At 34.2% G+C, this 144,179-nt stretch overlaps 3 protein-coding genes and 1 long non-coding RNA gene across 4 annotated transcripts in view; 2 read left to right on the top strand and 2 right to left on the bottom strand.

Moving 5' to 3' along the window:
• The window catches only part of LOC108461356 (E3 ubiquitin-protein ligase RFI2-like), a 3,958-nt gene extending 3,304 nt beyond the window's left edge, over positions 1-654 (bottom strand). The window contains exon 1 of the mRNA XM_017761187.2: positions 6-654. Within this exon, the coding sequence (XP_017616676.1) occupies positions 6-201 (196 nt within the window). The 5' untranslated portion in view covers positions 202-654. The remainder of the gene's footprint in view (positions 1-5) is intronic.
• A 26,303-nt stretch (positions 655-26,957) lies between these two features.
• On the bottom strand, positions 26,958-30,365 carry LOC108461477 (membrane-bound transcription factor site-2 protease homolog). Its single transcript, XM_017761331.2, has 6 exons — positions 29,755-30,365; positions 29,496-29,643; positions 28,910-28,990; positions 28,356-28,811; positions 27,918-28,241; positions 26,958-27,581 (listed from the first exon to the last, which is right to left on the bottom strand). The coding sequence occupies exons 1-6, from the start codon at positions 30,171-30,173 to the stop codon at positions 27,420-27,422; spliced, it is 1,590 nt and encodes a 529-aa protein (XP_017616820.1). The 5' UTR covers positions 30,174-30,365; the 3' UTR covers positions 26,958-27,419.
• Positions 30,366-34,781: 4,416 nt separating this feature from the next.
• Positions 34,782-87,513, top strand: LOC128286825 (zinc finger BED domain-containing protein RICESLEEPER 2-like). The gene is made up of 3 exons (XM_053024555.1): positions 34,782-35,014; positions 85,762-87,457; positions 87,508-87,513. The coding sequence occupies exons 1-3, from the start codon at positions 34,782-34,784 to the stop codon at positions 87,511-87,513; spliced, it is 1,935 nt and encodes a 644-aa protein (XP_052880515.1).
• Positions 87,514-87,586: 73 nt separating this feature from the next.
• Positions 87,587-88,210, top strand: LOC128286610 (uncharacterized). Its single transcript, XR_008277225.1, has 3 exons — positions 87,587-87,740; positions 87,841-87,870; positions 87,969-88,210. It is a non-coding gene; the product is annotated as an uncharacterized LOC128286610 (long non-coding RNA).
• The last annotated feature ends 55,969 nt before the right edge of the window (positions 88,211-144,179 follow it).

The following is a 144,179-nucleotide window of genomic DNA, read 5'->3' as shown; positions in this document are numbered from 1 at the left end:
CTCACCCAAATGAAATTGATGACCACATTGAAGATTAGCCCACGATCGATCTCCATTATCAGTAACCGTTTCGAGGCAAATCGAGCATGAAACCGAGCCGAAAGACTTCATTCCATTTCTGCAATCAACATTACCGCCACCATCACCTCCGTCACCGTCTTCCACCACTACATCATCCACACTATTGCTCCTTAATCCCATAATTAAAACAGTTATAAAGTTAAAATTAATACACCCCCGGAATCTCAAAACCTAAATTACCTAAAATTAAGAAAAAAGAAAGGTAAAATTCAGCCCCTCTTCCTCCTCCTCCACCTCCTCAATTTACTAACACAACCTCCGATTCCAACCAGATAAAATTACTAAAAAAAAAAAAAAAAAGAAGAAAAAAGACTCGTCGTCTTAAATTCCTTTATTGATTGACCATAGAAGAACAGAATTTAGATTTTCCTTTTTTGGAAGGCTTACGAGAAAAATGAGAAATTAAGTTGAACTCTTATTTTTCTTTTTAAATGTCCTTCTATTTCAATTTTTTTTCTCTTATTTTACAACGTTTTCGTTTTCCTTCTTTTATTTTTAGAAATTTTTATTTAAAACATGATAGAAAAGAAACGTTATTTCCTAAAAATAAATTTTTAAGTTTAAACTATTCAATTAGTCATCTAAATTTTAAGATAGCTTTTATTTTGGTTACTCAAAAAATCTTTACAATTTCATCACTACCGTTAGAGAAGGCTTTAATTTTAATTACTCAAATGTTAAAATTCTTATCACAATTGAGGAACATGTCAAATCATTTTCACATTAAAAGAAATTATTTTTAAAATTTCTTTAAAAGATTAAAGCAAAAAAGCGATAGAAACTAAGATGATATGTAAAAATTATCAAATTGTTATTTATCCCATTACCAAAAATTTTAATTTTTTCAATATTAAAATTTAAATTTCAAAACATTAAAATCAAATAAATAAATTGTTCAAATCTATTATCCCTTGATAGTTTGTTATTTTAATATTTAAATAATTAATTTAATCTCCTAACGTTTAGAATTTTATTAAGAAATCAACTTAAATAACTCATATTTAATAATTGTCTATGAAACTTAAATTTCTTTTGATTATATGATCTTAAATCTTCTATGCTAAGCCAAAAGTAAAGAAAATCTCTACAATTAATTAAATTAATTGATTGTTCTTTGTTTAGGTAAATAATTGATTAAAAAATATGTATTTTGTTTGGCATAGAAGATAAAATTATTTAATTGCAAAGTTTTTTTTTTTAACTTTTAGCTTATCATGAAAAATTTAAAATAATAGAATCTAAAGAAATTTAGTTTTATAGACAATTATTAAAGATGAATTATTTAAGTTAACTTCATTAAGGTTAATTTAAAAACATAAAATACAAATTTAAATTTTAGAAAGAGATTAAATTAATTATTTTAATTAATTTTAATATTATAATAATAAATCTGTTGACATTATCAAGAGATTAAAATTTTCTAACAATTTATTTAATTGATTTTGATGTTTTAAATACCAATGTTTCTTCAACCACTCAGTGTAAGCCTCGTGTCTATCATTAAACACCTCCAATAAATACTAATCGTGGCCAGCCCAAACAAGCACCACACAAAGTCACCCAAGAATGTCAACATGCACAATTCAACTCCTATCAACACTACTACCACTATAACCATTACCCTAAAGCCATACTAGTGCCCCAACTTGATTAGAACTATCAAAATCCTCAGTAAGGTCTCAACTGTCTCATTTTAAATTATGGCACATTAGATATTATATTTAATTTAGTTGTTAAAATAATAATTTTAATAACAAAAGACCTTATTGATAGAACATTTATAATTTAGAAATGTAATTATAATTTTTAAAGTTTAGGGACTAATTTAGAATGAGGTCATAGTTTGGATATATATAATGCAATTAACTCTTGTAATTATATATATGGTTTTTATTTTATTTTTTGTTCAAGAGATATGAGTAGTTTATCACAGAAGTGATAAGCCATTGGAAAGTAGATAATATTTTAAGGTGTGTAAATTTTCAAAAATAAAAATAGATAACTATCTTGATTTTATTATTATTTGTTAAACTAGCTTTATTTGATAATATGTTTTGATATAACAAATTAAAATGTTTTTGAATAAAAGTTGAAGTTGAACAAAATTAACAAAATGATAAAATCAAGTTAAAATGGTTTCAATTGAGTTAAACATTTTCAACCAAGTTAAATTTTTTTTAAAACAAGTCAGTAAGTATCAATAGTTTTAAAAAAATCGATACCAAATCGACATTTTGTTTTCAAGCAATTTAGCTAAGTATCGATCCAATATCGATATTTTTCATATGGTATAGATAAAAGCCCATTGGTATCGATATCTTTAGCTACAATGGTCACTAAACTTTGCATTAAATGTAAAAATTACCGATACCTTGTTAGCAAGTATCGATACTCATTGTTGCAGGTGAATTTAATCATCTGGTATTTTCATCCCCAATGACTCTATTAACTTCCACAACAACCCCAACATTTGGAAATGAATTAGAGGGTATAAATACCATTTTCCAAAGATCCTACAATGTAACAACTCGTTTTCAGTGGAGTCGAAAACAATGGTTTCGGGACCACAATTTTGACACTGATTTCGTATTTTATTGTTATTTATTTTATATGAGTCAAACATAGTTTATATTGAATTTTGATTTGATAAATTTTTGCTAGTTGAACAAATAGTTAAGTTCAAATAAGTTGCTTTTAAAGTCAAGTAGTTGTGAAAAATGAGGTATCGAGACCTCGTTTTTATAAACTAAGCCCATAAAATATTTACAGAGTTATTATTTTGGTATGTGAAAGTTCTGTTTGGAAATTTTAATGTTTGGTTAGTTAATTAAGGAAAAAGGATTAAATCGTAAAAGTTGTAAAACTTAATCACTATTGAAATTTATTAAATAAATGGTTTAATTAGTAAATATGGGAGGACTTATATGGTATTTAGACCATAATAAATTTATATGGACAGTTAAAGGTTAATAATTAGTTTATTGTGATGATATTATTAAGGATAGTAATTAGATTAATGAAAACATAAACAAAATAAAAATAAAACAAGTTATTCTTCCTTATATTTTTTCCCACCGAAATTATAGTGAGAGGAAACCATTAAAGAGCTTTAAGGTTCCGCCATCACAAAATTCATGCATGTAAGTGGTTTTTCTATCTGTTTCTTGTAAATTTTATGGTTTTAAGATCATTATAGCTTAATTTAGCTAACTCAATCACTATTTCGTAAAACTGTTAAAGGCTTTAAGACTTGCCATTGACGAATTCTAGGTGTTCTCGAGATTAAATGATAAATAATCTTGATTTTTAAATAAGAAGTAAAGGAATTTTTTATAGTTTTAAACCTATGGATTAATATGAAATTTTGTAAAAATCTAGCATATTAAATTGAAATTTTTGAATGTTTAAAGGCTATATAAGGTGCTGGTTTGTTCGGGTTTGAATATTAGGGGTTAAATGTGAAATTTTAAATAGTTTCGATTTTAGGGACCGAATCATATAAAATATAAAAGTTTAGGGTAAAAGTATAAAATATTGTTAAAGGGTCAAAAATGTAAATTTATATATTTTATGATATTGAATTAGTTAATTGAATAAAAATATTATATATAGATCAAGAAACGGATCGGTTGATTGATAAACGCGAGAAATGAAAAGTCATCGGGTAGTCGTCCCGTGTTAATAGCTACCGTATTTTGGTAAGTTCATAGTGTATTAATAAATATATTTTTGTACTTGTTACTTGCTGTAAATCTTAAAAATTTTGAGATTGTAAATGTTTTGCATTGAGAACTATGAATGGTATGATTTCTAAATTAATGTAAATTATTACATAATATGGAATTACTTATGTGGAAGTGCCTCTGATTTGTTAATGTGATGAATTCATTTAAATGTTTACTTGAACGTAGTGAACAATTAGGATACGATTGGCATGCCAATAGGGTTAGAACACGTGCTTGTATGGGATTGTACTTCAGTGCCTCTCTTAGCATTTCAACGCTCTTTGGTGTGTTTTGGGGAACTCGAGTATCCAAGTCATGTTACTATAGTTCATCGGGCTATGAAAATATGTAACTAATGTTAAAATGATGATGCATAATCGTTTGAATATTTGTATCAAGAATGATCATGTAAATATGTTTCATTATGGTATTAATGTGATGAAAAGTAAATATATATACACATGTATAAATTAGTTTGGATTAAATCATTATGGAACGTAAAGCATATGATGAATCATTTTCAATACTAATTCTATGTGTTCTCGTAAATTATGGTTAGGTTTAATTAATCTAAGTTATTTAGTTTTCAAATTTTTTAATTGAGGTAAGTGATTTGAATTTCATCTATGGACTTACTAAACTACTTAAGCTTACTCTGTTTATTTTTTTGTTTTTTGTAGTTAACATTTTGTAAAACTGGTTGGACGGATCAACTTCGAAGGTCACACTATCTAGATTTTGTTTCTATAGTATGTTAATTCGTTATTTCGAATTTATGGCATGTATATTGGGTTTTGAATTTGTTGAACTTAAAGTTCTTGTTGAATTTGCAACCTTGGTTAATGTAACAGGCCGATTTTGAGCCTAGTCAGAATAGTGGTTTCAGAACCACTAATTCGAGGTTGGAGAAATTATTTTTAAAATTATTTTATGTGTTATAGCATGATTATATGAGTGCATGAAAATTTTGGTGAAATAATTTTAGCGATTGCATGCTTAATTGTGAAAAAAAGGACTAAATCGCATAAAAGGAAAAAAGTTTTGTTTTTTTTAGAAAATGGTGTTAAAGAACTAGAGAATCATAATTAGAGGTCTTTAAAGGGCAAATAGGCCCATTTCAATAGGGGTGGCCGGCCATAGGGACAAAGATGAATAAAAAAATCAAGATTTGGTGGAGTTGGTAGCTTATTTTAACTAGAAATAAGATAAATAAAACAAAAAGGACTTCATCTTTTATCATTCAGCTTCTCCACCGAAATTATCAACAAGAAAGGGTTTTTTGAAGTTTGAAACTTTCAGCCATTAAGTTCTCTCATAAGTAAGTGATTTTGATGACTTTTCTTGATAATTTTTGTACTTATGGGACCCTTGTAGCTTAATTTAGCTAATGGAGGGGCTATTTTGCAAAATGGTTGAGAGTCTAGGGTTTAGACATGAGACTACTCATGTTGGATGCTGAAATTTTATAGAAGAAAATGAATCATGGTTGTTAAATAAACAACTTTTGTGAAGTGGTTTTCATGAAAACACTGAAGAGGACCATTTTGTGAAGTTTATAAAATAGGTTGCAAATGTGTGAAATAATTGAAATTGTGAGATCCTATAGGCTTAAAGTAGTTTCGGCTAGGCTTGGTTAATGTGAAAATTAGATGAAAATAGATTTACGAGCCTAGGGGTAAAATCATAATTTTGTAAAAGTTTAGGGGCAAAATAGTCATTTTACCAAAATATGAATTATGAAATGCATTGATTAATATGGTGATTTAATTGGTGAATTTTTATCATTTTAGATTAAGAAATACGAAATCCAGACCTAGACTGGGGGAAAACCAAGCTAGTAGACTAAATCCAACTAGTCGTCCACTTTTTGTATACCGAGGCAAGTTGTACGTAATTAAGACAAATTTATCGTTATTACGTCTGGAATGATTGATTTTGAAAAATAATGATGAATATGCTTATGATTAATGCATGATGAAATTTAATGTGGTAAATTCCCGGTTGAACCTAGGAATAGATTGGATATCCATGCCGTGACATTTGGCTGATATATACGCTAGTATAAGACCATGTCTGGGACATGGCATCGGCCACATTATGAGAGCCAGTGTAAGACCATCTCTGGGACATGGCATCGGCCACATTATAAGAGCCAGTGTAAGACCATGTTTGGGACATGGCATCGGCATTGATAGGTGCACTAGTGTAAGACCATGTCTGGGACATGGAATCGACGTTGATATGTGCGCTAGTGTAAGACCATGTCTAGGACATGGCATCGGCATTGATATGTACGCTAGTGTAAGACCATGTCTGGGACATGGCATCAGCATTGAGATGAGAGCTAGTGTAAGACCATGTTTGGGACATGGAATCGGCAATTTACCCTCTTGTGTGAGGCTTATCGGATATCCTTTAGTATTCCAAATTGTTTCACGAGTTATTTTAAAGCTTATAATAAAGATATGGAATGATATAATCATATTGTGAATGGTATAGGTGCTTCTTTGAAACTCAAGAGATATGAGTCTAGTTAGGATGCCTTAATGGTAAGAATGACATGAGTAAGTTCTAGCTATACAAATGATTTTGGGGCGATTTTGTAATCTTTGGCTTATACTTGTGATATTTAAGCATGTAGTGATATTTACTTTTGTTCACTCAAGAATGTTGTGTTGATTTATAATATGCTATGTGTTTAAATACGCATGGTTGATGTTGTTACTTATTTAAATGCAACTTACTAAGCTTTATGCTTACTCCCTCTCTTTTCGATTTTCATATAGTGCCTCCAAGCTAGCATTGGGAATCAAGGGACGTCGGAGGCATCGATCACACTATCACCTGAAGCTTTTGGAATAGCTAGTTTAAATGTTTTGAGTGTGACATGTATAAGGACTTGATCTTCTGTTTAGTGTCATGTTAGTTTAGCCACAAGTGTTGGCTTATATGGATGTGATATTCATTTTGTATAGGCCATTAATGTTGGCTAATATTGATTATTATTAAATGCATTTGATGAAAATTTTCATAGTTGTGGTTGTTTTGGTTATGTGTGTTTATGCTTGGATTGATTATATTTGATGTTGTGTAGGTTGGTGCAAGTAAGGGTGTGCAAAATTCGGGTAAAACCGAAAAAATTCGGTTAACCGACCGAATTCGGTTAATCGGCCGGTTAACCGAATTAATTCGGTTGGGGGTCGGTTAATAATTTTTTGAGTTTTCGGTTAATGGTTAATTCGGTTCGAAACCGATCGATTAACTGAACTTTTTCGATTTAACCGAAAAAATAATAAATAAAATTATAATATATTAATAGCCCACTATTCACTCAAACCTAATCCAACATAAACCCAAATACCCCATCTAATATATCTTAACCCAAGTACCCAACCCAATCATAAAAATTACAAATAATTTAATAAATAAAAATAAAAATCTAAAACTAAAAATAAAAATAAAAACATATAATTTTATACAAATAATTCGGTTAATTCGGGTAATTCGATTAATTTGGTTAATTCGGTTAATTTTATACTTATTTTAACCAAAAATAAAAAATATATATATAATTTTCAGTTAATTCGGTTAACCGACCGAATTAACTGAAAAATTTCAGTTCGATTAATTTTTTTGAAAAAATTTTGGTTCGATTAACAGTTAAAAATTTTGAAGGGTCGATTAATTCGGTTAATGTTATTTCGGGTTGGTTAACCGACTGAACACCCCTAGGTGCAAGTATGGGTGGAAAAAAGGTTTGGTAGATAGCCTTGTTTTTGTCCACACGGGCAGACACACGGGTGTGTGTTTAAACCGTGTGTGACACACGGCTTGCCCCATGGGCGTGTGGTAAGGCCGTGTGTCCCCTGCACCTAAAGTTGGCAAAATAGAATGCCTAGTAGCAACCACACGGGCGGAGACACGGCTGTGTGTTTCAATCGTGTGGAGCACACGGCCTAGTACACAGGTGTGTACCATGGCCATGTGCCCTTACAGGGTTGCTGACGTCAGAAACAGAATGTCAACGTTTTTGTACACAGGCTAAGGCACATGCGTGTTATGGCCGTGTGGGGGACACTCATGGACATGGACGTGTGCCAAGCCGTGTGAAAACTTTTATAGGTTTGAATCGAGAAATAAATTCGCACGAGCTAGGGACATGGGCGTGTCCCGATATGTTCAGGCCGTGTGAGCCACACAGGCCTTCAACACTGCCATGTTAAGAAGACACACGGGAGTGTTGCCCTTCCACATGGGCGTATGCCCCTGTCTGCTTGAAATTTTACAAATTTTTCTAGAGTGCATAGATTAGTCCCGAATCAATTCCAAAGTGTGTTCAGGGCCTCATAGGCCCATAGTAGGAACATTAAGGTATTGTGAAAAGTTTTAAATTGGAGCGAAATTTCAGAACTAGGAAATATAGGTTTGCATATGTTGAGATAGGTAGCACCTCATACTCTATTCTGGCGTCGGATACGAGTAAGGGTTGTTACAATTAAAGTTGTTATAAAAAGCTAAGTTTATGTTTTATATTAAACTTGTGATGAATGTGGAGTAGTTAGTTGAAATGTCATATTGACCCTATTTTGTGAGATGAAAATTTGTACCATTTGAATGCTAAGCATGAGTTTTTTTTTTTATGTACTAAAATGGTAGTTAGTTTTGGTGTTTTATTTGGTGAATAAATGTGGAAATAGTCATTTTGGTTTTGGTATCTTATGGTTTTTAGGTTGACTATGTTTGTCTTTGGAAAGTTGGTATAAATGTATTATTTTGGCATATATTATTTGAGTCATAGTTGATGATTGAATGAGATTAACATGTTAATTATATCTTTTTTTAAAATGGTTATTGTTTATGGTTAAATTGTGGTGCCAATTAATGCATATTGGTTAGGCACATGGGTTGATTGTGAATTGGTATATTTTGGCATGTTTTGGCACATTTTGAATAGGTTTGGATGTTAGTTAATGCATGACTTGTAAACTAAGAAAAGGTGTGTGAATGTCTTGTGATTTAAGGTGTTTTTAGGTATACACGGATTGAGACACGATCTGCCACACGGCCATGTGCCTCACACGGTTATACGACACAGTCGTGTGCCCTATTTAATTTTGGTTATTTTAGGTTCACACGATCTCAAAGAGTTACATGGCTTGACGACACGACTGTGTGACCCTGAGTTACATGGGCATATGTTATTACATGGTTTGGCCACACAACCATGTCTATACTCCACACGGGCTAAATCCTACCACACAGCTTGGCCACACGGTTGTGTGACCCCTGTTTTCAGTTTTTACACTATTTTCATATTTTGATTCAATTAATCCTCGGTTGTTTCTCAATTACTTTTAATGCTTTGTAGGCTCAATTTAAGTCCCGTTTTAGTTTGAATGACATGTTTGTTGAATGAAATTATTGATGATTGATTTAAAAGTAAAATTTTGAATTGAAATAATCTACGATTGTTTTGTTAATTGTTCTAATTTCCTGTAACCTTAATCCGATGACAGAGACGGGTAAAGGGTGTTACATACAACAACGAGAGAGATCATTAAGCTTAAAGATCAATCAAAACAACCTTAGTACTTAATTATTTCATACTTTTCTTGTACACACTTGTGAGCTTTCATTGATATTATTTAGCTCAAGTGTATTATTGTTCATTTGAGCTTTATTGGTAAACATTCTGATCTTGTAAAGATTATTACTTTGTTTCCTTCTTTATTTCTCTTTGAGAGGGTTGAATCTTAAGGTTTGGGTAGAAATATTAAGGGAGATTGTAAGGTTAAACCTTATCTTCAAAGGTTATCAAATTAGTGAATTTAGGAAAATCCTTAGTTGTGGAAAGCTAAGGTAGTGGAGTAAGCAATTGGGGCCGAACCACTCTAAATTCTTGTGTTCATTGTTTCATATTATTTCCTTGCTTCCACCATTTTTCTTAATGGCTAATTATCCTTCCCTCTTGATGATTTTAGATTGATTAATTGAGCTAAGAATTGGTATCGTAGCTAGTCTCTAAAGACGGTTTAACAACCAAGAAAAGATTCTCAGAGAAGCTCAAATAATCATAAACTCTTTCTACAACAATGACATCTATTTTCAAGTCAACTTTCTTTGGTTATTCTCAATCTATCTCCAAACCTCAGTATTTCAATGGTGCTAACTATTTCTATTGGAAGTCAAGGATGATGTTGTTCATCCAAGCAAATAATCTTACCATATGGGACATTATTATGGATGGCCTTCAATTCCATTCAAACAAGAAGGAGAGCTTTTAGTTCCAAAAAGCAAGCAAGAAGGAATGGAATGAGGAAGATAGAAGAAGCATTCAACTCAATTCCAAGGCAATGCACATTCTATTTTGTGCACTTAGTCTAGATTAGTATAATAGAGTTTTGTCTTGTTCAAACGCCAAGGAGATATGAGACAAGCTTGAAGTCACCCATGAAGGTACTAGCCAAGTGAAAAAGTCTAAAGTTGGAATCCTTACACTCAACTACGAAACTTTCAAGATGAAGCCTGAAGTGGTTATTAAGGAGATGTTGATCGGTTCACAATCATCATAAATTGATTGAAGTCTTATGGAAAGATTTATCTAAATGAAAAGGTTGTAAGGAAGATGCTTCGAAGCTTACCTAAATTGTAGGAAGCCAAGATGACTGCAATTGAAGAAGTAAAGAATTTAAAAATATTGACTTTGGTTTAGCTCATCAGTTATTTGCTTACACATGAGATAAGATTCAATGAAGGGGTTGAAGAAGAAAAAGTTATGAAGAAGAAGGTTGGTATTGCTCTAAAATCCGCCACAAATAAAGATAGTGAATCAAGTGAAGAGGTGGATAAAAAAAAGGAGATGGAGATATTTGCTAGGAGATTTAAGAGGTTCATGAAGTCCAATAAAGAAATAATATTCCAAAAGATGGAGGAATTGAAGCTTGAATCTACCAAGTAGAAATATCCCATTATTTGCTATGAATGTAAGAAATCGTGACACATAAAGTTTGGTTATCCTCAATGGAAGAAGAAGGGATCAAGCGAACAAAAGCTTAAAGCTTATATGGCTACTTGGAATGATGAGGATAATGATTAAGATCAAGAAGTAGCCAAAATATGCATTATGGCCATCAATGATGCTAAGGTAACTTCTAACTCATCTACTTCAAATTCTTATTCTTTTGATGAGTTGTAAGATGTCTATGATGAATTAGGCTTGGAGTTTGAATTTATGGTTTCAAAATATAGGAAAAGCTGTAAAACCCCGTACTCGGTCTGGTTGCCGAACCCGAGCTATGGAACGTTACATTAGCCATCTAAGTGACTCTCCATTAAAGCCTAACCTAACCTCCAACACACGATAAGTTAAAATACAAAATATGCTTAAGTTAATAACATGTAGTAGAATATCTTATAAGTATTCATTAACATCCTTAAACTAACTTTTATTCAGGTGATACTCTGGTTTAAGTAAACAGTGTACACATCTCAACATCAAAGTTCACTCCTATTGTAGCTCGCACATTCTAAGTTTTCATTATGTAAGGCTCATTAAGTAGGGTAAGCTTTGCGAAATACCCCTACGTGTTTAGATACTGTGAACTCGGTTCGCAGGGTTTTCTCTTATTCTGCATATCAAACTTTATTAAGGGCAATTCTAAATTCTTGTGTTCATTGTTTCATATTCTTTCATTCTTTCCACCATTTTTGTTAAAGGTCAATTCTCCTTCCCGCTTGACGATTTCAGTTTGATAAATTGATCTAACATTATTTAATCTATATACTATTAATAAAACCCCTAATAGAGTTGGTGTCACAAGTTAATCAGGTACCATACGAAATGACTAATATACCATTTTACTAAATGACTACTACTATTATTATTTTGATGACGTTTTATCTTTTCATACTTTTATATAATTCTTAAATAAAGGAACTAAAATTAACATGTATAAGGATTAAACTCGTGTTCAATAGATTTATAAACAAATTATTTACCATTACAGTAATAATTCTTAAGTAAACTTTAAAAAGTAACTTTTAACATAAAATGTTTTCTCTCATCAAATTTGTGTATATATAGATAACGCCACTGATTGCATTAGTGTCATAAGACAACTCGACATTTAATTTAAAAAAGAATTTTAATATTGAATTTTCTTTTGATAACTATTTGGCTTGCTATAGAAAAATGATAATATCATGATAAACAATTGGAGTGCATTTAAATATCTTAATACCTATTTCAATTTTCTTTTACATACAAGTTAAATTATTTTTAATTTTAATTTCGTACATAATAAAAATGTGATGGTATTATTATTAGTTTCAAACCTTATGCTTCATGTAACACTCCAAACTTGGCCTAGAAATTTAAGCTAAATCTGGAAGAGTTACATCAATGCGTTGAAAACAGGTTTAGATAAGAATTCAGAAAACACTCAAAACTTTACTTGATTTGTAACGGAAAACTTTTCAGAGTCTTAACTTTAAAAACCAAAAATCCATTTTAGTCGACTTAAATGATTTTGTAGTTTCGTGTTAGAAATTGTCAGTTATTGACGAGATTGGCATAAAGTAAGGCGAGTTCAAAAACATATTACAAACCCAAAAGATTAAATCAGTGCAAAATTAATCCAAACTCCTGTACGCTGTCTGGTCCTAAGTCAGAAATTTTACCTGAACAGATAAAAATAAAACAAGGGGTGAGCTATAAAGCACATTATATAACCAAACTCAAATACAAATAAACAGATTACAACATATAAATCGTAGTAATGTAAAGAACCTAATAGCAGTCATATAGCCTGCACGGAACAGATCCAGAGTATCAGAGAGATTTCAATAATGGTAGTACAATAGATCATAACAAAACAAATTGAACAGAGCAGAACAACAAATGTATGTCTATGTCGATGTAGTGTTTTTCAAAACCAATCAGAGTGCAAGTTTATCATAAAACATCTTACGCAACTCCGCGACACACCAAAATAGAGTTCTCCAGAACTCGTCCAACCAAATCACGCCAATAGATAGTTGTGGACAGTGTCACCTGAATTTGTAGTTAAAACTGTCAGATAAAATACAAGTGGTCAAGCCACTATATTGCAGTTAAGCTACTAGAACAAAATTGTGGATAAACCACCAGATAATGCAGATCATTAAACTGCCAAAAATTTCCTCCTTTCACATCATCCCAAATCCCATGCAATATGTCATGGCATACACATACAGAGTCAGAGTGATAAGTATGTAGGTCATGCTATCGTACAATAACAGAATTAGTAGGCTTGGGAGTCCATGCTTTGTAAAATAGATTTATCAAACCTCAACAGATCACATCAGATTGCCATGAAGTCATATTCATGGTTATAAATCATAATTAATACCAATCAATTCAACATATTCGGATATTATATATTCTTAATCAATAGAGTAAGATAGGAGCGTACCGTTGGACTTAACAGAATACAAATTGTACCTAGATAATTCACATACCTCAACGTATCCAAACAGGGGTACATTATACATTAGCAATCACTTTTACTTATCTTAAATCAAAACAGATATACGTACAGATAGTTGGTTATACACTAACAGATAAACAATTCCTAAGTTTTATAGCTTAATACAAATCATACAGACCCTACGGAAGGCCTACATTCGATCCAGACAATGTTCATAGCCCTAGGGAAAAATTTCAGAATTTTGACCCACATGGCGCACACCCGTATAGCTCTGTTAGTGACTCACATGACCTCGCACATGGCCGTGTTGTCCCAAACAATAAGTTATATGGGCTGGACACACGTTTGTGTCCCTAGCCCGAGTGACCCTAAATAGTGCCTCACACAGTCGTACGACGCACACGGCCGTGTGGCGTCGAAGGCCATGTTTTTTGATGTTTGCAAATTGCAGAAATTCAGGTTTTGGATACCCACGTGATACGGATTCAATGCAGAAGCAACACAGATGAACTCTCGTCCTTAAAACGACAATCAAACCTCAATCAAACGATCTCCATAACCATTTCAATAACTAACATATTTATAACCAAAGTTCCGTTGAAATTTTTTGACACAAACTCAAAATTTGTAAGGCCCCGAAAATAGGTTTAATAGTTTTGGGTAAGTTTATCGGGTTCCGTGTGAAAATTGAGAATTAATCGAGTTAATTAGCGATTTATATTCTCAATTAGTTAGCTTAATTTCATCTAAAAATTGGTAAATAATATTTCAAAAATAAAAATATTTTTAGAAAAATTAATTTTATGGTTTTAAATACTTTTTGGGTAAAAATAAATATTTTGGGTTAAATTGGAATTTAAAAATAATTTAAAATGGGGGTTTAATTGGGTGATTTAAAATATTAATTAAATGGGACTAATTTGAAAAATAAAGGAAATGTGTAAGAGGTTTTGCAGCAAATAAACCATATTTTTAGAATTTTGAAGGGAAATGAGCAAATTGTAAAACAAGGGAAAAGGGGGAGTGACCTGATGGCAAATTCCCTAAATTTTGAAAATTAGGTGGGGGTTTTCAGTTTTAAAAACTCTGCAATTATCTCACTTTTCACTCAAATTGAGAGCTTTTCCTCTCTCTTTCTCTCTCTCTCTCTCTCTCTCTCTCTCTCTCTCTTGCTTGTTTTCATAAATCAAATACCATAGAATAGATCTAAACCTTTTCTCTCCCAAGATTCTCTCTAAAATCTCTCAAAATAATTTTCAAAGTTGGGCAAAAAGTCATCTGAATTTCTTCAAGCATTTTGATTCAAACTTCCAAATAAATGATTCAAGTTCAATTAAAGGAAATCCTCATCTCTAAACTTGTTTTTAAGTTGATTTCAATCATTATTTGTTAATTAAAGTAATTATAATGGATTTTCAACTTTAGTTTCTTCTTTTTTGAACTTGAGGATCAACAATTTTGGATATTTAATTTTGAGTTGGTATCCCAATATTAATGGATTTTTAAGCTCAAAATAGGTCTAATAAGAGGTTTTTTTTTATCTTAAACCAAAAGATCAAACACTTTTTATTGATCAATTTTGAGAAATTCGAATTTGATTAAGAACATGGATGATTTTTCTAGAAAATTATGAAACGGATCAAATGATGAAAGCACATAGAATACATGTTATTGGACTAGGAAGGAATATTAGAAGTGGTTTGAAGTGCTGAAAGGGGAGTTTAGTTGAGGAATTTCATATTTCGGCTTAGTTGTACAACATTGGTAAGTTAGTTTAGAGCAATGATTTAGATTCATATACTTTATCAAGTTTTGTGTTTCTTATTGCTATTGTTAGTTTGTAATGCATACTTTGTCTTTGTTAAAGCTCCACGTTAAGAGGAGGAACGTGCAAACCAGAATTGAAGCTCAAACTTCCTTGTTTGAACACATCTTTGCTTAAAGAGCTAAGTGTGGAGGCGAGTGATATTAAGGGCAATTTGGTAAATTTACCTAATTATGTGTTAAATTAAAGATTTAATTGGTTCTGTTGATGACTTAATTGCATATTGGATGGTTGGATATGCAAAAATAGGCAATTGGTTTGGTAAGTTGTGTATTATGCTTTTAGCATGATTAAATTATATGAAATAAATTGATATTTGGAGCATGATTGCTGATTTATTGAACATTTGATAAAAGTGTTCTAATTGGTATATGAATATTGGAAAAATGATATTTGCTATGCTTAATTTTATTGATATTAAAATTGCTTAGCAACATGCTTTTACTTGCATTTTAACATCCTAAATTAACTAATTAAACAACAGATTTTATGCCCTGTATGTATGATTATATTGACAAAATTGCCTGGTGGATTCATTGGCTATAATTGGCATGCCATAAGATTTTTGTGTACTCACCATTATTTGTGATATTGTGAGTATATGGCTCTTGGTGGACTGATTTTTTTTGGAGTAGATAACGGAGTGTTGAGCTTGAGTCTCCACTCATCGGGTTATTTAAGGAGCTATAAGGGAGGTGTGGCTTTAGCCCGCTCAATTCGGAGGACTGTATTTGATTTATAGGAGTTCGGAGATCCATTTATCCAATGTATGATCACACGTTTACTTATTCCCATGGATGTATTATGCCAATAATTGATTGATTGTGTCAATATAATTGAATCTTTATGTGTTAAAAGATAATTTTACATGCCATGGAAAAATTGATTCTTAATTCTTAAAATAGCATATGATGTTATGGTGAAATGTTAACATGTTGTGACTGAAAATTTAATGCTTAATTGATTTGATTTATGCATGATTGGGTACAAATTACTTGATGTTTTTCTATCATTCATTGAGCTTTTTAAGCTCACACCCTCACATTTCGTGCAGAGAATTTTCGGGCGTAAGGAATCGAGAAGCGAGTGCAAGAGCGATCTAAGAATAAGGCTCGGTAGTGGCTTAAGAAAGTTAATTTAAAGACTATACAGGGGGATTGCGATGCTTTTGGGACTAGTGTTATTTTACTTGTAATGGACATTGGACATTAAATTTTGAACATTAAATTTGGTGATTTTATAATTGCTTTAATACATGATTTTATGTCTAATTGATGTTTTATTTGTGGTATGTTGATGAGTGTTCGTACGGTGGTTGATAACACAGTGTATAAAGCATGTATTTTATTCTAACAATGTTTAATTGAAACTTATCATGGAGTGGATTGCTTGCGACTAATATATGTAGCTTGTGTGAATTAATTGGTTTTAGCTAAGCGTGTAATTGGATGTTAAATTTTGATTAATTATTGTATATTTGTTGTAAATAAATTAAACTGGAGATGTGTGGATGTTTATGGTAATTAATTGTAGCTATTTCAAGTTTAATGAGTAAGTAAAATATGTAAAATCGAGTAATTAAAACGAATTTTTGACAAAATAGGAGTAGTGGTTTGCACACGGGTGTGTGTCTTTTCACACAGGCGTGTGGGTTTTTGGGGTTTTGATTTTTAGTTTTTGTAATATAGTATTCTAATTTGCTTAATTTATAATTTAGTCCTAAAACTTGATTAGATTAATCGAAGCCTTTAATGATAGGAAAACTTGGTAATATTTTAGTATTAGACTTGTAACTGTTAATATTTGGTAGAAACACCCTTAATTTTCAATATGGAAAATGTACTAAAAGTTTATAATAGTTGCGATTTAGTCCCTAATAATAAAACTTGAATTAGACATAGTAAATGAATTTGAATTAAGTTGAAATTTTTAAGGCTTGCATAATTTGACTAAAAAAGGTTGATAACTATTTATAAATAAAATCGAGATAGTTTAACCTTAGGTGGTAAAATGACCAAAATACCCTTAGGTTTAAATACTTAGAAAAAGTTTAAAAATGGTTCACAAATTACTTCCGCATTAATAAATGATAGTTAATTAGTCATAAATGAGGTGTTATAAGGTCGGGGTGTGCGTCAGGTGGTCATTAGCTGGAGAGTCATTTCGATGGCTAATGCAACGCTTCGAATTCAGGCCGATCCGTTTGGGGTGTTACAAAATCAAACTTAAACTCTTACCCCCCAACCGCTTGTATCCAGCAATATAAGTACTTAAATCGGTGGAGAAATTCGATATGCAATCCATTCACCTAAGAGAAAGAACCAACTGAAACCTCAAAAACGAAATTTAACAAAACAAACATAACCATTTCAATTTTAACAAATAGCAATTAAGAGTGAATATTAGCATAAATTCAATTAAAAATTTACATTGTTAATTTTTTTTCGAAAATGACAAGATACACAATCTCTTCAACAAAACCAGTAGCGGAGTTATTAGAAAGAAAAAGGAAAAAAAAAGGAGAATAACTGGCATTTCAAAAAAGAGAGGAGTTTTTAAAAGATGAGTTTAGTTATTTTTAAATTATAAAAATAAACTAAATGACTTCTTAAGGCAGCATAAAAGAAGGAAAAAAAAAAACATTTTTCTTATCGCTTTCATAGTGATTCAAACACCAAACTAAAGAGTACACAAAAGCTTATCCATTGAACCACTAGGCTCGTCGTTGTCATCAATTGATCAAAATTAACTTATAACCCACATGTCCAAAGATAGAGGTTTAATAAAAAATAGAAAAATTTCAAGAGATAGGATTTGAACCCAAAATCTCGCATACATAACCTGTAACAGTCCGGTTTAGACCCTAGTCGGAACAGTAGTTTGGGGACCACAAATCTGAGTCAGAAAAATATTTTTAATATTATTTTCCATGTTTACAGTACGATATTCAATATATGTGAAAGTTTCGTATAAAAATTTGATCGTTTGTGTGCTTAATTTAGAAAAAGGACCTAATCGCGTAAAATGTAAAAGTGGCTAGCTATTTGTTAAAAGTGCCTATTTGCTATGGATTTTTAATTATGAGGTCCTTATGTTGTAATTATTCCATTGATAGTAGGAATGAACATAAATGGGCATTAAAATGATGGTTTTTAAATGGTTTATTAAAGGGGTAAAATGGTAAAATATGCATTAATGTTAATTAAATTAAAAAAAAGCAAAAATTCATCCATTATCATTCTTTTTTTTTGAAAATACAAGGAAAAAGAAAAGATAAAGAGTCCTAGGGTTCAGCTAAGGAAATTGATGATTTAGGTATGTGTTTTGATCCGTTTTCGACAATTTTTATGTTTTTGTGATCGTTGCTTAGCAATCTTTCAAGCCCATGTCTCAATTTCTGAATTTGATTATGATTTTGAGCTGTGCCATTGTTGATAATGTGAGTTTTATGAATTTAGATGATAGAAAATGAAATATATGTGTTAGATTACTATGTTTTGTATTGGGATTTTTGATGAATTTGAGTATTTTGGACTAAATTGTGAAAATGAGAAATTAAGGGGCTAAAATGTGAAATAAATGAAATATATAGACTTATTTGGACTAGAGGAAAATTCGGCTAGGCATATGTGAAAGGAAATTATGCATATTTTGTGATTTTATGAAATAGGGACTAAAATGTTAAAATGTGAAAATGTGAAAATGTGAGGGCTAATTATAAAATTCCCTAAATATGTGTTTATGGATTGAATTGAATGATTTTTTGAATAAAAGAGTTAAATTTGGATTTATATAGATCAAGAACCAGAGAAAACAGAATTAGATCGGGGAAAGTCCAAAGTCATTGATTAGCCGTTCATTTCTGTTCATTTCGTACGAGGTAAGTCAATATAGAAATAAATGTGTTTGAATTGATTTTTCATCTTTATATGATATTGAATTGTGATGAATGACTATAGAATCTGAATATGTGAAATGGAAAAAGTTTCGATAATGTAACGACATTTGAAAGCCCCTTACGAACCATAGGAATAGTTAGGATACATATGTCATGACGTAGGATTCCTATATGTGATTTCGTGTAAGACCACGTTTGGGATGTTGGCATCAATTTGAGATTTACGTGTAAGACCATGTCTGGGACATCGGCATCGTATTTGATTTCGTGTAAGACCTTATCTGGGATAATGGCATCGATATTTGATTACATGTAAGACCACGTCTGGGATGTTGGCATTGTACGAGTTTTTTGAGCTATCCAAGTGTCCTTAATGATTCCAAATGGTTAAATGAGTAACTATGTGAATGTATATTTGATTCAGGTACGTTTGAAATGTATAACATGATTGAAAATGAAAGGTAAGTATTTGTACAATTGTGTACATATGATATATGTAAGAGAATTATGGTTAAATGAGCTATATGAGACTTATAGATATGTGAATATATTTTTCCATAAGTTACATGAATGAATTGGTTCTAGAAATATGTTATGTGATAAGTTATTTGTATATGGCTTACTAAGCTTTTGAAAGCTTACTTTGTGTGTTCTTCATCTGTTTTATAGATATCGAAGCTACCGAGAGCTTGGGGATCATCAAGGATCATCACCACACTATCAAACTTATCTTTGGTATCTTTTGAAAGTGTAAATGTTAAAGTATGGCATGTATAATCTAGATAAATTGAGATATGTTTTCGAGTTATGAATATTTAGTCATGTGATATGGCTTAGTTTTGGTTGTGATTATGAATGACTTTTGAGTATAAATCATGTGATGCAATATTGCTAATATAATGTGTTCATGATTGGCCAAGAGAAATGGTCAATTTGGTAAGATTTTGATATAAGATTGATTGAAGTAAATTGGAGTTATGAAACATATGTTTTGACATGACTTTGGCTTATGATTTGGTATGGAATATAAGAATGAAATAGATTGATAATAATATGACATGAATGGTTTATGTTTTGGGATTGAAATTGGGTGAGATCATGGTGCATTTGATGTTTATTTGGTGCTTGTAGGGAGGACCCAAAGTGGGTGGCATATTGGCCTTGTAAATGACCTATTTTTGCCTACATGGGCAGGGACACGGGCGTGTGTCTCTGCCGTGTTGCTTGAGGGCTATTTTGAAATGAGCCTGGGTAGACTACACGGTCGCACACACGAGCATGTGCCAAGCCGTGTGGCCAAGTTAGTTTCGAGCACGGGCTAGACACATGGGTGTATGACTGGCCGTATGACCCAAGTCAGTAGCCTCCCTAATTTTTACACGGCCTAGCACACAGGCGTGTCTTGTGGCCGTGTGGTCAAGTCAGTATGTATGCCTTGTTTCGCTACGACCTAGACACAGGGGCATGTGTAATGCCGTGTGAGGCACAGGGCCTATTCACACGGGCGTGTGACCTCTGTAACTTAGAAAAATTGTTTAGTTTCGAAAAATTTTATATGTGTTCAGTTTAGTCCCGACCTCTTCCTAATGCATGTTTAGGGTCTCATTGACCTAAGAAAAGGACTTTATGTTGATATTTGACTTTGATATGATAATGTATAACTTATGATTGTGAAATGTTCTGATATGTTAGGTAATGCCTCTTAACCCTAGTCCGACAACGGATACGGGTTAGGGGTGTTACATAACCAAAACACTTAAACACTGAACCAAATAAATTTACTTGTCAAGAATTTCCAAAATCTAGACTCAAAATCAAAAAATAACTACACTTGGTTTCAAAATTCAATTTTTCTAACTCGATTTTTTGAATGTTACAACTCTCTCCCCCTTAAAAGAATTTCGTCCCCAACATTCCCACGGTCTTATCAGTCTTTAAACCACAAAATTTGAAATGTCTCATTCATACAGACCACCACGCTATCACTACGCAACTAAGATTCCATACAAAACCAAACACTATTTCCAACGACTTTCTATTCATTAACACAAATTATCACAAAAACACATAACAAAAATCGCTAATGATTCTTAATTCGCAGATTTGAATCAATAGCACTCGTACTCCTCTCATAGTTTGGAGTTGTTCAATCACAGACCCTTGACCCACAAATTCAAATTGAGTCTCTTAGAACTCATTAAATATAACCCAAGGCACCGCAGTGCCCAACGTTTCCTGATTGCCGCCATCAGATTTGGTCATCCTAACATATTCATACTTTCTCGAATTGCGCTCATTGCCTTGAGAAGAGGACTCGACTTGAATCGCTCGACTATATCCAACTTGCCTTCGCACAATAAGGCTACGTGTACTAATTATACTAATCTGTCGTTTTACAAATTTTATGAGTTAACTTAGGTTTATTAACAATCCTAAGTATGAAGTTTTAACAGAGGTTTTCATAGAATTTTCCATAGTTTTAACTAGGACAGAGTAACCAAAACACTATGATTTGTGTTAGTTTACTTAATATAGCTAAGCTAGAGATACTTACAGGATCGATGTCGGAGTCTTAAATTTTTTATTTACACACAAAAAAATAATCAAAAATTGAACACACTTTTTAGAAATCTCAAATCTCAAAGTTAGTCAAAAGTTCCAGGTACTTAAAAATCTTTCAGGAAGAGCTCTAAAATGAAAACTACAGCCCAAGTTTTGCAAACCTGGCTCTGATACCACTAAATATAACATTCTAAATTCGACCTAGAAGTTTAAGCCAAATCTGAAAGAGTTACATCAATGCGTTGAAAACAGGTTTAGATAAGAATTCAGAAAACACTCAAACTTTACTTAATTTGTAGTGAAAAACTTTTCAGAGTCTTAACATTGAAAACCAAAAATCCATTTTAGTTAACTTAAGTGATTTTGTAGTTTCATGTTAGAAATTTCTAGTTACTGACGAGATTGCCATAAAGCAAGGCAAGTTCAAAAATATATTACAAACCCAAAAAATCAAATCATAGTTACATCAGTGTAAAAATAATCTGAACTTTCGTACGTCGTTCGGTCCTAAGTCAGAAATTTTACCTGAATAAATAAAGATAAGATAAGGAGTGAGCTACAAAGCACATTATATAACCAAACTCAAATACAAATAAACAGATCACACAACATATAAATCGTAGTAAAGTAGAGAACCTTATAGCAGTCATATAACCAGCACATAACAGATTCAGAGTATCACAGAGATTTCAACAATGGTAGTACAACATATCATAACAAAACAAAACAAAACAGAATAGAACAACAAATGTATGTCTAGGTCAATGCAGTATTTTTCAAAACCAATTAGAGTGTAGATTTATCAGAAAACATCTTACCCAACTTCGCTACACACCAAAATAGAGTTCCCCAAAATTTGTCCAACCGAATCACACCAATAGATAATTATAGACAGTGTCACCTAAATTTGCAGTTAAAATTGCCAGATCAGATACATGTGGTCAACCCATTATATTACAGCCAAACTGCCAAAACAGAATTGTGGATAAACCACCAGTTAATGCAAATCATTAAACTGCTAGAAACTTCCTCCTTTCACATCATCCCAAATCACATGCAGTATGTAATGGCATGCATATACAGAGTCAGAGTGATAAACATGTAGGTCATGCTATCATACAATAACAGAATCAGTAGGCATGGGAGTCCATGCTTTGTAAAACAGATTTATCAAACCTCAACATATCACATCAAATTACTATGAAGTCATATGTATGGTTATAAATCAAAATTAATACCAATCAATTCAACATATTCAGATATCACATATTCTTAATCAACAGAGTAACACAGGGGCGTACCATCAGATTTAATAGAATACGGATCGTACCTGGATAATTCACATACCTCAACGCATCCAAATAGGAGTACATTATACATTAGCAATCACTTTTACTTATCTTAAATCAATATAAACATAAGTATAGATAGTTGATTATACACTAATAGATTAATAATTCTTAAGTTTTATAGCTTAGTATAGATGAAACAGACCTTAAGGAAGACTTACATTCGATCTAGACGACGTTCACGACCCTAAGGAAAATTTTCAGAATCTTGATCCACACGCCCGTGTGGATGCACATGGCCTGGGTGTCTGGCCTGTGTAACCCACATGGCCTAGAACACGCCCTTATGGCTCTATTAGTGACTCACATGACCTGTCACACGGCCTCACACATGGTCGTGCGGTCCCAAACAGTGAGTTACATGACTTGGACACACGTCCATGTCCCTAACCCTTGTGACCCTAAACAGTGCCTCACACGATCTACCATACAGCCGTGTGGTGCACATGGCCTACCACACTGCCGTGTGGCGTCGAAGGCCATGTTTTTCAGTGTTCGCAAATCACAGAAATTCGGGTTTTTAATACCAACTTGATACAAATTCAATGTAGAAGCAACACAGATGAACTTCCATCCCTAAAACAACAATCAGACCTCAATCAAATGATCTCCATAACCATTTCAATAACTAACATCTTTATAGCCAAAGTTCCATCGAAAACTTTTGACACAAACTAAAATCGAACTTAGAACTCTTAACCTTCCTCCCGTGTTCGTATCCAACAATACAAGTACTTAAATCGGTGGAGAACTTTGATATGCAATCCTTTCGTCTAAGAAAGAGAACCAACTGAAGCCTTAAAAATGAAATTTAACAAAACAAACAAAACCATTTCAGTTTTAACAAATAGTGATTAAGAGCGAATATTAGCAGAAATTTGACTACAAACTTACACTGTTAATCTTTTTGTTGAAAATGACGAGATATGCAATCTCTTCAACAAAATTAGTAGCGGAGTTATCAGAAAGAAGAAAAAAAAATAGAAGAATGAGAAGAATTGATGTTCCAAAAAAGAGAGGAGTTTCTAAAAGATGAGTTTAGTTATTTTTAAATTATAAAAATAAACTAAACAACTTCTCAAGGCAGCATAAAAGAAAAGAAAAAAATATATTTTTCTTATCACTTTCGTAATGATTCAAACACCAAACTAAAGAGTACACAGAAGCTTATCTATTGAACCACTAGGCTCATTGTTGTCATCAATTGATCAAAGTTAACTTATAAGCCACATGTCCAAAGATAGGGGTTTAATAAAAAATAGCAAAATTTCAAAAGATAGGATTCGAACCTAGAGCTTCACATACATAAACAGAACACTTAACCATAGAAAGATCAATTTACTTGTCAAGAATTTCCAAAATCTAGACTCAAAATCGAAAAATAACCACACTTGGTTTCAAAGCTCAATTTCTTCTAACCCGGTTTTTGGGATGTTACATTTCATCATTTGATGTATATTATTTTTAAACACACACCCGTGTTTTAAATATGTGGTTTCCACAAGCATACGCGTATGATAGAATTTCTAGTTAAAATTTATTGATTTTATTGTATTTTTTATGATTAATTTGGTATCATTTGACTCGTGATACCAAACTTAATTACACACTTTATGATTAGTACAAATAACTATTAATTTATTAAGTAAATTTTAAATAAAAGAGAATAATACCTTAATGTATTTCTATTTATTTTCCTTCATCTTAATTAAACATAATAAAATTTAATTACTTTACAATTATATTAAGTTCCATGAAATTAAATTTTAAATTATTTTATATTAGACCTCGAGTACAATTAAGTATTTTAATTTTTATTGAATTCATTATATATTAACCTTAAAGATAAATTTTTATTTAAGATAACTTATTATTATTTTAGAAGGTTTTAGTGAAAATTTTATTAAAAATAAAATCAAATAAATAAATTAAAAAGAAATTCGACTGATATATAAAATTGAATGTAAATTTAAATTTAAAATATTTAACTTTTCTTTGTATAAAGACAAAATTAATAAGAGTACTTAAAGAATAAAAAACAAAAACCAGAGTCTCATTTTTTTATATCTATTTTTATAATTACATTTGTTACGTAATGCCTATTTTTACATGAGTTCACCATAATATAATACTAATATGATTTTTTGACTGAAATTAGTGTGAGGACCAATTTAATTAAAAAATAAAAAATTATTTTGAAGAAAATAAGAGATGAATGATGTAAATATCATTTAACATCAATTTTAAATATTATAATTAATAATGTTTAAACTTTACAATAATTTAAATTATAAAATTACCCAATTCACCTGCAACTTCCTTTTTCTTTTTAGAACAATATAGGAATATAAAATATGATGGAAGAATAAAAGAAACTTTTGATGTGTTTTCTGGTATGTCCTGCAAATGAAATTTCACTCTTATTTATAAGAGGTCTTATGTAGAGATATTACTACTCAAATGAATAGTCATATCTTTATTTATAAACATAATTATTCAATAGATATCTACTTGAATAATTATGACCATTTATTTTTAATTAACATAATTTTTAATAACTTATAACTTTTCATTTGCAACTATTGAAATATTGTATATTTTGAAAATGTTCCAAGCTCAAAAACTTTGAACCTTGCTATAAATGAGATTCATAGTAGGGTCATGGATGTTATAGACATGTAAGTATTTAAAAAGTAGTAACATTTCGAGGAACTTGTTTAAGGGTTCAGTTGTGGGTGTATTATAAAAGATGGAGAAAGAGGGAAGCGGGGGAGGGATGGGAACGGTGCGGGGATATTTTTAATATTAATACAATTATTTTTATTTAATATTGATATAAAATTATTTTTTAATGGGATGATGATATGGTAAAATTTAATTGGTTGATATGTTTGTTTTAACGACACTAAGAGCAGATACCAACTTAAGTAAAAGAATTAAAATTTAGGTACTCAAATTGATAAAAAAATAATTTAGATGTCTAAAACAAATCTAATAATTTAGGTACGTGTTGTTGAATTAAGCCTAATTATTAATATATAATTTTGATTAAATTTACGTGTATATTAAAATTTGGTGAAACAATGTTATAATAGTAGTAACACTTAGGCTTATTGAACATTATATATTCCAAAAATACTTAATTAATTTATTCAAAATTATAAAATATAATTTTAATTTAATTTACATGTGATATCTGAAGATAAAAAATAAATAAAATACCAAGTATTATTAAAAGATAAATTTGTCTTTTAATTTAAAATTTAGGTAATAAATAAACCTTAGAGAAATTTGTATATTTTTCATCAAACCTCAAGGTATTGGCGGGCAGTTCTCCATCTATATGGATAAGTGGTTTTCTTATCAAATAAGAGGAGAGCTGAATAAGAAAAAAAATCGAAAATTAATTTAATTCGAAGTGTTTAAATAATTTATGAAATAAAAATTAAAAACTTAAAAGTTATTTGAATTGAATTGGATTCTGTTTTTGTATTTGATTTATAATTATTTTATTTTTTATGATGTAAGAATAAATATCTTATATCTAAAATAGTGAAAAATAACTTTAAAATTTTTATATAAAAGTATTTTTTAAAAAACACTATATAAGAATTATTGATATATTTATTTACTTTAAAATTTTATTTTTAAAAATATTTATGAAAAATTTTAAAATTTAATCATATAATATTAAAAGATGGATCCAACTAAACCAGGCTTGAATACTTTTTTTTCCTTAAATATAATATGTTTTCAATTTTAAATATAGAGTGTAAACTAAATAAGATACTTGCAAGTTAATTCAAAATTTAGTCTAAAATAATCATGTCATCATCAAATCAAACTTCTAATTTATGTTTTCTATTTAATAAATAATTAAAAAAATTCAATGTTAAAGTAAAAAAAAAAAAAAAAGAATCTAGATTAAAAGTTTCCAGATAAGTTAAACTCATGTTTTACTGTGTAAACTATTTTAAATAGCTTCCAAAGTAATGATTTTCTGAAAAGGTTAATATCATTTGTAGAATATATCTTTGGTTGCTTAACTAATTTTATTGAAATTGATTTTTCTAAGTTGTTTTCAGATTATATTTGTTATAGTCTAACACAAGGTTTTGAAGCTTGAGCTTGTGTGTCAAATCTACTTCAAAATCTAAGCATTACTATGATACCCAAATACAAATCTAAATTAAACAAATTATTCACAATCCACTAACTTAAATAAGATATTAGGATTAATATGCCGGACCCAAACCGTAAAAACCAAAATCTTCGATACATCGCCTCTCACATCCATTTCAGACGGCAGCTTTTTGCATTCATGAAGTTGAAATATAAAACATGGAAAGGAAGAGTTCAAAAATCTTTCCCTGCCTTCTTTTAACTTTAACCTTCAAGCTTTTGAAAGAACACATAACCAGTGTGTACACTCAATTTCTTTTGGTACAAGCGATGCTGCATCCTTTCTTTTTTTTTTTCTTTTAACTTCTGACCTCCCGAAAGACAACAATACTAGAAGAAATTGATAAACGTCATCCTCAAGAAGGCCAGAACTGAAACCAAACTCCCTCCCACAACACATACTTGATGGATTTTTCTTGTTTTTCTTGAGCTCAATGATGTGAAATGGGACAATGCCACCTCCAAAATCGATTCCCCATCTAGGAAATATACCTGATCAACAAAACAAAAGGATTAGTATTGAAAATCCATGCACCTCACATACTCGGGTATGGGTATGAGAGTATGATCCTAATAACATACTTTGCAAAAGAAAAAAAAAAAATCGACTATGCCAACATCTGACACATACTCATATCTGAGATAGAATCCCTAATCTACTTATAGACAGTAAAAACAATTTGTTTCCCTAATATGACAATTTAACATTAACCTTTATTATCAATTATCTGTTTGTTAGGGCAATGAAGTGCACTGCAATGAAGGTGGAAAAGCATATGCTTGAACAGAAGGTAAAGTTTTTCCATGATGTAAAAATGCTGTACTTACGGGTAAACTATTGAGAAGAGCTAACGCTAGAGAAACGTGGAATGTGCATATTAAGCTCTTTTCCAGTTTATTTGGAAGATATTTGCTGAGAAAAACCCCCCACCGAGGTTGATATTCAGTCAACTGAACTGAATGCGCCATCGATATCATGTCACCTACAAAAATAAAAGTCCCACCACATGTTTGTTCTACAGCATCCGAAGAAGTGTTGGAATCTAAAAGGGAACTTCTAAGTTGTAAGCATTCTCTTGAATAAAGACGTGAATATGTAATCTCAATCCACATCAAATCTGGAAACTGAACCGGACTTAAGCAAGACTCATCCTGCAGGCATTAAAAAACAAGGTTGTGATCAATGATATATTATTAGCATCATCTTGAAGCAAGTTCGAGAAAAAGGATAATGGCTAATTTATGCTTCCAAAGAAAAACATCTACCTCGGAACACATACAACTGCTTCCATTTTTCTTTACTTTTCCCCGTCCATCACATTTTTCGAGATTGACAATATCCTTTGTATTCAAACAGAGTGCATTTTCCTTTCTTCCAAGATCAACATCTTCACCATCCATATCTACTGACTTACTTGGATCAAAGCAGTAAATTTTCACAAATGCCGTGAAATCTTCAGGGCAAACAGATTGGTTTTTGGCCAATTGAACATTCTTGCCATCTTCCAACAAGGCATTAGGCACGCAGTACCCCTTTCTGCTATCTACAGCACCAAAACCTTTAAAGTAATGGGAATCACTTGAATTGTGAAGTATCTTTTTATCTAGTAGAGCAGTCATCTCTATCCAATCTTGCATGCTATGGATGGCTGCATCATCCAATGACGCTATTGCATCCCCGGGAGACAAAAACTCAGATAACGGTGATGCTACTTCCAAGATCTATTCAAGACGGGAAAAAGATAAAACAAGTCAATCTCATCAACATGCTTTAACTGAATAAAACAAAATGAAATATGTAAATACTTGCAGCGCAGTACCAAAGGGCTCTCGGCATGCATGTAAAAGGGAAACAGGATCACGGGCCGCAGGAACAACAACAACCCACAAAGTGCACAGAACTACAAGAGGGACAAAAGTAAAAGTTAGAGGTGAACTAGATTAAGCTGTGTTTGACCATTACAGTAAAATTGTGGAACTCCAATTCCCATCACAATGACAATGCTATATGTAAACAGATTCAAAATTTCAGTTTTGCACCATGGTTTGACAAACCAACGTGTTTCTGTACCCAACTACAATGCTAAACTCAGCTTAAGCCAACCAAGAACTCACCCAAACATGATACATCTACATTATGCTATGCAGGTACAAAATTTCAGCTTTGCAGCCCAACTACAATGCTTACCTAAGCCTAATCCGATCAAGAACTCATGTAAACGTTAAATACCGATTACAAAATTTTGAGTTTACTACTGCATGTGGAAATACATAAACGGATTCCTAATTGCAGCACCATGGTCTGACAAACCAAAGTGTTCTGCAAATCCAGCTACAACGCTAAGGCCTAAGCCGATAAAAAAATCATCCAAACACGAAAGACTGATTATAAATGTGTGAGATTACCACTGCATTATGCCAAATACCAGCACAATATACGCGAAGAGAGGTTAATCGAGGCAATGCCTGCAGCAAATCATAATCAAAAGCAACTAGAGCACCAGGGAATAGAACCGCAATAAAAACTGCAATGTACTCCAATTGAATTCCCTCACTGCTTTTTCACCTATCGCAACAAACATGAGAAAAACCTGACCTTGAAGCTCAAAATTCAACTTAAAACATCAATGTTGTTTCCAATGCAATCAATTAAATAGAAGTTGACCTTGCAAGGGCGATAGCGTGGCCAAATTCATGGACGGAAACGGAGACCAAAGTGGAGATGAACAAATATCCGGCATCCGACATTGAGATTCTTAAAGAAGGGGAAAAGCCGAACAAAAGGGAGCTGAAAAGGTTGCTTAACCGCGTGTCGGAGCTAAGGAATAGTTGCCAGATAAGAATCCAAGTGACTCCGATGAGTGCCGTTAGGCCGAAACCAGTGCCAATGGAAAACCAGAGTTTAAGAATCATGTTGTGCTTTCGGCCGAACCGGAAGAGAGGTTCGTTGAGGGCGTAGATTTTGAGGTCGCAGTACCAGCAGGAAATGGCGTTGACGGTAGCCATCACGCGGTGGATTAGAGGAGGAGAAGCACGAAGAGGGAGGCGGGCTGCTCCATGCCTTCTTGCTCGGTTCAATCTCATAGCTCAGATTCCGACCGTACACTTCTCCGTTATTCCTCCTTTGACATATGTTTGGCGGCGGCGGCTGTTAGTAGGGTTTCTTTTTTCCCTCAAACTGATTCAGTTAATGAGACAATTAAATTGGTAATAGATAATAGAACCGGACGCGACTAGTGGTGTAAACGAGCAGTGGTTGGATTCGAGCCGAGCTTTGTTATTATATTAATGTATTTTATTTTTCTTTGGTTATTATATGAATATGAGTTTACAATTTTATCAAATTTACATATATTTGTTTATGATTAACTTAATCTATTTTAAACATATTCATATTGAATTATGTTATTTTAAAAATTTTAAAATATATTTTTATTTAATATCTAATAATTTTATTTATTAAAATTTTATATATAATCTTCTTTAACATTTTTCATAGTATAGTATATTATTATAAAATTAATTTTATGTATTATAAATTATATAATATATAAAATATTATAAATTTAAAAAATGACAGAATTAGAGTTGAGCTCAATTTTTTTTTATCTCTTAAATCTTAAATTTTGAGTACATCTTTGAAGTTGAGGACGCACATAACTTCAATTATTCAGAGCTTGGCTTTCCTTAATTCTAAGTGCATGTAATATTTATTTGGGTAACTTATTTGGTTGGTCACCTAAATTTTAAAATATTTTCATTTTAGTCACTTAAAAATATATCCTTACAATTTTGTCATCTTCATTAAAGACGCTTTTATTTTAATTGCACAGACATTAAATCTCTACTAACAGTTAATAATACATGCCACATGATGTTTACTCTTTTATTTTGGTCATTCGAAAAATATTTTTTTAAATATTGATATGGGTAAAAAATTAAGGATTAAAGTAAAAAGAGATAGAAACTAAAATAATGCATTAAAATTGTTTCTCCCTTACTAAAAGTTATAATTTTTTCAATATTGAAAATTTAAATTTTAAAACATCAAAATCAATTAAATAAATTGTTGAATTTAATTAATTTAACCTCCTTCTAAAATTTTAAATTTTATTTTTATATTTGTAAATCATCATTAACTAAAACAACTCACATAACTCATATTTAATCTACAAAATCCAAATATCTTTTGATTATATGATATTGAATCTTCCATACTAAACTAAAAGCAAATAAAAATTCCTTATAGTTCATTAATTTTATCTTCTATACCAAACAAAATCCATAATTTTGTCCATCACTTCTTTACCAAAATGAAGAATAAGCATTTAATTTAATCGATTTCAAGGATTTTCTTTCTTTGTTTTTAGTTTAATGTGGGAAATTTAGAATCATATAATTAAAAGAAAATTGTTTAAATAAATTAAACTAATTTGTATTCTCCTGCGATGCATGGGTCAACTGTGTATATTAAATTTGTAATAATTTTATAATATTAGTTTTTGTTTTACAAATTTTAATGAATTTCTTTAAAAACCATTAATGAATTGAAAATGTAATGTAATTACAAAATATTTTTAAAATATTTAACTAATTATAATCATTTATATTAATGTTATTTAATTTTATAAACATTTAATATTAAAATAATACAAAAATTCATCATGGATTGAATATTAATATATTATAATTTAAATAATTATTAATAATTTCTTACAAGTTATTTCTTTTATATATTGTTAAATAAAAATATTTAATATTTCATTTTTTGTAATTTTATATTTATCTTTACTCTACTTTAATTGATAAATATAATTAACTCTTATTATATTTGAAATAAATATATAAATTTAATTTGATAAATATTACTAATACGTGCCTTTTTAAAAATTATTTTTTCAAATGTTGGGGATAAATCCGTGTAAGCAGCGAACAAGAAAAATAACAAAAAATTTGAAAAAGATCAAACACACAAATATTACGTGGAAAAAACCTATCTAAAGAGGATAAAAAACTATAGGCAAAGATGATTTCACTAAATCAGCAAAAACAAATAGTACAAAGATGGAGGTAAAAACTAAACCCTGAAACTCAAAAATAAGAGCCCTCAAAACTTAAATACAAAATCCCTTGAAAGCTTGTAAAAGCTAATACTGAAATGTTATGGGTTAATCTTTCTAGGGTAGAAAATGATTTATTTATAGGCTAAATTCGTAGGTCAAATAATCTTAAAATAATATACACTAATTAGAGTTCGACTAAGACAAATAATCAGAATTTGACTGGAAGAAGAAAATAGAGAAAATTGCATGACACATCGCCACGTCCTCTATCGTGTCGTTGCGACGTTGTTTCTGCTTCTTCCCTGTTTCGTTGTCGTGATATCGCATGGCTCCTCGTTGTGAAGTCGCTCTCTATTTGTGTATTAATCTGATTGAAATGTGAGGCATAATCCACAAATCTCCACATTGACTCGTATCTCCATAATATCTTTTTTATCGAGCCTCTCACAAGCCTATCTTGAACTTTACAGGATATTAACTAAGTCCAACATGTGCTTGAACTTTAAAACCGAAAGACTTCTAGTCTTCGACTTGTATACTTCCAAATCAAAACTGACTCGAGTCTACTTTCCACAAATGTAATGCTCTGTCTTTCCAAATTCTACACCCAAAAGAGAACTTCTCATATTCAAAACAATAATAAATTTTTCCCTCCTATGACCAAATTGTCTCTGCTTCAAACGAGTCGACTTCGACTCTTTAATAGACAAGGGACTTGTTGTTTTACTAGTCACCGTTAAACCTTACAAAACATAAAGACTATTAGTCTTTTGATATGCCACAATTTGTTGCAACAAGTTAGACTATTTTTGGCACTTAATGAGCTTGATTTCAAGTTATTTTATGTTATTTTGTTTCGTTTTTTGTTTTAGTAGCTTAGACAAAATTATTAGCAAAATAAGCATTTTTATACATTTTCTAGTGTTTCGATGATTCATAGGCCAACTTGGGCCTCAGGAATAACTAATAGGGTATTTGACTGTGTACGGTGTCATTTTAGGCCCCAAAACACAAAGGACGACATCCATGTCGTGACACAAGCATCTCATGTCACGACACCGAAGATCGAAGCGAAAAACAAAATCCTGGAACAAGCAGCCATCGATGTTGCGACACTGAAATTGGGTGTCACGACACTAGCTCAATGTCGCAACACTGTAACCTAGTGTCGCGACATAGCCTAGACGACATCATGACGCAATGCTGACATTAGCAGCCGTATTTTGGGTAGATTTTCTTATTTTTTATTTCTTACTTACAGTCAAAGTATCAAGGGTATTTTAGGCACCTAAAAACCTAATATTTTCCTATATAAACACCCTTATAACCCCCATTAGAGGGAAGTCGACTTGGAGATACAATTTTTCTTTAGTTTTAAATTTTAGTTTATTTTTATATTCGCTTAGTCGGAACTTTTCTATTCCAATGTGAATCCAATTGCGAGCGGAGATTGTTCCAAAATTGTGCTTTAATGATTTATCAATGAGCAATTTCTCCTATCTCTTATTCTTTTATTTATATTTTCGTTAACCTGATCAACTAAAGTTTGTATGAATATTAGTATAAAATTTTCTTTATTTATATTTGGCATGTTTCGATTATGAAACTGTTTAATTGATTAAGTAGTTTAACAAGTGTATGTGTGAGTAGTTAGCAAATAAACAAGGGTTTCTCTTATGAATTAATTGGTATAAATTCATGTGTTTTTAGACCCTATGATCGATGACCCTAGGAAGTGATATAGGTAAACAGATTGAGATACGAGGTTACCGAGTACATCATGAATTTATCCCGATCAAGAAAGTGAGGCCTAAAGGTAAGCGTGTGCTAGTCGATTAGTTAGGCGGTAGAGGCTGAGAGGTAATATTATCTAGTTAATAATTAATTCATCATTAAAATTATAACAATTGAAGAAAGTTAATCTTCTACCTGTTAATCGAACATAGGCTTAAGCTCGCATCATTGACACTAGGAATAGGAAATTCCATTAGGTTAAATTAGGCTTAATTAATTTAATTAGTTTAATTAATATTTTAATTTAGATTCACACTACTAACTTGTAAATTGATTAGATTAGTAATTATTTTCTTTAATTATTTTAGTAATAAATTTCTCTAACTTGCAATCCCTTGGGTATGATCCTTGAAACACTTCCTAGTGTTTCATTGTAACACTAACCTATATTACAATTTGATCTGTTTGCTTGCAAATACCACACTTTATTATAGACATTTTATTTGCACGATTTTACTCTAAACGTTCACACATTTGGAGGCGGTCAAGGTGTTGGCGTTGTTGCCGGGGATTACGACGGTAAAAATTGTTATTAGATTGATTGATTTGTAAAATAATATTAACCGAAAGATGAACGAGTTAGATAGTGTAATAATTTTTAATTATTTTTATTTTCATTATTTTATGTTATTTTTATTTTTTATATTTTTAGATACCTTGTCGATTATTTAATTTAATCATGGATACAATTGATGATGAATTTGATGATGATAGCAGTTGAGATGAGGAATGCAATATATCTGCTTGTTAAAATGACGATGTATACAATCAAGAAGAAATTATGTAGAACCAAAGATTATTTATGATAAATCTGCTCCAATGAAAAGACGAAGCAATGACTCCAGTGGATGAGGTCGTGCATGATGTTCCCAAAACTGATAGCAAAGACCATTGTATTATTGTCAACCATCCTGAACTAGATTGTACAAGTCAGCAAGAGTTGGAGATGTATTCGCAATATGATGGGTACCTTAACGAAACATCAAATTGGATAAACAGAGCCTCGACAAACACATGGAGTTATGACAAAGAATATGGTATACCCAGACAATTAGCATTTGGTGACGGGTAATATGCTTGCTACTATGGAAAAATCAAGGCAGTATGAGAGAAAATATTAGACAAATACCAATAATGGTTAAGATAGGTGCATCTGGGGAAAACACAAGGCAGGAGCCTATGGAAAGTATGTTCGAAGGTGTGGCTACCATAACTATTTCTATGGCACTAGAAGGCTTGAACTACTCAGGTTTTTGAAGGAGACTCAGCCATGGAGGTAGGCAATGGTTTGGTTAATGTGTAAGATGATGAGATTCTTCTTGATGTTGATTTGGCCTAAGTTGTTTTTTTTTCTGGTTTTCTTAACTTATTATTATATTATTATGATTATGAATATATTTAAATGTTTTTCTGGAATTGCTAAGGGGCAATCATCCTCAATTTCATAATTTTCTTAAGGAATATAGGAGGGAGTTCCATCCTGATTTTGTTTTTTTATTCGAGACATGTATTCGCGGAAAAAGAATAAACAATGTTATTGCTAAGTTGGGGTTTGCTAATTCTTTCGAATTGAAGCTAATGGTTATGCAGGTGGTCTTTGGAAATTTTGGAATGATAATATTTCTATGGAAGTTTTGATAGTCTATCCTCCATTTGTTTACATGCGCATTCAAAGAAATTTTAGTCCTACTTCATTTCTCTTTACAACAATTTATGCAAGCCCACACTAACCAATCGAAAAATTCTTTGGGAATATTTGGATCTTCTTGCTAGTGACATTGTAGAACCATGGGTCATGGTCGAACATTTTAATTCGATTTTAAATTATGCGGAAAGGAAATGAGGCACAGTAACTAAATGATCGAGTTGTAGTCTATTTCGTTATTTTCTATTTCGACAGGGCATCCATGATATGGGGTTTCAAGGACATATGTTCACTTGGAATAGAGGTAATCTCTTTCAACACCTTGGTAGATCTATTTGTAATGATCTTTGGGAATCCTTTGTGCCCAATGCTATAGTCTACCTTCTCCACAAGCTTAAGTCCGATCACCGACCTCTTTTGGTATCCATGAACTCGACTCATTCAACTCGTGGTGAACCTTTTTTTTTTCAATTCTTTGCTAGTTGACTTATGCATCCATAGTTCAAGGAATTAGTTCAAAATACATGGAACAATTCAGTGGATGTTGTTTCAAACTTAAAAGAGGTTTTCCACTTCGATTCAAGATTGGAAAAAGCGAGTCTTTGGTAACATTTTTGCAAGAAAGTGGAAAATTACAACAAAGTTAGAATGAGTTCAAAAGGTGTTGGATTTTCACGACTCTATGCAACTTCAAGCCTGTGAATTGAATCTCAGAACTTATTTAGAGAAAATTTTATTCCAATAAGTTTTTTGGTACCAAAAGTCGAGAAGTGTAACAACCTATTTTTAGTGAAATCAGAATAGTGGTTTCGGGACCACAAATCTGAGTTAGAAAGAAAATTTATTTTAATATTATTGCATGAATTGCATTATGATAGAAATGAGGTATGAAAATTTCATTAAGAAAATTTTACCGATTTCATGATTAATTGTGGAAAGGACCAAATTGCATAAAATGCAAAAGTTGAGTTCTAGTATCTATAAGTATCAAATAGCTATGGAATTCAAAACTTGAGGTCCTTATAAGGTAATTAGACCATTAAGAAAAGTTTGTAGATATTTTTTGGTGAATCATCCATAGAAAATTAGAAAAAGAAAATGACTAAATTGGAAAGTAGAAAAATTAAAAGATGATAATTAAATTAAATAAAAAATATCATCTTATTTTCATCATCTTCCCCAAATTAAAACATGGAAACCCTAGGAAAGAGAAAAATGTTCAAGCAAACTTTCTTGGCTTGATTAGGTAAGTTTTCTTGTCTCGTTTTTAGTAATTTTTATATTTTTGAGATTGGAATAGCTTAATCTATCTATTTAGGGGACTAATTTGCAAAGATATCAAAGTACAGAAATTTTTCCATGTATGTAAATACAAAAAATTTGAAATTTATGGTAGAAAATAAAAGGTTGTTGATAGATAAATAACTTTTACAAAGAGAATTTTAATGAAATTATGATTTAGGGACTAAATTTTAAAAATTGTAAAACCCGTGGAAAAATTCTGATTTTTGTGAAATTCATGGGCTGTTATTAAGACATGTAAAAATCAATTAGGCTTGGAATAATGATTAAATTGCATGAATTTTAATTTTCGAGCCCAGGGACAAAATTATCATTTATGAAAAGTAAAGGGGCAAAATGGTAATTTTGCCTAAGAAGTGAATTGAGTTCAATTGAGTATGAGATGGATTAAATTGATGTTAAATTCATTTATTTAGATCCATAAAGACCAAATAAAGGGTTAGATCAAGGAAAAGAAAAGGTGACGGATTAGTAGATTATCATACACAAACAAGTATCGAGGTAAGTTCGTGTAACTTAATTATGTATATTAATATGTTTGAATTTAATGTTGTATTTGTGTGAATTGCATAAATGTTTAATGTATGAAATTAATCACATGCCCGATATTGCTCGATAAATGATAAGTTCCGTTTGAATAATGAAATGCGATGGATACAATATTTTCCTGTATTGATTATAGTCTTGCATATGTTGAGGACATTATAGCTTGGACGAGCATCCTATTAAAAGCCTTCTTGAGCATTCCTGTTATATAGTTCTTGCGAGCATCCTGATCGGTAGTGATCCTGCATATGTTGCGCACTACCGTAGCTATTTTTGAGCGTCCTGTTACATGATTTGATCGGTTGTGATCTAGCATTTATTGCGGACATAAACGCAGCTCTTCGTGAGCATCTTGATATAAGTTCTTATGAGCTTCCTGACATGGCTTGCTGGAACTCCCTGTTATGCTATCCGGAGCTCCCTATTAATAACTCTTTAGAGTTACTTGTTAAGCTTAATGAGCTTCCTGATTAAAACTCTTATGAGTTTCATGTTTAGCCCGTATAAGCCTCCTGATACATGGCTCACATGAGCATCCTGATATATGGCTCGAGAGTGTACTTCCTGATTATGTGCCCTTATGGGTACTGCTGAACATGATTTGACAGATCATTAATTTGTATACCTCGAGTATACTACCTGGGTATCCATCGACATTTCAACAATTCAATTGACAAAATTTCTTATGTGAGAAAAATATAAGAATTAACTGGATTATATCTTAGAAATTCCTAAAATACTTGTAAATCTATGTTTGATGAGCTCATCTCTATTTTCTTGAAATTCATGTGAATTACATGACTAACTGTTTTGATGAGTATATGTGATTAGACAGCTGGACAAAATGATTGGATGCATGTTTTGTATAATAATCTTAAATGTAAATACATGGTAAGTTAAATTCCTGTTATACAAACTTACTAAGCATTAAATGCTTACTCTGTTTTATTTTCCTCTATTTTATAATACTTGGAAACTCATAAAGGTTGGAGATAGGTCAGAGCCTCATCACACTATCCTCTAGCTTGTTTTGGTACGAATAGAAAACTTATTTTAGTATAATCACATGTATAACCTAAATTAGGTAAAATGATGAAATGTTTGGTTGTAATTAGCCATTGGAATGACTAGTGGAAAGTATATTTTGATGTAATTATATAAGGTCATATCATGTTTGATGAATGTTGGAATGGCTAAATGGTAAAAGATATATATATTTATATATAAAGAAAATGATAAATGGATTTGAGTTAGTATAATTGAATAACTTCTAAGTAAACATAAATGAAATTGTGGAAATTTAAACATTTAATCCTATGTGTTAATATAATATAAATAATACTTGTTTTTGGCTTGCTTTATATGTACCAAATTGGTTTGAAAATATGTTGAAGTGTTCATGTAGGTGCAAGGAAAAAAGGGTGAGAGATAAGGCTTGGAAAATGGCCTTATTTTGTCCACATGAGCGTGTGTCTCAATCGTGTGTGACACATGGCCATATCCACGAACATGTGGCTTGGCCGTATGTCCCTTGCATATTAAAAATCTAGAAACAGAATGCTTAGAATTGAGCACACGAGCAGAGACATGGGCATGTGTCTTAGCCGTGTGAGATACACAGCCCAGCACATGGGTGTGTGTCTTGGCTGTGTAACCCCTGCACCTAATTTTTGAAAATTAAATTGTCCACACGGTCTAACACACAGGCTTGTGGCTGGCCGTGTGACCCAAGTTAGAGAGTTACACGCGTAAGTACATGGGCTGGAGCACTGCTGTGTGCCTCACATTGAATACCCACATGGCCTAGGACACGGGCATGTCATTGGCCATGTGAGCCATACGGCCTGGCCACACAAGCGTGTGTCCCTTGTATCTAAGAAAAATTTTAAGATTTCGCGAAAATTTTTTTGTGATCTCGGTTTAGTCCCAACTCGATTCTAATATGTATTTTGGGCTTCAAGGACCCATATAAGGGACATTGTGATTGATTATGATTGATTTTTGAAAATGAATAGTAAATGACATAAATGAACCATAATTGATCTGTAAACTCTGGCAATGCTCCATAACCCCGTTCTAGCTACGGATACGGGTTAGGGGTGTTACAAGAAGTGAATGGCTCGCTGGTGGAGATCGAAACATGAAGTTCTTTCATAGTCTTACTCTTACTTGCAAAAATAAAAATAGGATTGAAGCTTTTTAAATTGCCAATACTAGCTGGTGTTTTGATGATGAGGTTCTTCAAAAACATGCAATTGATTTGTATAAACAACTCTACTCGATGGATCCTTAACTTGTTGGTCATTTTCCTTGCAGAGGTCGATTTCCAATCTTTTTAAAGAATGAAAAGGTGAATCTAATTGCTTCAGCCTCGATGGAAGAGGTTTGAAAGGTAGTTTTTAGTGTGTCACCCTTGAAGGTGCCAAGTATTGATGGATTTCATGTAAGATTTTATCAATTTCAATAGGATTTGGTGGGTAACATTGTCTTGTCAACGTGTTATGGAATGGGCCATACTAGATCTTGGTATAAACAAGACACTTCTAGTTTTAATTCCAAAGACCACGAGTGTAGAGTCCTTTAACCAATTTTGTTCGACCAGTCTCTGTACCGTACTTTATAATATCATCACTAAGACTTTGGTGAATCATCTTTGTCCTCTTATGAACAAATTAGTACGAAGAAATCTAGCTAGTTTTATAGCAGGTTGTAATATCTCAGACAATATTATCGTTGCTCAAAAGGCAATGCACACCATGAAGATAACAAAAAAGTAAAAGTATTAGATAGGTATCAAAGTTGATCTTGAGAAGGCATATGATAGAGTTCGGTGGGACTTTTTGGAAGATACACTTATGGATGCAAGCTTTCTTAATGATTATGCATTGTGTCAATTTGAAGACTATACAGGTTTTATGGAATGGAACAGTTACGGAACCTTTTTGTCCAATAAGAGAGGTGAGACAAAGAGATCCTTTATCTCAGGAATGGAACATTTGGGTCACTTAATTGATCAGGTCATTGACAATAATGACTGGGAACCACTTTTGCTTTCTCGACGAGGTCCAGGTGTTACACACCTTTTTTTTTAGATGAATCGATCCTGTTTTCTAAGGCTGATAGTCAAGGTGTTGAGCAAATTAATGCTATTTTGAGTACTTTTTTCTCTTATTCTTGACATAAAGTAAATAGACAAAAAACTCAAATTTTCTTTTCAACCAACACTCCTGAAGCAATGGTTATAAATGTGAGTGATAGGTTCAGCTTCTCAAGGGTGGATGATTTGGGAAAATATTTAGGGATGCCTATGTTCCATAGATGGGTTTCTATTGATACGTTCCAGTTTGTGGTTGATAAAGTCTGTACTAAGCTTAATGGATGGGATTCTCAAAGACTTTCGATGGTAGGAAGATTTACTTTTACCAAATCAGTGCTTCTTGCTATGCCAAATTATTTTATGAATATTGCTCGTATTCCCATTTCAGTGTGCAAAGAAATTGAAAATTTTTCACATAATTTTTTGTGAGGGTCGAGTTTGTAAAAAAGAAAGCCCGCTTTAGTTAATTGTAGGGATTGTTGTTTCCCTATTGAGAAAGAAGGATTGGACATTCGAAGTCTAAATTACCAGAATAAGATTTTCCTTCTAAAATTAGGTTACAATATTGTTGCTAATACAAATGCTCTTTGTGTTCGAGTTCTGAGAAACAAATAAAATGTGTATGGGGTTATTCCAACATCCATAGTGTTGGGAAATGTTCCCATATTGTAGTAAACAAGTAATTGTTTTCTATGTATTTGAACAATAAATAGATAAAGTTAATTTCACATTTCACTATTATGTATTTTTTGTTTGGCTTTCATATTTTGCATGCATAGAGAAATTATGACAAGCAAATATTAGCTCGTTAGTTGTCTAAGTTCAAACTAATGATAAGTGGAATTGTAAGAACGTTTACATTGCGAGAAAGATAACTTACTTTAGTAGATAATCTAAACGAGTCTGTAATCCCGTAAAAAAATCAAAGTGAGCATTTGATTTAAATACTTCGAAGGATTATTATGTCGTCTACAATTCCAATTGGGGAGATGGCTAGTCTTGGCTATCGAAGTAGTTGACTCCACGGTTAGAGACATAGATGTATTCATTGGAAGAATGATACATTTGGCTGGACCCAAGATGAATTAATTCTGAATCCATTTATGAATTAATTCTGAATCCATTTATGAATTAATTCACTTGTGACGTTCAGGTGTGATTTACCTATATCCTGAGTTAGTCACTAACCATGTGTATGTAACTCATGTGTTTTGATATAAGTGGAGGCTTATGCTTTAAAAATGATCGAGCCCATAACCGATATGTTGGGTACATGACTTGTGCATGACATGGTTTTACTAGAAACAATGGAATTCATAACTTGATTAAAGAGTTAACGATATCCTCTCATTAGCATTATGTGGATTGATAAATATGGAATGTGGTCACAGGTTGCTTGTTCGAGAACAAGCAATTTATCATAGTCATTTGTTGATAGTGATGATATTAATCATTAAGAAGACATAATTGTGACAATGAGATAAAATAGGATTGAATTGAGTAGGCAAATTTAACTCAAAGGAATCAAGGATATCATATGAAGGTAACGCATACATGACAAGGTCATTGGACAAAGCAGTTGGATGAATTGCTTTCGTAAAGAGTATACAATAAGGAGTTTTCAATCATGATACTTCTTTTGGACTGACTCCATGATTAAGTAAATTGCGAATTATCAAAATGATGCTTCTAGACATAATTGCAATTACTTTAGCCTAATTGTATGTCGAATCCGTCCCTCCTCTAGCTCAACAAAAGCTCGATCAGACTGCATTTGAATCAGAAGAAAATTCTATGACTTAGGAAATAATTTAATTGAGTCGATTTATTCGATGTGGAATTCAATTAGGCGATTGTGAGAATTTTTCAACTAGAGAATTTGACTAAAGAATTTTCTTGAAAAATTAATTTAGAAAATCTAATTTGGGAAAATTAATTTTGATAAAGTAAAATTAAATTAATCAAATTAATTAAAATTAATATGCTATTTTTGGAAATCAATTTTCAAGTTAGACAATTGGCCCAATCGGTAATTGAACTTGAAAACTAGACCTTAGATCAAAAATTGGGTCCGAGAACCCAAAACTAAGTCTAAAACCCAAAACTAGTCTAGTATGCGAAGCTGGCCTGGTGGTCCAACTCATGGCAGGATCAGATTGGCCGGGTTGTCATTCGCCTAGACCGAATCGGCTCGGGGTGTCGTGCGGGTTTCACACCTGTGATGGCACCACTAGACATGACAGTGTTGGCAACGGCAGCAACATGCCAGTGGCCGGCGGATGATCCTTCGGTGGTTGAGCAGTGGAAGAATCACACTCCTACTAGGGCTCTATCGGATAATTTGATTTTAAATTAACTATTCCAAAAATAATATTATTTTAATAGATTTAATATTAAATTTAATTTGATACTTATCTTTATAGTATTTTGTTAATTTAATATTAAATTAAATTTAATATTTATCTTGTAGATAAGTATTCTATTAATTTAATAGTTTTAATATTAAATTGAATTTAATATTTATCTTGATAATTATTATATTAATTTAATATTAGTGATTAAGTTTAATCATAGTTGAAGTCTCTAAACTCTCCCTATATAAAGAGAGTCATGGGTCATTATTTTTCACACACTTGAATTTAAGAGAAAGTTGTAGGGAGAAATTCTCTGAAGAAAATTATTTCAGAAAATTTCTAGAGATATTTTTTTATTTACAACTTGACCTAGAGAATTTACGAAATTATCCCATTGGTAATTTTATGGAAAGTTTTCTTATTCAAAGCAAGCCCATACTTGGCAGATGTGAGCTTGAGGATAGCGAAGAAGGCTACTTTGTCGAATCGCTTATCCTAGACGAATTGAAAAAGGTACAAATTTGATTAAATGTTTATTACTTTAGATATCACAACCAAATTATAGTTTTGAATTTTCTTTTAAAACTTTAATTTTTCCTTAAACTTATTTTTTGTTGCATTTTCCAAACCCGTTTTTCAAACACATAGAATGTAGTAACTGCTTATATATTTGGTGATCCCTCATGAATGTCTGGCATGAAGTTAGTGATGTTGTTATATGGTCTATTAGTGATGGACGACTACTAGAATGATCATTGGGTAAAAGATATCGGCCCTCTTCGAATGCATTACTTCAAATTTTAACCAAGTCAAAATGATTTCAACCAAGATAAAATCATTTTAACACATCAAAATGATTTTCAAACAGGTTAGAATTGTTCCAGGCCAAAAAGTATCGATACCATTTGGCCAAGTATCGATAATTTTTGTAACACCCCAAAATTTAGGGTTAGAAGTTTTAATGTAGTTTGTAGCTAGGGTTAATAGGAAGGTTGGACATGTAATGAACCGAAAGTTACGGTATCGGAAATTGAGTCTTGAGTACTGCTTCCGTGAAATTAATTCATGAATATTTATTAGAAATATTTATGAATTATAGTTGAATGGTTATTTAGTGTTTAATTAAGTGAAGTAGCTTGAATTTAGTTTAAAGGACTAAATTGCATACGGTATAAAAGTTTAATTATAGATTAAAGATTAGTAAATGGACTAATCTAGCAATTAGACCCTAAGTGCCATGTGTGTGAATGTATGATATAACATGTGTAATAGTTGATAAAGATATTAAATGTGTTAAAATAGTTTTTCTTATAGATTAAGTTATTTTATTAGAATAATATTATATTATTAATATTATTATATTGAATATAGATTTATGAGTAAGTTAAAAAGAAAGAAAGAAAGAAAGAAAGATAGAAAGAGTTACAGAGAGCAAACGTGAGAAAGAAAGAAAGAAAGAAATAAAGAAATAGAAAAGGAAATTTGAGGATTAAGGCCCTAAAGCTTGATTGGTAAGATGTTTTAGCTTATTTTCTTATAATTTTTATGTTTATGGATGCCTAATTCAAAGTTCTACATGTATGAGGTTAAAATGAAGAAAATAGAAAATTTTTAGATATTGATTTAGTTGAATAAATTGAGGTTTTATGGGTTAAATTGATAGAAATTGAAGTTAGAAGTGAAAATTGAGTGATTTATTAAAAGAATTCTAAGTTAGGTTTAAATAGGGATTAAGTTGAATAGAGCTCAAAATTTATGTTTTATAATGAATTTTATGAGTTAGAAATTGTTAATGAGTTGATTAAAAGAGAATATGAAGCTTAAGTTAAAGAAAAAGATTAGTAATGGAAAAAGGACGAAATTGGAATTTTGTAAAAGTTTGATAGAAAGTGAAAATGTGTTTTATGAATTAGTATATTGATGATTTTTAATTGTATGATTGTTAGTAGCAAACGTAGTACCGGATACATCATCAAAGAAGGAAAGAGAAAGTGAACGAAGATATCGATTAAATTCGATAAATAGTGGTTTGTATTTCTATAAACCGAGCTTAATCGTTATTGCTATATTTGATATTTATATTGTATGAAAATGTGAATGAGGTAAGTATTTTTACCATATTGAAATGAATGTGATTTTGAATACCCTATTAACAAATGTCGGGCTAGTCGGATATAGTTGACATGTCATAGGAATTGGAAGTATTGGGATATTCCGACATTGAGTCGATGAGACAACGTGTGTCGACTATCGTTAAAGTTCGGATTTGTTCCGATGAAGTACTTTGTGTACTATAATGTTAAAGTTCCAAATTTGTTCCGATGAAGCACTATGTGCTTATCCCGGAGTGTGGATTGGATCCGTGTATCCGTTAGTGTCCGAGTTATGTTAATAAGGGTAAATAAAGTAAAGATTATTAAAGGACTGATTGATATTGAATAATAGCAATAATGTGTTTGAATTACCATGTTTTAAAGTTGATTAAGCTATTGTTTATAGAAATACTACGAGAGTATTCTCAGCGTGACGGTTTGTTTCGTCATGCAGGCTAGGTACGAAAGTATAAGGACTCGACATACAAGCCGATCCCGAACTCAAATTGGTGAAGTTTCTATCTTTTGGAAAATGGCATTGTACCTAGGATGTCTTTTGGTCATTTTGAAAGTATCTAAGTTGTTAAGTGATATTTTGGTATGTTTTGTAAATGTTACCAAAACCTTAAGTATGGTATGTTTTGATATTTTAGTGAAGAGTAATAAGAGGAAGTGTTGGTAAATATTGTAGAGAGAAGAAATGAAGATGTTATAAACTTAGTTATCAACATTTTATACTAAAACAGATTTGGACAGTAACAGTAGTCCAACTTTGAAAATATACCAAAAATAGTATAAAGTGAATTAGATGATGAATAAAATATGTAATTTAATATTAATGAATCTATTTTTATATGGAAGAAACAAAATAGGTAAAAGAGTTGTATTTTATGAGATATTTATGTTTTCGTGAAACAGGGTTATAGCAATTTCTGGATTCCCTATTTTGACTTTAGAAATTCACCATAAATTTTGTATTAAGAATTAGGACTCAAAATTTATATGTATGGATTCCTTATTGAGTCTATTTTTAATTGAAACAAATTTCATAGTCATTGGATTTCTATACAGGAAGAAATTTGATTCGTAGTGCACAAGGTTCAGAGTAGCCAAACCCTGAAACAGGGGAGACTTTTTCTAATAAACTGTAATAATTTGCCTGACCAAAAATTCTAGAAAAAAATTAGTAAGTAGATATATGAGTCTAGTTTCAGGGAAAATTTACGGAATTGGATTTCGAGTTTCGTAACTCGAGATATGATTTTTTTACCAACCGTGATGCAGATGGATAGTTTACTACGAAAACTGTTTAAGTGCTAAGATAAGTTTTGTAATGTCTCCTGCTTGACTCTGGCAACGGTCTCGGGTAGGGGGACGTTACAGGACAGTTGAATTTATTTTAACGTTTTAGTATTAGAATGAGCTTATTGGTTCAACTGTGGAGTGTGTTGTTAGTTTGCCTTGGTCTTGTGTTCGAATCACGATGTGGGAAAAGAGAGAATTTGAATTTAATTTTTTGTCCCTTTGTATTAATTTAAATCTATTTATTTTTAATTAGATTTTTATTTCATGAATTAAAAAGAAAGGGTGAAAATAATTCCAAATTTCCTTCACGTTCTTTCCCCACCATTCTTCACGTTCTTCCTCTTTTATTTTATTGTTTTCCCCAAATTTTTAGTTTCTTTTGTTTTTCTTGCTTCTTTCCTTTTTACACTTTTGTTATCATTTTTTGGTCAAGAGTTGTTTGTCCTCGTGTTTCCCGTCTAATTGGATTTTGAATTGGGTAAGTTTTAGTGTGGGTTAATTCTTTCTTTCTAAGTTTTAGGTTAATTCTTAGTTGATTCATTTGTATTGATTTGGATTGATCATACTTTAGCATGTTGGTTTACTAGTTTTTAGAATTGGTGGAATTGAGGTGTTTCAGTTGTTCGTTGTGTTTGGAATTGCAGTTCAGGTGTGTGTTTTCAAAACTACTGATGTTAGGAATCGATTTGTTGAGGAAATTCACGAATTTCAGTCGAATTTGATGTGGTCTCGTGCTCACACGAGTAGCCAAACTAGTGTGTGTCGCACATGGGCAGACCACACGGCCGTGTGTAGCGGTAGAATTAGGCTATTTTTGAGTCACATGATATGGGGTGTGCTACACAGCCGTGTGACCTCTTTTTAAGGATTTTATCGTTTTTCACACGAGTGTGTGTCTTGGACACACAGCCGTGTTTCTTAGCCACATAGGCCTGTGAGTTTGCCACACGATCGTGTCTACTCTGCTTCTAAAATTTTGCTAAATTGCACAGTGAGTTACATTGGCTGACCGCACGGCACCATGTAAACTTGTTACACGGGCATGTCACTCTCCACATAACCGTGTAGACCCCGCACACGGTCTGGGCTCCTCCATATGGCCTGAGCACACAGCCGTGTGGCTCTGTTTTTCAAATCTTTGTTCTATGTTGGAAAATTGACTTGCTTTAGTTCCTGTGTAATCCGACCCTCATTTAAGCCTTTGCAATTGTGTTTGGAACTTCACTACAACTTGGATTCAAGTATGTATGTGTTCTTGTGAAGATCGAGTTTAGTTAATCGGGAAACGTATTGATGTGATATGATGAATGAGCTTGAGACATTTTCTTGTTATCGTTACTTATTAAATGTGTACAAGTGTTATTGATTCTGAAACTATCTGATTGAATATGAATCATTGTTTTTGTGAGTCTGTTAGCGAATTGTGTGCATTCCTGCATTTGCATAAAATATGGGATTTTGGTTGTAAAGAGAAGGAAGACTTAATTGGCAGTTTAACTGCAATGTTTCTGTACAGCAGTTTACCTCATTATATTATACATATGTCAACTCATCTACGTATTATTATTTGAGTGGCTTAGTTCCACATTTGTGGTGTGTAAGGTGGATGGGCCTATATGGTCCTATGTGGTGTACAGGATGGATGGGCCTACTATAGCCCTAATGTGGTGTGCAAGGTGGACGAAGTGGTGTTTGGTTGGTGGGGTGGGTTTTTAATTTGCTACTCATCTGAGCATTATTCTTTGTGTGTTTATATTTGAATATGAATGTTAGATCGTTAGTAAATAAGTTGTTACGTTATTGTGGTAAGGTAATATGCATGTTATGGATCTGTGTAGTTCTACGTGTTTTCGATTCGCACATTTATTATGAATGTTGATTTTGCGAGTAAGTTAATTCAGTCAAGATTTCAATTTACAGGATATTTTGTTACTCTGCTTACATTCGTTAAATTCTGTCTCAACCTATTCTAACTGTTTAGTTTCAAGACTCACACTAAGCTTGCATAGCTCAATTCGTTTTAGTTTCTTCCTTTTAGGTAATTCGCTTGGTTAAGCCCTGGATTCAGCACATCGGAGCTCTAAGAAAGTTTTGGTGTTAGTTGGTTAATTAAAATTTCCATAAGTTTAGTACGATTGGTTTTAAGATTATTTGTAAGGCGATTATACAAACAATGGTATGGGTGGATTTGGACTTTTTGTTAAACTATGTGTTTTCAGTTTGAACAACATTTCGAAAGTTTCGAGCACATTTTTTAATTAGGCTTATTACTATTGTTCCAAAGGTCACACGTTTTTGAGAAATGACCTATGGTCAATTAAATATTGTATCAAAATATAAATAAGTTTTATCTAATTTACTAAAATAAGAAGTAAAATGTGTTAGCAAAGAATTTTCTTTGTTTAAATCAGAGTTTTTGTCTCCGCCACTTTTGGTGGCCAATGTAACCTCCAGAAATCGGTCGAAACTTCTGGGTTGAGTTTTGGGGAGTTATGATTTTAGAACTATTGATATCCTTAGAAAAATCAAGACCAAACTTGCATTCTGTTTTTAGAAATGCTACAACCTCAACGGTTGGAAATCAATTAGGGGGTATAAATACCAACTTCTAAAGTTCCTACAAGAACAAGAAAGCACTTTTGAAGCAAAAATCACTAATCAAACAACTTTAGACCTTAATACTTTCATATTCTTCTTACATACACTTGTGAGCTTTATTTCTATTCATTTGCTCAAGTGTATTTTATTGTATTTGAGCTTCATTTGCAAACAATTTAATGTTATAAGGATTGTTTCTTTGTTTGCTTATTTGTATCTCTTTGAGAGGGTTTGTAATTTAAGATTTGGGGTAAAAATCTTAAGGAGTTGTAAGTTTAAACCTTGTCCTCAATTGTTAAACAAATTAGTGAATTTGGGAAAATCCTTAGTGGTGGAAAGCTAAGGTAATAGAGTAGGCAATTGGGGTCGAACCACTCTAAATCTTTGTGTCAATAGTTTTAATTTTCTCTCTTTACTTCCACCATTTTTTTAAAAGGCCAATTCACCCCCTCTTAGCGTTTTCGGTTTGTTCAATCGAGTTAACATTTCATAACAGTCTTGCTTTTCTAGCACGTCTCTGTCTATTATTTCTAGCAGGTTTTTTTTAGGTTTTTTTTAGTGATTCTTAATTGGTGTTTTTGTTGATGACATTGTTTTTGGTTTAAATTCTTTCTTTCGTTTCTACATTCTGGTTGTTTTGTTTTGTATTTTTTTATGGAGAGAGAGTTGGGAGATCTATCGTTGGATGATGAGGAAGATGAAATATTGTAGGCATATATGGATCCTAATTCTATACCTATGGTAATTGATCTCTAACTGGTTAGGTGTTTTCTGACGGCAATTGTTATACATTTCCTAGCGATGAGAAGTACGATGACAAATTTATGGCATCTGGTAAAAAAGGTTCAAATATCAAATCTAGGGGAGAAAAGGTCATTGAAAGATTACTAAAAGGATCTTCATGGAGTTTTAGTAATCATCTTTTGATGTTACATCAGTTGGAAAAGGATGAAGATCCGTTAATGTGCCATTAATCTTTGCATATTTTTGGGTACAAATTCATGAAGTACCGCTAGGTTTTTATATTGCAACTTTAGCTTACCAAATTGGGGGTTTTCTTGGGAATTTTTTAGAGTTCAATTGTGCCAATTTGGGAAAAGGGCTGTGTACCTATTTGCGTATAAGGGTACAACTGGATTTTAGGAGACCTCTAAAAAGGAAGAAGAAAGTTATGTTTTCAGCTGGGGTTTGTTCCTATGTTAGTTTTAAATATGAATATTTGACCCTATTTTGTTTTTTCTATGGACGACTAGGGCATAGTGATTCTTTCTATCAAGCCAAAATAGTGCTAGGGTTTGATGTAGATGAGATGGGTTGGGATTTGTCATTGAGAGCTCAATCTAGAAAAGCCCTTGCAATAAGCAGCATGTGGCTACGAGAAGATAGGGAAGGGGTAAAGAGAGAGAACACTCTTGTTGATCAAGACTTGGGTAGGTGCATTGATCCTATATTGGGAGTAAATCTGGAGGGGTTTGAATCTTGCATCTTATTTGGATGGGGGTTATAAAAATATATGAATAGAAAGATATGAAGCATGACTCGGAAGAGAGCATGATTGAAGGGGGTGATGGGAAAAAAAGAAGCCTAGAAGGGAGGGTGATAAATCTATTGATAGGGAGGAACTAGAATCTCTTTTTGTTAGGAGAAGGAGGGTGTTGGGAAGTAACCATATTACATTAGCGGCTGCCAAGGGACAACTTGATCGGTTGTAATGAAAACATTTCGTTAGAACGTCCGTAGTTTGGGGAGGCCACGGGCTATTAGGAGACTTCAACATATACTAAAGGTGTATAATCCCCAAATTGTCTTCTTAATTAAATTCTAGAAAGATAGAGAATGTTCGCAGAATGTGTGGTTTTTTGAACGAGATTGATCTTGAAGCTAATGGTTCTTGAGGGGCATTTTGTAAGCCTTTGAAAAGAAAGGGAGCTACCTTGGGAGGGAGGCTTTCAAAAAGGTTCTTAATGATTGTGTAACACCCCAAACCTGGCCCAGACGTTATGGCCGAATCTGATGTGCCACGTTGGAGTTGAAAACCCACGTTCCGTCTTAGTGTTTTAAAAACCATATATTTTGTTGAGTTGACAAAGTGTATGGAAGCTGGGCACCAGGTAGGTATCCGAGACAGGGGAGGTGAGCCATGAAGGCTGCTTAAGTACCAAGCTCTTTGATTAGATCCAATCCTAGACATGCCCACAACCATAGCCACACTTTGTTATATCGAGTTTAAATTTGTTTAAGTGGACGTCTTTGATAAATCGATTAATCGTGGCGTCGAGCTATTTTGAAAACAAGTATCATTTTGAAAACACGTCCTAAGTCTAGCCCATTTGAATAATTATCAACCAGGTTTAAAGTTATTAAAATTAAAATAATCCTGAAAAGAAATAAAAGGAAAGTTAAAATGGCCTTATTACAACCCAAAAATAAATAATAATTAAAGGAAATTTAATGAAAACCATCGCTTATTTAAAAGTCCAAAGGCAATCACAGTGGCTACTCTGAATCCCCTCCGGCCCAAGTCCCCACATCAAGGCTCACCTGCAAGGTTAAGGAAAGGGGGGTGAGTTTGGAAACTCAGTGTGCAACAAGCCCCTTTCAGAGCCCAAAACAATAACAGCCTGTTGGGCCTAAGCCCAAATCCAATCTCAACATGTACTGGGCCATAGCCCTTTTCATATTTCATATTTCATAACACTGGGCCGAAGCCTTTTCATATTTCATATTACTGGGCCGAAGCCTTTACTGTAAATGGTATGGCCCATAGGCCCATTTAAATATCACATATAATGTCAATGAAAGAATGCAAGCCCATTTGGGGAGACTACTCAACCCACCATCCGCTACTCTCCATCCGTACCAACCAACACACCATGTGGGGATTAACTCAACCCACCCCGCCATACTCTCTCTTTGGCGGCAAAGATAGCTTTATCATATAACTGGAGGCCTAGCCTCTTTGAATAACTGGGGCAAAAGCCCTTTTAATAACTGGGGCATAAGCCCTTTTTCACTTCCTCCATTCATATAAAAATCCAACCCAATGCATTTATGATTACATCATGTGCATATCATACATATCATGTGCATATCATACATGTCATGTGCATATCATACATACCATGTTTATCAAAATCCCATGTATTAAATTCATACATAAACCCTAGGGGTATAATGGTCATTTTTACCTAGGGGCAAAACGGTCATTTTCATGTTATAAGGGTAATCTTGTAATTTTACCAAAAATTAGGGTTTCCATGTTCATTAACAATTACTAATAATTCATGGGTGCAAACAGTGATTCTGGCCCATTTTTAGCGAAATCGAGTTATTGGGCCTAAAACCCCTAATGGGCCCTACTTAGCCGTTTTTGTCATCTAGGCCCATTTAGCCTATATCCATAACAGTATTAATAGTCTTAACATGTAATTTAACAGATTTCCGTTTTCTTCCAATTTTTCCCAAATGGGCCCAAAAGCCTATTGGGCCCTATTGCAGCCCCTCGAGGCCCAACTTACCGTGAATGCCAAAAATCACGTTCTTACCATTTCCAATGTTCCTGATCATCATCTCAATGAATCTAACTAACTAATGAGCATTCACTTGCTCACGAGTCCTCGAAATGCCAGAATTTCAGCATTTCAGCTTTTCGGCATTTATCGCTTTAAGCTTATGAAAAAGGGTTCGTTACACACCTGTTTGGCGATATTCCTCGACGAGATCTCCTACACGATTTCTCCTATAATCCATCGTTAATAATCAGCTTCCCATAATTGAACCGAACCAAAAATCATCTAATACTAATACTTGCACATTCGGCCACCATCCATAATGGCCTTAGGAATCTTACCTTTGTCGCGATTGATGACTAGGTCTAGCCACTCCGGAGATCCAAGCTACCCCAAGTCGACACTACACCTTGCTGCTCCTCCACTAAATAAACCACAAAAAATATTAAAAGAAGACCCCATAAGGCCTATACCCATATTCGGCCACCTCCCTAAACTAGAGGGGTTTCGGCTTTTGGCCAAAAGTTACTCTAGGGATTGTTTAGAGTTCGAGCACTTACCACAGTCTTTCTCCTCTTGAATCCAGATGCCTAAAAGATAAAAGAATTGAACACCAACAATTGAAAAGGAAAGAAAAGTTTGCTGGTCACAAAGAATCGGCACCCCCTAGCTTTATTGATTTCGACTTTTGCGGTATTTCGACAGAAGTAGAGATAAAGGAAAGAAATAATGGGTGAATGAAGGGAAATAATGGTCTGGTTTGAAAGAAAGAGAAGGAAGAAAAGATGGAAGAAGAGATGGTAGGTTCGGCTGCAAAAAGAAAAAGAGAGAAGAAGACTAACCTCAAGGGAGAAAACGACACACCAATACCTAAGTGCCGAAAATCCCTAACTAAAACCTCTATGCCGAAAATCCCCTCTGCAATCTCCCTTATTCGGCCAACTCTATCTCCATATCAAATCCCTAAAATCTCTCCCCTTATCCCTCCTTAATCTATGCATTTGACTTGATCCAACTCTCCTCTTACAGAATCCACTTAGGTTCCAACACTTACCTTTCCTGCACATAAAAATAAATACTCTTATTTGCCAACACAGGGGCTCGATCCCATGTCTTCCCTTATGCTCCACACGCCACCTTTTTAGGAGCTTACTGGCGTCACCCTTGTCACTTTACTAAAGCTCTTTTTGTGATGCATGTTACCCACAACTTTATATAAGGGCACCTAGCTGCACCCTAACTCCTAAATCCAAAATTTAAAAATTCTCTAGGGTTTTGGCCAACTCATGGGCCTTCCATAAGCCCATTTACATACCCAAATTATGAATTCCATAATCACATACCAAATTTTAGAAACTTACTTAAAATATCAAGAATTGTAAAAAACCCAAAAATCAGGATGTTACAACTCTACCCTCCTTAAAGAAATTTCGGCCTCGAAATTTACCTGATCCAAATAGTTGAGGGTACTACTGACGCATTGCCTCTTCTTGGTCTCCCAAGTAGCTTCTTCCTTGCCATGGTTCCTCCAAAGTACCTTCACTAATGGATGACCTCCTTCTCAACACCTTGACATCGCGATCAAGTATTTGCAGTGTTCCTCTTCAAAGGTCAAATCCGACCGTACCTCGATTTCTGCAACTGGCACGATATGAGTTGGGTCAGAATGATATCGCCTTAGCATGGACACATGGAAAATGTCATGAATACGATCCAACTCTAGAGGTAACTCTAGCTGATATGCCACCGGCCCTATCCGCTTAATGATTCGGTAAGGCCCAATAAATCGTGGGCTCAACTTACCCTTCTTACCAAATCTCAAAATCTTCTTCTAAGGCGAAACTTTCAAAAAGACCATGTCCCCTACTGCATATTCAATATCCTTACGCTTCAGATCGGCATAAGACTTTTGTCGATCCGCCGCCTCTTTTAACCGATTCCTGATCACCTTAATCTTGTTTTCAGTATCTGCTACCAACTCTGGTCCAAGTATTTGCCATTCCCCCAATTCTGCCCAACAAGTAGGCGAGTGACACCTTCGCCAATATAGTGCCTCATATGGAGCCATCTGAATACTTGCTTGGTAACTGTTGTTATACGCGAACTCCGCCAATGGCAAATGGTCCTCCCAGCTGCCTCTAAACTCAATAGCACAACCCCTCAACATATCCTCTAAGATCTGAATAACCCTCTCTGACTGCCCATCTGACTGAGGGTGAAAGGCCGTACTGAAATCCAATCGCGTTCCCAATGCCTCATGCAACTTCTGCCAAAACCGAGATGTAAACCTTGGATCTCGGTCTAAAATTATAGAATGCTGGCACACCATGCAACCGTACTATTTCCGCCACATACAATTTGGCCAACTTCTGAAGTGAGTAATCGGTTCGGACAGGTATGAAATGAGCAGATTTCGTGAGTCTATCCACAACCACCCAAACCGAATCCTTCTTAGAAGGTGTCAACGGCAACCCACTTACAAAGTCCATAGTTACCCTTTCCCACTTCCAAAGTGGTATCTTTACCGGCTGTAACAATCTCGAAGGTAGTTGATGCTCGGCCTTCACTTGTTGACATGTCAAACATCTCCCTACAAATTCAGTCACTTCTCGCTTAAGCCCAGGCCACCAATATTGCTCTCGCAAGTCTCGATACAACTTACTCCCTTTTGGATGCATAGCACAAGGTCTATTATGTGCCTCTTTCAAAATCATCAATCTCAAGTCTGAGTCTTTCGGCATACAAATTCTTCCTCGAAAACAAAGAACTCCCTCACTATTTAACCCAAAGTCCGGATTCTCCCCCTTCTCAACTTGCTGAAATCGAGAAACCAACGACTCGTCCTCCAACTGTTGCTTCTTAATCTGTTCTACCCAAGTCAGTCTTACTTGCAACTCTGCCAATAAACTTCCGTTGTCATACAAACTTAGACGAGCAAACATCGCCTTTAATTCCGCCACAGCCCTTCGACTTAGCGCATCAGCCACGACATTCACCTTACCTGGATGGTACTCAATCGAATAGTCATAGTCCTTTAACAACTCTATCCACCTTCGCTGCCTAAGATTCAGCTCCTTTTGAGTCAGCAAGTACTTAAGACTCTTGTGATCCATATAGATGATGCATTTCTTCCCATACAAGTAATGCCTCCATATCTTAAGTGCAAAGATTACTACTGCCAATTCCAAGTCATACGTAGGGTAGTTCACCTCGTGCGGCTTAAACTGTCGTGAAGCATAAGCGACCACTTTCCCCTCCTGCATCAACACGCAGCCCAAACCTACATGTGACGCATCGCTGTACACAGTGAAATCCTTACTAGATTCTGGCTGAATCAACACTGACGCTTCCGTTGAAACCTTCTTCAACTTCTCAAAAGCCTCTTGCTACTTATTTGTCCAAACAAAAGGTGCTCCCTTCCTTATAAGTTTCGTTAACGGTGCTGCCAACACAGAAAATCCTTCCACGAATCTCCGATAATAACCTGCCAACCCCAGAAAACTTCGAATCTCTGTTACCGACCTCGGTGGCTTCCATTCCAAAATTGCTTCAATCTTTCGAGGATCCACCTTGATCCCCTCGGCAAACACAACATGCCCCAAGAAGGTAACTTCTTTCAGCCAAAACTCGCACTTACTAAACTTTGCATAAAGTTGCTTCTCCCTTAACACTTGCAGCACTACACGAAGATGCTCATCATGCTTCTCTTCCATTTCCTAATACACTAAGATATCGTCAATAAAAACAACTACGAACTGATCCAAGTATGGTTGGAACACCCGATTCATCAAATCCATGAATGCCGTCGGTGTATTAGTCAGTCCAAAAGGCATTACCAGAAACTCGTAATGACCGTATTGAGTCCTGAACGCCGTCTTATAAATATTCACCTCTTTAACTCTTAATTGATGATATCCTGACCGAAGGTCGATCTTAGAAAATACTGAGGCTCATTTTAATTGGTCGAACAGATCATCGATTCTTGGTAACGGATACTTATTCTTGATCGTCAGTTTATTCAACTGCCGATAGTCAATACACATTCGCATAGTCCCATCTTTCTTCTTTACGAACAAGATGCAGTGCATACGGAAAACACTTGGTCTTATAAACCCTTTATCCAACAGTTCCTGTATCTGAGCTTTCAATTCCACCAATTCCTTTGGTGCCATCCTATAAGGTGCAATGGACACAGGAGCTGTTCCAGGTAATAAGTCGATTCCAAACTCGACTTTTTTGCTTGGGGGTAATCCAAGAAGTTTATCTGGGAATACATCCTGAAATTCCTTAATAGTTCTAATCGACTCTACCGTTATCTCCTCAAGTCCAGTTTGACTTACAAGGGCCAAGTACGCCTCACAACCTTTCCGAATCAACTTCTCAGCTCTTAAAGTCAAAACAACATTGGACAAATAATCCCTTCGTTCCCCTATGACCATTATCTCCTCATCTTCAGCAGTTCGTAGTACCATCCTCTTTGCAGCACAATCCAACGTCGCCTTGTGCTTAGCTAACCAGTCCATTCCCAAGATAAGATAAAAATCCCCAAATGGCAGCTCCATCAAATCTCCTTCAAAGATTTTATCTTGTGTCACTAACGGTACTACCCTAAAAAGTTTATCTACCTTAACCGAATGTCCCAATGGACTTATCACCGATACCCCACTCACAGTCTCCTCAGAAAGCACATCCAAAGCCTCAGATACATCACAAGCTACATACGAGTGAGTGGAACCCACATCAATCAAAGCAGTGTAAGGCATGCTATGAATGAAAAACGTACCAGTTATAACATCAGGAGCGTCACCCTCCTCACGACGTCGTGCAGTATAAACCAACGCCGGCTGTCGGGCTTCAGCATGTCCAGCACCTCTGCCAGGTGCCCCACGTCCTTGTCCATTACCATTGCCACCTCTACCTTGCCCACGACCCCTCTGTGGTGGTGGTCCTCCTCGCCGTGGTTGGACATCCCTTTGCTCTGCAGCTAGCTCTGAGCCGCCCTTCGAGGACACTCTCGAACTTATGCTCCCTAGACCCACATCGAAAACATGCTCCATTCGTTTCAAAGACTCCCCATATGCACCTTACCACAGTCCCCGCAAGCTGCGGTCTATAAGTATTCTTCGAACCGCTCAACCGGTTCCTCCATCCTTGCTCTTTTAACATTTCCATTCGTGGTACTTGAGGGTCTAAAATCCTCTTAAACTGGTCGATCCTTCTCACGATTCAGCCGCTCGATCGACTTCACCTCCTCGGCTATCTTAGCCTTCTCTACCAATGCAAGAAACCACGCTCCCTTTGTGGAGCTATCAATATTCTAAGCTCATCGCGAAGACCATTCTCAAATCGGACACTGCGCTCATATTTAGTTGCCACTATCCCACTAGGATATCAACTCAGCCTCAAAAATTCTCCTCATACTCTGCTACAGTCTTATCACCCTGAGTCAGATTCAAGAATTCCTTCCGACGAGCATCCACATAGCTTGCTCCAACATACCTCCCTTTAAAGGCAGTTTTGAACATTTTCCAGGTTACTTGCTCAATTAGGGTACTCTCCTTTACGGTGATCCATCATCGGTATGCCTCGTCACGTAGCAGCTACACAGCTCCTTTCAGTTTTTGCTTCATTGAGCAGTCTAGATCGCCTATGATCCGTTCTGTTGCCTCTAGCCAATATTCTACCACATTTGAGCCTACTCCAGATACACCCCTAAATACTTCTGCTCCGTTGGCCCGGAGTCGCTCCGATATAGACCCCCTATTCATTGTCCCAGTACTAGCTCCAGCAACTCTTTCTAAAACCCTTAACATGGCTTGGGACAAAGCATCATCCCCCGCAGCCCGATCATAAGACCCAATCTCCGTTGCTTGTGGCACAGATGGCTCCTCAGCTGGCCTATGCCCTGAGGATGAAGATTTAGCTTGCGCCCTTCTGCGACCACGTCCGTGGCTTCGTCCATGAACTCCTCTTGTACTCATATCGAATTATCTGATTTACGAATTTTATGAAATTAGTATAATGTTCCACTGTTTATTAAGAAAATGTCTTATGAAAATGTAGCCGTTCAAGAATTGTTTTCGTATCGTCGTAGTCTAGCTACAGTCTCATTTCTACCGTTTCACAGTTTTACCCTATCTACAGCATCATAGTAGAGTCTCAGCACTCTTCATAATATCATATCATTATCATATATCGTAAAGAAAATATACTTACAGACTTGGTGCCGGGGATTCAGTGCGCCACTTCTTTCTCCAATCCAAAACTTGAAAACCATGTTTTTGATCACTGAAAATAGAAATTTCAAAACTTTGATTTGAAAACACCCTTTATTTTGAACTCTTAATTTAAAACAGAAAAACTTGGACCATTTTAACATGTATACTCTGTAAAACATCTTTGAAAAGAATTTTCAAAACCATTTCCAAAAATACCTTTCTTAGGCCTAAGTTTTTTTTGAAAATTTTTTTTTGAACCCGATCCACAGCCGAGTTGTTACAACCTAGGCTCTGATACCACTAAATGTAACACCCCAAACTCGGTCCAAATGTTATGGCCGAATCTGACGTGCCACGTTGGAGTTGAAAACCCACGTTCCGTCTTATTGTTTTAAAAACCATATATTTTGTTGAGTTGACAAAGTGTATGGAAGTCGGGCACTAGGTAGGTATCCGAGAGGAGGAGGTGAGCCATGAAGGTCGCTAAGTACCAAGCTCTTTGATTGGATCCAATCCTAGACATGCCCACAACCATAGCCACACTTTGTTATATCGAGTTTAAATTTGTTTAAGTGGACATCTTTGATAAATCGATTAATCGTGGCGTCGAGCTATTTTGAAAACAAGTATCGTTTTGAAAACACGTCCTAAGTCTAGCCCATTTGAATAATTATCAACCAGGTTTAAAGTTATTAAAATTAAAATAATCCCGAAAAGAAATAAAAGGAAAGTTAAAATGACCTTATTACAACCGAAAAATAAATAATAATTAAAGGAAATTTAATGAAAACCAACGCTTATTTAAAAGTCCAAAGGCGATCACCGTGGCTACTTTAAATCCCCTCTGGCCCAAGTCCCCACATCAAGGCTCACCTGGAAGGTTAAAGAAAGAGGTGAGTTTGGAAACTCAGTGCAAAGCAAGCCCTTTCGAGCCCAAAACAATATGACTGTTGGGCCTAAGCCCAAATCCAATCTCAACATGTACAGGCCATAGCCCTTTTCATATTTCATATTTCATAACACTGGCGAAGCCTTTTCATATTTCATATTCTTCGGGTCAAGCCTTTTATCAGAAACGGTATGGCCCATAGGCCCATTTCAATATCACATATAATGTCAATGAAAGAATGCAAGCCCATTTGGGAGACTACTCAACCCACTATCCGCTACTCTCCACCGTACTAACCAACACACCATGTGGGATTAACTCAACCCACCACCGCCATAACTCTCCTTTGGCAAAGATAGTCGCTTTATCATATAATTGGAGGCCTAGCCTTTTTGAATAACTGGGGCAAAATCCCTTTTAATAACTGGGGCATAAGCCCTTTAATTACTGGGGTATAAGCCCTTTAATAACTGGCGCATAAGCCCTTTTTCACTTCCTCCATTCATATAAAAACCCAACCCAATGCATTTATGATTACATCATGTGCATATCATACATATCATGTGCATATCATACATGTCATGTGCATATCATACATACCATGTTTATCAAAATCCCATGTATTGAATTCATACATAAACCCTAGGGGTATAATGGTCATTTTTACCTAGGGGCAAAAAGGTCATTTTTATGTTATAAGGGTAATCTTGTAATTTTACCAAAAATTAGGGTTTCTATGTTCATTAACGGTTACTAACAATTCATGGGTGCAAACAGTGATTCTGGCCCATTTTTAGCGAAATCGAGTTATTGGGCCTAAAACCCCTAATGGGCCCTACTTAGTCGTTTTTGTCATCTAGGCCTATTTAGCCTATATCCATAACAGTATTAACAGTCTTAACATGCAATTTAACAGATTTCCGTTTTCTACCAATTTTTCCCAAATGGGCCCGAAAGCCTATTGGGCCCTATTGCAGCCCCTCGAGGCCCAACTTACCGTGAATGCCAAAAATCACGTTCTTACCATTTCCAATGTTCCTGATCATCATCTCAATGAATCTAACTAACTAATAAGTGTTCGCTTGCTCACGAGTCCTCGAAATGCCAGAATTTCGGCATTTCGGCTTTTCGGCATTTATCGCTTTAAGCTTATGAAAAAGGGTTCGTTACACACCTGTTTGGCGATATTCCTCGATGAGATCTCCTACACGATTTCTCCTATAATCCATCGTTAATAATCAGCTTCCCATAATTGAACCGAACAAAAAATCATCTAATACTAATACTTACACATTCGGCCACCATCCATAATGGCCTTAGGAATCTTACCTTTGTCGCGATTGATGACTAGGTCTAGCCACTCCGGAGATCCAAGCTACCCCAAGTCGACACTACACCTTGCTGCTCCTCCACTAAATAAACCACAAAAAATATTAAAAGAAGGCCCCATAAGACCTATACCCATATTCGGCCACCTCCCTAAACTAGAGGGGTTTCGACTTTTGGCCAAAAGTTACTCTAGGAATTGTTTAGAGTTCGAGCACTTACCACAGTCTTTCTCCTCTTGAATCCGGATGCCTAAAAGATAAAGGAATTGAATTCCAACAATTGAAAAGGAAAGAAAAGGTTTCTGGTCACACAGAATCGGCACCCCCTTAGCTTCACTGATTTCAGCTTTTGCGGTATTTCGGCAGAAGTAGAGATAAAGGAAAGAAATAATGGGTGAATGAAGGGAAATAATGGTCTGGTTTGAAAGAAAGAAAAGGAGGAAAAGATGGAAGAAGAGATGGTAGGTTCGACTGCAAAAAGAAAAAGAGAGAAGAAGACTAACCTCAAGGGAGAAAATGGTACACCAATACCTAAGTGCCGAAAATCCCTAACTAAAACCCCTTTACCGAAAATCCCCTCTCCAATCTCCCTTATTTGGCCAACTCTATCTCCAAATCAAATTCCTAAAATCTCTCCCCTTATCCCTCCTTAATCTATGCATTTGACTTGATCCAACTCTCCTCTTACAGAATCCACTTAGGTTCCAACACTTACCCTTCCTGCACATAAAAATAAATACTCTTATTTGCCAACACAGGGGCTCGATCCCATGTCTTCCCTTATGCTCCACATGCCACCTGTTTAGGAGCTTAGTGGCGTCACCCTTGCCACTTTACTAAAGCTCTTTTTGTGATGCATGTTACCCACAACTTTATATAAGGGCACCTAGCTAGAACCCCTAACTCCTAAGTCCAAAATTTAAAAATTCTACCGGGTTTTGGCCAACTCATGGGCCTTCCATAAGCCCATTTACATACCCAAATTATGAATTCCATAATCACATACCAAATTTTAGAAACTTACTTAAAATATCAAGAATCGTAAAAAACCCGAAAATCAGGATGTTACAGATTGTCAGTTGGTGGATGTAGGATATTTTGGACCATGGTTTACTTGGGAGAGGGGTAACCTTCACGAAACAAATATTAGGCAAAGATTAGATAGAGGGTAACAAATGAAGGATGGATTGCTCTGTTTCCTAATGCAATGGTACGCCATCTCAAATACTCTTTTTTTGATCACTGTCCGCTTCTTATTTAGTTAGAGCAATTCGACCCAAACATTTTCGTTTTGAGGCATGTTGAGTGTTAGAGGAGACTTTTGAATAAGAGGTTAGGAATTTATGGGGAAGGGCGACGACAATATTCTTGTAAGTTGGAGAGGGTTCGGGTTGGCTTGAGGAGATGGGCAATGGAATTTAGACGGAAGAAAGTGGGGATAAAAAAAAGAGTTAACAATAAAGGTTAGAGTTCTGGTGGAAGAGGATAGAGATGATGATAACCTTGTGGAACTGGTTGATATTAAAGTTTAGTTAAATTTCAAGATTGATAAAGATGATTATTTTTTTGAAACAAAGGGCAGGGGTGAATTAGATGAGGTTGAGAGATAAGAACACAACTTTTTTCCATAATTTTGCCTCTCAAAGAAGGAAAGTGAATAGAATTGGTGGCTTGCAATAAGGAATAGAAAATTAATGAAAGGAGAGCCTGAGATGGAAGGCATTGCTAAGAATTATTTTCAATCCCTTTTTTAGTCAAAGGGGATTGGTGATACGAGCTATAATCTGTCTAGGGTGAGACTGTGACAGCCTTAAAACGACCCTAGTCAGAATGTGGTTTCGGGACCACAAAACTGAGGCATAAAAATAATTTAATATTCATTTTGATGTCTATAATATGTGTTAATTGTGTGACATTTTGATGTTTTGATTTAGGGTTATAAATGTGAATTTCACTAAAAAGGACCTAGTAGTAAACTTTGAAAGTAGGATGGGAAATGTGTGATGACTAATTGAATCATGCATGCAAAACTATGGTTTTGCATGTCAAATACCCTCTTTTTATAAGTGGTGGCCGCCATGACAAAGAAGGATGGGCAAAACATGTCATAGACATGTTTTGTTGGTGCATTATGGGAGGAAACAATAAACTAAGGTTAGGAATAAAGAAATGGGAAGAAAAAAAAAGAGAGAAGGTGTGTGATCCCCTCCTTTGCCGTGAGTTGAAGAAAAGAGAAGAAAAAAATTTGTTGTTCATCTTTTTTTCATTTCTTGGAGCCGAAAATTCTAAGGAAGAAGGAAGGGGTTCTTGCTTCATGCTTGGTTTGGAAGAGGATTAGGAGGAGGTTTGGCCATACTTGTGTCTAGATTAAGGTATGTTTGAGGTTGTGCTATGAGATTCATGCATGTTTTTAGTTGCTAGCTTGATTTTCTTATTAGCCTATGGTTCAAATCTTTGCTATGTCATGGGGATGATATTCGGCCAAGGTGGATTTTGTGTTAATGCCATTGCATGCTAAATATGAAGCTTGATAATGATACATGTGATGGTGGATTGAGGACTCTTGGATTTTCTTTTAGCATTTTTGAGTGAGACATTAAGTTATTTGTTTAACCATGACCAAAATTGAAACGGTATGGTGTTGTGGTGTATTCGGCCATGGTATATCCATAAGTATGATTTATGCATATTGCATGGTAGGTAAGATTTGAGCTTTGGATATATGTTTATATTTGGTTATAATCAACTTGAGATTCGGCCCTTGCACCTACATGTATATATGTTTGCACATGATGTATTGGTATGACATATATACTATCTCAAGGTATATATTTACATATGATAATGTTTCGGTTATGAAGTAAATGATAGATGTGTATTGAACTACAATATACAATGCATTAGTTAGTAAAATGTATGCTGTTCATGTGTGGTATTAAACATGTAATTGGCCTCAACATCAACATGCATAATCGGCCACATGAATGAGTACATAGGTTGATGTGTTGTTAGGCCATAAGTAAGCATGTTGAAGGCTTTATCTCGACCTAGAAAATTCGGCTAAGGAGAGTACTAACTAATGTGTTGAGTTTGATGCATGATTTCACATGTATGTGTGTAACACCCCAAACCCGGCCTAGACGATATGACCGGATCTGATGCGCCACATCGAAGCGTTCAAAACATTCCAGATTACTTAGTTTGAAAAAACTTAGTTGGTGTTGTAAAAGGTACTTTTAAAAGTAGGTTAAAGTGAACTAAGTGTGCACCGTGTAGGAAACCAGAAGAAGAGGAGGTGAGTCCGTCGGACCGCTAAGTACCAAGCTCCCTTCGGATCCAATCCTAGACATGCACACCGCCATTGCCACACTCTAACATCTCGTATAATTTTTGCGAAAACCGTAATTATGCCCATCTTAAGAAAATGATTAAGGTTGAAAACGCTTGCTTAAAATATTTATTCTCTTGGAAAACATTTACTTTGCGGAAACTTTGTGCGTCATCGTGATCTTTTATAAACAAGTAGTTTTTATAAAACGAACCCTAGTGCTAACCAATTTAATAATCCCCAAAATAAAATTAGTAAAAAGAGCGGCCTTATTACAATCTTCAAGCACAATAAAAATAATCCAAATTAAATGCTAAACTTATTTAAAATCGGCAATCAAGCTTCATGGCCACTCTGAATCCCGCCCAGCTCCAAGTCCACCAACTAGGGCTCACTTGCAAGGATGGAAGAGGAAGGGTGAGTTTGGGAAAACTCGGTATATCTGAAACCCATCCAAAGCCAAAATCACTCGAGCCCATTGGGCCTAAGCCCTATACAGATAACAGAGACATGAGAACAAAGCCCTTTTCGAATACATGAGCAAGGCCTTAGCCCTTTTAACATAACAAGATGACCCATAGGCCCGATTCAAGAACATATGTAACAATATCGGGAATGAATGCAAGCCTAAATGGGAGACTACTCAACCCACCAACCGCTACATCGCCTCGCATCAAATTTCTACACTCCATGTGGGAATATCTCAACCCACCCAAATTTCTACACTCCACAGTGGCGAAAGAACGCTCAATTATCGATTAGTTGAGGCAAAGCCTCCAAGACGTGGATGAACCACATTCAAGACTTCCTCCATCAATACCCCAATCTCATGCAACAAATATTAATAAATGCATATCATGTAAAATACAAGATTAATCAATCATGCGTTTAACCAATTTAAACCCTAGGGTATTTTAATTATGCTATTTAGGGTAATTTCGTACTTACGCAACTACACACGTTATTCGAGTAATTCTTAACAATCATATGCAATTTGATTCTCCCATCTAACCGACAGCTACTTTGCCCACCTCTTGCCCATATTGGTAGTAAGCCCATTGGGCCCGATTTTGGCCCATCGAGGCCCTATTTCAAATACGTTGAAACGTCACACAAACTTACTTACCACTTTGCGGTGCTAGATCTAACAATTACTCTATGTCTTGAGAGCATTCAGATACTCACAAGCTTATGAAATGCTGGAATTTGGCATTTGACTTTTTTTGAATTGAACTAAGAAAAGGTGTTAAGACACACCGATTCATGACGATCGCTAATGAGATCTCTTCGATATCCTACAATTGATTAGCACAAAGTGCTTATTTACAAACTATAATCACTAAATTCCAAAACTTACTCACCCATGATCGAACCATGTCCCTAAAAGCCTTTGAAACCTTACCTTTTGTCAAAATCGATAGCTAGCTCGAATCCGATTGCTCCAATGATTCACGCTTTCTATCCAACACTTAAGAAGACTCTAATCACCGAGAGAAAACATTAGTTACAAACCCTTAAAGCCTTATGCTCAAATCGATGACCTCCCTAATTTTTGGGATTTCGACTTTTCCTAACATCGCAAAATAAGAACAGATCCGAGATGATAAGTACTTACCCCTTACTCCTACTTGATTTCCACGCAATCTAGTGTAGATTTATCCTTAGAACAATGGTAAAACCCGAATCCGTGAGTTTGAAGAAGTTTCGCTATAAGCCCTAAACCAAATGGTACTTTCGGCTTTTGGGTGGTGAAGAAGATGATAATGTGGAACTATAACCTTGAAGTAGAATTACCGTCAAGTATCTAGGATTAAGAAAAGATAATCGAGATTAATAAAACAAAGAACATAGAAGGACACGGCTTTGAAGAAATCGGCACAAGCAAAGTGATCACGAGATTTCGCTTTTATAGATTCGCAAAAGTATTGATGAATAGCAGGTATGATGAATAGTTTTGAAGTAGAAAAATAGAAGAAGAAGAATAGGGAGGTGGTAGTTTTGCCAGAGAGGAAAAGAGAGGAAAACAACCCTAAGGTGTTAAAAAGAAGAAAAACGGCACCACTCAATACCCTAAGTGTCAAATACCAACCTAATACCCCTACCGATTTTCCTCTTCAATTCCCATAATTGCCAACTCCTAGCCTCATCCAAATCCTTAAATCTCTCCCTTATCCCTCCTTAATCCAAGCATTTAAACTGATCCAACTCTCTTCTAGCAGAATCCACGAACTCCAACACTTACCCTCCCGCACTTAAAAATAAATGCATCTATTTGTCAACACAGGAATCGATCCCATGCCTTCCCCACCGCTCCACATGCCACTTTTCTAGGAGCCTAGTGGCGTCACCCTTGCCACTTTACCAAGGCTCTTTTGTGATGCAATTTACCCACAACTCTACTTAAGGGCCACTTAGCGTAACCCCTAACTCCTAAGTCTAAAATTCCAAAAATTCAACTGGTTTTGGCTAACTCATGGGCCTTCCATAAGCCCATTTACTTACTCAAAATATTAATTTCACATCCAAATACAATAATTTAAAGTCTTTATAAAATATTGAAAACCACGAATAAATCCGAAAAATCAGGATGTTATAATGTGACTTTAATGTCTAAGGTATAAGTGTGGGCTAAGTGCCTTGTGTTCCTCTTTTCGATGCTCAAATGATTAAATCGATTTATTTATTTAATTAAGCTCAAGAGCAAAGGGGATCCAAATCCGATAAAGGGAAGGAAAAAGTGGTCGAATAGCCATCGAAATCGTTCGACGACATCCAAGGTAAGTTTTCGAGTAATGGAGCTTAGATTATGATTTGATTAGATCATGTGTTAAGCAAATTGAAATCATGCTCTTTGTGTGTGGCTATTGAGCCGAAATTGTAAATATGATAAGTAACTTGTGTTAGAGCTTTGGTAATGAGAATGTAATAAGAATGTGTTATGATTTGTTGATATATGTGATTGGTTATTCGAATGGTATCCGGGCTAAGTCCCGAAGGCATTTGTGCGAGTTACCAAATCCGGGTTAATTCCCGAAAGCAATTGTGCGAGTTACCAAATCCGGGTTAAGTCCCGAAGGCATTTGTGCGAGCTATTATAACCGGGCTATGTCCCGAAGGCTTTTGAGCGAGTCGCCATATCCGGATAAAATTCAAGGTACGTGATTCGGGAATGAGCAATCTTGCTGTAAAATTTCAGTTAATACGCTTGCAAAATTCCAGAATGAGGTATGTTTCAGATGTGCTTTGAATTAGTTGAGCCCTTACAAATAAGTATTCGTCGCTTGATAAACGAGCTACCGCTTTGGCTAAGTTGATCTTTTGTGTATGAACATAAGGGTTGGTAATGTGAAGTAAGTATGATATTGAGAATGTGTGCATATGAAATTATCCGTTTAGCTATATGAATGCTATACTTTTGTTGTGCTGAATCCCTTGCTCAAAACTTACTAAGCATAAATTGCTTACTCCGTTTCTTTGTTCTCTGTTTTATAGATTTTGGCTCGTCACCATCGGACTCGGGATTTTTGGAAGTCGAAGTCTCCCACACTATCAAAGCCCCCTTTGGTACAATTTTGGTTGAGCTTTGAAATAGCATGTATAGGACTACCCTTTGTTGTTTTTCGAGTACTTTTGTGATGTATGTGTGTATGTACCATGCGAAAATGGCGCATAGAAGTGGAGTATGGCATTAGACCATTTGTGTTTATGTATATATATATGGTTTCATGATGTGACTATGAACTGGAATGGAAGTGTTGGGCAATGATCAGCCCTTGGAATGGCTAAATATGATCATATGTGGACCTATGTATGACAAAACTCTAGTTGGTCCATGGAGACCACGAAATAGGTAAAGTTTACCTTGAAAACAGATGCTGACAGCAGCAGTGGTATGGATGTGAAAAATCACTAAAAATATCAGGAATGGAATTAAATAGTGAATAAATTATATAAATGAGCCTTGATGAATCTACTTTCATATGGAAGAAACGAAACAGTCATATGTGTTGTATGTTAAGAGATATTTAAGTATTCGTGAAACAGGGCCAGAACGGTTTCTGGATTCCCTGTTCCGAATTTGGAAATTCATTTTAAATTAACCAGAGATAATTAGGAGTCATGCCATATATTTATAGATTCCTCTTTGAGTCTAGTTTCTATAGAAACAAACGGCATCAGTATTGAAGCCCTGTACAGGGAGATATCCAAGTCGTAATGCGTGAAGGTTAGTGTAGTCGATCCCTGTAACAGGGGAGACTTTAACTAATAAACTGTACTAATTGGCCTAACCAAAAATTCTAGAAAAAAATATGTAGATGGACATATGAGTCTAGTTTCAGGGAAAAATTACGAAACTGATTTTCGAGCTTTGAAACTCAAGATATGATTTTTAAGGCGACAGTGACGCAGTAACCAGCTTGTCTGAAAATTTCTAAATGGACTGTGAAAATAATTAAGTTAAGTCTGTGTGCACCTTGTGTTCGATTCCGGTAATGGACTCGGGTACGGGGTGTTACAGAGACAATGTATCTCTAATGAAGCAAATGGTTTGTTGACGACAGAATACATAAAGAAAGAAGTCATAGAGGCTTGAATAGTATGGGTCCTACGAAGGCATCAGGGGACGATGGCTTTTCGGCTCTCTTCTATAAAAGGTGTTGGCATTTTGTTGGGAAGGATATTTCCTCTTACTGTCTAGAGGTACTAAATGAAGGTAAAATTTTAGTTCTTTTAAATGTTACAAATATTAGACCTATTAGTTTATGCACGATTCTTTATAACATGATTGCTAAGATGGTAGCCAATCGGTTCCAGAGGGTATTAGAGGATTGCATTGATGGGGCCTAGAGTGCTTTTGTGCCGGGTCATTTAATTGCTATTAATGTTTTATTAGAAGAAGGATTTTGTGGCACTTAAACTTGATATGAGTAAAGCTTATGATCGAGTGGAATGTGATTTTTTGAAACAAATGATGGAACGTATGGGTTTTTCTAGTAGATGTGTGGAAACCATTATGACGTGTATCTCATCGGTCTCATACTTGGCGGTTCTAAATAGGAAAGTAAGGGAGAGGTTGCGCCAGGTAGAGGGCTTCAAAAAGGTGATCTTTTGAGTCTGCTTCTTTTTCTGATATATAGTGAAGGATTATCTACTCTTATGAGATTGACTTTAGATGAATGAATGATTAAGGGTGCTAAGGCTAGTAAGAGGGGTCCATAACTAACACACATTTTATTTGTAGATGATTGTGTTATTTTTGGTGAAGCTACGGATAAAAAGGCTACTACTATGAAACAAATTTTAAAGGAATATGGAGTCTTCTCCGATCAGTGTATTAATTATGAAAAATCCACTGTGTGTTTCAGTCTAAACGCTTTTGAAGGGGATCAGATTCGAGTTTCATGTTTGATGGAGGTTCGTCAATCTAATGAGATAGAAAGATACTTAGGACTTTCAAATATGGTGGGTCGATAGAAGCAGATAACTTTCTAAGCTTTGAAGAATAAGGTCAAAAAAAGAATTGATAATTAGAGTACAAGGCCCTTGTCGCAAGGGGGTAAGGTGGTGTTTTTCAAAGCGGTTTTACAAGCCATTCCAACATATACGATGCCCTATTTTGTTGCCTAAGTCATTATGCAACGATTTGGAAAGTATAATAGTGCGATTTTAGTGGCAGAAAAGTCATGTCAGAAAGGGTTTCATTAGTGTCAATGGGCAAAGTTGTGTGCGCTTAAAGAAAATAGAGGGTTGGGCTTCCATTGTTTATCTTTTTTTAATATAGCTTTGTTAGTCAAGCAGGGTTGGCATCTTATTAGTAATATCCATTCTTTATTGAGTCGCATTCTAAAAGCCAAATATTATTAGAGTTGTGATTTTTTGCAGGCAAGGTTAGGGGGGACTACCTTTTTTTACCTTGCTCAGTATAAGGTTCACAAAGGGTTCGCTTCAAGACGACCTTGGTTGGCGAGTGGGAAGAGGAGACCGAATTTCAATCCGAGAGGATGCTTGGTTGGTTGGGGCTAAAAATTACAAAGTTTATTGGAATATTAATGAAAATAGTTTAACTAAGGTATATGATTTGACTAACCACTCTTGTAGGAATTAGAATGTGGGTCTAATAAGGAGTATCTTTGAGGAGAGTGTTGTTGATAAAATACTGAGAATTCCTTTGGCCAGGTTAGAATACGAGGATATGGTCGTGTGGAGAGGTGAACCTTCAGGAGCCTTCTCAGCGAGTAGTGCTTATAAGCTTATCCTTGATAGTAATTGGGATTCCCAATTTATAGTTCTTCAAAATGCCACAAAGGGCTTTTACAGGAAATTGTGGAATTTAAACTTAACTACAAAACAAAAAAATTACAACATGGAAAATTTCTTGGAATTTTTTGCCTACTCTAATTAATCTTTATAACAGAAGAATCAGAGTTCAGCTAGCTTGCCCTAGATGTGGTGGGGGTCTAAAGACGATTGACCATGTGTTTTGGGACTACCTTGTATCAAAGGAAATGTGGAATAGGCTTAATATTTCTTGGATTCTATTTCAATCCCAGTTTAATATTAAGGAATGGCTTACCTGGGTTTTTTAGAATGGTTCAAATGACATGCGTAGGAAGACATGTTGTGCGATGTGGGTAACCTAGAATGAGAGAAAGAAATCCCTTCATGAGAGGTCTAAAAATTTCGGACGATGGGCAGTAGAGGTTGTAGGTAAATAGATTATGGAGATGGATGGGTTAGGTAGTCATGTACTTACTTGGAAATGTATCGTTTTGGAGTGGATTCCCTCTATAGATCCTTTTATACGAATAAATTTTGATACTGCTTTTAATCCCAAATAGTATAGATCAGGATCGAGTGTAGTGGTCAGAGATGACAGAAGGGATGTTATTATCTCAAAATCAACACTGCATGGGGGTTAGATCCTTGTTCGCGATGGAAACACTTGCGTGCTCTCAAGCGGTAACATTGGGTAAGAGTATGAGAGTCAATATAGTTGAGATAGAAGGAGATACGTTAACAATTATAAAAAAAATTATATCAGATGAAACTGACAGATCCGAGATCAATAATATAATCAAAGATATTAAAAAAAAAGAGTGGTTTCAAAGAAATCTATTTTAAATATCTACCTAGATCAGCTAATCGTTTGACCCATACTATCGCATTTGAAAGTTCGAGAAGAGGAGTAGAAGTGTACTTGGTGGGTGCGTTGTCAAATTTCGCTAGGATATCACGGGGTCTAGGGACTCATCGAGAACGTGAATTGGATTGAACAAAAGCTTCGATGTTCTTAAACCGGCGTAGGAGTGCAGAAATGGAGATCATATGGGTAAAGGGTCTGTGCTCGGGGAACTGATCCATCTATGGAGAAAAAAGGAGTTCTAGAAATGAAGATGATCTGATAGGTGTTCAAATCAGGCTGGAGTAATCTATTGTTTTTGTTTTTTCAATGTTTCCTTTTGTCTTTTTCTATACTACTTTTATTGTCGTTAGTTTTTCATAGTTTTGTGTCGTTTTGGTTGTTCTGGGCATTTATGTTTTGTTTGTTTTATTTTGTGTTTTGTTAATAAAATGTCCAACCCGGTATGATCTAAAAAAAAGAAATGAATTATTTTCCATAATTTTATTGTTAGGGTTTAATATGTTATTTGTAGGTAAAAAGTTAGTTTAACTTGTTGATTTGTGGGACACATCACCATCATTATTCATAAGGTAATATCTTTCCTTAATTTGAACATTTTATTTTACACTTTTGAAAATCACTGTATTTATATTGCCAAAAGTATTTATGAAATTTTTATTTTTAAACATATATTCATAATGGATAAAAATCAAGAATATCTTGAAATTAAAGATAACTGAAGTTTGTGTAGCTTTTAAATCAAGTTTTAAGTAATTAAGGTTTAAAATCAAAAGAGTTTTAAAAAATGAAATTGAAGTGAGTAAAGCAAAATGGTGAAACTTAAAATTACATATTTTGTTATGAAAAGTTTAGTCATGTATTTCTTTTATAATATTACATTAGAAATATATTGTTAAAATTTGTATAGTTAAACCCTTCCAGATTATACTTGAAGCTTTTGGTTTCTTTGGTCTATTATTGAAATAATGAAAACGTAATTACACATTAAAGAAAGAAAAAAGCTAAATATTTAAAAACATATGTTTAAAATATATTATTGCAAAACAAATCATTATAACTGAAAGGAAAGAATAAATTGCGTGTAAATAAACAAATAATTACTATACCGTGGAAGAACCACTGCTTTAGAAGTAAATCTGCCCTAACCGGTGTAACCATGCAGTGGATGTCACCCCCAAAGTTAACATAGAACTTCAATATTCGTACACTCGAATAAAGAATGTGGAACACAATTGATATTGCTCTTCTAGAAAAAGAATTTGGAAAAATAGGCTGGGAAAACAAGATTGAAAACTTGGTCAGAAAAATTGAGCAGAAAAAGTTTTCAGAAACGAGAACAGCCAAACTTTGAGAAAGAACTGATTTTTGTATTGTTGTGTGTTTAACGAGGAGAATGACCCAACTATTTATAGGATTTTTTGAAGGGCAAAACAGTAAATCCAAAAAGGTAAAACGATAAATCTGAAGAGTCATTTCATAAAAAACACAACGGTTAGAAGCTAGTTTCTTAAAAAAACGCAATAGTCTGGCTGGTCAAGTCAAAATTGTAACAATTTAGAAACTAAAATGATATAATTTTCTCAAAATAAAAATAACAAAAAATTTATCCAAAAACGACATGTGTTAACATGGACACGGGCCAGACGAGTGATGGCACGCGTGTTTTGGGCCATAGCCTCAATTACTCAATGAAGGTAAGTAGTAAGGCTATATTAAACCCTCTTCAAAGTATTTTCCCAACCAATGTGGGATTTCCCTTTTCTTTTGCATTACCAACATTCCCCAACAAATGCAAAAGAATTAGAAAAACTTTTTGTAAAAATTAGAAAAGGTAAAACATGAAAAGAGTAATAGTGGAATTAGCAGTTTAAGCACTAGTATCTTGTGGGTTTAAACTAGTACATAGTGAAATAAGTGATTTTTCTCTTTAACAAGTGAGCGAATCTTGAACTTGTTAAGATAGGGGTTAATTCATGACACACGACTAATCTCAGATCCAATTGATGTTTCGCGATAAATCAACAAGTTTTAGCCAATACACTTCAGGATGCTAGTAAGTGCTCAAGAAAGATTGTCCAATGTCCCTCATAGAAGGTGGCTAGTTCTTCACTCTTACGTAGGTGTTAATCAAATCTATCTCAATATAGACTACTTGAATCAAGACTATGAAATCATTAAGATCATTTATTAAGCTTAACATCTCAAATTTCAGTTTGGTGAATTCATCAAGTTTGTCTCAATAAGACCACCTAAACTTTGGGATATGAACTCATTTGGAGTAAGAAACTCAACCTCATGTGTTGGTTAATTCATCAAGTCCGTCTCAATAGGACCACCCAAACTCTGGGATATAAACTCATTAAGAGTAAGAAACTCAACCTCACATAATCATGAATTCATCATGTCCGTGTCAACAGGACCATCCAAACCCTGTGATATGAATTCATTAAGAGTAAGAACTCAACCTTATGCATGTACATCGTTTTCCATAGGGATAGGTAAAATGTACAATATGAGTGTTTCCATGGTTTCGTTTAACCACGTTGAACTTAGAAAACTAGGTTGGGTATCCACCATAAATTCTTTAACTATTGGGCTTAAGACCCATCCCCCTTGACGAATCAAGAACCATTTTCCAACTTAACCCTTCGGTTAGTGGATCATCTAGGTTCCTTTTAGACCTTATGTACTCCAAATCAAGTACTCAATTCTTTATTAAATATCTCATAGATTCATCTTTTATTCAAATATGTCTTTTCTTACCATTGTAAGCTTGACTCTTAGCAACGCAAATTGCATCTTGTGAATCACATAATAGAGATATGGGAGGTGTCGGTTTTTCCAATAAAGGAATCTCTGCAAGTAGATTCCTAAGCTACTCAGCCTCTTGCCCAACTAAGTCCAAGTTCACTTCAGAAACCATAGAGGCTATTATCTCATCGGGTTTTTCAACTAGATGTGCTTGTAGTTTGTTTTTGTTCTAGCAGTCAAGTTAGTAGCATTGGTATGCTTTGTCTCCAACTTTTCCATATACATAACAATTCATAGAGTTGTTGGATTTATCCTTTCCTAATTTCTTGAAGTTGACAACCTTTTGTTCTGGATTTTTGTATTCTTCTTTGAATTTTTAGTGCCTTTTAACCTGTTAAACTTGAGACCAAAACTAGATTCCACAAGGTTAGCTTTTAAATGAAATTCACTTGAAGTAACTAAAGCCTTATCTTTAAGATGATTGGCTTCCTCAATCTTCATGTAGAAATTGGCTTCCTCAATCTTCATGTGGGAAATCATTTCCTCCAAAGAAATGTCTCGTTTCTTATGCTTCAGGAGATTGTGGTAGTCGGACCAGGACTTTGGTAATTTTTCAATTAGAACATTTGCTTAGAGGGTTTCATACATCTTTATCCCTTCAACTAGGATGTTAAAAACTAATTTTTTGTAGAAATGTATTTGATCCATTATCGGCTTATCATCAGTCATATAGAATTTGAGTCACTCTCCAATGACGTACTTATTAGTTCCAATATCATTAGCCTCATACTTCTTCTCCAAGGTTTCCCAACTTGGCTTGGCTGACTTATCTTTGACAAATAAGTCGAAGAGGTTGTTAACCATGTGGCTTAACATGTGAACTCTTACATTTTTTTTTTGTCCTTGTCATACTTGGCTTTTATTATGGTATTGATGTCCGAGTCTCCGTGAACAGTGGCAAAATATCCAGTTTTCTCGGTGATAGGTGGACTAAATAGGACATAGTCAACTTCAAGTTGTTTGAAAAATATAACCATCCTTTAAGACCAGCGACAGTAGTTGTTTCCGTCAAGAGGCTTGAGCTTGGTTAGATCAAGATTAAACTTGTTCATCATGTTAGACATGTTTAAATAGTATTATGAGTTTTGCTTCTAAATTGTTGGAAATATACTACCGGAAAACAAATCATTAGCACTGACAGGAAAAAATAAATTGTGCATAAATAAATGAAATAATTACAATGCCATAGAAGAAACACTATCTTGTAAGCAAATCCGCCCTGATCGATGTAATCAAGTAATGGACGTCGCCCCTAAGGTTAACACAACTATTGTATTGTTGTGTAGCTTTGAGAAAGAAATTATTTCTGTACTGTTGTGTGTCTAACATGGAGAATAACCCAACTATTTAACATGGACACAGGCTGAGTGGGTGACGAAAATATATGTGTGTTAGGCATTAGCCTCAATTACTCAACAAAGATAATAAGTAAGGTTATATTTAAACCCTCTTCAAAGCCTTTTCCCAATCAATGTGAGATTATCTTTTTCTTTTGCATTACCAACAACATCAACCTTGTATTATTTACCCGATTGTAAATAGAAGAATTATAAAAATATATCAATATTGGCAATACATGAAAATTATCATTGCTATTGTGAAAATATAATTATTGACTAATTGTAAAAATAAAATTATAGAAAAGCATCTCAACTTCTGGACAAAGTTGTGTTCCTAAGCCTATTTTGCAAATCTTTATTAGAACAAAAATTTAAAAATGAATATAAAATCATTATAAATTGAATATAACGAATTGTTTATCACATACCTTGTATTACTATTCACTTGAGCTTCTTATTATATTTTTACAGGGATCCATATATAGATGCAAAATGAATTTAGAAATAGGAATGTATTCATTATTACAATTGATTTGCTTAATTCCACTACAAATCACTGGCTTGTGGTAAATATTGTAATATTGAAAGAGGTTTGTGGTGGTAAATGCATTATTCTAATACATGATTTACGACAATCATGTAGAATTTGATTTCAAAAGCCTCATTCTTTTTTTACAATGTTTGAGTTTTATCTTGATAAAAAGGAAAGAGTACATCATCTATATCCCTTTTCCAATCATTTAATAATATTTTAGCTAATTTTTACATGTCATTCACATCTTATTTAATTAATTTTTAACCATAAATCCCTAAAATTCCAATTCTATTTTTTTTAATCCCTAAAATCCTAGTTCATTTATCGATTCATTCTTTGTACCCCCGTTTTACTAGTTTTTTCGTCGATTTCACATCACCATTCACATAAATCTTGGTTGAGTTCATAACACCATTCACAATTATCATTCTTCGATTCTCTATTGTTTACATCACTTTTTTTGCTAACCATAGGTATGAGTTCATTCAATTCTTAATTTTCTTTCATTTTTTTAACAATCAAGATATTTGGGTTTTTTTTGTATGATATTTCTTCATTTTTTGGGGGTTTTATCTATTGTTGATATCACTCATTCGCCAATTACATGTATGGGTTCATTCAATTTTTAATGTTATTTTATTTGAGGTATTCATTTGCCAATCATGGGTATGGGTTCATTCAATTTTTGGATTTAGGTTTCATGAATTTTTCAATCACTAATTTGTTGTATTGAAGTAAGCATATGTTCATTAGCGTTTTTTGGGATTTCTTCATTCTCCATGGCTGATTTTTTTTGGAAGAAAAAAGTTGATAAATAAATAGAGAAGCAACCACTGCTGCAAACTAGCAAAAATGAATTCTTTGGTTTCTCTACTTGTTATAACTTAAATGCCTTAAACCAAACTAATTTTAATCTAAAAGTACCTTATAAAAGAAAAAGCTTTCAATCAAATTTTGTTTGGTGGGTTCAATTGTTGTTTCTATACCATTGGTTCTGCCATTACAAAAAGTATGCATCTTATGGGATTAGCGTAATTGTATGAAGAAGAAGAAACCATTTCCTATGAAAGAGGATAGATTTAAAATTGAAGGATGAGTGATTGGTTTTCAGAAACATGACAATTGCTATCTTAGGATGTTATTGAAAAAGTACAGGGCTTCATGTTTAGGTGATAATTATGTTGATAGCCTACTTTTGAGAATATATGTTGTGATACCAAAGATCTTACTTTAAGAGATGTTGTTTCAAGATCCATGACCATGGAAATCAGGAAAGGTTGTGGTGTAGGTATGATTATCTTCTCATTTCATGCATTTTTATTATGCAGTGTCATTTATGTTTGTCTTGCTTAAGTAATGTATACGAAGTTGCAATATGTACTGTGAGGTATTGTATTATAGTGCTTATGGTTTAGAGTAAATATGTGTTTGCTTTTATCTGGCATTTTGCATGAATTTTAGTCTTAATCCCTTGAAGATATAGGTATCAATTTTCACACTCCTCTATGTTGTTGCATGTACCATAAGAAAGATTTGTTGATTTAGTATGTTGTGTGATGTGAACATTTACTCCAATTACAGGAAAATATAATATGAATATGTTCACAACTTGAGATTATTAAGTGTGATATTTATATCTATAGGACCTTTGAAGGATCATATCTACCTCCACTTGAATAACTTACCACCAAAGGTGCTCAAAGAGGGGCTTCCAAGTATCTCTGACATTGTAGTCATTTTTGCTGGTGGGGATGTTACAAAAGAGTCCATCCCTTTCTTGCCTACTATGCATTATAATATGGGTGGAATTCTTAAAAAACACCATGAAGATGTGTGGTATTCAAATGCATATATGTATTTATATGTGGTTGTTTTGAAATTTTTATTTTTTATGTATATGGGCCTCTAGTCAATGAGGTTTAGTGGAATTTTATTGTGTTATTCATTTTAGATATACACAAAACAAATGCGTATTATATATGAGTGTTTTTATTTAGAATTTACACAAAACAAATGCATATTATATGAGTGCATTAAATTTTTGAGAATTTTTTGCAAAGTATGAAAAATATTAAAATTTCTAGTTATGTCATTTTCAAAACTAACATCAAATTACCAAATCAATATATTTACAAAAATATTGATTGAACTTCTTCCATGTTAAATACTAAAAGAAAAAAATACAAGATAGCACTATAAAAACCATATAACAAGATTATTCTCAAAACATTATATAATTACAAATAATAATAAAATTGAAGTCTTTATCATGAATTATCATTAGTCTTTTGAGATTCTAAACCATTTGAGAATTGTTCATGCATTAAAAGTATTATACTATTAGATAAACCCTTGAATTATACATATAATAATTTCATATAATATAAGTAAAAACATATTACTTGAGTGAATAGCGATGGATCATTCTCCTCCAGCATTTTAGTATAACTCATGTTAAATGAAGAATTGAACCTCCAATTTGAAGAAAAATCCTACATAAAAATAATTTCACAATACATGTACTTAAATATTTACGAATTTTGACATTTAAAAAGAATAATGCATTCAATCAATACCTGTAGAGGATGAAAAAAGTGGTTATGGTAGTTTGGAGTCATTAATCTTGGAATTTGATGATAGGAAGGATAAACATGAGTTTGAGCCTCTATTGGGAGAGACTAATGGAGAACCTTCATGCATAGGTGATTTGTTTTGTTTCCCTTGATCAAAATAACAATTATTTGTTAAAATTAAATATGACAATATGCAAATTAAAGTATAGCAAAGCAAAACTTAACTTTTTTTTTTATTTTTTTCATTAAAATCAAGACATAAATTAATTAAATAACATAACCAATAGATGCAAATATAATACTAAAGGAAAGCATACTCACTTGATATTTTCTCCTTATCTTTTGAAACTTGAAAGTTCAATGCCTTTTTTGTTTTGATTTTTTCTTGAATTAGGTTTTCATTCAATAATTTCTTAAACCCTTTGTTTTGACACATACAGGATCAAACATTGATTTTTCACTTGATCTCCCATGGTATCATTGATAGCATATTGAAAAGATGTATACTTTAAAATCTCTAAATCTTTAGCTTTTTGCATAGTATTCATCTCCTTTTCAACTAACTATAATGCCTCAAATATTTTTTCTTTAACAATTTGAGTACTTTTAGGAGTCAATCAACCTTTTTCAAAAAGGTTGTAACTGATATGGTTGAACTCATTGAGGCACAATAAATAGCTAGATTTTTCTTCATGTGCTGATGAGGCTCTAAAATCACTTGCCAACAACGACTTTGCTTTTTTTGTCCATCTCCTAAGTATATATTTTTCGAGTATCTATTTAATGTTATTCACAAAAAAGTAATCCAAGACTTTCAAACATATTACAACTACATGAGACAACACTATTTGAAATGTCAAACTCCACACAGTAAATTCTTTCACATCCATCTTCGGTTAGATGATATAAAGAAAGATTTTTGATGTTATTAACTTCAACACAATTCAAGCGTATGCAATCCATCAACTCATTTACCTTTTAAACATAGCAAGAGTGTAAATATCACATTCATGCTTTAAAATCCCACATCCATTAACTTGGTTTGGTGCTTCATTTTTACCTCGAAAATCTTGATTTAACTCTGTTTGGTGAAATTATTTTGCCTTTTCCTTATAATGTTGTATAACCTGATAAGAGACAAAAAGCAATTCATAATCTGATGTAATATGCTGTTCGTACTCTCACTTCTTTGAGTGGATCTAATCCAAGCCAAAAAAAAAAATCTATGCTAAAGGTAGGGCACCATTTTACGCGAAGCTCATATAATCTCTTAAGTCAAGCATGATCTTGAAGTTCAAAATTTTCAATCATGGTAGCCCAACTTGATTCAAACTCTATTTCACATTCAAATATATAAAAGCATTTATTAATTGTGCTTTGAACTTGGCATTGGCAAAACAACTAGCAAGATGTTGTTTAGCATTATTTGAAATGTGCCACATACATAATTTATGAGAAGATTTTGGGAGGACAATCTCTATTGCTTTCATCATTGCTTGATCTTGATCAATAAAAATACTCTTCGGTTCCCAGTGGCCCATGGCTTCTAAACATGTTTCAAATAGCCAAGTAAATGACTCAATGGTTTCATCTGATAAAAAAGCACAACCGAAAAAAATAATATTCTTGTCAGGATTTTAACCCGATTAAGTAGTGAACAAGTAAAATAGCGGAATAAATTGAGAAATTGAACACACAAATTTAACGTGGAAAAACCCCTCTAAAGAGGATAAAAAACTACGGGCAAAGATAATTTTACTATAATGGCAAAAGAACGAAGAGTACAAAAGATGGAGATAAAAACTAAACCCCGAAAACCCGAAAAACAAAGAACCCACAAAACGTAAACACAAAATTCTCTAAATGTGTTATGAGTTCTAATCTCTAATGGGTGTATATTCTAAGGTTGTAAAAGAGCCTATTTATAGGCTAAATTCATAAATTAAATAATAATAAAATAATCTAAACTAATTAGTGTTTGATTCAAACAAGTAAACAGAGTTTAACTGAAAGACTATTTTTCAAATTTGACTGAAAATAGGAGTCATATTTTAACAAATCTCCACCTTGACTCATATTTCCACAACGCCATCTTTGCCAAAGCCCGCCACGAGCCTATCTTGAACTATGCAAGGAATTAACTGAGTCAAATTTGTGCTTAGAAACTAGAAGACTTCTAGTCTTTGACTTGTACACTACCAAATCAAAACTAACCCGGGTCTGTTTTTCACGAACACAGTGCCCTAACTTTTCAAAACCTGTATCCAAAAGAGAACCTCTCTTAAACAAAATAGTCATACCTTTTTCCCTCCTATGACCAAGTTGCCTCCGCTCCAAACAATTTGACTTCAACTCCGTAACAGACGAGGGACGTCCGATTTCACCGGTCACTGTATAACCTTCCAGAATATAAAGACTGCCGGTTCTTTTACCTTTTAACAAAACGAGAGCTCCATGAGATAATTTAATGCCACTCGACTCGATGTTGATTTTGCATCCTTTCAAGTCTAAAATACTTAAGGAGATGAGATTCTTTCGTAAATCAGGTACATGTCTGACATCTGAGAGTGTCCTAATCGTCCCATCGTGCATCTTAATTTTAACAGTACCAATACCAATTACCTTACTAGATGAATCGTTTCCCATGCGCACAACTCCACCTTGAATCGAACTGTATGTGGAGAACCATTCTCTATTGGGACACATGTGGAAAGGACATCCTGAATCTAGGATCCACTCGGACGTGAGCTTGGTGTTATCACTTGTTGACACTAACAAGAAATCATCCCCATTTTCATCGACCAAATTAGCACCAGCTACATCTTCCTCATTACTCTCAGCAGCTTTTTTATTTCGCAGTTTATAACAATCTGCTTTGACGTGACCTAACTTTTTACAATAGCGACACCTTTTATCTTGTTTCTTTGATGCTACCAAAATGGAAGCTTGCCTATCTGTCTTGCTATCCAAATGAAGCTCATTGTCGAGTTTGTCTCTACTCAACAAATGACCCTTCACATCTTCGAACGAGAGTTTGTCTCTGCCATAAATCAGGGTCTCCCTGAAAGACTTGTATGAAGGGGGTAAAGAGCACAGTAATAGCATAGCCTGATCTTCATCGTCAATATGAACCTCAACATTCTTTAAATCATTTAAAAGAGTAATGAATTAACTGATGTGATCTCTAAGAAGCTCACCTTCGTTCATACGAAACGTAAATAGACGTTGTTTCAACACTAAACGGTTAGCCAGAGACTTAGTCGCATAAAGAGTTTCTAACCTTTTCCACAAGGAAGATGAGGTCTTCTCCATCAATACCTCATGCAATACCGTATTCATGAGGCACAACTGGATTGCAGATAAAGCCTTTTCATTAAGCTCTTCCCATTCTGTTTTATTTAGATTCTCAGGCTTTTTCCCAATAACAACCTTTTTCAAGCCTGATTGAACTAGAATTGCCATCATCCGAACTTGCCATAGATTGAAATTTGTCTCACCATCGAACTTCTCAATTTCAAACCTTGTTGTTGCCATCTCTGAACGGGCTGATCTATAAAAATTGAACTAACTCTGATACCACTTGTTAGGATTTTAACCCGATTAAGTAGTGAACAAGTAAAATAGCGGAATAAATTGAGAAATTGAACACACAAATTTAACGTGGAAAAACCCCTCCAAAGAGGATAAAAAACCACGGGCAAAGATAATTTTTCTATAATGGCAAAAGAACGAAAGTACAAAAGATGGAGATAAAAACTAAACCCCGAAAACTCGAAAAACAAAGAACCCACAAAACGTAAACACAAAATTCTCTAAATGTGTTATGAATTCTAATCTCTAATGGGTGTATATTCTAAGGTTGTAAAAGAGCCTATTTATAGGCTAAATTCATAAATCAAATAATAATAAAATAATCTAAACTAATCAGTGTTTGATTGAAATAAGTAAACAGAGTTTAACTGAAAGACTATTTTTCAAATTTGACTAAAAATAGGAGTCATATTTTAACAATTCTAGTGGTTGTTGATTTCGACAAATGGAGCACAAACCAAATTATACTTATTGGTTCTATACGTGGTATCAAACACAAGAACATCTCCAAAACAATCGTAGTCCAATTTTGATCTTCCATCTCTCTAAAAAAAAAACATAGCTAGCCGATTATTCTGGTCCACTTGCATTGAATAGAAAAACATAGGGTCTTCAGCTTGCTTATATTCGAAAAAATTGATAATGCTCTATGCATCACTTGTTTCAATCATTTTCTCTATTTCTATTCGCAAGAAATTATGAAAATCTCATTTGGTATATGTAATATTTTCAAACCCAATCTCCTTTCTGAGAAACGAATATGAACTTGTTTGTTTGATTCCTACAACAATCATTGAATTAATAACATCTTCATGTCCTTCCAAATTTTTTCTTCCTAATCTTAAATTAATTCTTTCTTTTGAAGTTGCTAAGTGGTGATTATGATAATCATTAAAGTAAGAAACAATCCAAACACCTTGTTCTATCGTAAAACGGAATTTAGCATGACAACTTGTCCTTGTCTCTAGAAGATTATTTTTTTTCACTTTGCCAACATCTTCGTATTTATGATACCTAGATTTTGAGCATAAAAATTCATGCTTTCTTGTAGGTTCAGTCATACTTCGTCTTTTATTTCATCTTCGAATACTAAACCCCTTCCTCAAAGAAAATTAATTATCAATATTATAAGTCTATTCTTCAGAATGCACTTTCAATCCCACTTTTATTTCTTCAACGGAGTTATCTTTTTTTCTCGACAAGATGAACTATTTCGTCTTGATTTGTCTCAATGAATGAAAATTATAAATTAACAAAACCTGAGAAGAAATTTTAATATCTAATAAAAAATCATGATAATACAAGAAATCATTAAAAAATTCAATTAAAATCTAATAAAAACACAACTCGAAAACCATATAGATTTTTTTTTCACTAAGCTAAATCCTTAATATTAAAAATCACAATTCTTTCAAAGATTCTAAATACAACTATATTTCAAACAAATGAAAATCAAGCAAAAATGCTTAACATCCCAAACAAACACAGTTCCACACCAAACTAAAACAAAACATCTCTAGAACGTCTAAATAATTACAAACTAGAAAATCTCCATGATTTGCAATGGTGTAATGCATATTTAATTTAATCATATGTCTAATATAAAAAAAATCAATCAATAATAGCAGCCAGCAGCTTTGAATCATTGTACCTTCTTCTTAATTTTCATGATTCAGTCATCATCATCATCATCATTATCATATTGTGAAAATAGAAACCGCTAAATTTAAAACTTACCTTAAAACAACAATAGAATAACAGCATACAACAATTGAATAGAAAAATAGTAGTAGGCAATAGTTGCTAGAAAAACAACAAATGAATAGTAGTAGCCAACAGTTACAGAGAAATGCTAAGAAAAACAACAATTGAATAGCAAAATAGCAGCAGCTGGAAAAACAACAAATGAATAGCAGCAGCTAGGGGTGAGCAAAATTCGATTCGATTCGAAAAAATCGAAAAAAAATTTGAATTTCGAATTATTCGAATCGAGTTAATCGAGTTAATTGAATCAACTCGAATTTTTTTTCGAATTTTGAGTTCGAGTCGAGTTAAATTTTCGAATTCGAATAACTCGAATAATTCGAATAAACCGAATATAAACTATTTTTTTATTTTTTTAAAAATATTAACCTTTTAATTCTTTAACCATTCCCCTAAGCCCATGCCCATCAGCCCAAAATTTTTTTCCCCCAAAATCCAAATTAAACCCCCAACCGGTCAACCCCCACCCAAATTTTAAAATTCTATCGGTATTTTTGAAAACCCAAACCCCATATTCAATTTTTTCTTTCTGTTCTCTCCTCCAAGTCTCCACTCCACTTTCCAATCTCTATTTTTATTTTGAAACCCTAAATCTATCTTTCTCAAAAAGCCTGAAATAAACTCTCTTCTTCTTCTTCTTCTTCACATCAAAATCTTTACCTTCAAAAATCGAGTTGCTGCTGTTCTCTTCTATTTTAAACTCCAATTTGTTGCATTTTAAGGTAAGATTTATCTTGAAACTTCTTCCTTTGTATTCCTCATCTGCTTGAGTGCTTGACTGCCTCTGCTTCTTAGTAATTTATTACACCCATTTTTAGTATTTTTTAAGTTGAGTTCTTGTTGTTTATTGGAAGTGTTTAGTAATTTTAATATAACTATCATGTTGCTTTGATGATTAATTTGGTACTTTATAACTTGAATATTATAAATTTTAGAATTAGAAAAATCTTAAATATTATGAATTCTTAATTCCAACTTGCTAAACTCTAAAGAACCCAAAGGTTATTCTGCTACTGCAAGAAATAATCCAATGGTAATAAAAAGTAATTTTAAAGCCTACTGATCCAACATGAAACAGATTGCTAACACCAACATATGCATGCATTTCATAGCTATATCATTCAAGTTGGTAATGCATTTCATAGTAATTTTAAAGATGATCGCCAAGTAGTACTGATTAAGGTCTAGATATTTTATTTTAAGTTTTTCCTGTCGGATGCTTATTTTAACATGGATGCTTCATTCAAGAATCAGTATAAAATTTTAAGTTAAATTAATTTCCATGGTTTCCAAGTTGGATTGGGCAGGTATAAAAAAGTCACTCCATTCTCAACGGTGTTGCAAGTTGCAACTTGCTAAATATCGATATCCTGTTTGTTCGATTTAGATATAAGTAACTAATTTTGTTATTCGAACTCAAATATAAACATTCAATGTAATTTATAAGTATATTCTTTTATTTTTAAACAAATCTATTATGTGCTTTGAATATTTTTAAATAGATAAGAGAATATTTAATATATTCTCTATTTAATATATTCTGGATATAAATCTCACTTAATAATAACATAACATCCCATCATTAAATAAAACATAAAAATAATAGAAGACTTATAAATAAATTTTGATAACTTTATTTAAATAAAATTAAATAATTAATTATAAATAAATGCTAAAACTCTAAACCCCTAGACTTAAATTTTTAAACTCAATATCCTAAATCTGAAATTTATTAATAAATAAATTTTGTTTATTGTTGTTGATGAACTTCTTTGTTTACTTGTAGATGAATGATCCAAAGCGAGATGGTTCAATTCAAAGTTCATAAAATTCTTCCCCAAGTAGAGATGATCAAACAACAACTAAGGAAAATGCTCGAAAAAAGATTACTCCAAGGGCAGCTTGTTGGAGCCATTTCACCAAATTTGTGACTAAAGAGGAGGAGAAGAGAGCAAGGTGCAATGCATGTGATGTTACTTACACCATGGAATCAACTTCGGGTTCTACAACGAATTTGAATAACCATTTGAAAATATGCCTAAAAAAACCTCAAGGTAATACTTCTAATCCGAAGCAGTCAGAATTATCATTTGTGAAGGTTAGCCAAGAAACGACGGATTTATCAACTTGGGTGTTTGATAAAGATGCTATTAGAAAAGCATTGGTTCGTATGATAATTGTGGATGAACTACCTTTTAAAATTGTAGAGGGAGAGGGTTTTAAATACTTTCTTTCTATAGCATGCCCACGGTTTAGTCTTCCATCTTGTTGGACAATTAGAAGGGATTGTCTTGATTTATTTAACTCCATGAAGAGTGTGATGAAGAATTGTTTTGAAAAAGATATAAGTAGAGTTTGTTTGACGACAGACACTTGGACTTCATTGCAGAGGATATCTTACATGGTTTTAACAGCACACTGGGTGGATGATGAGTGGAGGTTGCAAAAAAGAATTATAAATTTTTGCCCAATATCTGCTCAAAGAGGTGAAAGCATAGGTCAAACCATTGAAAAATGTCTTCGAGATTGGGGGATTGAGAAGGTCTTCACTATTATGGTTGATAATGCATCCGCCAATAGTGTTGCCATTGAATATTTGAGAAAGAAATTGAATCATCGAAATGCTTCTGTTGCAAATGGAAAATTTATTCATATGAGATGTGTTGCACACAATCTTAATCTCATTGTGCAATACGGTATTAAGGATGCTTCTGTGTATGTGGATCGAGTTAGAGGTGCTGTGAGGTATATAAGAGCATCACCATCGAGGTTGACAAAATTCAACCAACGGGTAAAAGAAGAAATGATAGATAGTAAGGCTCAATTGTGTTTAGATGTGCCAACTAGATGGAACTCAACATATATGATGTTAAAGGTGGCCGAAAAATATGAGCGTGCATTTGAATCATATTTACGTGATGACCATAATTTTTTTCTTGACCTTACTGCTGGAGATGGAGTTCCTACATTTGATGATTGGGATATTGTTCGAAGAGTTATAAAAGTATTAGAGCCTTTTTATCATCTTACACTGAAGGTGTCCGAATCTTTGCATGTTACCTCTCATTCACTTTTTGAAGTATTGACAGATATGCATTGTCTTTTTGATGGGTGGCAAGATTGTGGAGATCTAGAAATAATTTCTATGACTTCCAAAATGAGAGAAAAATATAATAAGTATTGGGGTGAAGGAAACAAGATCAACATGCTAGTTTACTTGGCGGTCATCTTTGATCCACGATGTAAAATGAGTTTTTTGGACTTTGGGGTCAACTTGCTTTTTCCTAATGTTGCTAATGACATTATGAAAATGATTGATAAAGAATTGCATTGCTTGTTCAATGAGTATTCTTCTAATGCCGGGAGAATTCAATTGTTTGAAGGTAGATCTAGTTCTTTGACAAATTTTTGTAGTTCAATGGAAATAGATCAGTCAGAAATGAAAACGGGCTTAGCCAAACAAAAATACCTTAAGAAGAAGAAACAAGTTCGATTAGAAAGCAAATCTGAGTTGGATAGATATTTGGGTGAGGATGAAGAAGTAAACAATTCAAGTTCATTTGATTTACTGTTGTGGTGGAAAATGAACAGTCCTAGATTCCCTATTCTTGCACAAATGGCTCGAGATATTCTTGCTACTCCTATTTCAACGGTTGCCTCGGAAAGTGCATTTAGCACGGGTGGACGTGTTCTTGATAGTTTTAGAAGTTCTCTAACTCCTCTCATGGTCGAGGCTTTGGTTTGCACACAAGATTGGCTTCGAAAATCTAATGATGCCATCAATCTTGAAGATTATGTTGATGAACTTCAAACCATGGAAGATGGTAATACATAAATTTTAATTTATAAAATAAGCTTTTGTGTTATTTATATTAGTAATCATTCCCATAATTTAACTAATACTTTTGTTTTTAAATTTACTAGACTTATCCAAAATACCCAAAGAATAAGAAGGTAATATACTTAGTATTAGTTTATAAAGTTAAACGTTTATTTAATTTATTTTGTGAACATTTTCATCATTTAACTAACTCATTCAATACTTTTACTAGATGTTTCAAGATTATCAATGCCATTGTCATCGATGTTTGAAGCACAAGAAGAAACTTAAACTAATGGTTCTTGAACTGATGTGTTATTGTTATTAGTTTGGTTTGGTTTGTTATTTTTGTTGGTTAATTGGACTTTTGTTGTGTTCTTTTTTTGTTTATTTGTTTGAATTGGTGTAGGTTTCTATTATATTTTGGACTTTTACTTATGTTTTTTATTATTATAATGTTGTTGTTTAGTTTGACTCGTGTTTTTTACTTCGACTTTTACTTATGTTTTTATTATAATCTTGTTGTATTGTTTTTGTTGTTTTTTTGGACTCATTTTGGTTATTTAGGTTGATGTTGTGTTGTTTTTATTTATTCACTTATTTATTTCAATTTCTTGTTGTATGATCATGTTTAGAAATTTTAAAGAAAATTATTTTTTTTGAAAAATTTTAAAGAAAATCATTTTTTAAAAAATTAACTCGAACAAATATATTCGATTCGATTCGATTCGAATTTCATCTCACTCGACTCGATTCGAGAAAATTTCAAATAAAGTTAGGATGATAAAATTAGATTCGAAAACTCAATTAACTCGAAAATTTTTTATTCAATTCGACTCGATTCGATCGAATACTCACCCCTAGCAGCAGCCAACAGTTGTAAAGAAGTGCCAAGAAAAAAATCAATTAAATAGCAAAATAGCAGTAGCCAACAATTGTTGGAAAACAACAAATGAATAGCAGCAACCAACCGTTGTAGAGAAATTTTTAATTAAGATTGAGTTGTGGTGGGAAATTTTTACTTGGGAATTAGGGATTTATGGTTAAAAAATTAATTAAATGAGGGATACAAATTGAAAAGAGGTACATGTTATTAAATGATTGAAAAGGGATACAGTCATTGTTTCATACAACCATTTTCCCTTGATAAAAATGTGTAGTTTTCAAAGTATTCTTGATTTTTAAATGAAATTTTTGCATTTAATTTTGAATACATATAAATTTAAATAAGTTCGTATTTAACTACCATAAAATAAAATCAATTGTTTTTTTAAAATATTAAGTTACACACGTGTCACTTATTTAATCTGCGAAATATTCCATAAAAAAACACATCCAACAAAGTAAACTTTTTTTTTATTCAAAACCTTGCTATTCATTTATAATATTAAAATGGGTAAACTATAAAAATAGTCACTTTTGTTTGCCTCATGTTACATTTTAGTCACTTATGTTATTATTTTGTTACGAAGTGATCACTCTTCCGTTAAGTTTTGTTATTTCCCTAACGGTAATCCTACGTGGCAGTCCAACTAGATATTACTGAATCTGCTAATACGTACTTCATCCGGATGAAGTATGTATTAGCAGATTCACTAATATGATTATATATATAAATATATATATTTACGCATGTATCACATTACAAAAACAAAATTTTAAATACTTATACCTAATAAAACATGTATCTCATTACAATAATAGTAATTTTCCAAATAGCATATTGTTTTATAATTTTATTTCTTATTTAATATTTTAGTTTAATTTTAATAATGTATACTTTATCCGGATGAAGTATGTATTAGCAGATTCAGTAATATCTAGTTGGACTGCCACGTAGGATTACCGTTAGGGAGATAACAAAACTTAACGGAAGAGTGATCACTTCGTAACAAAATAATAACATAGGTGACTAAAACGTAACATTTCAAACATAAGCGACTAAAATGTAACATGAGGCAAACAAAAGTGACTATTTTTATAGTTTACCCTATTAAAATTTAAGAGTTTAACAATTCACCTTAATTTTAAAGAAAATTTAAATGAAGAATTTGCAAATTGTCTTTTTAAAATTAAAAGTTGGTTTCATTGAAAAAAAAAAACAATCAATAAATACACACTTTTATGAATCAAATAAAAGAATGTACAAATCTACGTAACATTATGAAAATGTGTTAGACATTATTAGAAAACAATTATAAAACCCTATTTTAAAATTTACAGATAATCATATCAACTATTATGCCACTTAATGCTTAATTTATAAGTTGAATGCTAATATTAACGTATCAATATTATTTAAATGTAAATTTAGAAAAGACAATAATACAATAATTATTAAGTAAAGATTTGTATAATTAAAATTAAGTAGTAAAAGTAATTTAAGAACAAAATTAAATAATTTTCTAATTAGAAAACTCTTATTTTTAAAAAAATACACGTAATAAAGTGTAAAGTAGTAAATTTTAATTTGTAATTTTATATAATTGAACATTTTTGAAATATTAGGAAAATTTGAATAATTTTAAAAAGAGCAAGTACTTCACTAAAAATATGGAAAACACAGAGGGCTTATTTTGTAAATTACCCTTTGCAGAACAATATATATGATTTATTTCCTAAAATGCGATTTTTGCAGTGATTTGAAAAAGAAAAACTCTTTTTCGTTCAGTTTATTTTTTTACAGCAAAACATTATCCTTTGAATCGTCTTTATTTTTTATTTTTTTTACTTTTTAAATCTGTTTCTCTTTTCTTTTCTTTTTTTCAAATCCAAAATCAGCTTTATTTTTCCAAAATCTTCTCTCTTTTTTCGGGAAAAAAAAAACTCTTCCTCCTATTTTTCGTGTTTCTCAAACTTAAAGTGTAAAAAAAAAAAAGTTCCAATTTAAAAAAAAAACTGAGTTTAAAAGAAAATTTCTAAATTCGCTTCATAACTATTATATTGATAAAATATAATTGTTACTTTCCATAACAGGTTTCCTAAAAGCCTTAAATTTATTTTTCAATATAATTATTAATTACACACGACAAGCTTTTGTAACGACAAATGACAGACTATTAGATTACCACGTAAGAATTATTTTCTTTTATTATAACATCAAATTACTATATATATATGTTGGACGTGCTTTATGGTTGGTAGGAATAAGCCCCCACATTTGCTTCCATTCCCACATTTTACTCCACTTTCACTTTGTATGTATAGTAATAGGACATATTTTGGTTTTTTTTTTTTTTTTTATGGAAATCACCGTTATAAATACCCTCAAGAATAAAAATATTAAAAATAATTTCATCTAGTAAAGTTTTCAAGAGCCTAGAAAATTAGTAATTTTTGTGTTTTCGTATAACTAAATTCGACATCTTTGTTGGTTGTTTAACTTACTTGACAGTGGTGTTATAACATTTATATTCAGGCAATAACTTGATGTATTTATGTTCGATCTTTTCTACTGCACTTTAATGTTTAAAAAATAATTTATACTTACATTTGGTATCAAAGCATGGTTAATCTATGCCTTATCCGATTTTAAAATTTTGTAAATTTTCTAAAAGAATGATATTGTATTTCTTTGAATTATTTTTAAAAAAAAATTTAAGAATTTTTATTGCAAACTTTTATGCACAATCGTTGGATTTTATTAAAGTAAAAGTTCTAAAATTAATTAGGTTATCAACATTAAGCATTTAGCCGTAAGAGAACGTTTGAAAGAAAAGAAAGTGGTCATTGAGCATGTAGTAGGCCAAATTTGCCCGACCCATATAAAAACCAAAAAAACAAACCAAAATTAAAAGCCCAACAAATATTATATCAGTCCCTTAAATACTTAAAGTCCAATTACATAACATAAGCCCGGTTGCATGACCCCATTACTAATACTTTAGTCCAATTACTAAAAGCGAGGAGCCTTACATGCCCAAATATGAACACCCGAATAGCCGAAATTTTAGAACCCTAGGGTTCCTTCCCATGCGCCATAACCAAGTATCCTCCTCGACGCCACGCACACTCCCGTGCGCACGCCAAGACCACCCCATACACCTCGTGCCAAGGGCCAACGACTGACCTCCCTCATGCCACGCCTAAACCATCTGAAAGTGCGCACCCATACCGCAAAAGAAAACAAACGAAAGCGACAACAAGCCAATACAAGAGCAAAGGACAAAAATTGTTGTTTTCTTTAGTTATTCGGCTATAAAGCCTTGGATTTTCGATTGTAAAAGGGTACGCAACCAAAAGAATAAAAATACGGACAAAGGCAACAAAAAAAAGACGAAAAAGATAATACAAAAAAACAATACAAAAGAAGAAGGTGATTTTTTTAACGTCTCATGCTTTTTTTCTTTTCTTTTTCGCATTTGTTTCATATTCCTTCCGCTTTCATACTTTTCTGTATAATCAAAAGAGAGAGAGAGATAGAGGCCTTACCTTCACGGACGAGCCATTAGAGACCATCTTTTCTTCGTCGAAATCGAATATGGAGACGGGTTTTCAAGCTAAACAAATCTCACCTTTTCGGGGTAAGGCTTGGAGTAGAGAGGCATCATGAATCCATGGCGAGCCACCGTCCATCAGTCTCAATGGTGGAATGGGGCAGTCGAATGGTCAAATGGAAAAGGGGAAAGCCGAAAATCGGCTGTATTGAAACCCTAAGGGTCGGGTTCACTGCTTGTGGCAAAAGAGGGATGATAAGCTGCCAATTCAATGGCCTTTAGCTTTAAATCCACAGCGAAACGACGCCGCTTCAAAAGAGGGAGGGTCCGCGCGTCAACCCGCTCCAGGACCCGAACCCATGCGTTTTGCTTCGAATGGGCTATTTGCAAGTTAAACCCCTCCCTTTTAGCGGCGCATTCAAATTCTCTCCTCTACGCTTCTTTTGTTTTTTTTTTAAATTTTTACTTATAATCTTCGCTTTGTCGCAATCTGGTCCGCATGGGTGTGCTACGTTTGGGAGCCTGGAATATTTCCAGATTGAGCCCCTTTGTATTAACACACCTTGCATAGGGGTCCCTTTTTCTATTATTTTGTTCTCAAATTTCCCTTTTATTTTGGATTGTTTCTAATTGAGTCCTCTTAGTTCATAGTCATTGGTGTTCTTAATAAATTTTATTTTTAAACCATCTTGGGTAATTATTATTTTATTATTTGTAAACTGTTTCTATTAACAATGCTAACATCATGTCTTGTACATCTCGAATATTTGCTTCATTTACATTATTATGCGGATACGTATATACATATTATAATCTTGTTCATATATTTTATACATATAATGGCTTTCGACTCTATATATCTCTGCATCTCAATATATATTTTATATGCTTCGCATATGTTTTATGTAGGACTTAAGTTATTTTGTATCCATTTATTTTTGTACATGTATTTGATTCATATGCATTATTAAGCATGTATACATTATCATTTTTACGACAAATTTGCACGCATTTTTAATTTATAGGTATACATATTAATATACTTGTTATTTTAATGGACTATTTATTTCAAAATACTCTTTGTTTTATGATTTTTTTATGTATATATGAAATTGTTTTTAGAAACTCCCTTTGGTAATTTTAAAGTTATTTTGAATATTTCTTTATATTATATGGCTTTTGTGTTTTATATAGCTTATTATTTAAATATTTTGATATGAGGATATATATGTTTTTTAAAACCAATTTAAAATTATTTATGTATTAATTTAAATCTCATTCTTTTATTAATTTATACGTACATTTTTATATAAATCTATTTTGGGCCTCATGTTGTTGTCATGAATTTTTGTATCGGTATTTTATACCATCATGTATTTTGATAATTTTAAATAAATTCATGTTTAAAACATTTTACATGCAATTCGATTCAAATTTTCATTCTGTAATATTAGTTCCCAAAAATCATATAGCTATCTATAGCCTTCGTGCAAATTTGTCAACTTATATAGGTCCATTTACTCGTTATTATCAGTGGATAGCGTATTGGTTTCTAATTGCTATATTATTTTTATATGTTGTATTGGTTATTCTATATCATATGTTGTATATTATTGTGGCATGTTATCACATGTATTGTTTTGTCTGAATGGTTGTTATATTATCATCTTTGTCATTATATGATTATATAAATTATTCTCCGTGTATTAGTGCAACCGGATTACGCTTTTAGGTTAGCTATTTTCAATTATTAGTTTGTTAATTGATCATATCTCACATATGTCGATTATCTCATCTCATCGCTTTCATTTGATTTTCGAAGTGTGGTTTTATAAAATCCAAACTTCATGATTAATTTCGTCATATTTCAAATCGAATTAATACGTCTTTAGCTAGCTCTATAATCATTCATTCAAAAATTCTCCAAAACGAAGACGAGATTCGATGTTTGGCAATTCGGGGAATCGTGCCCTAATGTGTTGGGTTGCAATTTTACGTTTGCTCAAAATAATCGGGCTTCCCTTTAAAATTCCATTCATACCTTTTAAAAATTTTTAAAACAAAGGCAATATTCGGCGTTTGACAATTCGAGAATCATGCCCTATCGTGTTGGGTTGTGGTTACTGGTTTGCTCAAAATGATCGAACATTCCTTTACTTTCTCACTCATGTTTTAAAAAAACAAATACTTAAAAACAAAGACGATGTTCAATATTTGGCGATTTGAGAATCGAGCCCTATCGTGCTGGGTTGCGCTCTTTCATTTGTCCAAAATAACTGAATATCTCCTCAGAATTTCACACGTATTTTAAGACAAGGTAATGGTCAATGTTAGGGAATTCGAGGAATCGTGCCCTACTGTGCTGGGTTTCGGTTTTCCGTTGAACTAAATAGTGAGTATCCTTTTGGGATTTTCAAATTATAAATTTTAGGCGTCGGAACAAGAAGATTTTTGACAACTAACTCGGGTTATCCGAACATTATTAAAAAGAATCACGTTTTAAAAACATTTTTAACTTTAGACATAAGGACAATATTTAATCGATTTGGTACCGATTTTGGGCGTAGTGAGGGTGCTAATCCTTCCTCATGCGTAACCGACTCCCGAACCCATTTTCTCAAAAGCTCGTAGACCAAAATCGTTGTTTTAGTAAATCAAAAAAGTTTTATTAAAATAACCAAATTCTTAGGTGATCCAATCACATCAAAACAAAAAGATCGGTGGCGACTCCATTTTCACTTTCCAAAAAGTCTATCCATCATTTTTAAATATGTTTAAAAAAAATGGTTTCGACAGCTTGGCGACTCTACTGGGGACTTGAGAGTCGAGCCATGAAAATCGATTATTTATTATCCTTTTGTCAAAAGCCGAAAATGTATTTTAAGAATCATGCATCTTTCGATTGCATTTTATGATTGTTTTGGTGCGGGTCTTGTATAATAGGACTGCATTTTATTGCACGACCACTATGGTCACACCTTCTAAGTGGGAGTAAGAAACTACGCTTTCGTGAGGTTTTCACCTCCGCATGGGCTAGTGGATTGCTTCCGGGGTACATCCGTGCCTATGATTTCGTGAGATTTTCATCTCCGCATGGTCATAGGGAAATGTATCCCCCCGAACCGAACTCGATCTATATGAGCCTATAATGGGTGAGGATTGAGGAATCTGCTGGTTCGGGTACCTCTTTTCCTAGATCTAAACCACATATAGTGAACCTTAGGAGCTATCCTTGGGTGGAGCTGCGTCGAGCCTTAGTACTTACCTGTATATGCGTTATAATCACCGTTTATGTATTTGCATTCTATCGCTATACTAACCGATGTTTTGTTTTGATTGTCTTTTTTACATGACATTGCATACTAAAGGAGGCGTCAATCCATATTCAATTACTAAGTTAGAAAATTTGACATGGAGAATGAATTTCTTAGTAAAGTCGAGGATAATGCGGCCGTTCGTGCATGGTCGGGCTTCTAATCTGAGAGAGGGATAGCTTAGCGAGAAGGGCATGTATCGAGACTACGGATTTCACTCGCGTCAATGTAGTACAGAATGAGCTGCAAGAGTTGAGAGACATTTGGGCTAGTTGGGATGAAAGGATCAAGCAGTTGTTTTACCAAAGTTATGGTGATATATCCTATCTGCTAGACATTAGAGTGGATAAGCATTTGTTCCGAGCCTTGGTGCAATTTTGGAATTCTACATACAAGTGTTTCACCTTTGGAGAAGTGGATTTGGTACCTACTATAGAGGAATACACTACGCTGCTTAGGTGTCCAAAAATTCAGGTCCGGAAGACTTATGCCCGGGTTTTTAGTGGTCAGGCTTTCGTGAAGAAACTGATGAGCATTTCTGGGATGAGCGAGCCTTGGGTCACCTCTCGGATTCAGCAAAAGGGAGATAGCAAATGTGTCCCCTGGGAGAATTTGCAAGACTTGATCTTGATTCATCCAAACGAAAGAAAGAGGGTCGATATATTTGCCTTAAGCATCTACGGATTAGTGATCTTTCCTAAGGCTTTGAAGCACGTGGACGAGGCGGTCATTGACTTGTTTGATCGCCTTGAGAAGGGAATCACTCCAGTACCGGCGATATTGGCAGAAACTTTCAGATCTTTGAGCTCATGTCGGAAGACGGGCGAGGGGCGATTCATTGGATGTGCTCAACTATTGATGGTATGGTTTCATGGGCACTTTTGGAAGGTAGACAAGGTTTCTTACCGAGTCTTTTCCGAAGGTTATTCCCCTTTGAAGGAAGAAGCAGCCATACAGAGGAGAGAGAATATCTCGGAGGAGAAATGGATGGATATTCTTCAAAACCTTAAGGAGGGATATTGAATGGAGAGCTTATTGGATGGTCCCCGACGAGATCATGTACCGATGTGGTAACCGATTGGGTGCCATTGTTAGGAATCGGGAGCTCTGGGTATACTCGTTGATAGCTTTGAGGCAATACAAGTCGAGGCGGTTTGTACCCACGACCTACGGACTTGCTCAGAATGAATTCCCATTTAAAGGTGCTCACTATAAGAAGAGAGTTCGGGAATTATCAGATGCTTGGAAACAAACTTGCTGGATGAAGAGGTTAGCCGTCGGTTCTATGGTAACATCCGAGTACAGTGAGTGGTTTAAGAAGAGGATTAATGATAATATTCCTAGGCCAAGCTTGGAGAGTGCTCGACCTGTCGGAGAACAATTACAAATCGCCCCATCAGAATTAGAGATTATAAGACAAGATTTCGAGAAGAAAAGTTTGGAGCTTGGGAAGAAGATCGAACAATTGGAGGAAGAGAAGATGCACCTAAGGTTAGAGGCTGATGTCCAGAAGTCAGAGGCTGAGAAGTGGAAAAAAGGAAAAACTAAGGCTGAAGAAGATCTAGACAGTTTGAAAACGGATTACAAGAAGTTACGCCTATCTATGAGGATCGGGCTTAGGTAAGACTTAGAACAATGGCGCCATGAAATTCGAGAAGAAAAGGCTAATACCGACCGGTGGGAAAGGAAATTCCAAGAAGCTCAGGCACGAAACGAAGATTTGGAGAAAAGTCTGTCGGAAAGTAGAAATGAGCGAGGGGAATTAAGGGCTAGAGTGTCAGAAGTCGAGAAGTCTCTGCGTCAATACCGAAACCGCAACACCGCGATGGAATTGAAGGCAAGCTTGAGCAAGATAGAAGAAATGAAAGGAAAAATTGAAGAGTTAGAGGCGTCGCTGCAAAACTATGAGATGAGGATCCAATTTTTCGAGGCAAACGAGGATCGTTGGAAGGAGCAGCTTTACCATGCGTAAGACCAAGTTAGAAACAGAGATTACCTTATGGGGCAGGCCATAACTCAGATTCGGGAAGTAGCGGACTACTTGCAAACTTTAGCTGTCCAGGCGGACACACTGAGCGTGAAATATGAGTTAGTATCGGAGCGCGGGCAAGAGCTGGCCTCATTGCTTAGAAAAATTAGGACTTTGAGCGCTAGAGCGAGATTTTATTTGTAACTTGACTTTATGTAAAAGATTTTATTTTCAAGTAAAATTTTCTAAGGGCAATTGAATCAAAAAATTGAGGCCTCCTTTGCATTCATGCATTTGCATTTGCATCATATCATTATGCATTAAAGGCCATAAGAGTTTTCTAATTAATTAATTAAAAATTATTTCAGTAACCTGGAAACCAACGAAAACCAACCAACCACACACCCCTACGGTACAAGGAAAAAATCAATGGATAAGAGACTTGAGAAATTGGAGCAGATGCAAAAAGAAATACAAGAACAAATGCAGTCTCAGATGCAAGAGCAACTAGCCAAGATTCAGCGAGAGATGAAAGAGCAAATGATGGAGTCCCAGAGGGAAATGATGAGTCAGCTATCCCAGCTGTTGTTGAAAGGAGCGGATAAGGGAAAGGGCCCTATGGATAAAGTTGAAGAAACTAACGAGGATCCTCAATACCCCCCTGGCTTCACTCCGACGTATGTACCGATAAAGCCCAAGATTAATTTACCGAAACCATCTATCACGATCATGCCCCAGTAATACCAGGCCAATGCCTCGACACCAATAAACATTCCTATAGGATCAGGCTCTAATCCCAGGGATAATCCAGCTAATCCATTTGTCCCGGACCTTGATAACATGGCAAAAATGGAGAAAGGAAAAATAGATATGGCAAAACAACTCGATAATCGGTGCAAATGGCTTGAGGAAAAATTCAAAGCAATGGAAGCTACTGATTACTGTGGCGGGATCGACGCCAAGGACTTAAGCTTGGTCCCAGATCTGGTGCTCCCACCAAAATTTAAAACCCCGGAGTTTGAAAAGTATAACGGGACGAGCTGCCCTGAAGCTCATATTACGATGTTCTGTCGAAGGATGACAGGGTATGTTAACAATGATCAGCTGTTGATCCACTGTTTCCAGGACAGTTTGATCGGATCTGCGGCCAAGTGGTATAACCAGCTCAGCTGTGCCCAAATTGGTTCATGGAAGGACTTGGCTCAAGCTTTCATAAAACAATACGGTCACGTGACGGACATAGCACCTGACAGAATCACCCTACAAAACATGGAAAAGAAGCCAAGTGAAACCTTCAGACAATATGCACAACGGTGGAGGGAAATAGCGATGCAAGTCCAGCCACCCCTCTTGGAGAAGGAAACGACCATGCTATTCATTAACACTCTAAAGGCCCCATTCATTAACCACATGTTAGGAAGTGCTACTAAAAGCTTCTCAGACATAGTAATGTCCGGGGAGATGATAGAAAACGCGGTAAGTGTGGGAAGATTGAAGCAGGGGAAAATGCCAAGAGAACGGCTCCAAGAAGGAAAAAAAACGAGGTGAACAATGCGAGCGCATATTATAAGGGTTATTCCAAGCCGGTCACAGTAAACCAGCTGAGGGCAGTGACTACTAGCCATCAGGGCTCCGCAAGTCAAGATTCCAACCCAAGGCCTAACACAGAAAGAGTTCAATTCACGCCAATTCCAATGACGTATAAGGAGCTTTACAAGAACCTGTTCGACGCATATGTAGTGTCCCCATTTTACCTAAAACCCATGCAACCTCCATTCCCTAAGTGGTATGATGCAAACGCTCAATGCGAATACCATGCAGGAATCTCGGGACACACAATTGAAAACTGCACGGCCTTTAAGAAATTGGTCGAAAGGTTCATAAAGATGGGCATTGTGAAGTTCGATGATCCCACAGGACCTAATGTGGCGGGAAATCCGTTACCCAGTCATTCAGATAAAGGGGTAAACGCGATAGTCGAAAATAAAGGGAGGAGAACCAAGATAGATATATCAGGGGTAAAGACTCCATTGAAGTGGGTTTGGAAGAAAATGGTAGAAGAAGGTTTACTTACACAAGGTTTAGGGGAGAAGCCCGAAGGAGCAAAATACTACTGCGAATATCACAATGAAGAGGGTCATGAGATCCAGGAGTGCAATGAATTCAGGGCAATGGTACAGATATTGATGGAAAATAAAGAGATTGAATTCTTTGAGTATACTGAGGGCCTCAAGGGAGAAGATGTGTGCACGTCAGAGCAAGGGCCAACCAACAATGTCCGAGGGGTCAATCACCCAGTCGTAATTATATCCCGACCAAGAGTCAGTGAAGTCGGAGTATCAATTGCGCCAAAAGTCATAATTCAAAAGCCCATTGCTTTCCCTTATAAGGATAGCAAAAGGGTTCCTTGGAATTACGACTGCAATGTAACAATCCCGGGAGGGGAGAATCCAGTTGTCGCTTTTGAGAAAGGTCAAGATGAGGGTTTCTATACACGCAGCGGAAGGCGTTATACTCTGAACACAAAGGCAGAATCAGCTAAAGGAAAATTCGTGGTCATTGAACAAGAAAAGGAAAAGACGACAGACTGAATCACCAGTCAATGAGCTCAGAATCGAAAAAGAGGCTAAGGAATTCTTAAAATTCTTAAAACACAATGATCTACGTTGTGGAGCAATTGCACAAACAACCACTCAGTATATCCGTACTAGCCTTGCTCTTGAGTTCGAGATACTCACGAAGTGCATTGATGAAGGTTTTAAATGAAACATATGTTGCGGATGACATCTCTGTCAACAAACTTGATCGCCTAGTCAATAACATCAGTGCGGATAATTTTATTTTCTTTAATGATGATGAAATACCACCAAGAGGCATGGGATCTACAAAGGCCCTACACATTACCACTCGCTGCAAAGAATACACATTGCCGGGGGTATTGATTGATAATGGATCGGCATTGAATGTCATGCCCTTGTCCACGTTAAATAGGTTGCCAGTGGATAACTCTCACATGAAGACATGTCAAAACGTCGTGAGAGCATTCGACGGTACGGAAAGAAAAGTGATGGGAAGGATCGAGATACCTCTCTTGATTGGCCCAAATACATACGAGGTAGACTTCTTGGTAATGGACATCAAGCCATCATACAATTGTCTGTTAGGGAGACCGTGGATTCACTCGGCGGGGACAGTACCGTCGTCCCTACACCAAAAGTTGAAGTTGGTAACTGAAGGTAGGTTGGTAACGATAAACGCGGAGGAAGATATCATTGCATCTCTCACCAGTGATGCACCGTACGTAGGTACAGATGATGAGGCGATAGAGTGTTCTTTTCGATCACTAGAATTTGTCAATGCTACATTCATCGTTGAAGGAAACAAGATCCCAACACCTAGAATATCCAAAACCACAAGGACGGGCCTACGATTAACTGTTGGCAAAGGAGCTTTGCTAGGGAAAGGACTTGGAAGATGCCTCCAAGGAAGGATCGAGGTACTAATGTTGCAGGAAAAATGAGACCACTTTGGCTTAGGATTCAAGCCAGATACGAAGCAAAAGAAGAAAGAGCTGGAGAAAAGGCAAGAGATGAGGAGAGCGCGTTTGTGCGGTGAGGAGGTCAAGTGGGAGCCGATGACCTTCCCTCATTTATCCAAAACATTCGTCTCAGGAGGGACTATTCACTCTAAAGGAAGATCGACAAGGAAAGAGCCCATCAAGAAATATTGGACGGTTTGAGCATTAACGCCATATCTGAAGGAAAATCAAGAAAATTTAATGGAATTCGCCTTACATCCACGAAGCGTTTTGAACAATTGGACGATGGAGGAGATCCCTGTAACTTTTAGGGTTAACTCAGAGTAATGTTCAAAACAAGTTTATTGCTCTAAGCCTAGGGGCAGTAAGAATCCTTTTATGAAATAGGCATATGTCCAAATATCGTTATTTCAATGAAAAATGCATTTTTGCGTATCATCTTAAGTGAATATTCTTTTATTCTTTCCAATTCATTCATAATCATACCATACAAATAAAATATTCTTAGATTCATTGTTCTTTGGATTTCTTTCTTCATCCATAACAGGTCCCCAGATATCAATGATATGAGCAATATTGCCAATGACTCAGAGATTCCTTTCGAACAAGACTTGTGTATAGAGGACACGGAGGATTTTGAAGATGACCAAAATTGTGGCCTATCTCCTGATTTGTTAAGAATGGTAGAACAAGAGGAGAAACAAATCTTACCTCGCAAAGAGTCGGTGGAAATTGTGAGCTTAGGAGAAGGAAAAGAGGTGAAAATTGGAGCTAGTATCGCTGCAGAAACAAAGCGAGACCTCATCGAGTTACTCCGGGAATTTAAGGATGTCTTCGCCTGGTCATATAAAGACATGCCCGGATTGAATACCGATATCGTGGTACATCGACTCCCTATAAAGGAAGAATGCAAGCCAGTTCAATAGAAACTCCAAAGGATGAGACCCGATGTTTTGTTGAAAATAAAAGAAGAGGTCAAGAAGCAGTTCGACACCGGTTTCTTACAAGTGGTCAAGTACTCAGAATGGGTGGCCAATATAGTCCCAGTTCCTAAGAAAGATGGAAAGGTACGGATGTGCGTAGATTATCGGGATCTAAACAAAGCCAGCCCAAAAGATAACTTTCCGTTGCCTCACATTGATACATTAGTGGATAACACGGCGGGTTACTCACTTTTCTCGTTCATGGACGGCTTCTCGGGATACAACCAAATAAAGATGCATCCGGAAGACATGGAAAAGACCACATTCGTAACCATGTGGGGAACATTTTGTTATAAAGTTATGCCATTTGGGCTAAAAAACGCGGGAGCAACATATCAGAGAGCCATGGTAACTTTATTCCATGATATGATGTACAAGGAGATTGAAGTTTACGTCGATGACATGATTGCAAAATCCAGAACAGAAAATGAGCATGTGCAGGTCCTAAGGAAACTATTCTTAAGGTTAAGGAAGTTCCAACTAAAACTCAACCCCGCAAAGTGTACCTTTGGAGCCCAGTCAGGAAAACTGTTGGGATTTGTGGTCAGTGAAAAAGGAATTGAGATCGACCCAGATAAAGTCAGGGCTATACAAGAATTACCTCCACCACGTACTCAAAAAGAAGTTCGAGGTTTCCTAGGAAGGCTGAATTACATCACTCGGTTCATCTCACAACTGACAGAAAAATGTGATCCGATATTTCGTCTCCTTAGGAAGCATAATTCAGGTGTTTGGGATGAGGAGTGCCAAAGAACTTTTGACAAGGTCAAGCATTACCTATCCAATGCCCCAGTACTGATGCCACCCTGTCCGGATAAACCACTGATATTGTACTTGACGGTGTTCGAGAATTCCATGGGATGCGTGCTAGGCCAACATGACGAGACTAGAAGAAAAGAAAGAGCAATATACTATCTCAGCAAGAAATTTACTGAATGTGAAACGAGATATTCGCCGATCGAGAAGTTGTGTTGTGCTTTGATTTGGACAACCCGAAGACTGAGGCAATACATGTTGTATCACACAACTTGGCTCATCTCAAAACTGGACCCTTTGAAATACATGATGGAATCAAACGCTTTGAACGGAAGAATGGCTCGTTGGCAAATTTTACTTTCTGAGTTCGACATAGTCTACGTGAATCAAAAGGCTGTAAAGGGGAGTGCAATAGTAGACTTTCTGGCCAGTAGAGCTCTAGAAGATTATGAGCCATTGAGCTTTGATTTCCCGAATGAAGATCTAATGTATGTTGCAACCACAGAAGAAGAGTCTCAAGAAAGCCACCCTTGGAAGCTGAATTTTGACGGAGCTTCAAATGCTGTAGGTAATGGAATCGGGGCAGTCTTGGTATCCCCAAACGGAGATCATTATCCTTTCACCAGTAAATTAGATTTTGACTACACAAACAACATGGCGGAATACGAGGCATGCATCATGGGCATCCGTGCGACCATAGAACATAAAATAAAAGTATTAGAGGTATACGGAGATTTCGCACTAGTGATCTATCGCCTTAAAGGTGAATGGGAGACAAGAGATCCCAAGTCGATCGATTATCGAAAAGCGGTTCTTGAGTTAATCGAGGAGTTTGACGATATCACTTTCGCTATCTCCCACGAGGCGAAAACCGGATGGTGATGCCTTGGCAACTTTAGCTTCTATGATCAAAGTGAACAAGCAAGAGGATATGAAGCCTATCCAAATGAGCATTTATGAGGCTCGGCTCATTGTCTGCAACATCGAAGAAGAAGAAGAAAGATGACCATCCTTGGTATCGGGATATTTTACGATATGTGAAGAGTCGTGAATACCTGCACCAAGCGATCGAGAATGACAAGAGGACATTAAGAAGGTTGGCAGTGACTATGTCTTGGATGGAGAAATCATATACAAGAGAAGGAAGGATCAGGTACTCTTAAGATGTGTAGACGCTATCGAGGCTAAGCAAATCCTGGAAGAGGTTCATGAGGGTGTCTGCGGAACACATGCTAATGGTTTCACCATGGCCAGACAGATTATGAGGTTCGGATATTATTGGTCCACCATGGAAAGAGATTGCATCAACTATGCCAAGAAATGCCATAAATGCCAAATCTATGAAGATAAAATTCATGTACTTCCTTCACCCCTTCACATCATGACTTCTCCATGGCCTTTCTCCATGTGGGGCATGGATGTCATTGGGCCAATCTCACCAAAGGCATCTAATGGACATCGTTTCATCTTTGTGGTTATAGATTACTTCACCAAATGGGTAGAGGCCACTTCTTACGCCAACGTAACAAAGTCGGCAGTCAGTAAGTTCTTGAAGAAAGAAATCATATGTCGATATGGGATGCCTGAGCGAATCATATCGAACAATGCACTGAACTTAAACAATAGCACGATAGCAGAGGTCTGTAGCCAGTTCAAGATTAAACATCATAACTCGTCACCGTATCGCCCAAAGATGAATGGTGCGAGAGAAGCGCCAATAAAAAATATAAAGAAAATCATAGGAAAAATGACTGAGACCTATAAAGATTGGCACGAGAAATTACCATTTGCCCTGTATGCCTACCGGACGTCAGTCAAAACATCTACCGGGGCAACACCATTCTTTTTAGTTTATGGAATGGGGGCGGTTCTACCTATTGAGGTCGAGATTCCCTCTCTACGTGTGCTTTCAGAACTAAAGTTAGATGAAGCAGAATGGATCCAGTCTCGATACGACCAGTTGAACTTGATTGAGGAAAAGAGGCTAAAGGCTATCCATCATGGTCAAATGTATCAAAAGAGAATGATGCGGGCTTACAATAAGAAGGTTCGTCCTAGAGAATTCCATGAAGGAGACCTCGTATTGAAAAAGATCCTTCCCATACAAAAGGACTTCAGAGGAAAGTGGATGCCGAATTGGGAGGGACCTTATGTGGTAAAGAAGGCTTTCTCTGGAGGGGCTCTGATTTTGACCGAGATGGATGCTAAAAGCTTGCCTAATCCCGTGAATTCAGATTCGGTCAAGAGGTATTTTACCTAAAAAAAAAAACAGAGAGGCCAAGGCAAAAACCCGTAAAAGGGCGCTTTGAGACTAAAGGGGTTTTGAGTTGAAAACCCAGGAATGGGCGATTCAAATTTTGATCGAAGTTGGGGGCATGCAGTGGTCCTGTTTCCTATGAATTGACAAGAAGGAGGGATGCCATATCTTGGGGCATCGACAAAATACTTTTGATCTTTTAACGCATACCGAGTTCAAAGGGTCCTCGAGAAATTTGTGCAGAGAAGTTCATACTACGATATCTGGGACACTTTTTTCTTATCTCATTCACTTTACATTTTTTGGCAGAATGTGCTATCTTGATTAATTCGTTAGTTCTCATTTTGTATCTTAGCAAATTCACTATCTTGATTACCCTATTCATTTTGAGTTTTGTTCTCAAATAAAATTCCATTTTGTCTAATGCGACAACCTTTGTTGAGTGTTTTTCATCGAAATGATGATTAATGGGCTGATAATATTCACAAAAGAGTTTTGCATATTACTCTGAAAAGCTTCTAAATGATACAAGGACCTGAAACGGAACTAATTAGTTTGAATCGCCCAAATTCAAGGATTAGAAAAGTTGGGGAAAGAATAGCCTAGATTGCGATTATCCTTGGGTATTCTCGCGGAGATACCGATCAAGAAAAAGCGAATAATCGTCAATAATAAAATCTTGATGAACAACGAGTGATTAAAAAGGGGGGGACATTTTGCATTCATGCAAACGTCATTCATGCACGTCTAGCTAGGAGCATTTGATTCATTCTTATCATGACATCCTAATCATTTGGCATAAATAGGTCCATGAAACGAATTCAACAGGTCACGTTCTCCAAAGAATGGTGTAACAGATCGAAGACGAAGAACCTTAATTCCTTAAGCAGTAGGGTAACAGGTTAAATTTACAGATCTTAACCCCCTAAGCAGTAGAGAAACAGATCGAAGGCGAAGGGCCTTAACCCCCTAAGCAGCAGGGTAACAAACTGAATTTACAGATCTTAACCCCTAAGTAGTAGGGAAACAGATCGAAGATGATGGGCCTTAACCCCCTAAGCAGTAGGGTAACAGGATTGAAATCAAGTATCTTCTCCCTGAAATGGCGTTGGAGCGGCTAAAAGCCACAATAGATCTCCTTGAAGTTTCAGTAGAGTAGATTGAAAATCACAGATCTTCTCTCTGAGGTTGCAGTAGAGCAGATCCAAACAAACCTTATCTCCCTAAAGTTGTAGCGGGGCAGGTTGAAATCACGAGTCTCATCTCCTTGAAATTGTAGCGGAGCAGGCTGAGGATAGTGGATCTTATTTCCCTGGAGTTGCAGTGGAACAGATCAAAGCTACGAATTACGAGTCCTATACCTCTAAAGTTACAGTAGGGATTCTCCATATTGAGCAGATACATAGCAGATCCAACCTTCAAATGATTTCATTGAAGCAGATCTAAGATGATTTGGCATCTCTGTATTGTCAGAAAACAAATCGAAAAAGTAGATTTGGCATCCCTGTGTTTATAGGGAACAAGTTGAAGATAGCAGATTTGGCGTCTCTATATTAGCGGAGAGCAGATCAAAGATAGCAGATTTGGTGTCTCCGTATTGGTGGAGAGCAGATCAAGATAGCAGATTTGGCGTCTCTGTATTGGCAGAGAGCAGATCAAAGATAGCAGATTTGGCGTCTCTGTATTGGCAGAGAGCAGATCAAAGATAGCAGATTTGGTGTCTCCGTATTGGCGGAGAGCAGATCAAAGATAGCAGATTTGGCGTCTCTGTATTGGCGGAGAGCAGATCAAAGATAGCAGATTTGGCATCTCCGTATTGGCGGAGAGCAGATCGAAGATAGCAGATTTGGTGTTCCTATGTTTTCAAGAAGCAAGTTGAGGATAGCCAATTTGCCACTCCTGAAAACATCAGAGTACCTTTAGGGAAGAAGAGGATCAAGACTTCGAGACTTAGCCAGACCGGGCAAATTTGGTCCTCTTTATAGTCTTTACTCTATTCTCGTTACATGACAATGAGCAAAGAGGGGCAGCTGTAGTAGGCCAAATTTGCCCGACCCATATAAAAACCAAAAAAACAAACCAAAATTAAAAGCCCAACAAATATTATATCAGTCCCTTAAATACTTAAAGTCCAATTACATAACATAAGCCCAGTTGCATGACCCCATTACTAATACTTTAGTCCAATTACTAAAAGCAGAGCCCTACATTTAAATATGAACACCGAATAGCCCAAAATTTTAGAACCCTAGGGTTCCTTCCCATGCGCCATAACCAAGTATCCTCTCCGACGCCACGACGCTCCCGCGCATGCCAAGACCACCCATACACCTCGTGCCAAGGGCCAACGCACAGCCTCCCTCATGCCACGCCCAAACCATCTGAGTGCGCACCCATACCTGCAAAAGAAAACAAACGAAAGCAGCAACAAGCCAATACAAGAGCAGAGGACAAAAATTGTTGTTTTCTTTAGTTATTCGGCTATAAAGCCTTGGATTTTCGATTGTAAAAGGGTACGCAACCAAAAGAATAAAAATACGGACAAAGGCAACAAAAAAAAGACGAAAAAGATAATACAAAAAAACAATACAAAAGAAGAAGGTGATTTTTTGAACGTCTCATGCTTTTTTTCTTTTCTTTTTCGCATTTGTTTCATATTCCTTCCGCTTTCATACTTTTCTGTATAATCAAAAGAGAGAGAGAGATAGAGGCCTTACCTTCACGGACGAGCCATTGGAGACCATCTTTTCTTTGTCGAAATCGAATCTGGAGACGGGTTTTCAAGCTAAACAAATCTCACCTTTTCGGGGTAAGGCTTGGAGTAGAGAGGCATCATGAATCCATGGCGAGCCACCGTCCATCAGTCTCAATGGTGGAATGGGGCAGTCGAATGGTCAAATGGAAAAGGGGAAAGCCGAAAATCGGCTGTATTGAAACCCTAAGGGTCGGGTTCACTGCTTGTGGCAAAAGAGGGATGATAAGCTGCCAATTCAATGGCCTTTAGCTTTAAATCCACAGAGAAACGACGCCGCTTCAAAGAGGGAGGTCCGTGTCAACCCGCTCCAGGACCGAACCCATGCGTTTTGCTTCGAATGGGCTATTTGCAAGTTAAACCCCTCCCTTTTAGCGGCGCATTCAAATTCTCTCCTCTACGCTTCTTTTGTTTTTTTTTAAATTTTACTTATAATCTTCGCTTTGTCGCAATCTGGTCCGCATGGGTGTCTTTGCGTTTAGAGCTGGAATATTTCAGTTGAGCCCTTTGTATTAACACACCTTGCATAGGGGTCCCTTTTCTATTATTTTGTTCTCAAATTTCCCTTTTATTTTGGATTGTTTCTAATTGAGTCCTCTTAGTTCATAGTCATTGGTGTTCTTAATAAATTTTATTTTAAACCATCTTGGGTAATTATTATTTTATTATTTGTAAACTGTTTCTATTAACAATGCTAACATCATGTCTTGTACATCTCGAATATTTGCTTCATTTACATTATTATGCGGATACGTATATACATATTATAATCTTGTTCATATATTTTATACATATAATGGCTTTCGACTCTATATATCTCTGCATCTCAATATATATTTTATATGCTTCATATATGTTTTATGTAGGACTTAAGTTATTTTGTATCCATTTATTTTTGTACATGTATTTGATTCATATGCATTATTAAGCATGTATACATTATCATTTTTACGACAAATTTGCACGCATTTTTAATTTATAGGTATACATATTAATATACTTGTTATTTTAATGGACTATTTATTTCAAAATACTCTTTGTTTTATGATTTTTTTATGTATATATGAAATTGTTTTTAGAAACTCCCTTTGGTAATTTTAAAGTTATTTTGAATATTTCTTTATATTATATGGCTTTTGTGTTTTATATAGCTTATTATTTAAATATTTTGATATGAGGATATATATGTTTTTTAAAACCAATTTAAAATTATTTATGTATTAATTTAAATCTCATTCTTTTATTAATTTATACGTACATTTTTATATAAATCTATTTTGGGCCTCATGTTGTTGTCATGAATTTTTGTATCAGGTATTTTTATACCATCATGTATTTTGATAATTTTAAATAAATTCATGTTTAAAACATTTTACATGAAATTCGATTCAAATTTTCATTCTGTAATATCAGTTCCCAAAAATCATATAGCTATCTATAGCCTTCGTGCAAATTTGTCAACTTATATAGGTCCATTTACTCGTTATTATCAGTGGATAGCGTATTGGTTTCTAATTGCTATATTATTTTTATATGCTGTATTGGTTATTCTATATCATATGTTGTATATTATTGTGGCATGTTATCACATGTATTGTTTTGTCTGAATGGTTGTTATATTATCATCTTTGTCATTATATGATTATATCAATTATTCTCCGTGTATTAGTGCAACCGGATTATGCTTTTAGGTTAGCTATTTTCAATTATTAGTTTGTTAATTGATCATATCTCACATATGTCGATTATCTCATCTCATCGCTTTCATTTGATTTTCGAAGTGTGGTTTTATAAAATCCAAACTTCATGATTAATTTCGTCATATTTCAAATCGAATTAATACGTCTTTAGCTAGCTCTATAATCATTCATTCAAAAATTCTCCAAAACGAAGACGAGATTCGATGTTTGGCAATTCGGGGAATCGTGCCCTAATGTGTTGGGTTGCAATTTTGCGTTTGCTCAAAATAATCGGGCTTCCCTTCAAAATTCCATTCATACCTTTTAAAAATTTTTAAAACAAAGGCAATATTCAGCATTTGACAATTCGAGAATCATGCCCTATCGTGTTGGGTTGTGGTTACTGGTTTGCTCAAAATGATCGAACATTCCTTTACTTTCTCACTCATGTTTTAAAAAAACAAATACTTAAAAACAAAGACGATGTTCAATATTTGGCGATTTGAGAATCGAGCCCTATCATGCTGGGTTGCGCTCTTTCATTTGTCCAAAATAACTGAATATCTCCTCAGAATTTCACACGTATTTTAAGACAAGGTAATGGTCAATGTTAGGGAATTCGAGGAATCGTGCCCTACTGTGCTGGGTTTCGGTTTTCCGTTGAACTAAATAGTGAGTATCCTTTTGGGATTTTCAAATTATAAATTTTGGACGCCGAACAAGAAGATTTTGACAACTAACTCGGGTTATCCGAACATTATTAAAAAGAATCACGTTTAAAAACATTTTAACTTTAGACATAAGGACAATATTTAATCGATTTGGTACCGATTTTGGGCGTAGTGAGGTGCTAATCCTTCCTCATGCGTAACCGACTCCCGAACCCATTTTCTCAAAAGCTCGTAGACCAAAATCGTTGTTTTAGTAAATCAAAAAAGTTTTATTAAAATAACCAAATTCTTAGGTGATCCGATCACATCAAAACAAAAAGATCGGTGGCGACTCCATTTTCGCTTTCCAAAAAGTCGATCCATCATTTTTAAATATGTTTAAAAAAAATGGTTTCGACAGAGCACATTAACACTGAGCAGATGTTAGTTGATCCTTTGACTAAAGCGGCATGTCACCACACAAATTTAATGATCATGTTGCCACTACGGGATTTATTCCCACCTTTTAAATTTTCGTTATAAGAATGATTAGAAAGAAACTTTGTTAAGTTTAATGTTTCTTATATTTTATGTGCATATTAATTTGATTATTTCAAGAAATATCACTAAAGTTTAGATCTAGAATAAACATTGGGTTTATTCATTAAGAAATTTGGACTAAAGAGTTGAGACATCATATATTGTGATACATGGAATATACTAATCAAATTCTAAGAGAAAATATCATCATGATTCGTACATTATGTTTTTACTCTAAGTATTAATGAACAATACGAACCAAATGGGAAAATGTTGGATATGCTTTATGGTTTGTGGGAATAACCCCCACATTTGCTTTCAATAATATCTTTAATATCTTTTCATTAATCTATTAGAGCAAGAAATACTTTATATATACATTATATATAAAATTCAATTTTCAATAATTAAAAATGAGTGCATGAATGAATAAGTATATTTTAAATTTTAAGGACTTGAAGTGCAAATTTATTTTTCTATATTAGATATTAAAAATTGTATATAATGAATTAATATTAAGAACAAATTAAAACTGGACTAAGTATGCACATATTCATATTTTTTTGAAATCTATGACTAAATCAATTATAGCAAAGATTATTAATATATATGATCTTTGTTATATGAATGAGTATTCAATGTTGATATATTTTTATAAACAAATTAAATTGAAAAAATATTCATTTTAAATTTTAGTCAATAAAAAACATGTGGTATTTAATTAGCATGCCAAATAGCGGATTTTTAGATATGCCACATAGGAATTATTTCTTTTTCTATAATCTCATATAAATATATATATATATATATATATATATATAAAGAAAAATTAATTGAAATAAACAATGGAGATTGCTTTTGATTTAAAATGAATGATTGAAAATTGATATAATGGTAGAGAATACTTTAGATTATATATTTTTAGATAACTATAAAGAATTATTAATTTATGAGTGAAGATAATTTGTTAATTTTGTGTCACAGACTTATAAATAAGTTAAGGTATAATAAATCTAATTAAAATGTTCAATAAAAAAAAAAAAAAAAGAAAAAACATTTGAAGCATTCTAATTGTGTTTCAGATTTTTATTACGGTGCGGTTAATTAAAATGCAAATATTTAATAACAAATTGGGTAAATAAAAAATTACAACATATTTCTGAGGTTAAAAGATAAGAATACATAATTGGTTTTATATATAATTGTTTTTTAAATTCAAATAATGAAAATTACTTAATCAGTTGAATTGTTATAAGTATTTAAAAGTATTTTTGAAAACTTGTTAAAAGTTGGATAGATTCCTTTAAAATATTTATAATTTTTATTTTTCTTCTTATGAATAATTTTTAACCTTTGAATAGATTTTGTTTTACATGAATTATTAAAATCAATCAAATTTATATAATTATTATTGTTAGTTTTTTTTTATTTACTATATATTTAAAAGTTTTGTATTTACTTGGCCAACTTAGCGAAGTGGTGTCATGCATCCTAAGATAAGGGTTGATGGTTTGATCCCCGTAAACATATTTTTCATAATTAATTTTTAACAATATTGGCATATCTTTTATGAGCTTGCAAGTTGTATTTGCATTAATTGAGGTGCTACCTAAGAGTAACAAAATCTCTAGTTGGGACAATACCTTCTGTTGAGGGTCTAAAACCAATCTCTTCTCAATAATTGTATTTTATTTTTATTTTTACATATAATATCCCATCAATAAATATTTTACTTTTTGTTTTGTTAAAATTTATTTTAAAAATAATATTTGGAAATTTTTTATTTTAAAGAGTTGAAAATAAGTTATAATTGTTTTATAAAATTTAAATACTAATTTTTTGTAAATAAAAACTTGAACATATGATTGTTTCTCGTACCATTTTAAATTTAATTTCTTTTTTTTTTTGTTATGCTATTTATTATACTTAGTAATAATTAATATAAAAATTGGTAAATATTAAACCATTTAAAAATATATGGAATTTAAGAACCAAATTTGGAAAATGCAATTTAGTAAAAGAAAATTAAATTAAAATTTATATAATAAACATTTTCATATAAAGCAGTGGATGTAAATGAAGATATAAATCTCAGTTTTTTAATGTGATTATCTAAGGAGGTTTTTTAAATAAAATGTTTTAGGATAATTAATTAAATTAATTATTTTGTAAGTTGGTATTGCACAATATCTAATGGCACATTTGGTTCACTAGAATTTAATAAGACTATAATGAAATAAAATTGTAATTAGTAATTCAATTATTTTGTTGAATAGAATGAAATAGAACTGTAATAATATTCTTATATTTAGTTGAATAGAATAAATGTTATAATAGAATAAGGAATAATCATACCAAAGAATAGCTATTACGGAAAGACAAGTAATAAGAAAGTAATTTACATCCTATCAAATGAGTATTACGTTCAAACAAATAAAGAAATAGTTAACCATTCAATGAAGCATTCCCCAACTAAACATAGTATAAGAAAATTAGAATTGGGAAATTCACAAATGGAAAATGGCTAGGGATAAAATTTATTTACAAAAATGATTTTAAATAATAAAAATAATATGTGAAATTAAGTTAAAATCGCATTACTAAAAAAACAGTAAGATGATAGAGGATTATAAGAAGGTAGAAAGAAATTTGTTAAGGGTAACTAGAATAATTAATACTTTTGAAAATGAGAGATTGTATTGCGAATTTTGTTGTGTTATAACCTATATAAATAAATAATTTTAGTTAAATATGTGTTCAAAAATATAATATGTATCTAAGGGCAATTTACTAAAAAAATCTTTTATATTATTATTTATCGAAATGACCTGACTTTTTGATTATTTACCGGAAAGGGTCATTTTCCCCGAAAGCGCGTCCACGTCAGCGCAAAGTCAGGGGACGTATCAGCAAAGCGCTTTCTTTGGGGAGCGTTTTGCCCCCTTTTTTTAGGGTTAGGGTTTTTGATTGGTTTAGGGTTAGGGTTTAGTGGTTTAGGGTTTTTAGGTTTTAGTGTTTTTTAAGGGAAAAATTAATTAAATTAGAGTTGAAGGTTAATTAATTAAATTAACTATAAATTAAAAAAATTAATTAAATTAGGGTTTAGGATTTTTAGGGTTTATTAATTAAATTAACTATTAATTACGGAAAAAAACTCCCACGTGGACACTCTTTTGCCACAGTAGTATCTGAAAAAATAATTTTGAGAAGATGTTTCTTAATAAATAGTGTCAAAAACGCTTCAAGAAGGATGCACTGTCAATAAAATTACGGAAAAAAGCTCCTACGTGGACGCTCTTTTGCTACAGTAGTATCTGAAAAAGCCTTAAACTATAAATGAGTCAAATTTCATTCTTAGGTTACATAAGTTACAGCAAGAGAAATTGAGGCTAAAGTAAAATAGAAACTGAAGATGAGTGAACGTATTAGTGCTGTTATTTACTATGATGGCGAGGTCTGTGACACCGAGAACGACGTTGTTTTTTATTGGAGAACACAGCGCGACTGGTTTTTAACCAGAACATAGATTTGATAGAACTTCGTAAAAGAATTAAGCTTAAAATCTTCGGAACTACGCCAATGAAAGTTTTGTCTATTAAGTATTGATTTTGTATTTCGGTTGATCCCATGAGATATGACTCATTCGACATCAAAGGTCCTCGTATCTTGGAGGCAATGGTGCAGACTCATCTTGCTAGTGGATCACCCTATCTTGAGTTATATGTACAATTTTCATCGTCAAATGATGCATTTGCAACTTCAACATCTAATGCTGTTCGAGAGGAATACACGACCCCTACCCGACACTCCGTTAGTGGGTGGCAAAACACGAAAGCGCCCGTGTTTAGTAGCAGTATGGCCTACACAACCCCTGCACGACATTCCACTGGTGGATGAGACATGCACCTCAGTGGGTCGATGTTTGATACTAGAAATACGTACTGGGGAACGACATCAACTTCTAGTGGTTGGAAATCCACATCGGATTGGGGACGTTATGAAACATCTAGAATAAGGGATGATGTACTCCTTACGACATCCACCGGCGAGGGGACCTCGTTTGTTGCAGATGATGGTGGGTCAGATGATGAGTCCGATGTGGATCCACCTCGAGAGCCCGACCTTGATGGTGTAGAAGTTGGATTATTTTTTGAACCGAAGCCTATTCCTACCATACCTGAAGATGTTGAAGGGGGTTCAGATGAAGAAGAAGAAGATCCACGATTCAGGGCATACTCGCCTTCAGCCCACATGCATAATGTCGATCTATCTCAAGATGATACGTTGGAGTTTCTAGATCTACCACACAGAAGGCGTGACCGTACAAGTTCTTCATTGGATTCAGATGAAATAGAAGCTGGTAGGGAGTTTTCCAATAAGGATAATTTTCTTGGTGCATTGAAACAACATAGCATCATGAACGGGGTTAACTACAACGTGATTAAATCCAAATTTGATAAGTTTGAGGCCAAGTGTGCAGTGCAAGACGGTACATGTTCATGGAAAATCATGTCCTCATTGAGGAAAAGGACAGGCTTGTGGGAGATAAAAAAGTACAAAGGTCCACATACATGTGTTGCCGGTAAAGTATCACCAGGTGTTTAGGGTTTTTGAATAATATTGTTATTACGTAATGTTGCATTATTTAATATACTTCGTTGACAGGTGTTTAACAAGATCATCCCAAGATGGATTCAGATATGTTAGCTAGCATAATACTACCGACGGTGAAGGTGGATCCGAAGACTTCAGTACCAGTCTTAATTGCCAATATTCGTAGCCAATTGAAGTACACGCCCTCTTACCGCAAGGTTTGGATAACTTAGTAGAAGGCGTTGAAAAAGATGCATGGTAGGTGGGACGTTTCATATAATGAAGTGTGGTAGTGGTGTCAAGTGCTGGAGAGATATGTCCCAGGTTGCATAACAGACCTTGAAACGGCACCTGTGTACTACAACAACCGATTGCTCCGTGGATGCCAAGTGTTCAAGCGTCTGTTCTGGAGCTTTAAGTAATGTCGGGACACATTTATATACTGCATGCCATCGGTACAAATTAAGGTATCTTTATGTATGGTAGATATACCCATCGAATATTGCTAGCTGTGGCACAGGATGGCAGTTGGAGAATCATTCCAATTGCGTTTACAATAACACCGGGGGAGTCAGTTGATGACTGAGATTTCTTTCTTTCTAGGTTAAGGAGGCATGTCTACCCCCAACCTGATATATGCATTATATCGGATTGGGGCACTGGAATACTAGCCGCAATTGAGCGACAAGGAAGCTAATGGCATCGCACACACCATCGGTATTGCCTAAGGCACGTTGTGTCCAACTACTATGGGGAATATCAATCTACAACTGAATGATGGCAAGTGACCAATATGGGTATTTAATGTCTAGTAATATAATTTCATTTGTAATATTCAATTTATTCTGAATGGAAGAGTGGTATGTAATTTTTGTTATCAACTTATATTGGCAGTGTATGAGATAAATAAAGACCGTTTTCATGAGATGTTAGCGGTTTTGCATTCAGTTAATGAAGAAGGCGTAGACTACCTTTGTAACATACCTTTTGAACAGTGGACACAAGCATACGACGACGGCCTACGATATGGTCATATGACCTCAAACCTGGCTGAAGCATAAATTTTGTTCTAAAAGGAACGCGTCATTTACTAATAACAGTCGTTGTGTGAGAGACATATTTTCGTTTAGCAGCACTATTTCCAAAACGAGCAGTGAGTTATAAAGGCCAAATGCAGGGAGGCCATGTATGGTGCGCGAAGGTATTGCGAGAGATTAAAAAGGAGAAGGCACGAGCCAACACCATGCACATAGTGTGTCACGATCGCGACAACCTATGATTTTGTGTGACGGAGTTTGACAAACCAAACCAAGGTATTATTGGCGGGCAATATCGTGTACACTTAAGAAATAGGACATGTGACTATGGGGTGTTTGACGCACTATGTTATCTATGCGCTCATGTAATTGTAACTTGTTAGAATCTCCGTTTAGATCCCATGACGTATGTCGACCAAGTGTACAAAATAGAATACATGTTCAACGTGTAGAGACACGTATTCCCACCAATCCCAGATAAACGTAAGTGACTGTTTGTATCGCTTGCTCCGTTTAAGCTGTTACCGGATAGAGAATTATGTCGCAAACCAAAGGATCGACCTTGCTCGACTAGAATACGTAACAATATGAATATCCGAGAAATAACGAACCAACAGAGGTTATGCGGATGGTGTAGGAACCCAGGCCATATAACTCAATCATGTCCAAATCGGAATATCTGATAGTTGTTGTAATAAAATTATGTTGCATTATTTATATTTTATTAAAAAATAAAAAATATTAAAATTATTTCCATATTCAAAATAACATTTATTTTAATAAAAATTATTGGCTAATTTAAAAGAATATTTATTGTATTAAAATTAAAAAAGTAAAGTACAATTAAAATATTAAAAACAATTTTATTTTATTATATGAAACTATATAAAAAAAGTTTCTACAAATATATTAAAAAAATCAGTGTTTGTCTAGTCGAAATCAGTGTTACATGGGGGTCATCGACGGTTATGCTCTGGATTCCTCATTGGTTCAGCTTTCAGCGAAGGTTGTGGTTACTCCGGTGGAGATTGTGGTTCCTTCGGTAGGGGATATGGTTGTGGGTGTTGGGAGGATGACCCACCTTGATAGAATAATGAATGCAGAGGTGTTTGCATCACCCATAGTGGAGGTGTTTGAATCCCATAAAGAGATGGGGAATGGTAAAAAGAAGAGCTCCCCGACGGTGCCTCGTGCGATCCTTCATGTGACGGTGGCCTATTGATCGGCGGTTGACTCGGAGCAATTGGGAACGGAGATGAACTGAGCCATGCATTCCAACCTTCTATAGGACTGGGAAAAGGAAACATAAAAGGGTTAGGATACATATAAGGGCTAGGATACGCACATGGCATAATCTGAAAAGGATGTGATATGGGTGTCGTCGGTTGAGGTGTTGGCCAGGTAGCTGTGTGGGCGCTGCTGATAGGCCCGGTGATTGTGTGAGCGCTGCTGATGGGCCTACATCGTCATCCCTTCTTCTTGGATTTAAAGGGCCCCGTCGTTCCCTTTGGACACGAATTTGTCATCGCCTCTCCTCTTCCGACAGTAAATATGGCTTGCCATGGATTTTAAACCATGGCATGTATTCCGGCATGCATGCTAACTCAGGAATGATTATCGGTTCCCAAGTAGGTATATAGTCATACTGATTTTCCCACATTTCGATATATTCTGACCAGTGTCTCGGCGAATCCGTATTCAATAGCCGTAAGTCAACTTTGTGCTAATCATCGAGCACCTCAGGTTCCACAAGAATCAGTTGTCGAAATCTAAATTGTCGCAATACCCTATCTAACTGGTGCATCTCCACGATAACATAATTGACCAATGGGACCTTCACATGCCAAATGTTCAAATTTTGAACAAATTCATCCGGAATTACTGCCCGAATTGCCGGATCCTCGTATGGTGCCCATTGAAACTATATGAACATGATAAAAATATTGGTTATATAGGTAATACTAAATAATAAATACTAAATACTAAATGCGAAACGACTATTTTATTATGTATATATATTTTATTTAATACTTACTTATGCTTCCGACCGTTGGTCTAATAGAAGCAGTATAACTTCAAGAGATGTGGGTATTCCAACATAACTCGCCGAATGGTTCCACCTAATTAAATAATTTTTTTAGCATACAATTATATTTTAAATCTACGTAATAATTGTAAAATCTAATAGAAAATTTACCTCATTATTAGTGGGAATGTATATGGGTGGTTCACTCGAGGACGTAAACATGAAAAGCGAAACCGTGCCCATGATTGCAATAGTGATAGGCATCCTCTGATTTTGGCTTTATTTGGTCACGTCGCCCCGCACATCTCCCGATACAATGTTGCTAACACAGCAGACCCCCAATTTAATTCACCTGTTACTCTAAAATCAAAGAGTTTCAGCAGCCATCTCAGATGTACGTGGTTTCGTGACAAGTCTGGCATCAGATAACATTTAATTATCTCAAGAATGTATGCTCGAGCATATCGTATTCTTTCTAATTTAGTCGAATCATTATCCGACTCCGGAAATGTGTCTTATAACCAGCCCATCTTGATCCGACCTCCATTAATATTATCCGAAATAGTACACTCTGTGCATGGAAGATGGAAAGTGTGTGTCTCAAGTCTCCACCTCTCTATCAATGCACTGATTAGTTTCGGGTCCAACTTGCACCTCCGGCCTATCGTGGCCACGTGCCAAAAAATCACTTCCCACAGGTAATTCTCTATCAACGGTGATGGAGGACCAGACAGATTATGGATATAGCATTGCAACACCCGATCTACAGACTGTTATAAAAAATTATAAAATAAATATTAATTAAAATTGCATAAATGAAAAAAAATTAAATACTATTCAAATATTAATTAAACTTATCACTTACCATTGTCATTTGATCGACGGAGATGTGTTTCATATCGAGACGAATTAATTCTCCAGCCATTGCTAACATGATCGAATATTTTTGTAATTTTAAAAATAAAACTAATTTAAAAAAATTTAAACAGAGCTTTTTTGCAAAAATTAGAGAGAGCTTTGACAAAAACTGAGAGAAATTTGAGAGAATTTGGAGAGAATTTAGAGAGAATTGTGAGAGGACTATTGTGTGAAAAAATGTAAGGGGGAGGGGCATTTTATAGTTTTTTTCGCGCTAACGTGGACGCGCTTTTGTGAAAAATGGCCCTTTCCGGTAAATAATCAAAAAGTCAGGCCATTTCAGTAAATAATGATATAAAAAGGCTTTTTTTAGTAAATTGCCCTCTATCTAACTGCCTTAGAACTACAAACCTATAACAGAATGTGGTAATTATTCCAGTATTGCTGAGGGCCCGCAGGATTATAAATAAATAAAAACAACAAATGTAACTTAAAATTTAATTTTTATTGCATTATTAATCCATTTTACAATGGGTAAACGGTTAAAATAATCGCTTTTGTTTACCTCAGGTTACATTTTAGTCACTTATGTTTGAAATGTTATGTTTTAGTCACGTTTAGTCTGTGAACCATTAATTGCCATTAACGGTGTAGCAGTAAGCTAACATGGCACATTAAATCATCATTTCAAATGAAAATTTTAGGTTAAATTATACAATTGGTCCCCATATTTTTTTAGTAATTTTTTTTATTTTATGTTGTTTTTAACTTTCCTTTCCCCTGTCAAATAACCATCTCTAATAAGGTGGGATTCACATGGAGGAAAAATCAGAACCACAACTCGATCAGTCGATCTCATGAATAGTTATCCTTCTGAGTTTGAAAAGAGGCAAAATACTCAAAAACCTACAAGCATGAAGATACATGAAGACCCAACAAAGAGTAAATAACAACAATATCCATAAGATACCTTAAGGAAACAAATAAAAATTGCTAACCCAATGCAAAAGGTAGTGTCTTTACAATCTAAAGGCAAGTAAGCCAAATATAATCAACAAAGTATTCAACCATTTACCTTTTTCGGTGGACTCCACAATCTTAATCGCTTCTCATAGTTAAAGAAAACTTTCCTTCTATACACCTCTGTAATGGAAAATGAAAATGTACCATTATTTTTTTTATACATTTTACTACTAATTAAAAGCAATAAAGGATTGAGACAAACTTGAAAGAAGAGCAATAACCTTCAAAGATGAACTTAGAGCTATAGTTAGGGAGGGTTAGTTTATGAAACATAGTTTTCAAACCATCGATGGCAGATTCATCACTTTCCATTAACCATTCGAAGAAAGACGAAAAGGGTTTTTTGAAAAAAGTAGAACCCCAATCCAAAGCTGAAGTCGAGTACCACTAGTAGACTGCACCTAAGATCTAACAAAAAGGGTTTTTTGAAAAAAGTAAAACCCCAATCCAAAGCTGAAGTTGAGTACCACTAGTAGACTGCACCTAAGATCTAACCAATAGCGATTTCGGAAACCCATTATATGAAAGTGCTAGAAAATGATGTTTGAAGCGTCGGCAAGAGATAGGGATAAAAACTGGCATGTTAGGAGTCATTGTTGGAAAAGGGAGAGATGGATCATCGATGGCGAGGATCGTCTTAGAGGGAGAAGGGAGAAGGGAGGAAACTAGAAAGAGAAGTAGAAGAGAATAGAAAATAAAGAAGAAAAAAGGAAAGCTAAAAGAACATAATTTTTTTTTGCTCAAACTGAAAAAAATATGGGGACCAATTGTATAATTTAACCTTGAATTTTTATTTGAAATGATGATTTAACATGCCACGTCAGCTTACTGTTACATCGTTAACGGCAATTAATGGCTTGGTTATTAAAATATTACAACACGATAACATAAGTGACTAAAATGTAACCCGAGGTAAACAGAAGTGACTATTTTAATAGTTTACCCTTTTATAATTTTAGGTTTAGATTTTTGCAATATTTAATATTTAATTTATCTTCCTTTTAAATAATGAATTTTCATAAGATCATTATATTTATAATAAATCTTTTAGAATGTTTGGTCGATGTTTTGATTTTTTTATTTAGGTTTTCAATGTAACTAACAATTTTAATACAACTATAGATAATGTAATTATTGTATGTTATAGTTTTCATTCTAAATTTAATACAACCGTGAATGATGGATATTCTGTATTGAATCTTACATTGACGTAGAATTCCCAAATTTATGACTAAAAAATAAAAACATGCTAAAAAATGATATAAATTGTCTTATATATGATTAAAAGAAGGGTTTTGAAAGGGAATTGTTAATGCCAAAAAAATGTTCTCGTCTTCTTCGATTGATACTGCAAATAGGAATGGAGTTGGTATGTCTATTACTGATGACTCCAACACTAAGAAGATTCGATTTAAGGAATCGGACGCGTCTCCTAATGATATGATGGTTGTGGATCCAATACCTAAGCCTTCGCTGTCATGGAAGGATATGCTAGTGGGAAAGGAAACTTTAGATCTGACCAACAAGAATGATGGCCAACATTTTGTTGATAGTTTCGCCCTTATAGAGCAGGATGTCAAGAAATATTTTATTGATGGGGTTCCTTCCATTGATTTTTCGGAGAGAGTTCATCAACTCTTGAAAAAGGAAATGTCAACATCTGTGGTTCTTAAGATGCTGGGAAGAAACCTTGGAATCACGACCTTGCAAAATTAGTTATATGGAATATGGAGATCGTCTAAGCCTTTTCAAGTAATGGATATTGAAAATGACCATTTTCTTGCAAAATTTTAGAATATTGAATATTATGACAAGGTCCTTTCACAGGGACCATGGGTTTTTTCCGGTTACTATCTTACTGTCCAGCCTTGGACGATTGACTTCAACCCCAACTTACCTTATCCAAATTTGGTTCTCACATGGATTCGTTATCCAAGTCTACCTAGCCATTTTTACAAAAAAATAGATTCTCATAGAGATTGGAGGTATGATAGGTAAAGTCTCTAAGCTGGATTTGAATACGTATAGCACAGCAAGGGGACGGTATACTCGTATGGCAGTTTTTATCAATTTAGAGCGGGCTTTAATCTCTAAAATCCTTATTAATGGTAACCCTCAGAGGATCGAGTATGAAAACTTACCTATGGTATGCTTTAATTGTGGCTATTATAGCCATACTAAAGAAACTTGTTTATCAGTCACACAAATCTCAGGGGAGACAGAGAAGGGTGAGTCATCGGGGCATGTTTCTACTAATACTGCGGCAGCCGAAGAAGAAGTTAATGCATAAGCTCTCTAGAACTCAATTTGCCTTAGATCTTTCCAGATCAAAATCTTTGTTTCATGAGGAAATTTTGATTCGTAAGGAGATTAAAAATATCCTTCATCATGAGGAGTTGCTCTGGAAGAAAAAATCAAGATGCAAGTGGCTAAAATTGGGAGATCACAACATGAGTTATTTCCATAAATGCACTATTCAGAGGAGGAATTTTAATAAAATCACTAACTTATGTAATAATGAAGGGGATTGGATTTTTTATCCTGAGGTTCTCAAGACTGAAGCGGTTAAGTTTTTTTAAAATCTTTATGAGGAAAATCCAGGTTTGCTAGGAATTATGCCTCCTAGCGCTTTTCCTAGCCTTAACACTAAAGACGCTAATTTTTTCAGAAGGAATGTTACGAACAAGGAAATAAGGGATGCTCTCTTTTATATGGCACCTTTGAAAGCCCCATGTAGCAATTGTTTTTAGGCTGCTTTCTTTCATAATCAATGGGATAATATTGGGGATGCCATATGTTAGTGGGTCAAGAAAGTTTTCAAAAGAGGCATCATTGTTCCAGAGTTCAATAACACACATTGAAACAGCCCAAATTTCAATGAAATTAGAACAGTGGTTTCGGGACTACAAGTCTGAGCAGGAAATAAAATTTATTTTAATTTTATTATATGATCAGGATTATATTTGAAATGTCATGTGAAAATTCTGATAAGAAACTTTTACCGATTATGTGTTTAATTACGGAAAGGGCTAAATCACGTAAAGTGCAAAAGTTGCGTTCTAATAGCTAATGGTATTAAATAGCTATAGAACTTTAAATTGGAGGTCCTTACATGGTAATTAGACCATTAATAAAAAGTTAGTAGATATTTTTGGATGATTCAACCATGGAAAATTAGACAAACGCTAAGGACTAAATTGGAAATCAAAATTATTAAAGATGATAAATTAATTAAATAGAAATAAAAATCATTTTTATCATCTTCTTCCCCAAAATATTCCATGGAAACCCTAGGAGAGAGAGAAAACTTTCTTAGCCAAATTGGGTAAGTTTTCTTGTCCTGTTTTTAGTAATTTTGATATTTTTAAAATCGGGATAGCTTAATCTATCTATTTGGGGGATTAATTTGAAGAGTTATCAAAGTATGGAAATTAGTTCATGGATGTATATGCTTACAATTTGAAATTTATAGTAGAAAATGAAAGATAAACAACTTTTACAAAGTGATTTTTGATAAAAACATGATTTAGGGACTAAAATGCAAATTTGTGAAAAATGAAGAAAAATTCTGTATTTTTAGAATATATGTGCTGTAAATTTTATGGTGAAATTTTAGTTAGACTTGGAATAGGGAGTAAATTGCATAAATTTCATTTTCTGAGCTTAGGGACGAAATGAGAATTTATGGAAAAGTTAGGGATAAAATGGTAATTTTTCCTAGGATGTAAATTGAGTCCACTTGAATATGAAATGTGATAAATTGATGTAAAATTTACTCGTATATATCTGGATAGACCAAATTCGGAGCTAGAACGAGGAAAAGAGGAAAATGTCAGATTAGTAGATTTTACGTACACGAACATTTGTCGAGGTAAGTTCGTGTAACTAATTTGTGTATGTTTAAATGTTTGAATTAAGTGTTGCATTGTGAATAATATAAATATCATATATATATATATATATGTAAAATTGAAATTGTATCTGACAAAGCCCGATCAACGATAATGCCCGAAAAATGATAAATGATAAAAATGTTACTTTTATGCTTGAAATGAATGTGGAATGTGTTTATTTGAATTATATGAATGTTATGGATGTATGAAATAATCACATGCCCGATAACGCTTGAAAAATGTTTAAATCCCGATTGAATAAATGGAAATTGATGGATATGTGATTTTCCAAAATGAATGAGGTCCTACATTTGTTGCGGAAAAGATTTAGCTCGGACGAGTAATCCTATTGACCTCATTACAGAAAGGATTTAGCCCAGACAGGTAATCCTGATATAAGTCCTCTCAAGCAAGTATTATGAATTGGATTTTACCCGGATGGGTAATCCAGATCAAGCTCCTTAGAGCATATATCATAAAAAGGATTTAGCCTGGACTGGTATACATGTGTGGCTCAAGAGTGTACTCACTAAAATAGTACCTTACCATTGAATATGAACTGACGGATCCTGATTTGTACACCTTGAGTGTGCTACCTTTGTATCCATCGATATTTCAAGTAAATTCAACAGGTCACAATCCAGTCATGAGAATATATGAATAATAAAATGAGTTATTACACATATTCATCTAAAATACAAGAAAATGATGATACATGGCAAGTGATATATGAAAGTATGAGATGATGATATTTGTATATGGAAATTATTTGATGATAATGTTCATCCTTGATTATAGACTTGTACACCTTGAGTGTACTACTAATCATGTGACCTTGATATTTCGAATGATATGAGTAAAGTTCTGACATGAAATAATCTGAACTCGAGATGAACTATTATGAAATTATACTTGTAATATAAAGAGATGATTTATACATGTTAAATGAAAACATGTTGTGGAAAACATATGTGCATGGAAACTTGATTGCTGTTGAGCCCATATATGTTTTGATGTTATTATGGAATATATGACTAACAAGGACAATAAGGATGTGTGTAAGGCTTGAGGTCAAATTGATTGAATATGCCTTACATAGTTACCTCAAAATAGAATGAATGGTAAGTTAAGTACCATGTTATACGAACTTACTAAGCATTTTATGCTCACTTAGTTTTATTTCCCTATTTTAGAGTTAATCGGAAGCTTGTTGGATTGGAAGCTTAGTGAAGATCACTCACACTATCCATCGACCCATGTCGGTACAATATGGTAAAGCAATTATGGTTACAATGACATGTATAGGTTATATCGGTCATATTGGCATGTAAATGTAAATGATTATTGTAGTCTAGCTGTTGGAATGGCTAGTGATGATTATGTTTTGGTACATGTATATATATATATGTATTTAAGTTTATTTTATGGAGATAACATAAGTGTTTATTATTGATTGATCGAGAAAGGTTAAAATGAGTATGCTTATAAAATGTAAGATTTAAAGCATGAGTGCAAGTAACAATGTATCATATCAGATGTTATAAATTGCTTAAATTCAATGCTTGGAGTGGTTGGTGTTTAGATGTAAGTTTGGTATAAGAATTTGGTATGATTTAGGGTGAGAAATGAAGCTAGGAATGACTTTATTTTGTCCACATGGGCAGACACATAGGCATGTGTCTAGACTGTGTGTGACACACGGCTTGGTACATGGGCGTGTGGTTAGGCCGTGTGTCCCCTGCACCTTAAATTAGAGAAAACAGAATGCTCGGAATTGAGCACATGGGTAGAGACACGGGCATGTGTCTCAGTCGTGTGTGCTACACTGGCCTAGCACACGGGCGTGTGGCATGGCTATATGCACAAGTTAGTTACACGGGGTCGAACACGGCCTGTAACACGTGCGTGTCCCTTGGACCACATAGGGGTGTGAGCCTTGCCCCTTGGAAAAATTTTGAAATTTCGCGAAAAATTCTTAGAGTTTCTGATTAAGTCCCGACTCGATTCTAATGCTCGTTTTGAGCGTCGAGGGCCCATTTAAGGGACATTATGAATAAATCTTAAGGAATGAATAGTAAATGTTTGAATTATCTAAAAATGTTCTGAAAGTTTCGATAATACTCCGTAACCCTATTTCAATGACGGATACAGGTTAGGGGTGTTACATTTAGTGATATCAGAGCTACGATTGAGTCAGTTCTCGGATTAAACATAGCATATGTGGAGTCTAGAAATACATGCCATTATCCTAACTCTGATGAAAACTATTTTACAAATAGACAGATATGCTTTCCAACCGAGCTAATTCCGATACTGCTAAAAGTGATACTCACGTGCTTGAGTAAAAATGTTACTTATGATGAAATGAGACTCATAAAGGTATCAAATAAGTATTGTATAATGGACATCTTAATGATACACGTTAAGTGATATGTGTGTATTTATGAAAGTTAAATTTTGAGGCTTATGATCTCCACCCTCTTATCAGTACAGTTTTATACGATGAAAATTCACAAGATTTATATTGATTAAGTTCATAAGTGTGAGACAAGGGTTCAAAGGCTGAATGATTAATAATGTAGTCAAAATTGAGAATAGGTTAATAAATAAAGACGGTATTAAAAGATATATCAGTTTTTTTTGAAGATTATTCTGAATATGTGATGTCATTGTTAAGGAAGAAGTTATTTATGAGTAATCAACTTATCCAGATATGATATTTACAAAACGGATTAGCCGAAAATTCTTCGGAATTGACTCTTTCAGTGAACTGAATAATGTAAGATTATTGATGACTATATATGTTAGTGGGTTAGTGATGAAATTGCAAAAATATTTGAATACAGCTGTTATAATCGGGTATATTACAGCAATCTCTTTTTGGTATTTTATATGGGTATTCTATATGCATTGTTACTCTCAGAGATATATGTAATTGTTCATGTTCGGATGTTATAATCATTATATGGAAAGGTTGGCTAAACATGGTAATAGATGGAAATTATTGCAAGCCTGATTGACTCATGAGTGATATTGCTTTATTTTTCTTTGGTTTTCCAAGCCATTATAGGTGATAGAAGACTTGATGATAAGATTCGTATGATGCCATTTTCTAATTCTGTTGATTGAAGTTCTGAATGGAAAATGTGCAAGTTACACTATCTTTATTAAAACTGTTTATAGTGTGAATGTGTAATATTACTCTTCTGGACTTTCTCTGAGATGTCATCAATCTTTATATTATTTAACATGGATTATCTTCTCAGAAATTTAGTGTAGCTTTGCAATTTGGATTTTGATATCTCAATTTTCTTGTTATTTTATGGTTTATCTGTGAAAGATATTCATTGGTCAATGGTAATTATACTTACTACTATTATGAATTCTGACTTGATCATGGGAATTTGGTAATATGGAACACAGATTATAGAAACTGTATTATTTCACTGGTTGATATTGGAGCCACCCTTGGTTTTCCTCTTTTATTTGAAAACTATTATTAAGGTTGAGGTATTGTTCCCTTTATATTGTGGAAAAGTTAGATCTATTATAGTATTATGGATATAACTTATCTGATGATTATGACCTCGGAATAATTTAAAGCTTCGATATCCTTTTTAATTTTTGTGAAAGTGTTTTCTATGATAGCTTTATTAATGATATGGATATCACAGAAAGATATAATATTTGAATGGACTGACAAATGTTAGTAAAGTTTTGATCAGTTGGAAGCCTTGACGACCTAAACATCAGTTCTAGTTTAGTTTGAACCGGGTAATGAATTTATTACCACAATGATACATCATTGAATGGATTAGACTGTATTTTGATGAAGAAAGGTAAAGTAATGGTCTATACTTCCAGCCAGATAAAGCTACAGGAAAAAGAATTACCCGATATATGATCCTGAATTGACAATTATTGTGTTCGCACTGAGAATTGGTAATAGCATCTAAATGGTGAAAATATCATATATATACTCATCATAAATTTTAAAACACCCGATGATATAGAAAGATTTGAATCTGACATAGAGTAGATAATTTGAATTATTGAAAGACCCTGATTTGGTAATTGATTTTCATTCAGGAAAAGTAAATATAGTTGTTGATATGTTGAGTAGAAAATTCTTTGTTTGCTTTATGAGTAATAAATACTCGTTTGCTATTGTTTGATGAAAGAATAATTTTAGCTAAGCTTAAAGCTAAACTGATGTTTCTACAACAAATATGTGAAGCCCAGAAAAGTGATAATGAGTTGTAAGATAAATAGGTATTGAATGAAATAATTATTGAATCAGGATAGCAGATTTGAATCTAATGATTGTCTAATATTCTGAGATAGAGCCTGTGTACTAAAGAATTTGGAACTTTTACAGAAAATTTTACATGAATGATCACAGTGGTACTATGTCTGTTTATCTGGGAAATGGTAAGATGCACAACGATTTGAAAAAGATGTACTGATAGCCCGGAATGAGAAGTGGTATTTTTGAATCTATATTTAAATGTTGGATGTATCAGCAAGATAGAGATGATACTTTCAAGATGGTTATAGCCAGTTAAAATACCGAAATGGAAATGGGACAAAGTTACTATGAATTTTATATCAGGATTCTCCTTGTCTATGAAAAAGAATGATACTATTTGAGTAATTTAATTGTTTGATGAAGTCTGTAATTTTATTCTGGCATGAATGGATTTCTCACTTGATAGATTGCCTGAATTATATGTTTTTGAGATTGTTAGATTATATGATGTGCTAGTTTTTGTTATTTCTGATAGAGATCTACAATTTATATTCTGCTTCTAAAACAAGTTACAAGAAACTTTAGGTAAACGGCTACACTTTAGCACCATATTTCATTCTCAGAAGGATGATCAATTTGAACATATGATTTAGATTTTTTGAAGATATGTTTCAGTGTTGTATTTTAGAATTCAAAGGCAATTGAAAAAGAAATATTTGTCGTTAGTTGAATTTGTATATAGTAACAATTAACAATCAAGTATAAAATTTTACCGTATGAGGTTTTATATAGTCACAAGTGTAAAAATTCAGTGCTTTGGACAGAGTTCAGTGAGAAAAGATACATGTAGTTGGTCTGATTCGTTGAAACCGAAGAGAGGCTAAAGTGATCTGAGACAGTTTAAAAGCAGTATTTGATTGTCAAAAATCCGATGTGAATCAAAAATGAAAAGAAATAGAGTTTCAAATTTGCAATAAAATATTTTTGGAAGTTTCACCATGGAAGAAAGTTCTCTGGTTTAGCCGTAAAGGCAAATCAAGTCTATAGTTTATCAAGTTATAAAAGATTATTGAAAAGAATGAGACCTGTTGCGTGTTGATAGGTATTATTATTAGAGTTCTACAGAATTCACAATGTTTTTATGAGTATATGTGTTATGATAGTATCGATCAGACCCATCATCTGTTATTGCTTTGATAAATGTTAAATTCAACCTGATACGACTTACAGTAAGAGATTGATTGAAATTCTGGCACTTAAAGAGAAAAACTGAGAAATAAAAAGGTATCCTTAGTAAAAGTTTTCTAACAATGACATGATATAGAGGGAGCTGCCTAAGAACTGGAGGAAACTATGAGAAAGTAATATCAGAATCTCTTTACTGGTAAAATTTTCGAGGACGAAAATTCCTTAAGGGGGAGAATTGTAACAACCTAAATTTCAGTGAAATCGGAACAGTGGTTTCGGGACCACAAATCCAAGCCAAAAATAAAATTTATTTTAATTTTATTATATGATCCATATTATATTAGAAGTGTCATGTGAAAATTCTGATAAGAAAATTTTACCGATTATGTGTTTATTTAATGAAAGGACTAAATCGCATAAAGTGCAAAAGTTGTGTTCTAATAGCTGAAGGTTTAAATAGCTATAAAACTTTAAATTGGAGGTCCTTATATGGTAATTAGACCATTAATAAAAAGTTAATAGATATTTTTGGATGATTCATCCATGAAAAATTAGAAAAAGGCTAAGGACTAAATTGGAAATCAAAATTATTAAAGATGATAAATTAGTTAAATATAAATAAAAATCATTTTTATCATCATCTTCCATAAAATATTTTATGGAAACCCTAGGAGAGAGAGAGGAAACTTTCTTGGCCAAATTGGGTAAGTTTTCTTGTCCCATTTTTATTAATTTTGATATTTTTAAAATCGGGATAGCTTAATCTATCTATTTGGGGGATCAATTTGAAGAGTTATCAAAGTATGGAAATTAGTTCATGGATGTATATGCTGAAAATTTAAAATTTATGGTAGAAAATGAAAGGTTGTTGATAGATAAATAACTTTTACAAAGTGATTTTTGATAATAAAAAAAATGATTTAGGGACTAAAATGTAAATTTGTGAAAATTGAAGAAAAATTATGAATTTTGTAGAATATATGTGCTATAAATTTTATGGTGAAATTTTAGTTAGGCTCGGAATAGGGAGTAAATTGCATAAATTTCATTTTCCGAGCTTAGGGACAAAATGGGAATTTATGAAAAAGTTAGGGACAAAATGGTAATTTTTCCTAGGATGTAAATTGAGTCCACTTGAATATGAAATGTGATAAATTGATGTAAAATTTACTCGTATAGATCTAGATAGACCAAATTCAGAGCTAGAACGAGAAAAAGAAGAAAATGTCGGATTAGTAGATTTTACGTACACGAACATTTGTCGAGGTAAGTTCGTGTAACTAATTTGTGTATGTTTATATGTTTGAATTAAGTGTTGCGTTGTGAATTGTATAAATATCATATATATATATATATATGTGTGTGTGTGTGTGTGTGTGTGACATTGAAATTGTATCTAACAAAACCCGATCAACGATAATGCCCAAAAAATGATAAATGATAAAAATGTTTCTTTTATGCTTGAAATGAATGTGGACTGTGTTTATTTAAATTATGTGAAAGTTATGGATGTATGAAATAATCACATGCCCGATAATGCTTGAAAAATGTTTAAATCCCAATTGAATAAATGGAAATCGATGGATATGTTATTTCCCGAAATGAATGAGGTCCTACATTTGTTGTTCACGGGATTTAGCTCAGACGAGTAATCTTATTGACCTCATTACAGAAAGGATTTAGCTCAGACGGGTAATCCTGATATAAGTCCTCTCGAGCATATGTTATGGATTGGATTTAGCCCGGACGGGTAATCCAGATCATGCTCCTTAAAGCATATATCATAAAAAAGATTTAGCCTAGACTGGTAATCCTGTTGTATACACGTGTGGCTTGAGAGTGTGCTCGCTAAAATAGTACCTTATGGGTACCATTGAATATGAATTGATGGATCCTAATTTGTACACCTTGAGTGTGCTACCTGTGTATCCATCGATATTTCAAATAAATTCAATAGGTGACAATCTAGACATGAGAAGATATGAATAATAAAATGAGTTATTATACGTATCCGTCTGAAATACAAGAAAATGATGATACATGACAAGTGATATATGAAAGTATGAGATGATGATATTTGTATATGAAAATTATTTTATGAAAATGTTCATCCTTGATTATAGACTTGTACACTTTGAGTGTACTACTAATCATGTGACCTTGATATTTCAAACGATATGAGTAAAGTCCTGATTGAAATAATCTAAACTCGAGATGAACTATTATGAAATTATACTTGTAATATAAAGAGATGATTTATGCATGTTAAATGAAAACATGTTGTGGAAAGCATATATGCATGGAAACTTGATTGTTGTTGATCCCATATATGTTTTGATGTTATTATGGAATATATGAATATATGACTAACAAGGACAATGAGGATGTGTGTAGGGCTTGAGGTCAAATTGATTGAATATACCTTACATAGTTAGCTCAAAATAGAATGAATGGTAAGTTAAGTACCATGTTATACGAACTTACTAAGCATTTTATGCTTACTTAGTTTTATTTCCCTATTTTAGAGTAAATCGAAAGCTCGTTAGATTGGAAGCTTAGCGGAGATCACTCACACTATCCATCGGCCCATTTCGGTACAATATGGTAAAGCAATTATGGTTATAATGGCATGTATAGGTTATATCTGTCATATTGGCATGTAAATGTAAATGATTATTATAGTGTAGCCATTGGAATGACTAGTGATGATTATGTTTTGGTACATGTATATATATGTATTTAAGTTTATTTTATGGAGATAACATAAGTGTTTATTATTGATTGATTGAGAAAGGTTAAAATGAGTATGCTTATAAAAGGTATGATTAATAGCATGAGTGCATGTAGCAATGTATCATATCAAATGTTATAAATTTCTTGAATTCAATGCTTAGATTGGTTGGTGTTTTGATGTAATTTTGGTACAGGAATTTGGTATGATTTAGGGTAAGAAATGAAGCTAGGAATGACTTTATTTTGTCCACACGGGTAAACACACAAGCGTGTGTGTAAACCGCGTGTGACACACGACCTTGTACATAGGTGTGTGGTTAGGCCGTGTGTCCCCTGCACCTTAAATTCGAGAAAACAGAATGCTCAGAATTGAGCACATGGGCAGAGACAGGGGCATGTGTCTCAGCTGTGTGTGCTACACAACCTAGCAAATGGACGTGTGGCATGGCCGTGTGCACAAGTTAGAGAGTTACATGGGGTCGAACACAGCCTGTAGCACGGGCGTGTCCTAAGGTCACATGGGTGTGTCCCTTGGACCACATGGGCGTGTGAGCCCTACACCTTGGAAAGATTTTGAAATTTAACGAAAAATTCTTAGAGTTTTCAATTAAGTCCCGACTCGATTCTTAGAGTTTTCAATTAAGTCCCGACTCGATTCTAATGCTCGTTTCGGGCCTCGAGGGCCCATTTAAGGGATGTTATGAATAAATCTAGAGGAATGAATAGTAAATGTTTCAACTATCTAAAAATGTTCTGAAACTTTTGGTAATACCCGTAACCTTGTTCCGACCATAGATACGGGTTAAGAGTGTTACACACTTATTGTATTAATTCCTAAAGTCCAAAATCTGGAAGAATTCTCTCAGTTTCGGCCTATCAGTCTTTGCTCGATGTTGTACAAATTAGTCATGAAGGTCGTTGCTAATAGATTTAAGAATAATTTTTCGAAGATCATAGGTCAAGAACAAGCAGGTTTCATTACTAGAAAAAGTATTACTGATAACATCATTATTACTTAGGAAGTTTTACACTCTATGAGGACTAAAAAGAGACTCCCAATGGATGGCAATCAAGATTAATCCGGAAAAGGCTTACGATAGAGTCAGATAGGACTTTGTTGAAGCCTCTCTTAATGTAGTAGGTATTCTTTCTCTTTTGGTTAAAGTTATTATGAATGCTATATCTTTATCTTCTATGTAAGTATTATGGAATGGCACGCAAACTTAAAAGTTTAAACCGGTAAGGCGTATTCGAAAAGGATGCCCATTATCACCATACCTCTTTGTTCCCTGTATAGATTAGTTGGGGCATAGATTTCACGGAAGCATCTCTACGGGAGAGTGAAGGCCGATTCGTTTATCGCGCACAAGTCTAAAACTTTCGATCTGTTTTTTACAGATGACTTGGTGATTTTTAGCCAAGCTGATTTGTTTCATAGTGGCCTCCTCAAGGATTTTCTGAGCAACTTTTGTGAGCTTTCTGGCCATAAGGTTAATACTCGGAAAATGAATGTGTTCTTTTCTTCAGGGGTTAATGAATCTTTAAGGAATGCCATTAATGGCACCTTTTGTAACACCCCAAACCTGGCCCAGATGTTACGACCGAATCTGGCGTGTCACATTGAAGTGTTTTCCAAAATCATGTTTTCATTGAAAACCCTTCTTGATGTTTAGAAACTTTTACCGTTTAAACTTATATAAAACCTTAGCCTTATTTTTTTCCAAAACATGATTCATTGTAATAATCAAAACATTGTTAACAACCTTGTAAAATCTTATGGGAAACTTTGAAAACTTATAAACCTTTGTAGTGGCAGAAACATGTTATTTTAAAAACAGTTAAGTATCGAGAAATCAAACCTTCTTTGTTATGGCTTAAAGTGAATGGATACTACGCACCAGATAGGATTCAAGAAAAGAGGAGGTGAGTCAATTAGACTGCTTAAGTACCTAGCTCTTCCAAGATCCAATCCTAGACATGCACACATCCATTGCCACACTTAAAGCTTATTACTTGTCCACGAACAACAAATTAAGTTTAAGTATATTTAAAATATTTATTTCCTTTAAAAACATTTACGTTGTGGAAGCTTTGCTCGGTTATCGTGATATTTTAAAAATAAGTAACTTTTATAAAACGTGCCCTAGAGCTAACCAATTTAATAACCCAAAATATTAAAAATAATAAAAATAGCGGCCTTATTACAACTTAAACCGAATAAAATAATCAAAATAATAAATGCGAAACTTATTTTAAAAAAAAGAAACTTAATCTTCGTGGCCACTCTGAATCCCGCCTAGCTTCAAGTCCACCAACTAGGGCTCACCGCAAGGATGGAAGAGAAAGGGGGGTGAGTTTGGAAAACTCGATGTGTAAAGTATCTCAACCGAGCCCAAATCGGTTCAAGCTTTCTTGGCCTAAGCCCTATTCGTAATTTAGTGTTAATTGGGCCTTAGCCCATATCAATATTAATTTGGGCCATAGCCCTTACGAGAAAGAGTATCTTGGGCCTAGCCCATATCAAGATCAATCGGGCCGTAGCCCTATTACAAGTCGAGATATATTGGGCCTTGCCCATATTAGCCTGATTGGGCCCATTTCAATCTGATTGGCCCATAATGTAACAGTCTCATATGATTAATGCATGATAACCCCATCCAACCTCGCACTTGCCTCCGTCCATCCCTACACTTTCGTGGGGAATAAATCACCCACGCCATCCCTACACTTACAAGTGTTAGCACCGATGCAAGACTAACTATAATCCGCAAGAAAGTCGCTTATATCGTAATATGTGGCATGACCACCAAAACAGGTTCTTCCTCCATAACAAAACCCAACCCCATGCAACAGATATACATGTCATGGAATATAGCAAACTGAATCAGAATATCATGCATTTCAGTCAAAATTAACCCTAGGGGTATAATGGTCATTTTGCACCTAGGGGTAAAATGGTAATTTTCATACTTAGGGGTAGTTTAATAAATTTTAATATTCTAGAGTTTACATACATATTCTAACCATTAACACATTAACAGAAGCACTTACCGAGCATTTTTATCGAATTGGGCCCGTTGGCCCACTAACCCGTTTTCGGCCCATTAAGCCCAAATATACCGAAGTGCACAAAATTGCGCACTCTGCAATCATACTGCTTGCGATTACCAAAATTAACAACCAAACCACCTCACGAGCGCTCGCACACTCGCAAGTTCACAAATGTCGGCTTTTCAGCTTTTCGACTTTTTGGCTTTTCGGCTTTTACCGATCTAGTCTATGAGTGGGTGTCATTTATACACCTATTTTATGACGATTCGTTGACGAGATCCACGCACGAACTACCTAAAATTGTATTACTACCACGTTAATCTAACTATCGAAAACGAACTACATATTAACTCCTTACCATATTCGGCCAATAACACCTTAGGCACTAGCGATCCTACCTTTGCCGAAGTTAGCGACTAGGTTTAGATCCAGTTGTTCCACTTGTCCAAGCCCTTGATCAACAGCCTCTAGATCACACTATTATCAAAATAAAGTAATTATCACAACCCTTAGGGCTATAAACCCAAATCGACAGCCTCTCTAACCTTTAGGGGTTTCGGCTTTTTCTAAAGTACGAAATAAAGACTAGGTTGAAAAGACTTACCACCGATTCCTTCAATCAACGATTCCCCTTAATTCCTACTCGATTCTGATTTAGTTCTAAGCCCTCAAATGATAACAAAAGTCGAGCCTTCAGTGATCTTAAAATTTGGCTATGTCCCTATGGCTATGCATTTTCAGCTTTTTGTAACAGTGAAGAAAAGATGAGGATTTTGTAATGGCTTTGTCGACAAAAACTTGGGGTTTAGAGGACTAGAGAATCGGTCAAGAATGATGAAGAGAAGTAAAAATATTTGGCTAGGAAAAATCGGCACAGAAGAAAATATAGGCTTTCGGGATTTCGACTTTTTATGGCAAATGGTTATGAAGGTTTAGAAACAACTGATAAAAGATAGAGATGTACAAGATGATAGGAAGATTCGGCTATAGAGGAAAAAAGAAAAAGAAGAGGAGAAAGTATATGGAGAGAAAAATAAAAGAAAAGAAGAAGGAAAGAAAATGGAAGAAGAGACAATATCAAAACCCAAAGGAAATATTCTAAAATACCCCAAATATATACTGAAGAAAAAAAAACAATTAAAGGGAACAAAAATCAACAATGGCTAATTTACTCAAATCCAAGAGACTAGCCGAAAAAAACTCCCCAACTAACACCCCATAGTTGGCTTAAATACTTACCCCACCTCTTTCCAATTTGAATTCCATTAAAATTCCTTCCTTAATTTTTGCCAAAATTTTAATTTGAATTACACCCAAATTCTTTCCCTGTAGAGTAAACCTGCTTAATTCAAATTCCAATCAAGGTCTGGGTGTTTCGGTCCAGTTCAAATACCTTCCCCACGTGCAGCGAAAATCCAAACTTTGCGTGCGTGAACTGCAGCTCGAACCCTAGACCTCCGTCCGCCTTGTGCCCACACCCGAGCTGCTGGCCACTGCACCAGGCTTCCTTCCTTACTAATATATGGTCGCAATAAATTATAAACCTTACCTGCTTCAGTTCTGGCCCACTTTAAAAATAAAACAAAATTCACACGCATACAGAATTGAACTTGCGCCCTCTCCTTATGTCCAGCACGCTGCTGCCATTGCGCCACAGGCGCTCTTTGTGTTAAATTATACCCGCAAATCCTCTTAACCTTATTCTAGCGATCGCATATTAAAAAAAAACCCAAATTTATGCGCGCGCCTTGAACCAGAGCCCTCCCACGCCTCCTAGCACCCTTAGCCACTGGGCAGATGCTCGCTTGTGCTAAAACTCACCCTATTTTATTAATGAAGCCTATTGCCCGATTCCCTTAAGAGGCCAAATTAAAACAATTTTTTCCTAGAGTTTAAACACCAAAACAACAATACTTTTATAAATATATATTTTATTTTTATTTTTTCTATCTAATAATAATAATTATAATAATAATAATTTTATAAATATATCTAATAATAAAATTTCAAATATCAATAATACAGTAAATAATAATAAAAATTTTCAAACATACATACAGTAATATTTTTCTAAGAACAATAATTTTATCTCATAATACTAATTATCCGTAATAATAAATATAGTAGAAATTTTCTAGTAGTAATTTAATTCAAATTTTTTTCTTAAATGATAATATTTAAAACTTCTTAATTATTCAAGTTTTCTTCTATCTGAATCCTAGACTCAAGGCCCAATTCTTTCTAGGGCCAATCTTTGGGGCGTTACACCCATGGTTTTCAAGAAGTTAATAACTTGGACCACTACCTTGGGGTTCCACTCTTCCATCGAAGAGTTAATAGCATCTTAGATTTTTTGGTGGAAAGAGTTAGTAGTCGACTTTCTAGTTGGGATGCTAAGAGACTTTCTTTTGCTGGAAGGGTCACCTTAGGACAATCAGTTCTGTTGTCTATACCAAGCTATCTCATGCAATCAACCCTTGTCTCTAAAAGAATTTGCTACTCTATTGAAGAACTAGCGAGACAATTCATTTGGAGAGCTACGGATAGCAAAAGAAAGATGGCCTTGGTAGGGTGAGATGATATCTGTCAGCCTAAGATTCATGGAGGCCTCAGTTTACGTCGCTTGAGGGATCAGAATAAAGCATTCATGTTGAAAATTTGCCACAATCTCATTGCTAAGTCTGAAGCTCTATGGGTTCAGGTCCTTAGAGCTAAGTATGGATTGCGTGAAAGTATGTTGGACTCTGTTATGAGGAATACTTGCTCCTATAAATAGAAAGCAGTTGCCAAAGTTTGGCATTTATTACATAGTAGTATAATTTGGTCCATTGGAGATGAGAAGATTGTTCGATGTTGGAAAGACAATTGGGTTCCTAATATAGGACCATTGAACCAGTATGTTCCGTGTTATGGCAACATTGTTCCTGAGACCAAAATTAATGAGATGGTTTTGGTCAATAGTGATTGGAATCTAGATCTTTTCAAAATGTGGCTGCCTGAAGAGGTGGTCAAACATATCATTAGCATTCCCCCTCCTTTGGACTAGGCTAGACCAGTTATTTTATCTTGGTTTAGAATGACAACAGGGGTCTTTTCTGTGAAAAGTGCGTACATTATGCTGAAGGAGAAGACTTGGAATCCGAAGGAGGTGAAATGGAGCATGCTTTGGAAAATCCCAGGGCCCCAGCATGTGAAACATTTCATCTGGTTAATTCTCAAACAGAGACTTTTAAATAACTCTAAAAAAGTTAGAAGGGAGATTGTGCAAGATGCATCATGTCATCTTTGTGGCCATATTAAGGAAGATATTCTTCATATCCTTAAAGATTGCTCTTTTGCGAGGGAGATTTGGCATAAAATCATCCCTGCTAATCAACTTCGAAGTTTCTTTTCTGGAAATTTCTCGGAGTGGCTTTTCTCGAATTTACAATTTCTTTCTACAAACAAGTTGGGTGACTCATCTTAGGCTTGTCTTTTTGGGATCATTCTCTAGCGCATATGGAGGAACCAAAACTTGACTATTTTTCAAGGAAATGCTGTGAATTCGAAAGACATTATCAATGTCTCTTATAGTTGGGTGAAGCACTTTCTCTCCATCCATAACGAAGAGTTAATTTCTCAGCTGAAGCAATTCTAAGTCCGCCAAAACTCAGATACATATGTATTCCTTAATACTAATGGTGTTGTTCACTCTATGTCTGGTTTCTCTGTTGCAGGTGGTGTGTTACGTAATAGCAAAGGGGAGTGGATCTTAGGCTATAATCGCTTTTTGGGGGAATGCTCAGTTGCGAACGCTGGATTGTGAGGCTTATTGGATGGATTACTTATACTTTAGAAACAAGGTTATGATGAGGTCATATTCAATCAGACAATCTTAAGAATGTGATTTCCATCAGTGACAGCAAGTCTGGTGGTCCAAAAAACTCTTTGATAAAGAGGATTCAACAAATTCTAGCCTTTGAAGAGAATTGGTCCTTGAACTATGTTCCCAGATAGGCTAATCGGGTAGCTGATGATTTCACAAAAATGGCTCTGTCGAGTGCTAAATCTTTAAACATATTTGAGGTTCCCCCTCTGGAGATTAAAGAGATCTTGAAGGATGATAATTCTTTTGATAATGTGATTATGATCTATTCTATGTAAATTTTTTTGTTTATTTTACCAAAAAAAATAAAGAAGGGTTTTGATAATAAATAAAAAATCTTACATTGACAGCACATGTATTGATTAATTTTAGTTAATGTTACATATTTCATATTTAAAATATTTTTTTATTTTTCTATGTGAATTGTTAATTCAAAGCAACTTTCACAACATTTTATTAAATGATTACCTAAAATTGAATTTCATCTTAAATTAAATTTAATATTCATCATATTTTTGGATTTATTCCTAAACAAGGATTGTTGTAGTTAATTGAAATTTCTATTTTATTAAAACTGAACATGTCCCAACTAAAATCCATATATAAAAAAACTACAAACTCTATAAATGATGGTTGAAGTTGAGAAAATACAAGTAAATTGAAAATTAATATAAATAGAATGTTGTTGAACATGTAGAATATATTTTAATATGGGATCAAGTAGTCATAAAATAATCAAATAAAACTATTCGGGATCAACTCGATTAAGCAACGAATAAGTAAAAATAGCGGAAGAAATTGAGAAATTGAACACACAAATTTAATGTGGAAAAACCCCTCCAAAGAGAATAAAAAACCATGGGAAAAGATAATTTTACCATAATGACAAAAGAACGAAGAGTATAAAAATGGAGATAAAAAGTAAACCCCAAAACCTGAAAAACAAAGAACTCTCAAAACGTAATCACAAAATTCTCCAAAAATGTTATGAGTTCTAATCTCTAATGGGTGTCTTTTCTAAAGTTGTAAAAGAACCTATTTATAAGCTAAATTCATAAGTCAAATAATAATAAAATAATTTATACTAATCAGAGTTTGATTGAAACAAATAAATAGAGTTTAACTAGAAGATTATTTCTCAAATTTGACTGAAATAGGAATTATACATAACAAATCTCCACATTGACTCATATTTCCACAACCCCATCTTTGCCTAAGCCCGCCACAGGCCTATCTTGAAATATGCAGGGAACTAATTGAGCCGAATCTATGCTTAGAAACTGGAAGACTTCTAGCCTTCAACTTGTACACTGTCAAATCAAAACTAACCTGGGTCTGATTTTCACAAACACAGTGCCCTAACTTTTCAAGACCTACATCCAAAAGAAAACCTCTCTTCAACAAAATGGTCATACCTTTTTCCCTCATATGACCAAGTTGCCTTCGCTCCAAACAAGTTGACTTTGACTCTATAACGGACGAAGGACGTTCGATTTCACCGGTCACTGTAGAACATTCCAGAATATAAAGATTGTTGGTTCTTTTACCTTTTAACAAAACGAGAGCTCTACAAGATACTTTAATTCCGCTCGAATTGATGTTGATTCTGCATCCTTTCAAGTTTAAAATACTTAAGGAGATAAGATTCTTTCATAAATCAAGTACATACATGACATCTGAGAGTGTCCTAATCATCCCATCGTGTATCCTAATTTTAACAGTACTAATATCAATTACCTTACTAGATGAATTGTTTCTCATGTGCACAACTCTACCTTCAACTGAACTGTATGTGGAGAACCATTCTCTATTGGGACACATGTGGAAAGAACATCCTGAATCTAGGATCCACTCGGACGTAAGCTTGGAGTTATCGCCCGTTGACACTAACAAGAAATCATCATTGCTTTCATTGGCCAAATTAGCACCAGCTACATCTTTCTCGTTACTCTCAATAGTTCTTTTATTTGGCAGTTTATAACAAGCTGCTTTGACGTGACCTAACTTTTTACAATAGCGACACATTTTGTCTCGCTTCTTTGATGCTACCAAAATGGAAACTTGCCTATCTACCTTGCTATCCGAACCAAACTCATTGTCGAGTTTGTCTCTACTCAACAAATGACCCTTCACATCTTCGAACGAGAGTTTATTTCTGCCATAAATTAGGGTCTCTCTGAAAGACTTATATGAATGGGGTAAAGAGCACAATAATAGCATAGCCTGATCTTTATCGTCAATCTGAACCTCAATATTCTTTAAATCATTTAAAAGATTAATCAATTTACTGATGTGATATCTAAGAAGCTCACCTTCGTTTATGCGAAATGTAAATAGACGTTGTTTCAACATTAATCAGTTAGCTAGGGACTTAGTCGCATAAAGAGTTTTTAACCTTTTCCACAAGGTAGATGAGGTCTTCTCCATAAATACCTCCTACAATATCGTATTCGCGAGGCACAACTAGATTGCAGACAAGGCATTTTCATCAAACTCTTCCCATTCTACTTGATTTAAATTTTCAGGTTTTTTTTCGCGATAACAACCTTTTTTAGGCCGGTTTGAACTAGAATTGCCATCATCCAAACTTGCCACTAATTGAAATTTGTGACACCATCGAACTTCTCAATTTCAAATCTTGTTGCTACCATCTTTGAACGGGCTGATTTACGAAAATTGAACTAGCTCTAATACCACTTATTAGGGATTAAGTAATGAATAAGTAAAAATAGCGGAAGAAATTGAGAAATTGAACACATAAATTTAACGTGGAAAAACCCCTCCAAAGAGGATAAAAAACCACGTGCAAAGATAATTTTACTATAATGGCAAAAGAATGAAGAGTATAAAAATGGAGATAAAAACTAAACCCCGAAACCCGAAAAACAAAGAACCCTCAAAACATAAACACAAAATTCTCCAAAAGTGTTATGAGTTCTAATCTCTAATAGGTGTCTTTTCTAAGGTTGTAAAAGAGCCTATTTATAGGCTAAATTCATAGGTCAAATAATAGTAAAATAATCTATACTAATCAAAGTTTAATTGAAACAAATAAACAGAGTTTGATTGAAACAAATAAATAGAATTTAAATAGAAGATTATTTCTCAAATTTGACTGAAATAGGAGTCATACTTAACAAAAAAAATTGAAAAGAAGATACAAACAAAGTTAGAGCCCTCATGTGTGTGTAAAGTTGAATCTATATTGTGGTTGTGGTAAGGGTGTAGGGCCTATTTGATGTTGCACAATAACCCTGCTCAAAATTATATATACAAATAGAATTGTAAGATGAGTGTATTAAATCATATATAATTATAAAATGAAATCAACAATAATGTAAAAATATACGAGTGATGTAATATCCTGATTTTGGGCCTAGTAAGAATAGTGGTTTCGTGACCACAAAATCCGATATAGAAATAATTATTTTATGATTATTTTAAGGTCTATGATATGATTGCATGATTGTGTGAAAATTTCGTGAAGAAATTTTATGCATAAAGTGCTTAATTTGAAATTTGGGACTAAATTGAATAAATTGCAAAACTTGTGTTCTAGAAGTATTTTGCATAAAATTGAATTAGATTATTAATTAGAGGTCCTTAAAGAGTAATTTTACCAATTTCTAAGTCTATGGACAAAAATTGGACATGGATGGAATTTTGGAAAGTTTAGTAGTAAGGGCATTTTGGTCATTTAGGGTAAAATGAATTAAAATACAAAATTAAAAGCCAATTTTGCTCATCTTCAACCCCATGGTCGAATATAGCAAGGAGAAACCATGGCTAGGGTTTTCAAGCTTCCAAGCTCGATTGTAAGTCCGTTCTAGCCTCGTTTTAATGATTTTTACGTTTTTGGAGTCCCGTAGCTCGATTTAGCTTATGCTAGCAATAATTTAACCTAGGGTTTATATTTGGAAAAATACCAATAGGTAAAATTTGTGTATTTTGGTGTTTTATGATAGAATATGAGGTTTTAAATTATGTTAGACAACTTGTGCTACTCGGTTTTAAGTGAAAACGAGCAAAAGGGCTTAATCGGTAAAAATACCTAATAGTCATAAGTACATGTTAGAGTGAGAATTTGATGTTGCCATAGAAGGGAAAAATGATCAGCATGTCATAAAACATAAGAAAATAGGCTGAATTTTAATTAACGAGCTTTGGGGCAAAAGTGTAAATATGCAAAAGTTTAGGGGAAAAAATTGTAATTTTTCCAAAATATGATTTTGGGTCAATTTGAATAATGTGAGTCCTAATTAGACTATATTTTAAATGATAGAGCAAGGAAACTTGAAATTCGGGCTAAAATGGGGAAAATACCAAGTTGTGGGACGAAATGGTAAAATAGCCATTTTCGCATACGAGGTAAGTTCATATGTAAATGTTGGTAACATAGTTATTATTTTAAATGCTTTAATTTTTTTAAATGATATGATAATTATTATGAAATATTATACTTGTGATAATTGTTTGATAATATGTCAAATTATGTGATATACTTGGAAAATGTGAAATACTACCGAGTATCGGTATCGGCATTCCGTAGAAGATGGTTGAGACACATGATTGGGAAAAGGTCCGTTGAACCTCGGGAATGGATTAGGATACAAGTGACATGTCCTGGGATATTTGGGCATCCGAACTCGTTGAGTTGAGTCCGAGTTCACTTATGGATGCGGCGTCCGAACTCGTTGAGTTGAGTCCGAGTTCGTGAGATGTAACTAGGCATCCGAACTCGTTGAGTTGAGTCCGAGTTCACTTATGGATGCGAACGCCCGAGCTCGTTGAGTTGAGTCCGAGTTCACTTATGGGCGGGTTACATGGTAGCTTGGCTACATATTCCGATGTGTTCAACGGGTAAAGTTCTACTCAAATGGAGGAATACTCAAGATGAAAGGGACGTATTGGTAAGCGTTGTGAAATGGATAATTTGAACAGGTATGTACTTAACCCTCGGGTTGAAAACTCGATATAACAACAATATGGTAAGATGATAAATGAAAAGGTGATATGAATGTCTTGGTGATGATTATGCAAATGATGTTTTATG

Source organism: Gossypium arboreum, chromosome 13 (genome assembly GCF_025698485.1).
Source record: "Gossypium arboreum isolate Shixiya-1 chromosome 13, ASM2569848v2, whole genome shotgun sequence".
Classification (NCBI taxonomy): Eukaryota; Viridiplantae; Streptophyta; class Magnoliopsida; order Malvales; family Malvaceae; genus Gossypium; species Gossypium arboreum.
Note: the sequence above shows the minus strand (reverse complement) of the source record. Positions and strands in the feature narration are given on the sequence as shown.

What these genes read in the sequence shown, in the direction of transcription:
- LOC128286825 (XM_053024555.1), top strand. Translation starts at nt 34,782, where the DNA reads ATGACTCCAGTGGATGAGGTCGTGCATGATGTTCCCAAAACTGATAGC. An exon ending in CAATTAGCATTTGGTGACGG is followed by an intron (nt 35,015 to 85,761) that starts GTAATATGCTTG and finishes TTCCCCAAGTAG; the next exon opens with AGATGATCAAACAACAACTA.
- LOC108461477 (XM_017761331.2), bottom strand. Translation starts at nt 30,173, where the DNA reads ATGAGATTGAACCGAGCAAGAAGGCATGGAGCAGCCCGCCTCCCTCTT. An exon ending in TGCATGCCGAGAGCCCTTTG is followed by an intron (nt 28,812 to 28,909) that starts GTACTGCGCTGC and finishes CGTCTTGAATAG; the next exon opens with ATCTTGGAAGTAGCATCACC. An exon ending in CTCTTCTCAATAGTTTACCC is followed by an intron (nt 27,582 to 27,917) that starts GTAAGTACAGCA and finishes TTTGTTGATCAG; the next exon opens with GTATATTTCCTAGATGGGGA.